The sequence below is a fragment of the Stegodyphus dumicola genome, chromosome 3, assembly GCF_044657685.1.
Source record: "Stegodyphus dumicola isolate Sdum_Otavi_A_Nest chromosome 3, ASM4465768v1".
In the NCBI taxonomy this organism is placed as follows: Eukaryota; Metazoa; Arthropoda; class Arachnida; order Araneae; family Eresidae; genus Stegodyphus; species Stegodyphus dumicola.
Genome location: NC_140770.1, coordinates 208,233,092 through 208,377,270, shown reverse-complemented (window position 1 = coordinate 208,377,270; position 144,179 = coordinate 208,233,092). Strand labels below are relative to the sequence as shown.

Genomic DNA, 144,179 nt, shown 5'->3' with positions numbered 1-144,179 from the left:
TTAGCAATGAACAAAGAAATGTTAAAACTTCTTTGAACTTTACTCATGGACAGTCAATGACTTCCTATACTAGTTCACAATTCAATAAGCTTCCTATCTTGTAATCGCCATTCTCCTTGACAAAAATTCCTTGACAAAATTATATTCTGGTGAAGCGTTTATCGCGTTTTTGAAACCTCACCTAGGTTTCTATATACTTAACCAGTCAGCATATCTGTTTAATGCATCCTTTTCGGTCTTAATGAGTTTCTGGCTCATGCTTTCAATGCTCTACCTGAAGTCTGATGAAAACTCCTATTTTTATTTTTCCTGCTTGTAGCTTAGGATAGGAACATTGTTCTGTCAACCAGAATTTCGCCAAAACGTGTTTTTTTTTTTTTTTTTGTTTTTGTTTTTTTGTTTGTTTGTTTTTGTTTTTCAAATAGTTTAGGATAGATGTGTTCGAATTTATTTTATTTATTTAAATTTTCATTATTGCTTAATGAAACTCATTTTGGTGTGCAGTGATAGTGTTAGCAACTTTGGAGAATCGTACTGGGGTTTAGTTTTTCACTTAGTGTTTCACTTGACACCAAAATTCCGTACAGCGACCGCAATATGTTGGGGCCAGTCTCTTTATATTAATATATCTTAACCCAAAAGAAGTGCTAGCAAGAACCAGCTAGTCAAATAATTAAGGTGCAATCACTTACCGAACAAGTATTAATTTAGAAGTCAAACAACAAAAATTAGCGTTATATTTTCAAATTTTCACAGGACTAGTTTGAATGGTTTTACCGAACCATCATCCTCAGCTGCAAAAGGGCAAATGAACAAGATAGTAAGATATAGTGATTAGATAAGATAAGAAAGTCTGAACAGGAGTTAAGCTTCTGGCGCCATCTATTGATGAAACGAGAACTAAAACATAATTTCCTTAAAGGCTGAACGCAAAGATGAATTGGAATTAGGGCCGTTAACTAGAACAGAAAGACTTTTGAATGTGAAATGGTTCTAGAAAATCCAATTCACCAATGGAAGATGTTTTTTGAATAATTTTGGCTGCAGAAAAATTGAAAGTGTGAATTTCGGACCAACAATGCTGGGCAACAGAAGAATTCTGTGTTTCCTTTTTTCTAACATATGCCTAATGTTCCTTAACTCAAAATTTTAAGGCTCTCTTACCTTTTGGTGTTTTGAGATGAGAATTTTTTAACTGCTTGATTAATAATGTTGGGTGGAAAGCCCCTGTTAATAGCTACTGCTTTTAAACTACTGCTTATTTCGTTCATTTGCGCACTTGCAGCTGAGGGTGATGTTTCGGTAAAACCATCGAAACTAGTTCTGTGAAAATTTGAAAATATAACGCTGTGTTTTGCTGATAGACTTCTAAATTAATACAGTTAATCTTATGTTTTAAAAATGAAGTGATTTGTGTATTTGTCTTTATCTGGTAATAACATTGGGCTTTATACGCATCATGGCTTTGCCAAGTATAGTGTTTTCCTTCTTATTTTGATACATTTGGTATAAGTTATTTTAAATGTATCTGTCGTAAACTTACAGCCTTGAGATTACATCTTTTCGCAAAACTTCGTTTTATTTTTCTTGTAAGCTCATCGTAATAAACAAGGCTAGTAAGACAGTCACATAATTACACCTTTCCTTCAATTGACAATCACCGTATATCTCTGTCGATACAGTAACTAGGTATTACAAAGAAGGGATTCAGAAAAATCGCCTTAATGGTGGCGAAATATGAAAGAGGAGCTGAAATTCCCCCCCCTTTTCTATAGATTATTTGTTGCTAAATAATCCTTAAAATCTGAAAGCAAAAATCTTGCTAAGTATTGAAATTGTTACGGCAAAAATTTGTAAATAAAAAAATAAAAAAGAAATATCTTTGAGCTTTTAGCAATGACCACACTGCATTAGATTTGAAAGGTAAATTATGTGAGCCTCATACTTCACGAATGAAAGTTATGCGGAGCTAAGTACTCCGATTGCTCAACTTCAAGTACACCTATATATAGAAAAGAAGTATTAGATCTATACCCAGATCTTTACAACGATTTTGAATGGACTTAGTAAATGATATCACAGCACAAAATATTTCAACAGATTTTAAGTTCTAACTTAGTTGAACTGACCAACGAATCTGAATAAGGTCTCTTGATAATAAGTTAATAAAATTTAAAAAAATTAAAAAAATTAAGTATTCTTTTAGCTACTGTCAACTATCATACCAAAATGAGAATCATGAGATTACAATAGTAAACAAGTAAAATATATTCTTTGATATAAGAACTAGAATTAATAAAGAATTTAGGTATATTATAAGGTATTTCTTCCACCTTCTTGGCATGCCTTCGTGGTGTGGTGATCTGCATGCTGGGCCGGTATTCAGAGGTCCGTGGTTCAATTCCCGAAGAAGGCGGTTGTTCATTTTTTCAATCTCTCTTGCTTCCAAAAAAAATCCTAATGTCTCTACAATACTATTAGAAATAGTAAAATCATTATTGTTTCCTTGATAGTTATCTTAATAATAGAATGATCAGTTTCTATGATGATATGATACAATATAATACAAAGCACTTTTGAGTTAAATTAGGTCGAGTAAGCATCAGCAAAACTACTTGTTTTACGTAAAGAAATTAATTGACCCAATATTTTTCTCAATCTGGATGCTTCCCATATCCGAGATATATCTTGGCGAAGTACTCGAAGTTGAAAATCCTTTTGTGTCCACAACAGAGGAATACGTGGATATGTGAAGGGAAAGGAAATATGAATGATGGACCTTCGCTGTGGGATTCTGGCCTTTAAAATGATAAAGTCGCAACTACTCAAAAGAAAACTTAATTACCCGTCTCCACTTTGTCTTCCGGTTTGTAGAACAGCCAGAGCAAATATTTCTGCTCGTCGTTTCAGACACGGCCGAGCGTGGCCAAGATTCTAAATGAGTGCCATTAATTAGCCTCTGAGTGCTCTTCTAAATTCTTACTTGGGTGCAACTCCCATAAATTTCGAGATAATTACGAAAGTATTACGCTGCACTTTTCCCAATAGTCAAATGAAATGCCATCGTATTTTCTGATTTCGGATAAAAGAATGTTCGAGAAAAGTCTTCGTGATTGCAGACAAGATTCTGGTTGATGAAACAGGTCAACTTGCTGCGCGTAAACATACGAGTGGAAAGAAACACTAAAGAAAACGTTTTACCTATCAGTGTAGAAATTCGAAATAAGAATAAAAGTTAAAATCACCGTGCCCTTTATTGTTTAGAAGGTAATTCAAATAGTATAATATACTGTTTTGAATCCGAAACTGACGGATCTCATAACAGACTCTTATACATATTATTATTGCGCACTGAGTTTTAGTCATTTTATCGTCGACTAATACATTATTTTTAATCGTTATTAATAGACCAAATGAGTATTTGAAGTTCAAAAGTTTTTCAAATTTTATAAAATTTGAAAACATTTTATTCTGGCATACTTCAGATTTTACCTAACTTTTACCCTGAAAAATAGAATTAATAATTAATTGATAATTTCATGAAAATGTGAAGTATCTTAAAAAGTTGTAAATAATAATATTCATTAGTTTAATTTTTAATGTTTGCGATGGTATAATTTTTAAATAACGATGCTTATTTTTTTAACAAAGCGTAATTTCCAATTTTTTGTTTATATGCATTTGAAAACTGGTATTAATATTTTTGACTGTTATATATTAATGTTGAAATTATTATCATTTGGAACGTCTTTCTTAGTTTTAAACTACTACTATTTTTAATAATACTGAATTTTATGTTTACAATTTTTAATAATAGCATATTTTTCATAAACGGACACCTTTCATCCTGGCGTAAAGAGTAAAAATGTTAAAAAAAAAAGCTTTGAATAATTAAAATTAATATATCTAACTATAAAATATTCGCTTAAATAAAAAATATAGAAGTACTAAAAGAGGAAAAACGAAAATAATTCACACACACATATAAGTAAAGTTGTTCTCACCGTTCTTTAAAAAGCATTTGTTCGGGATCCATCTGATTTCCAGAAATAGTTTAGATGTAAAATTATTTGAAGAACTACATACAAATATATGAGATTTACGGAAATTATTACGTTGGCAAAAAAGTAAGTTTGATTTGAAGAAACAGATAGCGTAGTGTTCGTTTTTTAAAATTATTCTGTCAATCTTATTTTTTTTTCTTTCGATATTTGGTAGCTGATAGCTTTAAAGTTGCAACAGAAACAAATTCCTTGTATTTTTGTTTACAACTGTTAGTTTACTGTCAATTTTAACATGGGGTGCAAAAAAATACATTTTCGACATATTTAAATTCTTTATTTTCATACAAGCAACGAAGATGCTGAGGCTCACAAAGAGATACGTGGATTTTGTGGTGTTGTTTGCTTAACAGAATTCATGTGTCATAATTGGTTTACAATTCGTTCTGGAGACTTTTCACATGAAGATGTCCAACTTCTGGCTGACCAGTTGATGGTAAGAAAATTAACGCCATAATATAATCGAAGTGCCATATAACTGGGCAGGAAATCGCAAAAAAAAATTAAATAAATAAAATGTATCATACACAACATTTGAAAATCATGTAAGATGTCTTGTCCTCGTTAGGAAGTTCGATGAGTTCCGCATGAGTTGAAAGAAATTCATTTAACACAACGAATCAATACTTGCGATATGCATTTCAAGCGTAATGCAATTGACTCTTTTTTGAAAAGAATTATCACTTGTGATGAGAAATGGATCTTCTACAATAACATTAATCGAAAAATATAACGGTTCAAGCATGATGAATCAATACATATCATATCGAAAGCTAAATTGCGTCGAAAAAAGTGTATGCCGTCAATTTGGCGGGATTGCAAATGTCTTGTGTATTTTGTGCTGCTTCCAAGCAAACAAACGATCAACTCAGATGTTTACTGCCAACAACTTATGAAACTGGAGGAAGCAATCAAAGAGAAAACTCCAAAATTGTCAAATCGCAAAGGAATCGTGTTCATCCACAACTGTGCGAGGCCTTACACATATTTAGCAACACATACGAAATTACTACAGATTAGTTAGGAAGGGGCGTCAAAGTGTTAATTTTTTCCCTACAGCATGTTCGTTTAGCATGTTTTGATTCGGCCCTAAACAAAATAAAAATTTATTCTATAAAAGTAATAAAAGTTATAAAAAATAAGAAACTTTCAAGTACAATAGATGTTATCCCAAATAAAATACTGATTATAATACATTAAAATAATCTAATAATTAATTAATTAATAGTTGGAAGTAAATGGGAGATAATGAACGACAATAAATTCTATAAATGACATGAAAAGCAGTCATGTCGAAATTCTGTGAATGATATAAAAGCTAATCATATCCGCGCAATCCGTCTGCGTTAACCATAACAATATCTAAGGCAGCACATACACATATCTTTTGAATTCTTAGATTAGTCGTATTTTATAGTTTAAAATAATTAATATATCATGTCGCGTGTTAAGAATAGTTCGTTAAGGTAGTTGAATAAATTAATAACATTTGTAGAATTATAAATTCGCATATATTTCTTTTGCTTAATAGGTTTCTATATGTCATGGGCAATGTATGAAACGCCGGCATTGTATAGAATACCTATGCATTTTAAAGACTGCCTGGTAATTTTAGGCATGAGTATGAAATATGAGAATTATTATATACTTTCATTAGGCACTGTATTAGGCACTGTAAATACCCAAGAATTCTATAAAATGACAGGACGTTATTTAGGTATAGTATGAAGAATGTTCATGATAAGGCTTTTATTTAAAAGACGCGCATGCCTGAAAAATGCAAATGTTATTTTGAAAAACTAATGAAAGAGTGCCATTAAAAACTTTTATTCAAAATACACAAAGAAAAATGAGAGCTGTGCAAAACAAAATTGATGTCTTTCTTATTAATTAAAGAAAACAAAATTTTCATATACAAAATAAGAAATTAAAATTAACATGCGTGTCGCAATATGGCACGCTTGAATGACTTTTCGAATTACACTTATTTGCTTTCTTCACGCAAATACATTACACATTTTCCCCTTTTTTTTAAAATTTATACTTGACAAGTGTTTGGCCGCTTCCATTGAACTGAGAAATATCAACTGACTGGAGAGGAATTTTGTGGTCAGGAATATCTTCAGTTCTAAGCAAGTTTTTAGGACATAAAATGAATTGTGATTTTGCATACAGCTGTTTTAAAATTCGTTCAGAAGTTCCCAATCCGTAGAAACCGTCCTCTGTCACATTCATCACAACTGCCAACATATTGCGGGAATCACATCGTCCCTTATCGACTTCAGGAATAGGAAGTGACACAGTAGTTCGTAAAGAAGCAGTGGAAAATTTTCTTTTCCGAAGTCATTTTTATTTTTTGCCTTCTATTTGCAGACTGATTTTAGAATTAGTCTTACTTTCGATAGCAATAACAGTTTGCAAGTGAAAAGAGGCCCGAGATATTCTTTACATCATCTTTATTAGTATGGTCATCAAAAGTATGAAATTATCAAAAGGTTTTTAGAACACTTTATGCCTGCATGTGTGCATCACTGGTTTTCTTTAACAGGAGCAACAGGTAGAAGAAATGAAAATATGTTTGGTAAGCATGTCGTCATTATGTCAGCATGTCTTTTCGAATCATGAGTCGATGGTGGATTAATACCATCAACTTTTGATTCGAAACGAATCTGATATGTATTTCATACTTACTGGTTTGTCATTTGGCATACTATAGAATCCCTAAGAAAGGGGTGAAATGTTAATCGCTTCATATATTGCCGGCCAGTTTCCTGCGTTCTATCAAATGCCTAGGTATTCAATAGAATGTTAGCTTTCATACATTATCCATAACATATATATATATATAATATGAGTTTAATTAATATTGGGAAGACTAGCATTATTAGTTATTTAGCTATAACTTTAAAAATTGGTTCTGTTTTAAAACACGATCAAATTAAAATTGAGTTATATTTCCAGAACTCTAAGTAATTAAGCTTCAAACATAGGTTGTCTGATGTCAATCAACTCTCAATTGCACACGAAGAAATTTGACACACGCGAATGAAAGATGACTTGAACGAGCTCAATTCAAAGGAGGTGAGAGAATCAAATGACATGCAGGAAATAAATGCTGTTCGGTGACGATGAAATGAGTTACATCGCAAATGGGAATTAGGAGAGGCTGGAAATGGCTTTGTGCCTATTTTAAACTAACAGATTTTAACTAATGTCATTCGAAACCTAGGCATTCCAAAAGAAGTGTATCACATTCTTATGAATTACTTAATGAGGCTTGACTAGACTTAACTGAAAACCTAACTACTGTCCAGCTGCATCGAATTCTCTTGAGTTATCTTAATTAACCTATGGGATGAACTCTTGAGGGGCTGACTCTAGTCGGCAGCGGTATCCGCACAAAACAAAGCAACGTGAAAACGTCGTGGTACAAAACATCGTGAGAGAAACGAAAGCAAAGAGAAAAACATCGCATTTCTAAAACATCGTGATCAAAAATAAAGCGGTTCAAAAACTTCGCAGTTTAAAAACATTGCCACGTTGTTTTAGAACTGCGATGCTTTGCTTTCTTTTCTTCCATGATGTTTTGTACCACAACGTTTTCGCCTTACCTTGTCTTCTCCGCGACGTTTTCGTCCTCGATGTTTTAGGCTGTAACTGTCGGCAGCTTGCCTCACCGTTAAAGATTTCGATGGAGCTATGTTCTTACTGCGGCTGTTGTCAGCCCTCACCTCCTTTGAATTGAGCTCGTGGAATTTCTTTTTCTTTCTTTCTTTTTTCCCTTGTTTTTTCTCTTTGCATGTCATCAGCAACACGTTCATTTTTAGAAATATTTCTAGAGTATTTATCAAGTGGTTTGTAAAAACCTTCAAGCCTGCAACTCTGGCAATTGTCTCAAAGCCATTTTTCAAAAATATTTACTATATTCCAAGAACTATGTATCGCCTTCTAGCTTTGGCTCTTGCATATTACCTCAAAAATAATTTTAGATTTATCTAATATATTGGATTTAATGCAAAGGTTTCTGCTTGTTTAATTCAGGATTATTTGAAGAAGAGTAGTAGCTGTTCAGATGAACAATTGTGTATCAGAGTGTAACTAATATTACTATGCGTTCAAATTGCTTTCATTAATTTTGCGTTAATTTATTATTATACTGAGTAATTTTCGCCAAAGTCCTTTTATTTTCAGATCAAAGTTTTGAATTTAGAGTAAACAAGAAACTCCATTTCGTACTTTATCTGCTCAAGAATTGTCAACACCAGAGTTATCCGGTAAATTTCCGCGGCGTATAAGAAGGATGCTATTAGTCTGAGGACAGCCCGAAAGTGCTTGACGAAATCTGAAATGGAAACATCGATGACTTTTCATTCTCCACTCCTCTATTATATTTTGATAATAATCACTTGAACCGTCCGATCGAGACAAATTCTCTTCAGATCACTTGTAAATTCCCCAAAGATGGACAATGATTAGATTACAGCAATGAAAGTCTCACAACGTAAAATCCAGAAAAGTCCCAGAAGCAGAAGTTTTAGCAGCTGCCACACCATTTGCGTTTAGGTTTAGGTCAACAAGAAATGTCCGCTTACGTGGTTCTTTGCTGGCTTGTTATCACGAATGCTATCAGTAATACAAACCGCTTCTGAAACTATCACAGAAGAAGAAAGGTTTTCTTAATACAATAATCTCCATGTCATAAAAGTGTACAGTACACTTGCGGTTTGAGTTTCGCCGTACAGAAGCGGCTACCGAAATAAAGTTTGACGATCGAAAATAAAGCTTGAGAAATAATTGATTATAATCACACAGTTCAGTTAGGTTTGGACGCATGATATTTCGAGGTATTTTTGATGTCTAAATTTTTATTTGTATTATCATTACCATTTTGCAAAAATGTTAAATAAAACAGTAGGAATTTATACTGTTGCAAAATTCCCAGCTACGGTGAAATAGCTTGACCATAAAGTGGGGTTAGGGTTGCCAGAAAATGGCAGGAAAATGCAGGGTTGCCCCATTTGCCGCGAAATCGCAAACTGGCGATATTTGGAAACAAAATTTGCAGTATGCCATAGACTGAGCGAGAACATTCTAGAACGCATTCTTAGCGGTTTTCTCAGAAATATTCTCGAACGTAGGTATACCCTGAATAGAAGCGGACTATAGGAATTAGAGAAAGTGTGTAGTAGTGTGGTAGTAGTATCTTGAGTTCAAAGACTAGCTTGAGAGCGATCGAGCGAGTCGAGAGTTGTACTTTAGTGCTTTGCCGTGAAGCTGTTTCACCGTTATAGCCTGAAGGCTGTTTTGCTGATTGTTTCAGCTTGTTTACCGTAGTTTTTCGACGATTGTAAACTTTGGAACTGTCCTGTGTAATACTGGCGAATAAATTGTGTTTTAATTCTTCATCAAGTGTTGTCATCAATTACTTCCAATCTACGAACCGTAAAACTCAACAATATATTAATCCAATGTTTTATGAGAAATTTCATCATATAAGTAAGTTTCTAAGTTTCTCAAGTAAAAATCTTCTTAGACGCCTTTCATAGAGAATTACTTCGAAGAGACGTATCTTAAATCTTCTTCACGGTTTTTATTTCAGAAAGAAAATAGAAATTCAGAACAATTTACCTGTCTTAATTAAAAAATAATATTAAATACTCCTGCTACTTGGCGCAATGCAGACAAAGTAAAATTCCATTTGTTTATACGAACAGTGATTCAACAGATAGAAGTTTGAAGCTGATATTAAATTCAGACAACTTGAAAGAGAAAGCATTTGAAAATAAGAAATACAAAAGCAGTTCAAGCGTTTCAATGAGAGTGAGAGAAAAAGAAAGAGAATACTCAGTACTTTAAAATCAATGTTGACACGGCCTTCGATTTATTTCCTTCACAGATAAGGAAGCCATCTTATTTCTTCACCCTATAAAACCTAAATTTCATCCTTGAGCAATGAGCTTAGAAATACAAGATTCTAAAAAGGAATGACTCATCGCTGAAAAAAAATTATTCATTTTATGATTTGCACAGTTAAACTTTCGATTCATGATTTGCTTGATTTATATTCATATTTTTACAATAATAGGTTTTTCAAAATACTCTTAAAAAAAGCGGAAAATTTTTTGTAAATGCCTACAAAAGAGAATAACAATTTTGCAATTATTTTAAGCAAAAGTTTGTAAGAAATACTACTATTATTCTTCGAATTATTTTAAATTTAAAAAGGAAGAATCAAATATATTATTGACTATTAGTAAAGGGTTTAGATTTTTGCACACTTTGAATTTAGAGAATAGAAAAAAATAACAGCTTAATTTTGTTCTATCTACAAAAATGTATCAGATCTCGGTATACTCTTGTGGCATTAAAGAGCAGTCTTTATAAGAGTTGTGTTTATTGACTTTAATTCTTTGACATAATTTACTATGTTAAAATAGTCATAGAATTTACGATGTAACACTTACCTTGGTGGGTATCTTGCTTAAATGATAAATAAACTGTGAAGATACTCGTATTCCACAGAATGTGTATTCTATGTTCTTAGTTTGCCTTAAGTATAAATATATTAGACTTTTGATAAACCTGGCGACCCACAGTTTAAGGAATCCTGCCCTATGGAAATCTTTTAGGATTGTGTTAGGTGTCTCGTCACTACTTCCTCAGTTTTCAAAATGAGCTTAAAACAATTTATAAAAGACTTCAGCTTACAGAATGAAAGTAGTTGGTTTTGGTTTGGTGATTCAGATTATTATCCAAAACAACGTCACTCGAGTCGGTGCAAAAACTGTTTGACAATAACCTTGTGGCTTAGCGCTTGTCTTTCTGAAGAAACCAATCACCAGATTCAACCGGATTTTTAAGTACTGTATCTTTGCATACAAAGATTCATAGTAATGATCATCAGTGATTGTTCACGGTTTTCATTGGTGTCCGCCGATAACATCGCGGCAAAAACATCGCAGACGAAAACGTCACGGAGAAAACAACGGAAGGCGAAAACGTCGTGCTACAAAACATCGTGGGAGAAAACATCGCAAAGAGAAAACATCGCAGTTCTAAAACATCGTGGTACAAAATATCGTCATCGAAAATAAAGCGGTTCAAAAACTTCGCAGTTTAAAACCATCGTCGTCGAAAATATCTTGGTAAAAAATAAAGTATCTGCAAATCATCGCATGACGATAACATCGCAGATATGCTTTATTTTTTTCAGGCTTTAATAGTAATTGTAAATGGATATTCCTATAATGATTGTGCGCAAGATGGAAAGAAGGATAATTTTTACTTTCATATTTTTTATTAACTAATACATTTTTGCTGATAAAGTAAGAAGGAAACTTAAGCATAAAAAAGTAATGCAACTTATAGCACTTAACAGAATTTTAAAAAGACATAGTTAACTAACAAAGGTCATTAGTAAATTACTTAAGCTTTTACTAGTAATTTTTCATGAAAAGTATAATCTAAACAAAGCCTGAAAAAAATAAAGCATGTCTGCGATGTTATCGTCATGCGATGATTTGTAGATACTTTATTTTTTACCACAATATTTTCGAAATCGATGTTTTCAAACTGTGAAGTTTTTGAACGGCTTTATTTTCGACGACGATATTTTGTACCACGATGTTTTAGACCTGCGATGTTTTCTCTTTGCGATGTTTTCTTCCACGATGTTTTGTAGCACGACGTTTTCGCCTTGCGTTGTTTTCTCCGCGACGTTTTCGTCCGCGATGTTTTTACCGCGATGTTTTCAGCTGTAACCTTTTCATTCATTTTTTGCACAACATTTCACCATCATTGTCAGTTCGAGTGCTTAGCAGACATTACATGGAATAATCCAATATAATCCGACCATAACGGAATCAACGACTGTAAGTATAAATATTAGTATGATAAAGTATTTCGTCGGTATAGGCAACATTTCAATAGTTTTTTTTTAAGACGAGGTTGAACTGTGGGTGCTTAAATGAGTCTTACATAACACTTAAAAGCCGCTCTTCATTTTGCTTGCAGATCCAAGACAAAAGTACGAAACCTTGCATTAATTTAAAAGCTGCAACTCTATAATATACCGACTCGAACACCGATTTTACTAAACTTTGTCCCGATACATATACTAAAAGCCAGATTTACCTTGTTAGTTTAGTATTTATCTTGTTACGGTCAGTACATATATAATATAGCATTTACCTTGTTATATGGTTGAAATGTTGGCGAAAACCCTCAGTAAACATAAAATGTGCAGAAAACTTTAACATTCACGTCAAATGCTTACTTTCAGTGAATGAGTAACTAAATGATTTAGTTAACATTAATATGAAAAATAAACTGTGGAAAAACTAACGTAGTATCTGCGAATTTCCTTTTCTTTTCATTTAAAGATCAGTTTGTGAAGCTTGAATTACAAAAATAAAGAATATAAATTACGCGACGAAAGCTTCATTTCTCATTATAAAAGAATATTTGCATGCTCGATGCTATACTAAAAATTGAAGAAGAATTAGAGATAAAAATTGGTGTTTTATGAAACTTTCTCAAGTCATTCAACTACGGTTCCAAATGATTTCGTCTTTGATGAAGGTGCTGGCTTTCAAGAAACGATGTTCAATATCAGTATTCATTTACGTTCTCAGAGAAAGTGGCTATTTTCATAAATGGTCATATGTGTTTCTGTATTTGGAAACTTATTTTCTATTTCTTCTTATCACTATTACGTAAACTGATACATTTGACTGTTGTTTATTGATAGTAAACTCAAAAATATTTTTGGGTTTGAATTGATTCACCCCTCGCAGTTCTAACCATCCGTTAAAGAATTGTTGTCTGAAATGTGAAATGGGATGCAAATAAATCATTTAGTTGTAACTAAATGATTTAGTTAACATTAATATGAAAAATCATAAATAACATTTAATTCAGAGAGAACTTTCTAAGCAGCTTTTTCTTTTATCAAAGGTTTTATTTTTTATTTTTAACCTGTTGTAAAAGAATAAAAATTTATAAATAATAATAAGTATAATATTTATAATATTTATAATAAAATTTATAAATTATATATAAGTTTACCTGCATAAACTTTTACAACCACGGATAATCGAGTATTAATTTTTCAGCGATAACTAGTTACATTTCATCAAGTATTCGGATCCTTTTTCAAGAAAAATTCATTCAAGTCAGAAAAGACCTGAAACTCCTATTTTCAACAAAAATTGTGTTCATATAATGGCTTTCTTTATCTATTTTATTGGCGAATTTAAAAACATTATTAGCGCAGCTTGGTTGATGACAAAATATATTCATGTCGGTAACTATGTTGTGCTTGACATTTTAATGCTATTAATTCTTCTTGAGCTATTTCAAAAGAACATTCGCACCTCAGACTTCGACTCAGATTCATCAAATATGCCAACAGGTGAGCAGAATATGACTAAAATATTTATTCGCAATAAATATTTTGCTATATGTTCGAACTGAAAATAATTACAACTTAAAATGTTTGTTCCTTGTATAGAATCAATTTCATATCAGCAATTGATGAAAAATTTAGTGAGTATCCACTATCCCTACACTGAAGTAATAATATTTAACTCTCTTAACTTTTACCAAAAGTTAGACAATGAAAGATAAACGTAAAACCTACGGCTGGGCAATAAGAAATAATTCGACAGTAGATTCAACAATGAGCTCAGTTACCCTCTATGCTTAGTTTCCTTCTTTTGTGTTACTTCAGTTTGTGTACTCCTAATATGAGTGGTGAGACTTAGAAAGTTTATAGAATGGAAAACAGCTATAGAATGAAGGTGTAGAATAACTTGAAATTTTAATTCCTTAATCTTAAAACCTTACAGTCACCTCTCCCAGAAAGCAAAATTCCTAATGTAGTTCTTGAACCGACTTTTACTGCAGATGTTCGGATGGCTGTAGCTTTCAGAATAGGTACTTAAAACTATATATTATAAATAATAGATTGAAAGTATATCTTTGTTAATATATAGTTTTCAAGTTTTAAAAAGTAAATGTATGTGCACATTAAGAATAGATATTATATTTATAAAGATATATATATATATATATATATTTATATATGTACGTACATTGATAACATGTGCTTATGTATGTGATTGAATTATACTGATGTGGTGAAGAATGATCTAGTCGTCATCTTGAATGATGTAGACATAGTTTCAACGTAATGATGTTCAAACTTTAATCACTGGTTTAGAGGCCACTAGGTTGAAAAAGCATAACGGCTTCCAAACCCATGAACTAGACGAGATTACGATACTATATAAATATCGTAATTTTCAATTTTAAAATCTCATATAACATCTATCATCTGACTAAATATGTGGCCCTGAAAGAAAATTTTTTTAAATTTTTTTTTCAAAGAATTCTGTGTATTTAATATAAGATAGCCAACATTTAGTACAGTCTGTCACATTTGAAAGTGTTCTGCAGGACAGAAAAGAACCTGTTTAAAAAATTTGATTTATTTGACTATTGAAAAGCTTTTCCTAAGAGGAGGGATACCTCCATGGAGAATATTCTAAGAGAAACTGGCTTATATCCACGTCATACATGGAGAAAACCACGGAAACGCCCATGCAGTCGCATGGAATTGAACCTAGGTCTAACTACCAGTATTCAGCAATTTTATGGCTGAATCGTTGGTCAGCATACCTGCTTTAAAGGATGAATTTCTAGCAACATTATTTGAGTGACCTAAGTGCCATGCTTTAAGATAAAACTGAATAACTTCTTACTTTGATCTTAAATTTCAAAGCAAAAAATTACGAATTATTTTAATAGAAAGCTTTTATTATTAGGCTGTAGTGAAAGACGGGCGTGATAACATAAGGACGCTTTATGAAAACATTGTCCTATGTTCGTGCCAATAAGGTATACACGTTTAACGGTAAGAAAACTGTAATTCTTCAGTACATACTTCAATCGATCCTCTTTGATGCATAATACAAATATTTTTTTCCATGCGTAGAATTCATCCGGTGTCACTTAAAGGATCCGATTTACCATCGTGTTTGTTCAGTTAAATTAGAATGATTAATTGAATTGCCTTTACATCGACAAACCTCTCAGAATATGTCACTCAACTTCACGTTCATTCTCAAAATCCCCGATACTTCGAGCCTCGAATAACTCCGATAATTCTCTTCACCTCGACCTTCACTGGGGGGGTGTATGTGCTGAGATTAGAACAGGAAATTGGGGCGCACGGGGTAGAAATTTTCCGTCACCTACAGCCCCATAACAACCTTTCCACCATCGATCTGTCCTACTATCGATCCGAGGAAAACGCAAAGCTCAAATTTGAATTTCAATCTCACTCCGGCATTGTTAATTCCGACCGACAAGGAATCGACATGGTTATCATTGTCGGAAATGAAGCGCCGGGGTCGTTGTCAGGATTGGGGCGGGATGTCTGGCAATTTTATCTCCTTGTTCAACTTGTTGACTGTCTATCAAAGTAAAAGAGAAAAGAAAAACCTAAGACAAAGTTTTGAAAACTTTCGTTCTTTAATCATGTTTGTGTTTGATATTAGATAGGATGGGATCAATCCCTTCGCACCTGAAGTTGGTACATTAATAAAGACTGCAAAGGCGTAAAGATTAAATTAATTTTTGTTTTATTAGTTACTTATTGTAAAGATTCCATGGTCAACAGATTTAGAAATTTTCTGTACTATTCGCCAAGCGCAATACTTAAACTGGCTACTTAATTGGGCTACTTGAACTGATCGACGAGCCAGACATATATTTTTCATTAAAAACTATTTTTTTAGAATTCAATAAGAAATAATTATAGAAATACTCGTGTCACCAATGAATTGTACTTTTATTTGTAACATATATAACAGTAAAATTCTTTTTAAAAAAATGATTTGGCCATATTGTTGAATGTGAATACTCAAAGTGAATAGTTATGACAGTCACGGAAACTCCAACAGATCCATGGAAAAGTAGCGAAATACTCTGTATAGAAATTTTACTGTGATGAGTGAATCCCTTCTCTATGGAACTTTCACCTAAGTGTGGACTGGGGCCTATCAGCGGCCGAGCGGTAAAATCGATGAAAAGGTGATAGTTCGTTTCGAGATTCGAATCTCACGAATGGGCTGGCTGCATGGATGCTTTCGTGGTTTTCTTCCATGTGTAAAGCGTATACGAGCCACTTTCCCTTAGAAAGTCTCCACGAAGGCATCCCTACCCGAGGCAGATAGCTCTCGAATGATTTGTCGTAATCAAATAAACCAAACCATACTAACCAATCATCTGGTTTGGAGACCTCTAAAGTTCGAACCAGTGTAATAGTCGTTTGTAAACACATTAGAGTATGAGAACTAGAGTTATTTCTCTAGCAATTTGAACGATGAATAAGTTTTAGTTAATTGATAAAATAAGAATAGACCGATATAGTCAGTAAGCTGGCATTTGTCCATTACTGACCTAGGGCATCGCAACGTTTTCAGGTGGTTAGGTGCACACATAAGTCTTAAAAATTTTAACTGTAAGGGATGCATAAGTCAAGTAATCTATGCAACAAATTATAACTTGTCCATTAAGAAATTAATCTGCCTATTTTAGAGAAAGCCCAGCAGAAATGGTTAGAAAATATCGGAATATATCGGAGGAAATATATCAAAATGGTTTTAATACCATTCGACGAAATAATATTTCAGAGAGTGCCCAACTTGCGAAACCAGTTAGCATAAGAAACGCGACAAACGTTCGGGCAGCTCAATTGATATTCACCTTCTAAGTTCAACCTGAGTTCTAATCAGGAAACATTTTAAACGTTTTTGGTAAGCGTCTTCAGATGGGTTAACTTAACCGGAATAATCCAAGAATATTTGTGTGTAAAAGATTGGGAATTTCCAGTTAATTGTTACAGCATGTATCGCTATTTCAATTCCGTAATTCAACTTGCTTGTAATGACATCGAATATGATTTATCTGTCTTCCCTGCGATAAATGAAACTAATATCGAAATCTACTCTGACAAAACATAACTTTGAATCCCAAGATTCGTTTTTAATAGCTTTGTATTTCTCGGTTCACTCGCTTGAATTTTCCGAGTGCGAATATAATTTCTAAGCATAAAATTACTAAAATATGTCATCCTATATTCTTAGGTATTAATTTTGATACTGTAGTATTTAGAAACTTACAAAGGGCCGTTGAAACTTTCATTAAATGTGGTGCCTTGAAAGTTACGATCCTTGGCATTTCTAATGTAAATTTTATAGTTCAAAGAAAGTTGAGGGAAATTTGATTGCCTTAAAACATGGCATTTATGATGGAAGAGTGAAACAAACAAATCTTTTCTGAAATATAAATAAAATATAAATACTTAATCATTTAAAATTATTATTAGCCATATTCTTAAAAGCTATTAGTTAATGCTGCTATGACGTGTCTAATCGCCGAAATTTCTCTATGCTTATTTAGTTCTTGAAAAAGCGAATTCTGTTAAAAGAAGGATTTATGTCTTGTCTGTTATCTTTATATATCTTACTGAATTAACCTGCTTTTATCTATATAAATACCTAGTTGAACATTGAGATAAACTTGTAAATAAAAGTCAATGCAGCTATATTAACTCTGAAACTATAGTTAGTTACTTTGCAAATGAAAAGTTCTTTTCCTGAAATAAAGCATATTAAAAGAATTTCAATAAAATAAAAATAAAATCTTTCATGACATTTCACCAAATTGAAACTTTTTCCCTGATAGTCTGATTTTTTTATATTTTAATTTTTAGAAATCATAAAACTAAAAAATTTTAAACTTTCGTATGTTATCCTTCAGGTATATGCGTACACAAGTAAATAAATTTATAATTTAAATTTATTAACGCTATTGGTATTGTTGATTATGTTGTTCTAGTAAAATATACCTTTATTGTTTATTTTTATTATTCAGTGTTTCAATATTCTAGAAACATAAAACTTTCGTGTCATATAATAATTTCGAATTTCAATTTAAGTCGACGATAAATACTACAATTATTGTTAAAATATTATTTAATTTTTAACAACTAATTTTTAAATTAATTAGTTTTAAATTTGAATTCATGATAGCTCGAAAATAACATAGGATTAAATTCACAATATTGTTAGGTTTAAGCTTCCATTTCAATCGACTACTTTAAGAATTCGTAAGGGACTACTTCATTTGTAGAAAGTAGGTAAGCATTATACTATAATAAACCCATTTTTTTTATTTTATTCTACATTCATGAATAGCCATAATTTATCAATTAACTACAAAGTGTAAGATAGTGGATGAGAATAAAAGTTCTTTAAACATAACTTAGAAAATTAAAATTCTTTATGCATGTGCCGCTCAGTGGATGAACAATAAAACCACAAACATTGGCCATTCGACATGGATTTACGTCTTGACTACATAGGAGTTTTCTAGGGCTTTCACATATGTTTCCTGATTATGAGACAGTTTCCCGTAAGAACTCCTTCACAAAAGCCTGAATTGCCTTAGGCACTCGCTTGACTTGCTATAATCTAGTGAATAATCTAGCTTAGTACTTGCTTGTTTTGCCATAATCTAAAGATCTAATAAAAAATAAAATCTGCTGTTTAAGGAGAATTATATTCTTTCTCACCGAGTGCCTTCGAGGTATAACTGGAAGCTCGTCCAGTTGCAATCGGAAGGTTTGGAGTTCGAATCTCAGCAATGGCATAGATAAAATTATTGCATTCTATTGCCCCGAACAATTTTAATCGCTCTACATATTTACAGTATGCATTAGGAAAATCACGAAATATAGTTTCAATCAGTTCGTTTGGCTCCGTAAATAACTATATACCGCGAAGATGACATCCGTCCTAGTTCTTGCCGTACGGAATTGAACGTCATTTCTGCGGAAATCAGTTACATTGGCATACAAGGCCTGTTGTTTAGTACATATTATTTTCTTTTGTTACAGGATATTTTGAATAGCACAGTATTACATATGAACACTCTTATAACATAAATCAATACTATATATAAGTGAAATTATATTGTATGTATACACATATATGCATTTGGCAGTGCATTAAATGAATACTACATTTGGTGTATAAATAAGTCAAATGTGATACATTTAAGTGACGACAATCAATGTGAAAAAATAATTTTACACTACAGAAATATATAGACATTATGCAACATATATTACAGGAGCTGAAACAGTAATTTAGCTATTTGGAGAATGACTGTGATGAGAGCTGTTTCAGGTTACTTCGTTTTTGCAGCGCAGTAGGTAGTGATAGCATGTAGTTTCGATAGAGCAACATTTTTATTTTGAATATTATTCCACCACGCTGCGCGAAACATGGATGCTGGTTTTTTTTTAGATGGAACTTCGCTGTCAAGCGGCATTCAAAGTAATAGTGGTCTGGACTGCCAACTTTCCCACAGTCGCAGATGTCTGTGTTGGATAGACCAAACCTATGCAGATAGGCTTTGTACGGTCCATGTCCTGTTAGGAAATAGGACACGGTGCCAGTTTTGCTCTGCAAATCCATGCTTACACTTGGGAGCATTGTTTGTGTACGTCGACCGTTTGTAGCGTCATTCCAGCGGGTTTGCCACTGTCTTATAAGAAGTTTGTATGTGGAATGCTTTAACAGCGAGGTTGGAAGTGTTGTTGGGTACTCAAGTAAGGATGCACTATTGGCAGCTTCTTTAGCCACAACGTCTGCACTTTCATTTCCTAGTATTCCTACGTGCGCTGGCACCCAACAGAGTTACAGGACAAAAAGGTATAGGGATACTAAGGAGAGTTCTCTGTATTTTGTTAACCACGGGGCTTTTGTTGTGCATGCTTGAAAGTGCTTGGAGGCTTGAGGCGGAGTCCGTATAAATATGAACTTGATTAAGACCATTCCTACGACTGTGAATGATTGCTGCGTGTAAGGCTATGAGTTCTGCCTGAAACACTGAATTACTTTCGTACAATCTTCGTTTCCAGGAGAAGATAATGCTGCCTTTATCCAATTCGCAGAATCCACATCCTGTGCCAGCCTTTGTCTTAGATCCATCAGTGTTTAATGCATGATCATTTTGCGCCGGAGAATCTGAGTTTATATGGATGGTGTCCATTAGGTCAAATTGTGTTGGGTGACAAAGGTAACGAAATTTGTAACGAGACAAAGATAACGAGATTCCGTAAATAATTATGGACAAATATAAAATTACGCAAAAAATCGATCTTCTGCGATTATTTACGTTATAGAATGTTCAGTTGATTTTCAGAGAATTGAAGAACAAAAGTTTTTTTTTTCTTCAAAAAATAAAATTAATCTGCAAGCAAACTGTACTTCTGCAATTTAAAAGAGAGTGACTTTCGTTGCTTGACTCCTTCGAAAATGGCAGTCTTCTACAAAACCATTGTCAGTCTATAGTTGGACTTTTAATTAATTTTAAATTCGGCGTGTATATTATGGGCCTTTTTCATGTATAGTTTGGGATAAACTACTAGCGTTATCAGTCTTATCCATTCGACACGTGGGAGCCTGAAACTGAAGGGAATATTCCTTTTACTTAACTTTTCATCTTGGATAACAATCAAGATAATTGTTTCCATAGCATCACTGGAAGATTAATCCACTAGGTACAACATACGAAATTATTTTTTTGAGTGTGTACGTGTGATTAAATTATTTTTTCAAGAATTATGTAAAAAAATGTCCTGGTGATTTCTGTAATCAGTTTACGTCAATCAGTAAGTAACTAACATCAATTTTTGCTCCTAAAAGATTTAGAAAACTTTTTTTAACTCAAGTTCAGCAAAACTAAACGAATTCGATATTGGAGATATTCAGTTAGCGCGTTTGATGAAAAGGGTAATATTTTCCCTTTTCGTGAATAAGTCTTCTCAATGGACGACTTTTTTTTTTTTTCATATGCATTCGCCGGCAGATGTTCCGAACTCATCAGGTATTTTACCATGTGAACGCAGCTATTGCATTCACAACAGTGGGAGTGAAGAGATGACACAAATAGCCGACTTGATTTGGATATGGAGACCGCACTTCGGTAAAAAATTGGATAGTTAGCCTTTGCCAACCATTATTCTGTCTCAGGTGGCATTGATATCGTTTAGTGCGATTTGTTTTGCATTGCATGAAACATTTTATCTCCAATCAAACAAAATTAGTTTCTTAGGCTTTGGTTCTTAAATCGGCAGTCTGAATTAAGTTAAAGGAACAGCAATTACATTAAAGAAACACTGTCCAATTGCTTATATTTGCGATGAACAAATGGAGCTTTTTAAGTAAAATGATAAATATTGATACCCCACACTTTATTTCTCAGATGAACGTCAAGGAACCTAGTGAACTGTTAACGACTTATCACTGAGTTCTAATAACTAAAAATGTAGATTCAAGGGTTAAACCACCCTTTATTTCACTCAAATAAAAATAACAGTTGGCCCCTTTCTCGGGCTTACAACAAAGCCTCTACTCTGGCTTAAACTCAGAATAAGAAATAAGAACTAAACTATAAATAACTAAGAGAGACTTAGCCGAAGTTAAACACAAGTATCTGACGTATCTCTTAATTTAAATTATCAAACGAATATTAAAAGGCACGTAATAATACGGCCGAGCGCAACAGCTTCGAGAGATATTTAGACCGAAGGCAAACACGCGCTAATCAGGATTTCTAGCTGTCTTTCCCGAAGTAAGTTGAACCTTCCTTAAATACTGCTTCTGACTCATTTGCATTAAACTCGATTCTAAAACCTCATTCTGGTAAAGAGTTATAACTGGAAACAAGAATTGATAGTAAACGTTTTCTAAATTAAAATAACTGTTATGAAATTAAAATATACATTACATGCTCATTTTGAAGAAAAGTATAATTTTGGGGATTCATAAATATTATTACTAGAAATCATTAAAAGTAGCATTAAATTTTGATGAATGGTGAACTTTTTCTTTTTGAAGAATTCTGTGTAAATAAAAATCAGTGCTCCGAGAATTATTTATCGGTATCTTAATTAGATTTACAGATCTACATTTGCACTTGAATAAGAACCAAAGCCTAAGAAACTAATTTTAGTAGAAGTTAATTTTCAGACACACAGCGTACGGTAAGGAAATTTTGTTTAAAGTCAATCTTGATACCTGCTTAAACCTCTCGAATGTAATAAAATGCTCTCGAATGTAATAAAATAACAGCTAAAAGTTCAAATATCAACTATGATTAATGATGATGGTTTTAATCATTAATTTTATCATCTTACACAAGCAGAAAATATTTCATTTGAAATTTTCGCGGACGAGAGGATGAATTATTTATTCGTATTACTCTTTGTGTTCATTATTCACGCGATATCTCATCGGGTTAATAAACTTTGGGTCACTAGTAATTGATAAATTACTTAACCGCAGTGAGCGAATTTTTCCTGTAAATACTTCTACTGTTCTTCAAGGTTTAATCCTATGAATACTTCAAAAAATTTTCTACCGTTAGATGCCATGTTCTAGGATTTGGCTTTCAGCCCATTTTCCTTTCTTGTTGGAGAAAAGATACCCTATTAACCAAGAAGGATCGAACTATTAATCTTATCATTATTCTGTATTCATTATTTTTCCGGATATAACAAACTTTTCAGTTGCCAGATACTATAGAAGGAGTTTGTTATGTGAATTATTCCCCTCCTCTGCCTTAGAAAAGAGGACATCCGGACCAGAACTCTTTCACGTCGAAAGCCTCCGAGTCTTCCGGATCCATTCTTTCGCTCCCACCCGCATTTACAGTTCCGATTTTTTTTAGTTCCCGGATGTCGAAATATAACCTTTAATCGAAAACGTTTTTTTCTGCACTGTATGGAAAGAAATTTCGCAAAAATGCTTTGCATACGGCGAATAACTAACTTCCTATAAATTTTTGAACTCCCTTTAATCTATCAAAGGTTGTGTGAAAAGCCTCTCGGCGAAGCTAGGATTTCTCCTGTTTCCTGTTTTGAAAATTCTGTTGAGCGAGAATCATAACTAATGCTCTGTTTTAACTGCTTCTGAAATACAACAAACAAAGTTAAAAATTCGAAATCTCTATTTAATCATAATAAATGCACAATTTTCTGCGTTATGCCAATCTAACATGAATTTACCATTTTAGTCTAATTATCGCATTTTCGTTTTAAATGTCTTCATAATACTCCCGTCATTGTATAAAATATTTATTTTATACTTCTTTCCAGCATGCCTACGTGGTGTAACGGTATCACTCTCGGAGCGTATTCGAGAGGTCCAATTTCGAGTTCCGGCAAGGGTATTGCTCATATTTTACGTACGTTTCAAAATTATGAATTCTTTTAAAATATGAAAAAAAATTTAGCTGTAGAGTAGTGGCGTTAATTTTGATTAAGGGGACTAATACACCTTAAAACCCATAAGATGTTCGAATAGGTGACTGTTGCAAGAATTGGAATAACTTATTTATTTTAAAAGCAATTACTACTAACTTTTTACAGCTGACTACATAATATAGCTGCTTTCTGAAATAGTAATCAGAAAGTTTGTGTTGCCACAAATATTTTTATAATTTAATCCGCTTTTTGACAACATTTTTCGTCATGTTTCCACCTTGCACACAAAGTTTGAAACATTCTGTTTCATAATTTAATTCCATATTTAATATATAGCTTTTATAACATTTGGAAACTACTGTAAACCTAAAATTCTAAAAATTTCATGTTAAATTTTTATTTTATTTTGAGTTAACTTTACAAAATGTATTTTGTTAACAAAATTTTTAATGTTTTCGTCCATAAAATTTTTCAATATTAAAATATTCATCAGATTGTTGGTTCAGTTAGAAAGTAGTGCCATATAAAGAATTCCATCAAATTTCAAGTATTTACCATTAGCCATTTTTAAAATATCGTGCGCGCAAGGTGTAAACATGGTGAAATATTTTGTCACAAAGAGGAGTAAATTACAAAAATATTTGTGGCAACACAAACTTTCTGGTTACTATTTTCCAAAGCAGCTATATTATGTAGTCAGCTGTAAAAAGTTGGAAGTAATTGCTTTTAAAATAAATAAAATATCCCAATTCTTGCAACAGTCACATATTCGAAGATCATAAGGTGTTTAAGGTGTATGAGTCCCTTTAAAAGAGTTTTTACTTGAAAAGTACATTTAAAGATGTCAAATACGTTTTGAAGCATACAGCCGTTTTATCTAAAATCAATTGCAGCGCAAGGTAGATAGGATTATAAGGATGATACATGGAAGCGAAGAACGCTAATTTGAGTTTTAAAATCTAACTAAATTCAAATCTGATTGACGCTGGTTATTAATGAGACTCATATGTCTAACAATTCTTACCAGAATAATTTTACCTTACGTCAAAACTAAAAAATACAAATCAAATTTCGTATTAAAGAACAAAAATTATATTTTTAAAAAAAAAGTAAATTCATAAATCTTGTATCCTTACTAATTGAAATCCTAACCATTCTTTAATTCTCCTGAAATTAATCTTCCTCTTACTACCGAAACGATAATAGATTTGATAATTTATATCTCCTTGAAATATTTCGTAATTGTTAAAATTTCTTAATTTTAGATTATAATTTTTAATTCCAATCTCTTCTTTCTAATATACAATAATAAGACAATTTTCTCATTTTTTCCCATGCTTTTCTACTTGTTTTGTTTAAAAGATGATCCCCTGCAAATTGTTTCAACCTCTACTATTTATTTATTTTTATTTTATTTACTAAAATGGTGCAATTTTGTCAAAAAAGCACAGAATAATTTTGTTTTCTGAAGTTTAAAGTCTTGTATAGGCTTATTTCAAATTATTACATATAGCTAATGACATATACATAAATTATTACATATAACTTATAAGGTATTTCTGCCGCCTTTTTAGTATGCCTTCGTGGTGTAGTGGTCAGGACGCTCGGCGCGTATTCGAGAGGTCCGTGGTTCGATTCCCGGCGAGAACGTTGCTCATTTTTCATGTCTCCTGCTTCGAAATAACCTAATGTCTCTACAAACTAATATAAAACTATTTTACATTAGGTAAGGTAATAGAACTAGGAAGAGTTTAAAAAAGATAAATCTCGAATGTTTAGCTATGGTTTTGGTCTGCATTCGAACACAAATTCTCTAGGCACAGTCGAACTTCCGTTACCAAATATTACACTTTAACAGACACTGTACATCATCGGTCATTTCTTGAATCCTCGAACCATTGAAGCAAGAGACCAATGCAATTCCATTTATTAGAACTCTCTGATAACCCATATGTGGCTTAGTTCTGTGAGAGGGAGGTCCCATTAATGGGAGGTTTAAGCTGTAATTTTCTCGGCACGAAAACAATTTATATTAGATTGTTTTCTGTATTTATCTTAGATTTAAAGAGCATGTGAAGATGCATATTTTTTCATGATATCATAAATAGTTCCTTATTTTTAATTTTTTTAAATTAAAGACTGCAATCATTAAAAGCATAGCATGAATTTTAAGTAAGAGCCGTAAGTAAGCATTCACGTTAGTATAAGTATTCGCGTTAGCATAACTATTTGCGTTAGCATTTAATTATTACCTTTACACATGTATTTTATAAACAATTCAATAGGAGGTAATGTAGATAAAAATTTTAAAGCCTTCAAACTAGTAGTACAATACAGGCAATTTCACAGTAGAACAATTGTATTCTTTGGAAGTCTAAAGCTGTTGATAAAATTATAAAATACTTTACAGTAAATGAGTTGCCGCCCAGACGGTTTAGTGGTTAGGGAAGCCTAACTGTGATACGAAGTGCAGTGTTCGAATCCCGGAGAAGGCAGGGATGTAAACTGTCTGCCCCTTCATAGGAGACAAAGGTGGCTCACCTATTAGGTGTCTCCATAGTAAAGAGACTAACTACCACGTCTGGCCTTAGGAGTGGCCGATGCTGCGCCATTGGGGAAAAAAAGGAATGAGTTTCAGTGGGAATGAACATTCATCTCATAAATTGTATCCCAGTCTTTTTAAAATATGTTAGTGCAATGTTTAATTTAGAAGCCCAATTTCGCTTTCTTGGCCTTCTTGTGCTGCAGGAGACTGGTTTGCTTAAATTAAGCATAGTTTTGCGGGAGACTGTTCAGTTTAAATTATTGTAAAGCTTTCTTTTTTGGACTAGTTTAGCTTTTCAATTGCAGCACTGTTTCTAGAATTTAAAGCTAAGAGTAAGAAATTTTGTTTGTAAGCTTATTAAGAATTTTCTCTGTAATTTTCCAGCACTCACACTGGGCATTTGCAGCAGTATCTTCATATCGATCCATCTTTTCTGAGCAGCAGCAGAGTCTTCTTCCTTATTCGCAAACACTCAAACAAGAAGAAAACTTTTCACGTCGACAATCCTTGCGTTAGTTTATCTACCCACTTCAAAATCCATACATTATGCCGGAAGTAGGAAGTGCGTCTATTATCAAAGTTTGGAATGAATTAGTGAATAGAAGTAATTTCTCTGGATTTCCAACAACTGCTTGGAGAAGTGGTTTTGAAGCCTCAGACAAATTCTTTGTTAAAGTTAAATCGATTATGGATTCCATTGGAATCCTATAGTCAGTACTCCATTGTTGTTGAAAAGGTTACGTAAGATACAATGATGAAAGGATATACATTTTGAACTCTGTACTGATTTATGACCTAGCAGTTTATTGGGAATCGTATTTCCCAAAGAATAACTCACATAACAGATTACAGTAACGAATTTGTATAGAAATTTTGCAAATCTTTGGAAATAAAACAAACTAATTTTAGTTAGATCATCCAATGGATTCTGGCTGCTCCTTTATTTTCAAGTTTTAGTTTGGTTTTGGTTTGATTTTGTTTCATTACGGCAAAGCACACTAGGGCTATTTGCCAAAGGAGAGGGATGCCTTCATGGAGGACTTTCTAAGAGAAACTGTCTCGTATGCACGTTGCACATGAGGAAAACCACGAAAATGCCCATGAAGCTAGCCCGTTCTTCCTAGATTTGAACTCAGGTCGGAACTACCAGTGTTCAGCGATTTTACGGCTTGGCATCTGTGGGCCTACTTTCAAGTTTATTTGCGCTTAGTGTTTAATTTACTTGCAATAATTTCTGTTACATATGTGTTGCATGTTTTAGTTTTGTATAAGAATCTTTACTGTATAAATATGTTTCGTATAATTTGAATCAGAACTGTAGAATTACATCAATTACTACTTTTTAAAGACACCTAGCATCAGTTTCATTAGGTGGAAGTCATTCCAACTAATTACTTTTCCTGAAACCCGAAACGTCTTATCTGTTTGGATGTTATTTAGTCTGTGTCCTCTTGAAAGGAAGAGAGTTGAATATTAGTTATGGTCTTTTGCTAATACTCAAAGAAGTTAAAACTGAAAATGAGAAATAGTTGGATGATATTTCATGTATGTGATAGCTTATTTTAATGAGATAAATATGTATCTTTAAGGTCCAAAAAATTATTTTTAAGAATTCATAACATCTGAAATTACTGAAGTATTGCCAACAAACTACAATTCACCACTCTTCAAACTCTGTCTGGGTAAGCACGTAGGGAAAAAAGCCCTACATCGCATTGATTACCATTTTATCAAGATTTGATAATCAGAAGTCACACCAGCGCGCGAACGGATAAAATTGCTTAACACTAGTAGTTCCACTATGGGTTCGATTCCAAGAAAACGAGCTGACTGCATGGTTTTCCTTATGTGTAACGTGTATACGAGGCAATTTCCCTTAGGACGTCTTCCACGAAGACATCACTTCTCTTAGGCAGATAGCTCAAGTGTGCTTTGCCATAATCAACTAAACCAAACCAATCTTGATAACCTGAAAATACTAGTTGAACTTTAGAGTACAAACTATCAGAAAATACCAGTTGAATTTTAATATATTTACCTCTCAATTTTCTTTTGATTTCGTATTTTCCTACGGACTTTCAAAGTGTGTGTATAGAATTACAATCCAGCACGCTCTTTCAGGAAAACTTATTTAGTAGACTTTTATAAGTTTCACTCACCTCAAGAGAAATTTCAATCGGTTTCAGAACATCCCGTGTTCATGATGTATCTTTTTAAAAGTACATGTATTTGTGAGCAAACATTTTCACCCACTAAGCATACCAAAAGTAAAATATGAACTATTAGAGACAAGCAATCTTGAACAGACTCGTGGCAATCGTTATGATGCCTACTAGAGTAGATAGGAATGCTGTGTTACTAAACAGCATATTCCATGTTTATTTACAATACAACTTTCATGTTTTGTTTTCCATTGTTATCTCCTGAATTAAAAAGTAAATGTAATGTTATCAGTAGTTATAACTAGTAGAATAGATTAATTCGTAAATTTTCATTAATGAACATAATATAATCTATATATTATCTTCGTTAATGAATATTTAATTTTCATTCGTTCCTTAATATATCGCTATATGACCAGGCGGCTTGAACGTTTTGAAAAGCTGGACATCTATATCTTTTCAATGACGGAAAGCTAAATTTATTCCAAGGCCGTTCTGTCATACGTATTAACATAAAAAAAATCAGTTTTTCAAAAACTTTTAGCTTAAAGGGGAATTTGACCAGAAGGGCTATTAATTTCGTTTTGGCATTTTGTGTTGGTACACTATAAACGGCGTTTCACTTTCCAGACTGTTACCTCCAAACATTAGAGCCCTGCATTAGATTTAAAGAAATTAAATATTGAAGAATTTTCATGAATGTGTGTATGTTTCTCGCACTATGAAAAAACAACGATACCTAGAGACATCAAATTTTGAATAATGTAGTCCTCCTCCCGAATATGGGAATCTGGAAGCTCTAATTTGGAATTTTTAATTTATTTTATTATAGTTTTCGTATTTCGTAAAATTTTAACCAATTATTGGTTTACAAACTCAACGACGGCAAAGGGAGCAATGGCAACATTGTGCGGGAAAAGAAAATATATATCTAGCGCGCGAGACTGTAATCGGAAATTATAGATATACTTTTTTTTAATTAGTTTGTAATATTGTTGTTGAATTGAATTTTGTGCTTTAAGTGCGAAGAATATGATATTTAATAAATAAAGGTAACACACAAAAGAAAAAAAAAAAAAAAAAAAAAAAAAAAAAAACCCGCCCTTTTGGGCGTTCTGAAAGTTTTCAGATTTTTTTATATTATATTATTATTACGAGTATATTATATATATTAGATTACTGTATGTTTGTTTCTTAAAATTATATAATAAAAATACAAATGTTTTATTGTACGCCTAAATTATTAATTAAGATCCAATACGGGTGAAGCTCATTAAAAAATAATTATAAAAACATTTTACTCGCAGTTTAAGCTTTAGTTTTCCTAAATATTAAATTTAGACTGTCAATATTTTAAAAAATTCATTATATTTTTACACAAATGTTAATAAAATACAGAAAATTAGGGAAATTTTTCAAAACTTTCAAAAAGGCTACATATTACAATATCGAGATATGTCTGATATCTATAAATATAAAATAAACTATATTATTCTTTCTAGTGCTTGTACTATTATTAAAAGGGTATTATGATGATACAAAATTTTAGGAATGATTGAAGAAAAGTTCCAAGATGTTAGGTATATTTACTACGCTATTACCTAGAAACGAAACCATTTTTAGAACTTGTGTCAGATGATGAAACCTTTTAGAAAATAATATAAAGACAAAGTAAGCATAGTTAAAAAAAATGTGGATAATAATATTTTGAGCTATACTTTATTAAATCAGGAAATAATGCGTAAGAATTAATTTTGAGAGAATTGCATTTTAAGCACAAATTATTATTTTTCTACTAAAAAAAAGGTAGACTAAAAGTCTTTCCTAAAATTCACCACATTTATAAGACCACATGTGGCCATTTTCTCTCTTTAAGCTAATTTGAGTTTTCCATGGCAAATTTTACTTTATGCATTGAAAGACGGGAAGGTTTTCTTCAGTCAGCTCTAAAAAACATTTTAATGAATATCAGTAATTTCAAGAATGTCTATAAATCCTTATTGAATTATAAAACAGGTATTATGCTCCAAAATATTGGTTTTGTTAGCCAACAAAATGGTCTTTTGGTATAACATAAAATAAATATACACTGAAGTGACAAAAGTCATGGGATAGCAATATGCAAATATACAGATGGCAGTAGTATCGCGTAGAAAATGTATAAATGCGAAGTGCTTTGGCAGGGCTTTCATTTGTGTTCAAGTTATTCATGTGAAGAGGCTTTGACGTGATTATGGCCGAACGACGAGAATTAACATATTTTGTACGCGGAATGGTAGTTGGAGCTAGACGCATGGGTCAATCCATTTCGGATATCGTTAGGGAATTCAACATTTCGAGATCCACGGTGTCAAGAGTGTGCCGAGAGTATCTAATTGCAGGCATAACATCCCACTATGGACAGCACAGTGGCACCCACCTGCGACTGAGACCAGCGACGTCTGCGTAGAGTTGTCAATGTTCACAGACAAGCAACACTGCGTCAAATAACCGCAGAAATCAATGTAGGACGTACGAGGGACGTGTCCGATAGGACAGTACGGCGAAATTTGTCTTCCTTGGGCTATGCCAGCAGAAGACCGACTCGAGTGCCTTTACTGACAGCACGACATCGCCTGCAGCGACTCTCGTGGGCTCGTGAGCATATCGGTTGGTCCCTAAACGAATGGAAAACCGTGGCTTGGTCAGATGAGTCCCGATTTCAGTTGGAAAAGCTGATGGTAGGGTTCGAGTGCGGCACAGACCCCACGAAGCCATGGACCCAAGTTGTCAACAAGGCACTGTTCAAGCTGGTGGTGGTTCCATAATGGTCTGGGCTGTTTTTACATGGCATGGACTCGGTCCTCTGGCAACTGAACCGATCATTGACTGGAAACCTTCAGCTACTTAGAGATCACTTACAACCATTCATGGACTTCACGTACTCAAACAACGATGGGATTTTTATGGATGATAATGCGCCATGTCACCGGGCCACAATCGTTCGCGATTGGTTAGAACATTCTGGACAATTCCAGCGAATGATCTGGCCACCTAGATCGCCCGACATGAATCCCATCGAACATTTATGGGACATCATCGAAAGGTCAGTTAGTGCCCAAAACCCTGCAACATTTTCACAATTATGGACGTCTATAGAGGCAGCATGGCTAAATATTCCTGCAGGGGACTTCCAACGACTTGTTGAGTCCATGCCACGTCGCGTTGCTGCACTTCGCCGAGCAAAAGGAGGACCGACAAAATATTAGGAGGTATCCCATGACTTTTGTCACTTCAGTGTATAACCTTTGAAGCTCTTGTTTGCATTCCATGCCCTTTTATGCAAGCATTTCAGAAATAAATTTTGATATAGTTTCATAATTAATTAATTAATTGTTTCATTAACAATTCTTTATTTATTTATTAATAGTTTCATAAACAATTAAATTTAATGTTGTTCCTAATGTTTTTTGCACCTATTCTTGCTTTTTATTACAACTGCTGCAGTTTTCTCAAATTTTTTGTAGACATCGGGGCTGACGAATAGTACTAAATAGGCACTTGCTTTCCATTTGAACAACAGTGGAACTTTGCTGCAATTCTTGAACTTTGTATGGCTTGTAAATTATTGACATTATCTGCGAACTGCAATCTCATAGTACTTTTAAACTTATCTGTCAAACTTTTAGTAAATTTTCTGGGGCTCCTTTCGAAACCTAGTACCAGCACGCTTCTGAATATGCCCCTTATTCATATCTGATTATATTTATTTTCAAAATTATTATTATTATCTAAAATCCTTACTGAAAAAAAAAAGAATTCTTAAATTAATTTTTGACAGATTTCTAGCACCTCAAGAGAGAAATTCCTGACTTAATGCTAACTTCGATTGTTCCATCGCCATAAATTCTTTAGTATATTCTTTTCAAGTTAACGCAGACATAAAAACAAACTTGTTTTGTAAAAATAGTTTGCTAGATGCTCGAAAGTTGCCATTTCAGCAACGCAAATGATATAATTATTTGAATAAAATAAGAGAAATATATGGGTCGTAATAAATAGATAGGCGAGACAGACGTGGCCCGCGGTCCGTCATTTTGCCATTGTAATAACGCTAATGCAAAGTTCGCCCTGTTTCTTAGGTTAAAAAGAAAATTAAAGAAAAGAAAAACAAATAAAGGAAAACTTACTTATCTATTACCACTACTTAGTGCGACCTCTTGCCATTTGACATCATATTAATCATATTAACAATCTCTCCAAAGAAATTGTTAAATCATATTAACAATCTCTTTGGACTTTCTTTCTTTCCCTCTACGCCTAAGAACTTTGCGGTCTAGTTGTCACCGTCTGCATTCTCGAATACAAGTTCCTATGTAAATCTTGTCAGTCATGGTGTGAGAGCCTAGTATGTTAAGTTTGGAAACGATCTTTTGAGACACCTATATATCATAGTTTCCTGTAAGCTCTAGATTAATTTCTTATTAACTGCATACGAAAGGAAGTGTGTAGCTAAATTCATTGTATTTTTAATATCCCTTTTTTAAGTTACTGTAATTTTACGGTACTAATGAAAACATTCGGGTGGCTATAACAGTAGTTTAAACCAGCATTTTTATTTAACGTTTACCGTAGTATTAAAGTGCATTTATGTAATGTTACTCTTTTGTTTCAAATGCATTTTTTTAGCGCTCAGATATACCAGCGCTGTCTTGCATAATATACCTAAATCACCTAATGTTAAGAGGTTTGTTCTGTCTCATTAATAAACCAATGGCGTCATGCGTGTTAAAAGCAGTATTTTAACCCAGGGCATATATTCTTTTGAAAAAATGTCAGCTAATGCAAATATCCTTAATCCAGCATAAATTTTCAAGCAAAAGAAGGAATAAAAGAGCAGTGAAGAGCATAAATAAAATAGCGCGAGAGAACGAGAAACATTGAAAATTTAATTTATATGTACGACATAATGTGTTTCTTTTGATGCGGAAGGTAAAATTACATCAATAAGCTTTCGAAATCCTGTTATATTTCAGCTGGGAAGAAATTGAAATATAGCAGTACGGAAAAGTTTGATTTGCTAGAAAAAGACCCCTTACGAAAGGATATAAAATAAATAGTATAAATATGTAATTATCTCAGAGTTCCTAGATTAGTGCGTGAGAAAAGTAACAGAAATATTTATTACTAGTTACCCTTGTTAGCTAATGAGATTATCTCGTCTGAAGAAATGCTATTAGATTTATTCTGTTTCATTTCAGCAGGCAAGTACTTCAGTTTATCGTAATCTCAGTGAGCAAATATCTATACTGCAGAATACTCAATTTGATATGATAAGTAACATAATCAATTTGATACAACCAAATGTTATTGCCATCATAAGTTTCTAAGTAATTTACTGCTTTTATATCATTGTGTGATTTTTAAAAACTTCTCTCTGCTTTTCTGTTTGGTTTGGTTTATATGGTTACGGCGAAGCCTTGAGGTCTATCTGCCTAAGGAAAGGGACAACTTCAAAGAGGACTTTCTAAAGTAAACTGGCTTGTATATACGTTATACATGAAGAAAACACCCATGCAGCCAACCCTTCGGGGATTCAAACCTCCGACCGAACTACCAGTGTTCAGCTACTTTACCACTCTTCCGCTAGTGGCCCCTCTGTTTTTCTAACTGTAAGAGAATGACAGCGACAAACTGAGGCTGAAATTCTCAAATTAATAAAACAAAATAAATAAATGTAATTGCTGCACTACCTTACTTTAATTATGTCTTATTTCCAATTTTGTAATTTAAATACACGAGCATACACATGTTACCAGATTTATTTATTTTTATGAACTTTAATTATGAAAAAGCATGCTAGAGTTTTCTGCCAAAGAAGAGGGAGGTCTTTTTAAATGAAGCTATCTAGTTTCATTTTACTCGGGGGTTCATTACATTAGTTTCATTACATCCTCTGCTTGTAAATACATCTAAATAAAGAGGTTGAGTTATTGCACTTTGTAATTTATTAATTTTAAACTCATTGTTTAACCAAAACTTGGCAATATTATCAAATATTACCAAAGACGTACTTTTCAAAATTATCAAAATGTTTATTTCCTACTTATTGCGTGCTCCCCTTAGGAAAGAGAGGGATTCCCCGTGGAGGTCTTTTTAAGGTAAACTGGCTCATATCCACGTTACACATGGGGAAAACCACAAAAATGCCCATACAGTCAGTCCATTCGCCGGGATTCAAACCCTGGGCCGAACTACCAGTATTCAGCGGCTTTTATCGCTCAGCCGCTGGTGCGCCTGTCAAAATGTTTAACGCCTGTATGATTCCGTGGAACAGAGATCGGAAATTTTATTTATATTCCTTTCTTCTGTTACCTTAAATAAATAAGCGTAACAGTACTTGCCTCTCGGTCGCCAGTGAATTTGAAATTGATTTTAATGCTATGTTTTAAAGCCTAGATTCAATTATTTTAAGCGGCTGTTTCGAACTAAGACATGTGTGAGTGAATATAATTTGTATTTCGGAAGAGCTGTAAATTGTGATGAAAATTCATTTGTTTCGGTATTTGCGAGAAATCTGTAAAAGAATTAGAACAATTCATTCAAGATAATAATGCCATCCTTATTAAGATTTTAAAATGTAACTTGTTCATAAATGCCGATGTCAAAATTGTATCATAATCTTGAATCAAAAGCCTGAAAGTTTCTAACTGCTTGAATTAAAGCTTAACAAATCATTATTATCTCAGAAATAATGTTTATCAAATAACATTTACGGATAAAAATGAATATAATTACTGACAAAATGCCCTGTACTTCTTTATCGAACTTCTTTGCTATAACTAAAAAAACGAAACCTTTTCTTACAGCAATCTATAGAATACCTTTTGCTCTTTGAAGAAGAGTAACACTCATAAAAAAATAGAAATTTGCATTTTTTTAAAATCGTTTCCAAAGTAAGGTTGAATTTTGCCTGAGTACGATATGATACCACACTTCTCTTAGTCCAAATATTCATACATATTATATGCCTTAAGCAAGAGTGCTATTAAATTCCTTGTACGATTTGTGGCATTTTCATCGCAACGACTCAGGAATTTCATAATTATTCTACGAGAATGAGTCCTGTGAAATCTAGTATAACTAGCAATGTATTTCAATTCTTCGCATTTGTACACATAATATTACAGTTGAATAATTTGCATACTTGTAATGAGCCAACTGTAATGTGTAGAAAAAGATAAAAATCTGTTTTCTAATTGCTTAACTAACAGTACAAGTAATTCTTATTTACATCTTCAGATTTCTTGGTGCAAAATATCAAAAAGTGTCAATTGAATTATACTAACTTGTATGCGTGTGCTTCTAGACTGAATAATTTTTAAGAATAAAGCTACAGATTTCAATAAAGAAATGCCTACGTATATTAATATTTCTTGGAAACTTCTCATATATGTAATGTATACTTCTAAAAAGTGCTTAATGAAATAAACTAAGTTTGCACTGTGTGTAATCATTGCATTGTGTTTCGTCAAATATTTGTAAATGTTAAGAGCTTTTTTTATTTAATAAAATAGAAAAACTCGGGAGTTCCTATCATGTATAAATACTTAACAAAACCTTATGTTATAACATGCAACTTTTTATAGTTTGTATTCTGAAGATGGGCGTAATTAATAGTTTAATAGTTTTAGCAATTAATAGTTCGGTTTATTTGATTATCAAAGCACTCGAGGGCTATTACCTAAGAGGAGGGATACCTTCGTCGAGAACTTTCTAAGGGAAACTGATTCATATACACTTTACCACATGGGAAAATCACAAAAGTGCCTATGCAGACAGCCGCTTCGCCGGAATTCGAATCCCGCACCGAACTACCAGCGTTCAGCGACTTTACCGCTCAACCGCTAGTGGCAACTTTGGAATTTAATGTTGAATAAATTTTTCGTACATGAATAGATATTAATTGAACGATTTTCTACATTAAAAAAAATCTGTTCATTATGAAGCGGAGAGATAAAAGTATCTGTATTTTTCTTTGCCAATCGTCGCCACATGATCATATTTCAAGATTATGGTGTTATTATGTCAGTCTCCTTGTTTCAAACAATCACTTGAAAAAATGCGAAGCCTACTACAGAAGTCGTCATCTGCCATTTTAAATACCATTTCTCTCCTCATTTGTTATAGATGAACTTGAATTCACAGTTCATTTCTTTAATATCAAAACACAAAACAGTTTAAAGACTTGATTAGCGTTTAAAGTTATTTTCAATGTAATCTACCGTGTCATTTTTAATTTTTTCTGTTTCATAAGTACATGAAAATCATGTATTTTCATGTTTCATAAGTACATGAAGATTATATCCATTTTCCCTAATGCTGCAAAATTGATTTTTCTTAATTTCATTATCGTAGGTAATATTATGTTCTTTTGTAGGACTTTAAAATTCTAACTTCCGAATATATATATCTGTTAAAAAAGTTTGAAATTTAAAGATTATAAAACAACTGTTTCAATGGAAGAATAATATAAAAATGTGTAAATTAGGCTACTTTCAAAATTTTCTTAAAATTACCCGCTTTTGTATAAGCTTTTATTATTAACTCTTTCGTGATGTTTGTTTGTATGGTTAAAACTTTGCCGTCGAATTTTAAATATTTTCTGATAAGCAACGAAACTCAAACCTTGCATATGTTTACACTGTGGATAATACACTCTAGTGAAGTGAATTTTTCAAAATTTGATTCAGATTTTTATGCCAAAGTGGCGTTAGCCTTGAAGGGCTATTATTCTCGAAATGGCATTTTGCGTTGAATCACTTTTCAAGTTGTTGCTACCAAATATTATACTTAATTAAAGAAATTAAATAATGTAGATTCTGTATAAATGCATTATGTATGTTGCTCGTACTGTGAAAAAAAATCAGATTCCAATAACATAGTTCTTCACCCGAATATGAACACCTGCTAGTCCGAATTTTCAATTTCGAATTTGTTTTATTATCGATTTCATATTTTGTAAATCTTTAACGAATTTTTGATTAACAAACTCAAGGATTTCAAAGCGAGCAGTGGCAACACTGTGCGGAATAAAGCATTTTTAACTCCAGCGCGCGAGACTGTCTATCCGAAATCTTAAAGACATGCTGTTTTTAAACAAGTTTAACCCAAAGGGTCATTAGCCCAAATGCTCTCGAAATGTATATGTGTGTGTAAATGACAAAGACAGCGCTGTGGACCTAATATAAAATGTGAAAACTTCCAGAATTTTTTAGCGCAAAGGGACAATTTGCCCAAAAGGGCTATTAGTACCGTTTCCGCATTTTGAATTGCTTCACTATAAACGGCGTTTCACTTTCCAAATTGTTGCCAACAAATATTACTCTGCATAATATTTAAAGAAATTAAATAATGTAGAATCTGCATGAATGTATGTATGTTTCTCGCACTGTGAAAAAACAACGGTACCTAGAGATATCAAATTTTGAGTAACATAGCCCTCCACTCGAATATTTGCATCTGGAAGCCCAAATTTGGCATCTGTAATTTGTTTTTTATCTATTTCATATTTTGTAAAATTTTAACGAATTTTTAATTAATAAACTCAACAATTTTAATAAATAAAGGTTTTATTTAATAAATAAAGGTAACACAGAAAACTTTTAAAAACGCCTGTTTGGGCTTAATGTAAAATCTGAGAGCTTTCAGATTTTTATTGTTGTGTTTTTTGTAATTTAATATTGAAACGAATTCTCGCACATATCTTGGTTTAATAAACAGATTAAAACTCATGGAGTTTTATCGTTTGCAACATCGGATAAAGCGGAAAAAAAATCTTTTAAATGAAGTTTCCATGAGATTTTAAATAATATAATTTCTGATTTTGTTGGTAAAGTAGGTGCATTTTTTAGGTTATTTGAGTAACAGAATTGTTGGAAGTAAAAGTGTCAATAGTCATTATTGAAAAAAGGTTTTTCAGTGAGATACATTTGCAGGAGAAAAAGAAGAATGACCTTGTTTGTTCATATCAGCTATACATAAGTCACGTGATCTCTGAGGTCATCCGAATGTGTCTTATAGAATAATTTGATTTACAATGTGCCATTGATAAGAAAAAATAAAAAAAAGAAAGATATCAAAAAATATTTTTATAAAATAAGCTTTTATTTGTAACTCATAAAATAATTAATGAGCTAAAAGGATAAAAATAATTTATCATATATAAATTATTAATGGGAATAATATATCATTATTAATGGGAACAATAGATTAAATATTTCTCTTCGCAAATTTTATCTTCCATTTTATATTACGAATTATTAAAAGCGTGGGCGCCTAAATAACAAAATTTATTAATCAATGGCACTGTCAAAGGTTTAAATTATCTTTGTAAATTTATTAAGGGCGCCTCACAATACCTCAGACTTCGTTAGAATGAGCAAAAACTCAACATTTTACTGCTTGCCAATGAGCTGTTTAGCAACACGTAATTAATAAATATGTCCATAAGAAGAATAAATTAAAAAAAATAGTGGCTATTATTGATAGAATCTTATAGCACTCTTGAGAAACGATGTGAAAGAAACGTACCACCCCCACCTCAAAAAAAAGTTAAGTAAGTTTTAAAAAATTTTTCATAAAACAATTTATTATTAGTCAGAGAGATCAAATAGAAGTTTACGTTCATACACGCGCTTTGTCCAAATACTTATAGATTATTGAGGAGAGATTGTTAGCGTTCTTTCTATAACATCTGTTCTCTATAACTCTCTGTTTTCTAGCCAGCTTATTGAGATAAAATTGCCTTTGTAATAACAGAATCACGGATATTTGGAAATGTTTAGAGTACCTTCTAAAACAGAAGTATTTCTATAGTAATTTAATGGAATGTTCTACTGAGAAATGATGCTGGGGTAACTAACAAAGGAAAACAAAATTAGATAATATAAAATTTAATTTTTTATTATTAATTTATAACAATTCTTTTAGAATGCTTATAATTTCTAAACGAAGTTTTCTAAAGATTTTGTAAACATTCACAACCATTTTTTGACTGTTAGAAGTATGAAAGTTACTAAAAAATGTATGTGTTAAAATTTTGAATTTAATTTTATCATGCTGTAAATTATAAAATAATTGAAATAAACATAGGTAATATTCGGATTATTCACTAGTTTTATTATACGGCTGCTCATTTAAAAAATAGTGAATGTACAAAAGGAGATTAAATGATGCAATACATTTCGGATTATTTTGTATTTCGAGGTTAGATTTAATGATTCCTTGTACGCTAATAAAGTGTTTTCGCCAATATTTCAAGCTTTTAATGGTGAGGACTTCTACATTCAGCCACATTTACGCTCGAAAGAAATTTGCTCAGCCACATGTAGGCTTCCGAGAAACTTTGTTAATATTATGAATATATGTATTTAATTATGGCAAAACACACTAGGGCTATCTGCCTAAGGGGAGGGATGCCTTCGTGGAGGACTTTCTAAGGGAAACTGGCTCGTATACACGTTACACATGGGGAAAACCACGAAAACACCCATGCAGCCAGCCCGTTCGCGAGATTCGAACCTCGGACCGAACTACCAGTGTTCAGCGACTTTACCGCTCGGCCGCTGGTGGGCCCTGTTAATATTATGCCTATCTTTCATTCGCGCAAAGGAACGAATCAATAATTAATTTTATCAGCCCTCCTACCAACGTGCTCATCGACAGGAGATAGAAACGTACTAAACGCAACTGTTTACGCAAACTGTTTCGTACGATTTAATCGATATTTCTAATATTCTTAGTCGGGAATATTTGTACAAAATATTTTTAATTATTTTTATCGCATTTTAAATAACAAAGGTTATTTCATATTCTCTTTGAGTAGAACGGATTTTTAAGGTGACTTGTTTAGGTTAAAAAATAGAAAGTTATTTATTCTAAATATATGTTTTGAGTACAATGATTTCTTTTAACTCTCTTGATGTGGAAACCACAGAAATAAGAGTAATTAAATTCAAAATTAAAAGAGTTTCTTAGCAATTACTAAGAGATTAGATTTATAAACGAGACATAAAAGCGAATTCATTAGAGACAGAGTATGTGTGAGGTAGATGTGATGTTCCTAAATGGGAACCTGGCAGGAAATCATGTTTAATTTTTTTTCCCTTGTAGTGATTAACCTTTTTACTCTTTAGATTGTTACGGAATAGATGTCGCATAAAAGAAACAGTGAAATGCTAATTGTAACTGAATTCAGAGAATAAACGATTCATTTCACTTCATTTTTCTTTCAATTAATCTACCGTAATTAGTAAACCTATTACCTTTGAATAATGGCATTTGATTCGTGATTATACCTTACTATGATTGAATTCAAGGCAGTACAGCTACATTACCTAAAAGAAAACGATGGAACCACCTGACAGCTTTGCATTTGGCTTCTAGAAAGCATAGCTTCTTACTACAGAAATAATACTCCGCTAAATTTTGTTTATAAATATAAATCGCAGCTATGAAGTCAAGTCCTCACAGTTTCACTTCGAATGTCTTTTCTACTGTGGCAATGGACGTTGGCTAAAAAGACTACAAATAGACCGGTTTTGAAATTCCCTCTCATTCTTCCCTCTTTAGTGTTACGCTCGCACACATGAATGAAGGCTACAGAACATGTCTGGTAACTTTCTTCCATGCGAATTCAGCATGACAATTTTCATTAGCAAGTACTTGCGCTTCTTCATAAATTTATTATTTTCATATCTGCAAACGTGTTTATTACTCGTCATCAAGATTTTCATCGTCGCTTATACTGCTAGGATGGAGAAGAATTCGTAAATTCAGATTTGAATCCAGTGGCAAGTTCTTTACGCCTTAGTGACGAGCTCGGCCAAACAGCTCATTTTGTTACAAAATAGCTGGAGATTTTTTTTCCTGCCAAGTTTTATAGTATTCTACACATGGACCTAATAAGAAATAGACTAACCCAAACGTGTTTTCTCCCTCGTCTGAGGCGTTGCCGGCTGTCACCTTGATCACATCCGGAGGAGTAGGGACGACTTGCAGAAATTTAACATTGGTTGCCTATTGCAGCGTGTATAATTGTCAAGAAAAAGCTGGTTGTAGCGCTTCATTTCACAAATTAGAATTTCTACATATTTTTATTTTTGAAATTGTGATTGATTTTTTAAAATTTAGCATATTTATCAAGCATAATTAACATTCCAAATAATTATAAAGCTATTGCATGCTTTCAGGGCTGGATATTTTTTAGCTTTTCCTATGTTGTAAGGAAATTTGTGACTACTTCTTTTAGAAAATAATATTTTAAATCTGAACTAACAAAAAATTTCAAACAAACAATTTTGTCTTGCAATTTTTATGCTTTTTATTGGTGTAAATAAGTAAAAAATACTAAAATATTTGAAAACGAATTTTTGAAAGTTTTGTTTAAAATTCTAAATTGTGCTGCTTTTTTTAAATTATAGATGAGTATTATAGCACAATTTCTATAAAGGAATTTTATTTCAATTATATTTCATAATGCATCATAGTGATAATCACGTTTGACATCTTAATTTTTATACATTTAATTCTAACATTAAAATTGTATTTAACCGTAATAATTAATTTTGCTTGTATTTTATAGTGATTATTTTTTTAATTTATTTTTAGTTCTGCATAAGATTTTTTGATTTACTGTTAATTTAATTTATTAACCCAACGCGGCGTTAGCCTAGAAAGGCTCTTAGTTTCGAAGAGGCATTTTGCGCTGTTTTACTATAAGTGTCCGTGTCTCCTTGCAAATTGTTGTTACTAAATATTATCGCCCTGTATTATATGTAAAGAAATGAAATAATGTAGAAATCTGCATGAATACATGTATGTTTCTTGCACTGTGATAAAAACGACGGTATCTAGAGCCATCAAATTTTGAATAATGTAATCCTACACCCGAACATGGGCATCTGGACGGCCGAATTTCGCATTTGTTTCAATCTATTTCATATTTTGTAAAACTTTAACGAATTTTTGATTAACAAACTCAACGAGTTCAGAGCGAGCACTGTACAGAAAATAACAGTTTTATCTCCAGTGCAGAAATTCTAAAGATATGCTGTTTTCAAATGTATGTGGTTTACGGGTGAAGAACATGATATTCAATAAATACAGGTAATATACAAAACTTTAAAAAAAAGGTTCCTTTTGGGCGTAATATAAAATCTGAGTGCTTCTAGATTTTATTTTATCTTTTTTTTTCCCTTTCATTTCACTCAGAAAATTTTATGCTCCGAAATTTTTGAATTATTAAGATAACTAATCCACTTTAATGTTAATAATTTAATGATCATATAATCAAATAAATATGACGTTTGGTAATGTTATTATAGTTTGGTAAATCACTGCCTGAAAATGTTCATTAAATTAAAAAAAAATTATCAGATCTTGTTTAATTTTACCGTATTTATTTCAAAGCATCACGTACTATCAATCCTATTTAATTTTATTTTATTTTTACGTATTAAGTTCATAAATTTTGTGCTTAGAGTTTATACCGTTTTACCAAAGTAAAAATGTTTTTAGAAAAGTTACGCGTGAAAAAAATGAGCGAAGTTCAGTAAAAAGTGCTTTAATGAGATTAAATCTTATTTGAAAAAAAACTGTGACTTTCATAATTTCGTCACTATACAACGTATCACATTTAATAATTAAAAAGAGTTAGTTTATACAAACGCCATAGGTTTCAGTGTTAACGTAAACCAGATCGTCCCTACTCTTTCTTGCCGACATGTCGGTGGCGTGCGCCCCGCCTACTGGGTTAGTCTATCTTTTATAAGGTCCATGATTCTACAGGCATGACGTAGAAATTTAATTAGGGACTTTGGCGATGTTTCAAGATTCCATTTCCTTCGATGTTCTGTTCTTCTACGACGAACTCACGGATGTCATTATATGACTGTTGGTTTCTAAGTTTCTTGTGACCAAATATGTACTTAAATTTCTACTACAACATTAATGTTCCGAATAAATACGTGTTTCATAGTTGAAGATATTGCGTTTCCTTTTTTGGTACTATATGTGGGTAAGTTAACATTTTATCTTTTCCTATCCGATTAAGAAAATCTTAATATTCTCTTTATTCAGAATTACTTCGACAGTAGTGCAGAAAAATAATTAAAATATTTATCTCTAAATACTAACGTTTTGGTACAGTGACTCTTAAAATTATAGCAAAATAGCTATCCCTCGCTTTAGAAAAGTTCGTGTTGTGCCATTTCTCTTTTACGAGAAATCTAAATACCTTTCACAATTTATGTAGAACATCCCAAGGTCCCAACAATTTATATCATAAAGGCCGTTAGATAATAAAAATAAAGTGAAAAAAAGGGATAAAAAGCAAAAATATCGTCCAGTGATTATTTTGTGTTACCATTCAAGGAAAATATATAAAACTTCGTAGAGTTATTGGGTTATTCTGAACAGGAGATATGAAAAAAACCACTGCTAGGGCCCTCGCCGGGACTCGAAACCTGGACCTCTCGAATACGCTACGAGTATGCTTCCAATAACGCCACGAAAACATGTGGAAAGAAGGAAGAAAATACATTATATATTCCTCCTTTTAAAGGGCGATTGGGAATGGACGGACCCAATGGTCAGTTTCTGATGGTAACGAATTATCGTCTACCACCCATTAGTTCGTAGAGACATTAGGTTATTTTGAAGCAGGAGACGTGAAAAATGTGCAATGCCCTCGCCGGGACTCGAACCCTGATCTCTCGAATACGCTTGAGTAATGTTCTAATTACACCACGAAGGCAATCGGAAAGAATGGAGAAAATACCTTGCCAAATGTCGATCTTGGGAAGCAGTTTTTGTTTGTTTACAAACTTAGCAGTCTTTTTGTAGCAGTTCCAGAGTATTGAAATTGCTTCCACTCCGTAGACTGTTCTGTCCTGAAATATCCACACATCTATTTCATTGTTTCCATAATTATCTATTCTTCTAAACGGCCTTTTGTGTGGCTACTTCACGCACTTTTCCAAATAATACTTCGGAGCCATACAAACCATTTTGAGTGTTTACACACTGAAATCAAATGCTGTATTGCAGAAATTTACTCAGATATTCATTTTGCAAAAGTGCTTGATTGGTAGTCAGCTAACGTAACACCTTGATTTGCATACCAGAAGACGTCTGTTCATTTTCTATTAGATAATGGTAATTAAGTTTGTTTTTCTCAGATTTTCAGCAAAAATGAGTAATATTGATTGGATATTTCATGGAATGTCATTAGTTTTCGTTATGTAAAAATAAATTTGGATAGGAGCGTGTATTAACAATTTAACAACTGGTATGACGGTTCCTATCCTTTCAAGTTCCTATCCTTCTATGCTTTCAAGTTTAACTAATTTGAGATAATTAAACTGCTTTGAAAGAAGAAAAATTTATCTTAAAGTACTACTGGAAGCCTAAAGATCCTATTGAAGTGCCTAGATAGCTTAGAATAGAGTCCAAAAGAGATTCAGCTATGCGTTTTACCATCAGTCGAAACAGTACTAAATTGAAACAGTTCAGAACGTCTGTAGAAATGCTCTTGGAAGATGGAAGAAATAAACGGATTCAACACGGCAAGAGAAATTGATTAAAACGTATTACGAAAACTGAAAAAAATTTACGAGGTAAAAAAGCAGATCAAGGGATAGGAACTTCAAACTCATGTGTCCATCAGATTGTGAAACGTTGTCATTGATACAACAAGAATAGTTATGCCTCAGTGAAGATAATCCATGTCGAAGCATGCAGTTTTGCAAAGTGGTATATGACAAGATGTGCCGAAGATAACCGTTTCTACGAAGTAATGTTTGGAGAGATAAGGATACATTTAAAACAAACACTGATAATACTATGAATTTCTATGAAGTTTTGAACTTATGAAAATAAACCATGAGCTAGTAAATATTGATTTTTTTTTCATCATTCAAAAAGTGTATACATTTAGGAGACTGTATCTATACTACCTATTTCGGTTTTTAGAAAGTTTGACAGGAAATCAACATCTAAACAACGTAGTCTTGATTATGACATTTTATTCCATGCGTTTATTTATTTGCTAGAATCCAAATGTTTTGCAATTCTTTGAAATGATGATTTTATAAAATAAAGGTAATACTGGTGTGAAATGATTATCAGATAGCAACAGAGCGGGGAGCTCTTCCTAATTAGAACAAAAATGCTTCTAATTATAAACTATTGTTTTTCACCTTCGGTCGTTTAAGTCCAGAAGAAAAAAATATGTCAAAGATTTTTATTACAGTAAATTTTACCATGAAAAAGACTCAGGAAGAACGACACCTCTCAAATTTACCAGCAGTTCGGCAAATATAAACATCAGTTTTGCTGATTAAAATATACCTTTTCAAGAATACTTTTCTGTATCCCACAAACATCATTAAATACATTCATTCGCGATCACCAAAACATGTTAATTTCATTATTAACGTGAATTCTAAGTGTAGATTAAGAAATTAGCCTCGTAACAAGCCAACAAAGAAAAACTATTTGTGTTTTTGAGGGAACGTTTTTGTGCATTTCTGAAACAAAAAATTTTATCCTTCTTTTCAGCATAAGATTAAGGATTTGTTTATAGCGCATGAACTCTAGATCAGCGGGCTCAAACGCAAGATCTGAAAACAGCTGACGAACCAAATATTTGGAAAGAAAAATTAAAAAGGTTTATTTAAAATTATTTTAACTCAAATTTAAAATTTTATTTTCGAAATATTAAGAAAAAAATTTAATTCAAATCTATTTTCTCTCTAAAAATAGGAATGTGAAGAAACTTCTGTTGGTTACATTTTGTAACTTAAGACAATTAAATATCACATTTACAGACAGCCATAATTAGTTGAATGGACCATTAAATAACTTACCTTTTCAAATAATTGTCTATTACAATAGTTATTTGATTCATTATTTATTATAATAATTATTTATTATATTTTTACTATTTAAAATAATTCTTAAGTTTGTTGAATAAACCACTAAAAAACTTACTTTTAACTTAAATTGAACAAAATACGAAAACTTTCTAATTGTGATACAACTTGAAAATAAATACTGACAACTTAATTTCTTTCTCTCATTTAATTAATTTTTTTGACGCATGCCGAAAAAATCCACATTTTTGTATATAAATAATTATAAACATTTTTATTTCTGACTATAACTTTCATCTGCAACACCTCATGAAGTTTCGATTTTGATTAAGTTTGTAACCTAGTAGAAAATTAATAGTAACTATCTTCATTTTGAATTATAGATGCTCATAGAATTATCTAGTCAACCGCTCTTTATTTACACTTCATTAATTTTCAACTGCGGAAAAATTATTCATATATAAATCAGCTTCCAAACAAAACAGTTATTCTTACTGCAAAATTTCGTAGTTGAGGGTATTTATTTTATCTATTTGGAAAGAAATTTAACCAAGTATGTATCTTTGAATAAGATTTATATCACAAGGAAACCTGATTAGCTATATTTGTAGATCTTCTGTGGCATTATTCATGTTTCTTTTTAATGATAATGAAAATAATGTAAAATCAGACTCCAATCATTAAAATCGGACATCTTTCTTAATTCTTAAATTCTTATCATAATAATGCTATGTAATTTACGGGAAATGTATTCACGTGCCGTAAAAAATTGCTTCGTGGCCCCCAGTTCGGAACTTCCTCCTCTAAACATTCATTATATTTTTAAAGTGTTTCCTAAGATCATTTTAATAAATCGTCTTTGTTAATTTCAGTTGATATATATTTAGGGTAAACTTTATAAATATAAATGATTACATTAATCTACCTCAAAACAAAAATTAGAAGTTATAAATTCGGAAACAAAATTAAAAGTTATTCAAGACATTGGTGGCAAAAGCTATTGGCAGAGAAGTGCAAGCATAGTAAAACGGTACTCAAAGCATTTTAAAAGTAAAGGAAACAGTTATGGAAGTAGATTTTAGTCTATGAAGAGTAAGTAGTTTTCAAATTGCTATGCAAAATATATGATACATAACTTTTGGGCGGTTTTCCCCCTCTTACATATAAGATTTTAATTTTAATATTTTAAAGTGTTGTTCCATAAACGTATTTAAGAAAACTGAGTATAAACTAAGTCATTTCTATAGATTGAGTTTGCTACATCTTTTTTAGGGATTAACTTTTATTTTTATTAACTTAATGTTGTTAATAACACACATGTTAATAACACACTTCTAAGTTTTTTTTTTTTTAAGAATTCCAAAAGGAAGTTCTTTAGCAGATTCCCCAATACGGTGTCTATATTATTAAAATACTTTTACGTCTGTTTGTTTGTTTGTGGTATTATCTTCTCCGGAACAGCGGGAAGTTGAGTTTCGAGAGAGTTACCCCCCCCCCCCAGATTCCAAAAATTTGTGGGAAGCCATTTGGACCATTCTCATCTTCGTATGACTTTAATCAGTTGAAATATTAATTAAAAGCTCTGAAAACGTTAATTTTGGCCCTCATTGTTTCGAGCGGCAACATTCTCCCGCGCTGGAGATAAAATTCTGCTTTATTTTCAAAAGTATTGCCACTGCTCACTTTTAAATCGTAGAGTTTGTTGATAAAAAATTTGTAAATCTTACAAAATATGTAATAAAAATATCACTGCCAAACATTACATATAGTATTACGATATAAGATCATGTTCTGATGTTGAAGAAAGCGCACGACTTCATGCGACGTCGAAAATTTTTCATCATTGTCAGCATTTTAAACAACTAGCTGCTGTTGGCAACCTTTTTGTTTCAGATTGAGATAATTGAAACGGTATGCTATTGCAACGTTAATTCTTTTATTAATATTGACAAAAAGTTGTTAAATCTAAATTATGACGTCTTACATATACGTATTCCGCTATGAAAACCATGCCTGGTCATCAAAGAGAAGCAAGAATGCCAGCTCGAAAAATTAATTTTTTAAAAAACCGCGTTGCGTTTTTCTCTCTCGTAAGCATAGAACTAAAATAACTAGTCTGGATACATTAGAAAATACTAATTAAGTTTTTCTAACTGTGTTAGCGATTCTGAAAGTCGTTTATTGTTATGTTACTGCATGATTTTATAGCGCATATCAAAATAAACAAATAGAAAATTTAAATACAAACAAATTCAACTAATTATACATCATTTGTCTTAGATGCATGATTTGAGTTATTTCGAAATCTAAAATATTTACATTCATGGAATATGACATTCATGGAATATGACATAATTTGGAATATGACATTTTGACGGGTGTAGTGATTAGTGTTGCTGTCTCTCTGATTATTGCGATCCCGGGTTTGAATCCCAGAGAAGGCTTGTTTGCTTTGCGTATCGTGTCTATGCGACATGGGGGCAAACACTGAGGAACCAAAGGTTCTCTTGAGAGGATTGGTAGTAGGGGAAAGGGTGGGAGACCTTCGGAATAGTCCCAGGGGGGTGTTCTCCGTCCAAAACTGAGGCGGAAATTTTCTTACCTCACGGATGTAATTTTGTCCTGTGGTGAACATAGAACAACGTTACTGGTGACAAAATGGCCAAATAATCGACAACCGTTCACGACAGTCGTTAAGTTGCAAGTGCTAGGTTTTTGAAACGACACAACAGTAATTTGGAACATACTAAAAAGGAAAAAAGGGTGATTTTCTTGTTTTGAATATTACTCCTTAACTAAATTACATCTAAGTTCCTTTATTCATTATTCAAAAGTTTATAGAATGTTTATGTAAATATTTCAGAAATACAGTCTTTGCGTGACATAAAAAGAAGACATTTTACTTGTAAGTGCATTTCTAAAATGAGTTAGAATGACTGAAATCTATACAAAGAATAATGAAATAAGGATAGAGAAACAAAGAATTGATTTCGTCTTCTGTGAAATATTTTATATATAAGAAGGATTGGAGACTATAGGGGTTGCCATACTTTTTAGATGATGACGATTTTCTCAACGCATATTCAGAAGACATTTTTGTTTTAAGCTAGAATAAGAATTTCGTGGGCATTAAGAACTAATTAAGAACAAATAAACTATGATTTTGAAGGTAGGAAACATTTCTTTGAATAATAGGAGAGAAAATCATTACAACAATTATTAAAAAATAATACAATAATTATTTTTTAATAATTATAGTTGTTTTCCATTCACCTGTATTGGAAAATAACAGAAAAAAAATCTCCTTATGTCTGGAATCTATTTTAATGGGATATATGTTAACTAAGAATCTAAGAATTTTTTTAAATAAATACAACGCTTATTAATAAATTAATGTGAAATAAAACTTCGCAGTTTATTTAAAGGGAACCCTAAAAATTATCATTTAACCAAAGGCAGTTAAATATGCTTCTATGAGTTTCACCTGTGTATGGAAAGATAACTACCAGTTTTTGTAAATAACTGTGTGTCTAATAATATACATCACCTGACTGAAAACGCTGCAACTAACATTTATATAAGGGTCAGTTCTTTTATTGCGCACGATACACATATCATGTGAGTCATAGTTAATTCTTTTTTTGATGCAGATATTTTAAGCAGATTTTGATAAGTTCGTAAAATGTTTATTAAATTATTCTTTTGAAATTTATTTACATTTCGATAACAGTGTAATTTAATCACTATCATGATTTTCGATACAGATCTAGGCTCTCTGTGTACCGATTGTTTCATAGAATTTTGGTAAAAAACGTAATCAATTAAGTTTAGCTTCTTAAGTTAATTATACTCACCACTTTTTATGATATCATTTTTAAAGCAGAATATCAAGGTCAAAAAGACTGAAGTATCTCCTTCTTCTTCTAAGATCTAAAAGAATCATGATTATAGCGACAATACCATTTCGTTTGACGTTTGAAATAGTGATAATAATGGATGAAGCAATGATGCCACAACATGTTTGTTTAATAATAATGAAGAAGGATGTTTAAAATCAACTTCTCATTAATTCGACTTCAATAATTCTCCAGTTCAAAATTAGAAATATTGTAGAAGGCTCCTCTTTCTCTTTATTCCTGCTTTCCAAATTACAACTTCTTATGAGAAATGAAGATATTATTTGTCTTCTAGTAAGATTTAGAGATAATAAATCTTTAACACTTTGTTATTTTCCCACATGAACATGTCCATTTTCTGTCAGAATTACTTTTTGCCTTTCCATATCATTATTAGAATGGGATGATAAATGCAAATGAAAGGGAAAAGAAGAGAAAAAGTGGTCTAACAGTAAGAAACTGCGGAAGAAGATACAGAAAACGAATAGAAGAAAAAGAAATTAAACCGTAAAGAAAATGAAGTGAAAACGAGTAACGAAGGAAAAAAGTGAAGGAAAAAGAAAATAGATAAAAAAAATAAAAAAGGAAATGAGAAACGATTCTGATTTTCCAAAAGATATTATTTTTTACACCTATCGGATAAAACAAAAAGTTATTAGTCGTAAACCATGCCATATAAGAGATATGATATCTCTTAAAGTTGACCATATCGATTCAATCCTTACTTCTAAAGAGAAACATTTCAGAACACGTTTTTATTGCCTGAAGCTCAGCCGCAGAAAAAAATACGCGTATCATTAATTTTCCTCTGAAACCAACAAGAGATCTGTTATCGCTTTATTTACAAGCTTTTGTCACACATATTAAAAAATATTGATAAAGGATTACAACAACTACAAAAGCTCTAACCAGGGATTAAAACATCATGAATCATCAAGAGATCCTTTTCGTATTAGTTCTTCAAAAATAAATAAAAACAATAATTGAAACAAATAAATAAAAACAATAACTGAAACTCTTCAGATCAATATCTAGCAAAATTTCTGAGAGGAGATTTTGTGAAGAGCTGTAGTTACATTACTTATGAGAGAGTTTAGATAATATTTCCAATACACGCAGAAAGATTAAAATATGGAAGAAAACTATATTTTATGGCTATGAGTACTCAACAGAACGAAAATATCTTAAAATTAATTCAACAAGTATTAGAATTCAAGTAATGATAGTTGTGTTTCTACCTTATTTCTTAATTCAGAAATTGATAATGCCATTTTTCTGTCTCAAATTGCATACGACAAATTTGTAAATTCAGGTTAGAAATTAGGCCGAGCTAAGGAACTTTTCAAGTTAAGTAAGATATATATTACATATTTATTACTGGTAATAAGTTCGCTTTCGTTTTAAGATTGGCAATAAAGGAAGCATGATTAAAGAAAATTTTACCTTTTTGTTCTGTTCAATTTTTGTTCCTCATTATGTTCGAAAATGTGAAACAAATTGCCTTTTTGATAACATACTTTATTTTACAACTGTCCAGAACAAATGATGCGCATACGAGACACTAATATTCAAAATTATTCGTCATAAAACAGTTATTACTTGTATTTTTGGCAGTCGTTTTACAAAGTTTTAAGAGCAATTTTTTGCGCAGTTTCCAGAACTGCTAAGTAACCCTATAAATACGGCTGCGTTGGAGCTGCGGGAATTAGTTATTTCAGCGATTCAAGTAAAAACTGCGTGAGTTTAATTGAGCTATAGACATTGCGAGTTATTTTGTTTATGTGAAATATTTCTTGCGTTTTAAGGAGACTTCGCCTTATCTCTGTTTTCCTTCTTGAGCTAATTATTGATAATGACTTATATAAATTATTTTATTTAATTTAGAAAAGTATAAACTTCTTTCTCATTAGTTCTAGTCGTTAAAGAGATCTCTATGAGGAAGTTGTAGCGAGGAATAATGCTGAATACAAAAGGAGTGTTTTCTTAAAGTGTTCTCAAAGCATACATATAGACAATTATTTGCCGACACTATAATAATGATAAAGAGCGGATTATTTCCTTATAACAACGGCTTCGTTTTTTAAAACAAAGTTGGCGCCACGATTATCATCCAATTCATGTTTACTTCCCACATATACTTTGTGGCTGCTACATTTCCATGGTTGCTCATAGACCTTTAAAAGCCTTTCTCGTCCAAGAACTTTTGCCTCATAAACTCCACAAGATAAGACTCATGATTATGATAAAACCACGCCTCGTTAATTCTTATTTCACCACTTACGGAGCGAAATATTCTTTTAATATTCTGTGTACACGCAGTTGGTGTTAGATCAACAAAATGAAATTTTTGTTTCAGTAAACACTCTAACTTGCTTTCTCCAGTTCCTCTGTCTAAAGCCCAATCTACATGAGGATGCATATATCCGAATAAGTGTCTCAACATTTGCGCGCCTGAGGACCAGTCTGTGTAGACAAGCAAATATATCGCCGGTGTATATGTCTTCGGCGGCTGCACCAGAATTAGTATCATTGACCATGACGAGATACAGTGTTGCTGGAGAATTATTTGGCGACTGCCAATGAAATTGCTTGTGGAAATCATATGTCCGAAAAGCAATGGCGGCTACTAAATCAGCGCTTACCAATGCCGGAATTATTATTATTCGGAGTTCTTGTTAGTATTTTAATAAACTTAATTTGTGATGCGACATTTATTTCGTATCATAATTTCCAATATATAGCTTTATAAATGATCGAGTAGTATTTTTTTCATCTTTACAAAAGTGGTTTGTTATTTGTACTTTGTTTTATTTCATTTGTCAGCATTAACTAAATCTACCACAGTAGTCTTTCCTGTAATATTCATATGCTTTGAGAAGTCTGAGAAACAAGATAGGCCTAATTTAACGTCCGTTTGCATTTGAGCATATTTCCGATTTCCTATTGTTAGTCATTTTCCAGCCATTGTATTAGCTCTTGGTAGTTCGGTCGCTTGGCGTATTTACTAAAGTGCTAAATTTTGCTTGGATTTTCAGGTTATGGTTTCGAATTCAACTGAGTTATTTTCTCATTTTTTCATTGAACAAACATTTTATTGCTCGAATAGGTTTCTGTAATTAAGAGAATTATGTCATTATAATAGTTATTAAAAGTTTTTGCATGTAACGTAATTTTGCTGTTTTATTATTATACCTATTATATAATAATTTTCATTTCAGTTAACTAATTATTTACATTATATTTTTTATTAATTATATAAACATAGGAATTGGACTTTTATCCTATTTATAAAGTGATAAAATTTCTTTTTTCGCTTTCATGTACTTAAAATGTATGCCTTGTTATGTCTAATTATCAGCAATCTTTGATGTATGTTATAGTTTATGCTATACATGAAATAATTGATTTATGTTTTATGTAAATGACATTTATATATATATATATACATTATTTTATAATTAACTGTGTTCCTTTCCCGCTCCATTGATTTAAATTTCTTAATTTATAACTTTTCTTTATTTTTGATATATTGCAATTTTATTGGCATATTTAATCAATGTTACTTTGTGTCTGCTATTAAGTCTCCTGTTTGTTGTTACTATTATTATTATTATTATTATTACAACTTATTTTTAAAATGAATTCCCTAGAAGAGAAATAAAGGTATTGAAAACTCTACAAATTGTTATATTCGTTGTGTGACCTATGGAGGTTTCCTATTGGATACAAATCACGTCATCTGCTTCGACTTTCGTGATTAACTTAGTAGCTCAGAACAACTTAGAAACAAAATGGCCCTGTATAGACGAAATTGATGTCAAGCAACAAGTCTGCGAGGGAAGTTTTATTGTGAAGCTGAGCAACTTTTTCTCATCTTGTAGACATGCCTTTGTATCATTGTCAATAGTCTGAAATCGACGGAATATTTTGGGCATGAGAGCGGTTGTGTCTCTATTCGAAATCTAAGCTAAAAGGAATTCCCCAGTTTCTCGGCATAACTCGCCAAACATCGCATATTATAGAAGAATCCTACCATCCTTTTTTCCTCCACCATACGAACAAATTTTCGATTATATGCATCTTTATTTCAGGGCCAGCTATTCACTTTTGGCTGTCGAATTTGATATAGAGAATAAGTTGTATCATAAAACTGTTCTAGTATTTTTTAAAAGGCTAAGTTGTGAATACTATTGTGAAACCGTAGCCCTTCATTTCACGTTCCGCCTTCATATATTTTCATTAACACGTAATTTTACTTAATATTCCTTTTATGTGTAGGATGTGTAGGGTTTCCTATGTGTAGGATATAGGTGTGCCGCAATCAAATACATGTATTTGACATTTTGCAATAATTTTTTATCATGTATTTAATACACAATGACAATTTTTTTCCTTAATAATGTCTATTTTAAATGTTTTTATATATTTCACTGTTGTGTGGTTGTGTGTGTGATTGTAAGTGTGTCAGCATTTGAATTTTTTCGGCACTTCCTTGATAACTCGGAACTCTTTGGTGTGCCACGAAATTCCAGAAAGATTTTTTTGTGCGCCGCAGGTGAGAAAAGGTTGCGTAGCACTGGTATAGAGGATCGAATGCAGGAAAGGCAAGACCGAATAGCTTGAATAGAGGTAAGATGGGATAGTTATAAGTACTATGCAGATACGAAATTTAAAAAAGGATCCCCTTTTCAAACAAGGCGACAAGGTGAAAGGGTTATAGTTCACTTTCGTAGTAATGCTAATAAGAAATAAATTTCTAAATTCATGTTCAGACGATATGGCCCTTATATCTCTTATCTTAGAGATCTCCAACTTTCTGTATGATCGCTGCTACTGACAACTATATGAAGGCCACTGCACTTCTCCTCTGCTACCAGTCCGAGGAGCAAAGAAAATCCATGACCATTCATGACGACTAGTGTCTCCTAGGAAACAATCAATAAACTCAAAACTTGATGGACATGCTATACCCAGCAGCCACCAAGACAAGCAAGCTGCATGTAATGAAGCCCTATGCAGCTTGAGGGGAAAATTGGAACAGACAGTTTTCAACAGCTCTGAGTCACGCGAATCATAATAAATAATTTTGACATACCAACAGCACTTTAGCTCTTGCTGTGGGTCACGTGATCGGATGTCAAAATTCAGTTGGATAAGTTACTCGAAAGATGTAGCAACAAGCTGATAACTTTTATTGTTGTAAGTGTAGTTTTTGTAAACGAAATGTGTTCGTCCTGCTTTATGTCTTCATTATGGCCGCCTCGAGATGTCTTCCTCTTAATCTTATAACAGTAATAGTATTATAGGAGGGAAAAAAACTACTAAGAATTCCAAGTTCGAAAACTTTCGGGCTAATTTTTCGAAATCAGATTTAAAATGACTACTGTGCTTAACGAATTAAGTGAAAATATACTGCACTTCCAATTAGACATCTTCTGATGGTTAACACTGGATTTTTAATATTCCATTGTTAATCGCGCATCATAATCTAGAATTCCGTAAGAATCCCAAACTAGAACTAGAAACAAAAAATTGATCGCTATTGCAATATTTGGCTTCGATTTAAAATAGATTATTTAAAGTTAAGTAAATCCTGACGTAAGACGAAAAACGTTTTAAGGAACGTAAAATTCTATTATGGAGATTTTTGGAAAGTTGCCATATGTGTGTAACTTAGATAAAAAATACGAAAATTTAAAAAATGAAAGAAAATTACTTTTCGCAGCAGCTGCTAACATGTTTTGCTAGACTCAAAAAAAGACATCAATTTAATGTTCGCACAGGTTGTTTCAATGAGCGCAATATACACTGTTATTATGAGAATAACCATCAAACTCTTCAAATTTCTTTTGCTATTTCAGCCGGTAAAGAAAGACCTAATGTTAAGCTATAAAAATAATCGCCAATAATAATAATAAGCGTTACTAAAATCGTTTTTTATACTACTTTTGAGCCAACACAACAAAATAGCGTATTAAAATGAAGAACAGGTAATGTTAATAGAAAATAATATTCTAAAACAAAAAGAAAATATTCAAAATACTTTCTGGGGATGATGGTAAATTAAAGTAACTGATAAAGAAAGAGATTAAATGTCAGTAGCATGTGCGCTCTTTTATTACACTTTCTAGTAGAAGAATATAACGACGTGCTTAATCTCCCCTTCCTCTACTCTTCAACGACTACTCGTTCTCCTTTCTTTTTGTATCAAGATAATAATTATTACCCGAAAGGATAATAATTAATCATTATTACACGAATAACGTCAATATAAAAATTGCTAGACATGTCAATTAATTACTGCAATACTTAATTTCCGCTAATAAATATGCGCAGCAAATACGATTCAGACAAAATGTTTACAATAATATAAAATAATGTAAATGAAAAAGGATGATAATTAATCATTATTACAGTATTGACGTCAATATAAAAATTACTAGGCATGTCATTTAATTACTGCAATACTTCATTCCCGCTAATACATACACGCAGCAAATACGAGTTCAGACCAAATATTTACAATAATGTAAAATAATGTAAATGAAAAAATGTTTTTAGCTGCGCTAATAAATTATTCATTTCATTACATAGCATCATCACGCAATTTGTTTTCTGAAACTTCTCAAAGCTAACTACATTTAAACTAGATCAACGGCCAACATTCCAGTTAATTAAGTCTTGTTGACTGATAAAATTTTTCATATGCTTCGTTCTCGTTTTTATTATATTTTTCAAATTAAATTTTACCTTAGCTTTATTAAAAGAAAAGAAATATTGTAATGCCATTAAAAATTCAAATTTCACTTTCGAATGATATACGTACTTTTAGAGATCATTGATTATGATTTTATGATATATATACATTAATAATCTAAAAATACTCAAATATGTAATATGTAAGTAAAATGAGTCTACATGACATTTTAATTAAGAACTATTATTGCCGTATCAGGTACTACATAATTTTACTTAGAAACTGACAATATAATGAAATGTAGAATTTGAATAATGATGAATTTTCAACTTTATCTTTGAAGTAAGTATTTCTGAAATTTTTTAAAAATTATTGAAGCAAAATACATCCTTCAAAGAACTTTTATCAATCACTTGAACCTGCCCATATGCATAATTATTAAATTAGGATTTAGGAATTAAATTCGATATTTTTCTCCAGATATGAAAAAATTGCTATCGATTAAATGTCAACTTTTTTGACGGGATGTTCCCGCCCTCTTTTAAGAGAAAGAGTAGGAAATAAAATAGTGTCAAATATTTTAATCATTACAAATATGATTTTCTGGAGCGAAAAGTCAATGATTTAAATTTTATTTTGAATTTTTATACTTGAAATTATTCGATGCGAGCTTTTTATTATTTCACAGTATGTTGAATAAATATGTATATATGGAGATCTTTGATATCCATTGTAAACATGTCTTAAATATTTTAATAACTTCGCATTAGTTAAGTTTTTATAAATTAAAGAGAATTATTTTATTTATCCGAAGTTGCTATCCGTCAAATAAGATCATAAACTTTTGTTTGTCATAAGTCAGATGTTTAGTTTATTTCGACTGAACATCTGTTATCTGATGTTATTTTGTTTTTCGGCTTCACGGTCTAGAATCCCATAATCCTGTCCAAAATATGCTTATTAAACGACAGAACAGAAACCATGAAACACAATTCAAAAGCTAAACTGTTAGCGTAAAGAGGAGTCCGAAATTTGGCTACATGTTTGATCTGCCATGCTGATACTCTCCCAAAAGGATGCTCCATGTTTTTAATGTTTTCCTGCATCGTGTATCCTTTCTTTTATTTTTATATTTATCAGAATGTATTATGTAAAATTCTCATGTCATTAATGTAGATTCAGACTACTGCTAATTTGTCACTTACCATGTTCTCACTCCAAGTCACGGCTCGACTGCTTTTCTGTGCCTTCATCTTCGCCTTGATACCCAGAATTCTTTCTTAATTAATGCTTAAGTTTTTAGACTCCAAAACTATCCTCGTTATCACAAATTCAATATTAAAAAAGTTATGATAGTCTGAGTTAAGTTTATATTCTTTTTTGAATGGTTAGCATTGATACATGTTCTAAGATACCAAGCTATTCTACAAGGGGTAAGTCCTTTGGTCTCAAACACCGCTGCTGTCTCAAACACCGCTCTACTGCGGAGATGCAAGGATGCTCCAGCTTCTGTTACAACAAGCAAATCTGAATGAAAAAAGAAGTAATGCAACTAAAAAAGTATAAGAAAACGTAATAGGAAAATCACTTAGAAAATGAAGGAGTTAGTTGGAGAGTTAGTTCTTCACACTAAAATGCAATATGCAACAATACCAAGACACTCATTGCATTGCATCTAACTGCTCGCCTCATCAAATGCTCTCAGTCCTAACTGATGTTGTTGCATCAATGCCGCTGGAAATCCCTTTTAGGAGATTTTCTTTGCTGTATTTTCCCTTTGTAATCAGTTGCTTTTTCCGCTTTCGCTTATTCAGTAGGGAATATCTTGCATTAAAATCCTGTCATAAAACTCCAGTTTTACGAACGCTTGATCATTTTTTATAATAATCAGTTGCAGTATGAGGATTTGTTGTAAACGCAAATGTCCATGTTGCAACTGTAATTTGGTAATATATGAACTCGGACTCGTGACTGCTATTTGAATTAATGAAAACATGAAATTTCAGATCTAATATAAACATTCACCATTTCGTCTTTCAATAATAACAATACCACACCATATTTAAACAATACCACACTACCTTTATGCAATACCACCTACATTTACTTCAAACGTTATGTTGTATTTCTGACTTTTCCTGTAGGTTGTAGTTGCTTCCTTTGTCGTCATTAAAGATTCTTCGTAACAATGTGTGTGTGAGAAATTGTTAATTTTAGAGTGATCAACCATCACCTCTTAAAGTAAATAATATTTTTTATTTGCAATTAACACTGTTGCGTTTTTCTCTTCCTGGAACCAGTTGTTACGTTATTTTCTTCCATCACGTTCGTACGGGGTTCGTAGATTTGGAGTGAATAACGACGGCACTTGATGAAGTATCGAAACACACTTTATTTACCAGTATTGTCAGGACAGCTCCAAAACACGTTTACAGTCGTTGATGAACCACTATAAACACGCTGACACGATCAGCGACACAGTCTTCAGGTTATCAGGCTATCACGGTGGAGACAGCTTTACGACAAAGCACTAGAATACAGCTCTCCACTCTGCTTGGTCGTTCTCGGAAATTATTGCGACTTCTTATTCATTATTGCGAAAAGCTGCAGCTTAAGTTTTCGTTCAGTATATTAACTCACCTTGCACGGCTCGAAGCGACTTTACGTTTCAACTCGTTGAATAAGTTCAAACAAAACAAAAAGATTAAATAACAAACAATAAAAACAAAAGATTAAATATATATCTGAGTGCTGTATTAAGAGTGTCAGTTAAATTAATTTAAGAGCAAAGTAAATTAAAATAAAACTAATTAAAAAATGGACATAAACACAAAAGTCTCCCAGAAATAGTGTTTAACAAACTGCAGTAAAACTATGAAATTAAAATTCTTAAGTTCACTATACTCTGATTGCCGATTATTATACATAGAATGTGCAAATTAGAGTGCATTAAAGCTTATTTAAAACTTATTCTAACATTTTTCTCACTAAACAGATGTAAGAATCAGGGAAATGTAACGTAATCAGTTTAATTTATGCTTTTATTTTGATTTATATTTATGTAGTGTTTATTTTAAGAGAATAAACTTGATTTTATGTATTATTTCAACTCTGTGAAAAAATTATGTAAGGTTATTCAATTTTTACGCATAAAAGCTGTTGTTAAAAACAGTTCAAGAGCAAATGCATTTTAAACTAATCGTTCATTTAAGAAAAATAAAAGAATTATGTAGAAAAGAGGTCCTTAGTAAATACTCTTTAAATTGTTCTTATGAAGCAAAATGAATATAAATTAACTCTTTAATACTTTTATGTTAAAAATGTACTCAGGATATTAGTTTATTGTTCAAAGATTATTATGTTATACACTGCATAAATGAATGTGAAGATACCATGGAATAAAGTCGATTTGAATAAAAAAAACGTTACAACTTTCAAGAGAGAAAACACTATATTCGATGAATCTGAATTAAAAGAAAGTAAATTTGAATATGCTGTTTTATACGTTGAAATGGGCTCGATATTTATTTTTTTTTTCCTCTATAGTGTTCATAAAGCAAAGGAAGTTTATATTCAGTAATGAAGAAGAAAATCCTGCTTCTTTAGTCATGAAAACTACTTTTTAAATATGCCCTTTTTTCAAGGGTAAATTTGTAATTCGCAAATATGAATTGCATGGATTTTCATTTCCTCAGGTGATTATTCCGTGCCTTAATTTGCATAAATATAATAGAAGAAGTTTTTTGTTGCACTGATGAAAGAAAAGAAAACATAAAACACGGAGAAAATGAGAAATTTTTATCTTTTGCTTTTGTGCATAGTTAGAAAATTAGTTGTCATGTTGCGGATTCTTTAGGTATTAAAATCAAGATGGGAAAAAATTTTAATAATGAATTAATTTATTTTAAAATAATAAAAACTGCCCTATTCATTTTTTTACTTTAGTATTTGAAAGTTCCAAAATAAGTTTCTTTGCTTTTGATCAAGTGGAATAATTAACTAAAGAAAATAGGTGAATTAAAAAAACTTTCCTTCAGCAATCATGATATGGCTCTAGAATTCTTTTAATAAGTTAAATATTGTTGCTTTTGTTGAGTCAGAATATTCTTATGAAAATAACAGAGTTTTGGAAGATAAATTTTAACGCTGACTTTGCTTCTATAAATACGCATCTGCATAACTTCACAAAAGTAAATGTTCTTCTATGAGAAAAAAAAAGGGTGGAAGATTGAACTTTTTTATTAATGTCTTTTATTAAGTATTGCATTTCAGAAAATAAAATTGTGTATGGTAAAAAATTTTAAATCTACAGAATTACAGAATGGTCTTTCATTATTGACCCTCATCCCATGTGAGGATCTTCTGAGAACGGCTTTATCAATAATTATAACTGTACTAAGCTTTAGTCCGCAGACCTTGTGCTTCTCTTTGAGGACAGTAAGACGCTGTCCAACTTTATTTCAATTTTGATAGAAAAAATTGATGGAAATAGATCTCATATCTCACATTCTGTACCCTCGAATAAGCGGAGTTTAAGCTCATGCATTCGTTACGACACTACATTCACTAACATCCGTATCTGCTCAGGATTCGAATTCGAACTCATTAAAATTATACCCAACCTTCGATAATCTCCAGGAGCGACAGTCTTTTAATTTCCGGAAATAGAGTTTGGTTTGGCTTATTTAGTTACGGCAAAGCTGTCGAGGGTTATCTGTATATTAGTAACAACTAAATAATTCGATAAAAGAGCCTGTATGCGCACACATCTTTTGGTCAACTAGCTCTTCACATTGTTAGATATCAATTCGAGTTCGATTATTATCATGTTTCTAACTATTATAACCAATTTAAGGAGAAAAAGTGAAATTTACCTATATTCCTAGACTGCAATTCTCACAGTTTCGCTTCTTGACAAACCTTCGATATCTGAAATCCATTGCTGATTAATCAAGAAAAGGCCTCAGTAATCTTAAATTGATTCCTTCGCGTGAACGAGTGAGGCTGCGATGTTAGCGAGCAAATGATTATGAATCTGGACATTACACAAAATCATACTCGATGTAATAATGAAATTTTCAACCAATTAATACCTTTATCGGGAATAATTTTAGCGATTTATGCTGGAATTCCTAAATTTAGAACCAAAAATGCAACAAAAATGTGTTGAAAATGTATGCAAAACAGGTTTCTAAATAAGTGAATTTTAAGTCAAGTGATTGTGTATCTAAAATACTGTGCAGCCAGTTTGTAACACACAGTAATCATTAGGAAATATTTAACAGTTTAAATTGCAGAAAAAATAAACAAAACAAAAAGGGAGACTGAACTTCAAAAGGCAAAAATTTTCGGACTCTAGTTCATACTGAAACAAGCTTGGATTACCACAAAATACAATATTATTAATTTGTGAACCCAAGAAAAATCGGTTAAATCTCCATTTCATACTCCTGAACATAGTTATGAGTTATTTGCAGAGTTAACATGTGCACCATCTGGTCACTTGACAACAGCGTAAAGCCACACTGAAATGCAACTGTACAAGGTTCAATGTCATGCAGTGATCTAGATCTAAGACATCGTTGGGCACTGATTTATGCAACATATTCCATGAATTTAAATCCATGTGGCCGAGAGTATATGATTTACCACTGCTAGTTCGACGTCTGCTATAAACTTTCTTTCAGGTATAGAAGGAGACATTATGTAAAGATAAACCTGGTTCAAAAGGGTATGATTACACAGGCAGGAACAGGAATTTTATAACGTTTATAAACCAGAATAGAAAGAAAAGTATAAACTAAAATTTGTTTTGCTCGCTACCATTTTTTCCGAAATATGTACATTATAAAAGGTAGGAGGAATGGATTGGTTTATTTTCCTGGTTAAAAACGCGGTTCAGAATAAGTCAAAATCTCTCAGGTTTGTGTTTTAAAACTTTCAAGAGCTTCGTTTAATAAGAAACAATTTTCTCTAAGCATTATGTATGTCTATTTCAATTGTATCATTGCCACAAATAAAAATAAATCTTTAAAAGTCATCTTTAATCTATTTCGGATGATAATTTAAAACTTAAAAAGGATACATCATACTAAGAATAATATCTTTATTTCAATCCTTTTGATATTACTTCATAATTGTGTTGTTTATTGAGTGTTTCATTTTCTTAGATAGCATCCACTAAGTTAAGAGTCTTGTACAGACTAAAGCGACTTATCATTAAGTCTGGTTAATCACAGCCGAGACGTAAGAAGGGTATAAAAGATCCTTTTATTAAGAACTTAATGTATTTGAACAAGAGATAATTCTTGTGCTTACAAAACCAGCCAGCACTTGCGGCATAATTCAAAGATAAGAAATTTCAAATTAAAACTAAATCTAAGTCGTAATTAGGCCAAAGGTTACAAAGAAATAATTGCCACGCAAGTTGCCTCAAGTTTACGCCAGCGTGACAAGCGCTGTTGGCCATAATAAAGCAAGGCCGAAGACAGAATGCTGTCGTAGAAATTCAACTAGGAACGTGACCTTCAGTAGGCGGAACACGGTCTATCTAAACAATCCAAAACCTACCCTTAAATATAATCTCTTTCTACCTCACTTAAATACACGCAAACTACAATTAGCATTCTTTCAGAAAAGCGGAAAGGGAGAAATGATAGTAAAGCTACGTAGCCATAAAATAAATAAATAATCCAAAATATATTTTTCTATTTAAACCACATTGTACAAGTTAATGCACAAAACAGAAAGTATTAAAATGAATCGTCTATCTGTACGCTAATCACAAATCTATTACAAAATATCTTTGGAATGTTAACTAATAATTAGCTCAAAAAGATACCAGTACCAAGCTCCGGAGAAACGTTCGTTTAGATAATACTCGCCTGGAAACAATTCAGTTCCAAGAAGTTGTATTTTTAGCTATTTATTCAAACTTTAAAATGTATTCTTCAGATTCGACGGCAAAAGTCAATCTCTTTTTCAAATGCGATCAGAAGATGACAGAAGACCCACCTCTCTTGATCCTTTGATCTTGATAGATCGTCTGCGTTTTGTTACCAGTTGATAGCATTCGAAAAGTTCTCCTCCTTCTACACACGCCATGCCAATTCATCAAGATGTCAACTTCGATTCTAGTACAATTCGAACCCTTTCTTCTGCTTTGAATACCAAAATTCTGAAAACGCAGTTAGAAAACTTAGAATGAGTTTTAAATGTGTAATATATCTAGATTTTTATATATTCAGAAGCTTTGTTTACCAAAAACTCTTCGCTAGAATTGCTTGATTTAATTTCATTCGCGGTTCGAATATATTAGGAATTTTTCGTTTATTAGGGCGATTTTGAGTAAGTATAACTTTTATTTGGATAGCCGGCGCGAATAAATTCAGTTTCACAGCAAATTAACAAGAAATGTAGAAATGTGTTTCAAACAACGAGAAAAGTTCAGACACTTCTGCTAAAACAAATAAAAATTCCTTGGGAATAGTTAAATAAAAAATGATTTATGCGAAATATTGTGATAGCTGTCAGTGACATGAACAGTTAAAAAAGTTATATTATCGAAAACTTTAATCTAAAACAACGTAAAATGACCTGTTATATGAATTCGCTCATAATTCGAAAATGAATAGTTTTATAAATATATTGAGCAAAGTATCAGGATAGACATAACAAATGCTTGTAAGAAAATCAACCCGAAAACAGTTATTTCCTTTGAGTGTTATGAAATAAAGTACACTGAACCTTCTTTGTACGAAATTAAAAAGTCTGTAAAGTTTCAAAATCCGAGGAATTTTACGTTTCAGTGCAACAAGATATAAATTCGACACATTTTCCAACCGCATCTACTGTGAGTATTTACAAGTATAATCTAAATCAGCGACTATTATTCAATAGTACGTAAGTTCTGACCCAGGAAAGATTGTGATGCCAGCTAGCAATACACTGTTTACATAACTAGTTGAGAAAGTGAGCAAAACTCTATATCTGCACAGCTATTAGGTTGTGCTATTAGCTATTAGGTAGGACTCGAAACAGGACCTCTCGAATATTCGCCGAATGTCCCACCGTTACACCACGAAGGCATGCTGGAAGGTGGGAGAACACTCTTTTCAAGTACTACTTGGGGATTACAGGACCCAGTCGCCAAATCCTGGTGTTGAAGAATTATCGTCCACCACCTTTTAGTTCGGGCGCCATTTGTGGAGTCGTTAGGTTGTTTTGAAGCAGGAACATGAAAAATGCACAATGCTCTCGCCGGAACGCGAACCTGGATCTCTCGGATACGCGCTGAGTGTGCCACTACGAAGGCATGCCGCAAAGAGGAAGAAAATACCTTATAAAATATAAATTATATATAAAATTATGCTTTCACGCTATGTTTATTAGGATTGTAAGATGCCATTCAAAATTTCTTACTAATAAGATTTAAGTAATACCGTCAAAATATTACTATGTGAACAAAAATATTCCAACATTTCTTAAATATTAGTAAGCCTCGATTCTCTAGCGAATCGAATATGTGAATGCTTGAACCTCACTGGGGTGTGAATTATATGGAAATGAGAATGGAGAAATTGAAATGTGGGGAATAAATCGAAATAGCGTGTTACACGTTTTCCAAAATAAAAGTCTTAAAACCCTGGAATCCATTTTAAATTACTTTGCTAGTCGTAGCCATCAACAGTTTCGAAACAAAGCACAAATAAATTAAACGTTTTATATCTTTCAGTGTTTTCTGATACTAAGTTAGTATTTTTGTGTATTAGCAATTTATATAAACTTTGTACAGATTCATACCAGATAAGCAAAAAGATTAACCGGAAGTTTTCAACTTTTCCCACCACTCCAAGCAATAACAATTTTACATATGTTGGGTATTTTTATCAATTTACATCCTAAATATAAATAACAGAGAATATAAAAAATAAATAATAGTGAATATAAAAAATGCATGGCCACACTTAACACCCTGTTAAACGTAAAAATTGATCAGCTGAATATGTCTGCGCCACACTCATTTTTTCTCTTCGCCATTTCTAATATAAGATTCCTAATTGACATATTCGCTGCCGCTTGGTTTATTTGATTACGGCATAACAGCTAATAACCTAAGGAGAAGGATGCCTTCATATAGGACTTTCTAAGGCAAACTGGTTCATATGCACACTACACAGGGAAAATCCTGAAAACGCAGTGCAGTCAGTCCGTTCGCCGGGATTCGAACCCCGGACTGAACAACCCGTGTTCAGCGATTTTACCGCTCAGTCGCTGGGCAGCATACTCACCGCAGTGTAACTCTGGTTAACATATTGGCTTTTTCACGTGGAATCTGTGCGGGAATCAGTAATAATAAAAATGTACTACTCATCCAATCTTATATCATTATTACATCACGAATAATCGATAATAATGCACAAAATCATGGAAATTTGTAGTTTAGTTTCTGGTTTTGTAGCAAAAACTCTTTCTTCTATATGTTCATTTCTTCCTTCAACCTGTGATTATGCAAGTCCGTAATTTGAAAATGAACATTTAGGCCGTTTGAGCGAATTCAATGCGTCTGCCATCTGTGTTTTCGTCTAATTTCATAATGTTACAACGAAAAACGGACTGAGATGTTTGCGACTCACTTTTCATCGTACTTCTACAGAAATACACTCATTTTGATCTGTAAGATAAAAGGTATGCAACTATAAATTGTAACTTAAGTTAGCAATAGACGCTTTCTCGGGTCCTCATTTTAATTTGGGATGATAAGGATTACAGCGGTATCGTTCTGTCTGTTGTTAGATACATTACTCTCAATCTAACTGAACTGGCATCGGATACTTTCGCTAGTATCACATAAAAAGAGAGAAAGTTATTTATGCGAGACCATTTTTGTCTTTCTTAATAGCACTTTTAAAAATGTTAACTATATATACATAATAGCACTTTTGTTAAAAATGTTAATATATAATATATAATAAATATTATATATTAACATAATATAATATATAATGCATAAAGCCTGTACCAAAATGCTTATCGTAGTAATAGAAATAAAAGAATGCGAAAAGGTGTGCTGAATTATTTACAGAAATACAAAGTAATTCAAACAGCAAATACTGTTCGTTAAATTCAATGTTCTGAATATTATTTGAACATTTTTCTTTTAAGCCATTCCTCACCGAGAATCATCAAATAATTTCGCTTCGCCGGACAACGACTTGCACAACGATTCTTTAATCTGCTTTCTGGTCGGTTTCTTTCCTGCCATTTTCTGGCACCCTCTCATCTTTCTGCGCCGAAAAACCATCCCTTTCCCTGCTATCCACACGTCCAATCACTGCTCTCTTATCGAATTACGCAAACCCTTAGCGGAACTGGGGCCAAACTGTTGCTTTTCTTCATGTGCAATCGATGCTTTTAACAGCCAGTTGGAAAGGAAACTATTTTTCAGAGGCAGCCTTGTCAGATATGGTAGTTTGGCTTATCTTCGTCTTCTTCGAAGCAAAGGCACTATTGGGAATCTATATAATCGGTTTCCTATACAAAATTGAGATGTCTGTTCTATGCGCGCTTGTTACAATTCTCCAAACTTCGTGAATCTTTATGTAAGCCGTCTGTCTGTAAATATATGCAGTAAATGAAGCGGCTGTGAATAATTTGAAACATATTGCAGTAAAATCGTTAAGATCAGAAATAATATCAAGAAATATTATTTTCCTGACGTATGAAAATAATTCAAGCATGTTTACTACTATCGAACTACCATTTCTATGATAACGCATCGTACTAACAATAAATAACAATCATAAATAAATGATTACATGAATCGGAATGCATGCCCATCAAGGAATCAAGACTTCTATTGATTTATAATTCTTTCATGTCTTTTGAACAGGTACTCGTCTGTACCTATTCAGGTGATATGAATGAATTCTCTATTATTTCGCACTGAAGTATTTTAACTAATTGCAAATGAGATAGAAGTACATATAATGAGTCATTATGAATTGAATAACTTAATGCTTTGCAGATTTATGAGGAAATGGTAGCAGATTAAATAAGAAGTAAGAGAAAATACCTTAATTTATTCGAAAGAATCTTATGATTATTTCATAACTAAAAAGCAACTATTCAGAGATAATAAGGAAAGCAGAGATGTCTCTTACGTTTGGCAGTTTAGAGTAGGTAAGGCTAAATACAGAGGTTAGATTAATTTGTGAGAAAGATACACTTGTAAAGGAATTTTAGGTTTACTAACTCAACTATTAATTAGATACCACAGATTAAGAATTCAGGATTGAGTTGATGACTTGAAATCATCGAAATGTACACTTAAACCATATTTTTTCTCCAAAAATCTAACTGACGCAAAAATATCATTCACAAATGCTTGATAAAAATAAGTAATTTACATAGGAAAGTTCTCCAGTAATTAATTATTTATCGAAGCAGGCAAAATTAGTGGTGCCCTTGCCAGGTTTCGAACTCCGGACTTTCAGTTTGCTAGCCGGGCGTGTTTTACAATTACACTAGGAAGGCAGGCAAGGTAGGAGAAAAATCTTCAAAAAAATCAACAAAATTAAATAATAGAAAATTACTTTTAAATTTAAGAAATATGGTACAGTAAATTGAAAGAGCACATTTGATATACAATATATTGCCTCTTGTTGGGAATGAAAGCAGTGAAAACTGAGAGGTGTCTGTCCATTCAGTGCATCGAAGGCTGATTAAAATTACGCTTGAAATTATTAAATTAATAGGAAAAATATTTATTTCCAAAAATTCAGAATGTTAAAATATTTTAGATATTTAACCCTTAGAAATCCGAAGCCTTCACCAATCTGTACTCTGAAAATACTGAAATGTCCATTCCGTCCATTACCCACCCATCCTTTTACTCCCCTACCCGTCCAATCAACGCACAAAGAGTTATGAAGATTTCAAATGACATCCTTTCTACTTCCTAAGAAAGAAGCTTCCATTAGCCTTTTAGGACAAGCTGTCTGCAATAAACTGATATAACGCATTTGGGGGAACTGCATCTGCTACTGCATACCTTAGGGGGAGAGAAGAAAACAACATCGCAGTCTCGACCATTTCGGGCAGTCGTGATCGTTAGAATGAAGGGTTGTCTTGGGCGTTTTCGCCTTCAAAGGTTTAAAGCTGCTTCACATATGACTAAAATGTAGAAAAGAAATAGTGATAATATAGCCTAAATTGAAAGTAATAAAGCAGCGTCAAAAACTGGTGACATCATGCGACTTGCAAATACATCACAATTACGTATTTGTCGCAAGTAAGATGCCGCAAAAGATTTCAAGGCTTTTAGCTATTTGAAGTCCGAGTTTATATTATTTCCATTTCCATTCAAAAGAGCAAAAATGTCCAAAAGACACCAAACTTGGCAACTATTTGCTGATATTTTGTTCGGTCCCTGTATCACCGCAATATGTATTGAAATTGAATAAATGTAGTTGACCACTATGTTAGCTGCAGCCGTACTTCTACCCTCATATTGCTTTCCAGTTATTTCGAGAAGCAGAAGGTATTAGAAGTATCTCGGCGGTTGCTTGAAAACTATATAAGGCCGGAGAGAGAGCATCTAATCTTAGTTGTTATTGTTGAGAGTTGTTTATTTCGCGTGAGATCGAATTAGCTTTCTCATTAGATGCCCTTTGCATTGCATTGTGTTTAACGTTTTTAGTAGCTTGAAGTGTAACTACTAATTGTACTCTGCGATACTATAAACACCTGTATGAGTATTTCTGTGGAAAATTCCAGAACTTTGAAGTGTTTCTGTTAATAAAATAAATTTTATTAACCTATCATCGAACCGTTTGCATTCAATCTTTTACGAACCCGTACGCACCCAACAATACAATTTCATAAACTTTTCTGAATCAAAAATTTACAGAATTAGTGTGTGAAAAGAATACGTTTCATTAAATTTAAACTTTATCTAAATATGAAATTCATAAACTTGAGAAGAAGTTTATAGTTTATTAGTTCAGAAAACTAATAAACTGTAAACTTAAGACATAATACGCATATCATAAACTGTACCCCATATAAATGTTTCGAAAGTGTCAAAAAATAACTGTAAAATTACCCTACACTTTAGTTACGATCATGTCAAATAAATCTCTTAAGATACAGCAGTAAAATCGCTTATAGCAGTTATTTTCATATTTAAAACTGGTATAGTGAACTATGGTACAACATATATTAGAAGAATTCAAGAAAGAGCCCACTTTTTGAAAGCTGCATTACATAATCCAGTCACGAAGCAACGTTATAATCTGAATAATAAAATCGAATGAGGAGTATTTTTCATTTCTTACAGGAAAGTGTCTCCATTTTTATTTCATTCGTGGCAATTACGTGAAAAGAATTTTAAAGTACAATACTTCAGTTTTATACCGTATGCTGCTGGGAGATAACTTAGCTCAAAATAAGATTCTTAGAGTCATTACATATTCAAAAGTACAATATTATTACATATTCAAGTCATTACATTTCCAAAAATAATTTAAGCCTGGTATGTGCTTGATCGTTTTAGTGGGAAATTTAAATTATTACGTGCAGGGGATAACTGACGCTAAACTAAATTTTCAACGAAATAAGATTTGCTATTTTTATTCTTTGAGAGTACACTAAATCCTTCGAAACAGCCAAAGTTGATTAATTGATTAATTAATCACTATCTAATTTAAAACATCTAATCATTAAAAGCATTAGATATTTGTATGTTACATATTAATACTTGAAGTAGATTTTCATTGGGGGATAAAATGATCATAATATGATCTTTATATTTCATAATTATTTATACTAGCATTATTTCCCTGTTATGATGCATGTTAATTGAAGTAACATATCATGTGAAACGTCCAATCAGCAGTGGGAGGAAAAAATCTACCTTATTACTGTGGACTCAGACTCAAATTGCGTGCAGGTTAAATGCATGATCTGAAAACAGCCAACAAGTCAGAATTTTTTTTTTAAATATATAAAATATTTTTAATAAATTTAAAATTTCGTTTGAAAATATTTACCAGCACGTGCATAGACAATAATAATAATATAACAAAGGAAAGAAAATTCAAATTTATACTTATTTTACATCTGAAAGCTAAAGTTTGAAACATTGTTTTGGTTTCACTTTGTAATTCAAATGTGTGATAAATCGATAATAAATTCTTAGACTGTTTCTTTCAAATAATTATAACAAGTTTAATTAATCATTAAATAACTTATTTTAATTTGAATTATAGTTAAACAAATTATGAAAAGCTTTTAAGTTTTCAGAGAAAATTAATGAAGTAGGACAAAACTTGAGAATAAATAATAACAACCTAGTCTGTTTTTTTCTTATTTATTTAATTTGTCTTCGACTTATAAATGAATAAAACTTATAAATGAAAATGTACATATTTATATGTAAATAATTATAAACTTCTTTGTTTCTTACTATAACTAGACGGCGTTTCGATTCTGGCAAATTTTGTAGACTGGAAGAGAAATTACTTGAAATTTCTTTACATAAAGATCTAATGACTGTAGTTTCTTATAGGTGAATCGGTTTCTTTTCTTATTATTCAGCTGTGAAAAAAGCTATTCACAGCTTATATCCGATTGTAAATTAATTACCGTGTTTGCCGGCGTATTAGGCGCACCGGCACATAAAAAAGAGTGCGTCTTAACACACTCCTTTTTTATGTACATTTTTGAAGGATAAAACTTACTTCTACTGACCATTATAATGAATTTATAGCAATTTAAATATAAAGTAATATAAATGCAAAGTAATACTCTCTGCAAATACTCATTCTATCCGGGAAAAAGCGCCTTTTAAACTTCTTCGTCAAAACCCAGAAACTCATCTCCAGAGCTAAATTAAGAGTCACTTGAAACCTCTTCTAAATCAAACATCTGAGCCTTCATACAGCAATTCGTCCTCCGTACCATCCAGTGCATTACCAATGCCATACTTCTTAAATGATTTAACCCCTGTCTCTGTTTTCATAGCATTCCATCAAGTTTTGACCCATTCACAAACTTTCAAAATGCTAGGCCTCTTACTTCTTCCTTATGCTGTAACCTCAAAATTAGAAGACTGCATCCAGCTGTTCCAGCTGTTCTTCATAAGTACCTTAAATGGTTTATTAAAGCTGACATCTAAAGGTTGAAGCTGACTAATTAGAATAGAGAACATTTCCATAAACAAGTGTAATCGAGCACTGAGTATCGACGTATAAGACGCACCCCGTTTTTCACACCTTTTTTCAAAGAAAAAACGTTCGCCTTATACGCCGGCAAATAAGGTAATTCCCTTTATAGATTTTTCTGTTGCGTTTTCTGGCGACAACGTAAGTCGTTAAACCGTTGTCAGCTTGGCAATATCTCGCCAAGATACGCATTTACTCAATGTTAAATGCACTTCCCACTGCATTCTTAGTTTTCTGGCATAGCTTCTCTTTGGAGTTTTCTCGTTACATTACCAGAAAAATACAACAATTTCACATATAATTGCATTAACATCATCTGTATGAGTACAAAATTCCTGAGAGTATTTTTACAGTATTTACTAAATTTGCAAAACTCTAGTAAAACAGTGTCAGAACGATAATAAAAATTGGCAGGGTTTAAATAAATAAACGTTTCATTTAAGAAATGACATCTATCTCAACAACCAAATTTTTCAATGTTTAATTCAATATCAATGAAACAAGATTTGTCTACTTATTATTTCCTCTGCGACATATATCAAAATGCTAAATCATTTAATCATTTGATTTAGAGGCTACTTGTAACAAATGCATAAACAGCTTCTTCCAACGCATAAAAAAGTGGAAGAGATCGGAAAAAAAAAGGTTTTGTAATTCCTCAGACTCCAAAACATAAATTCTTCGTGAAATTCCACATATTTTTCTCTAAACTGAGATTAAGATATACATAATTTATGAAATTACAATAAATTTTATATTATCTGCCTCGTGCTATTTATAACAATCCGTGGAAAGCGAAGATAATTTTTTAGTTAATTTATGGTTGCAAATGCGTTCTTTGTTAAACTACATCAGTGCATCTTTAGCTGTTCATGACACTTAAGTAAAAATGAGGTGAATGTATTAGTAAAGATTATTCACCCGAAAACTGCTACTGAAAATTAGTTATATAGTTTTCAAAATGAACAATAACTACCTGCTTGGAAGGGATACTTTTGTGTCGGACTTTTCTAGGGAAGTGGCTCGTATTGTGTACACAGATCACAAAAACCAGCCATGCAGTCAGCTTCTTCGCCACGACTTGCACTCAAGTCGAATTACGAGAATTCATATGTTTTACCCACTTGAATATTAATGAGACTTCATGGGAAAAAGGTAAATTAAAATGTGCATATTGTACAAAAATATTTAATCAAATATCTAGATGAAATTTTAACATTTAATGTCGTGTTTCGTTGTATTACAACAAGGAATTTGATTTATTAAAAGAAACTGGATTTTAGAATGCATATCTCAACACTTATGAAAAGCAGTATAGCACAGAAATGCTAAAAAACTACGTACCTTATTTTCAATTAAAGACTTACATATTTTTCTAACAAATAATTTAGCAGTACCATTGCGTAGCCAATAAAATTTTATCTTATATCTTAAAATTATTAAACTGTATACATATTTTCTACTAAATATCTGCATTCTATACATAAACCCTTAATTTTACAAGTCCTAAATTTTATATGTACTTTAAAGTTATTTTCTAACCATTTTTAATCAAACGATAGCAACATCTAGTAGTAGTTTCATTCTCGTTGAACTTACTTCATTGTGCACGTCGTTTCTGGATGTTTAGCGCTAAATTTTACTGTAAATTTTACGCATGCAGCTTTCAAATCATTTTTTGATTAACTGCATATTAAATAAAATGTAGTACATTAACATAAATAGTTCCTCTTGATCTCACAAAATTCCTCTTCACTTTAAAAGTCATTGGTGTTCAGAAATACATTATGCCGAAAGGCAATATTTTCAGTAAACTAAGAATTAAACTAAACATCTTAAGAACTAAGTGCTTCTACAGTATGTAAAAATATATAGTTAAAATAAATAAAAAAAATCTGAAAGCTTTCAGATTTTATATTACTCCCAATGAGGCGTTTCTTAACGTTTCGTGTGTTACCTTTATTTATTAAATTTCATGCTCTTCATAGTTAAACCATAAATTTTCGTTCAACAGCAATATCGCGAAATATTTCAAAGAGCTTTTCTTTGGAATTTCCGATTCACAATCTCGCGCGCTGGAGATAAAATTGTTTTCTCTGTACAGTGTTGCCATTGCTCGCTTTGAAATCGTTGAGTTTCTTAATCAAAAACTCATAAGTGCTTTACAAAATATGAAATAGATAATAAAACAAATTTCAGATTCCAAATTTGGGCTTCCAGTTGCCCATATATGGGTGGAGACGTACGTTATTCAAAATTTGATGGCTCTAAGTAGTATTGTTTTATCCCAGTGCGAGAAACATACCTACATTTATGCATATTTTTCATTATTAATTTCTTTAAATATAATACAGGGCTCTAATATTTGGTAGCAATAATTAAAAAAGTGATGCCCCTTTTATAGTGAATCAACGCAAAATGACAAAACTAAATTAATAGCCCTTCTGTGCAAGATTTTACAACATAATTATAATTTTTACAACATTCGCTTCTGTGTTTGAAAATAACAAAACTCATTTAAATTCATATCATGGTGCATGCATAATTGTAATCGATTAATTTTATGTGTGCATCAATAATTTTAAATTGTTCTAAATAAAAATTTTCTCAAAACAATCAAATCTCAAAACAAGCAAAATATATTCGTATGCAAGTAAATAGATACTAATAGACGATATTTTGCAGATAAATTCTTTTTCTGCATCATGTATTTTCTCGAAGCAATGTTTAAAACGCTAATTCCCTTCAACTGCACCCAAACAAAAATAACTAGGCAAGTATTCGGATTGATGATAAATGTTGGCGGATACTAATTTCCTAGCCTTCGAAAAGTATTAATTTCATCGCAGAGAACCAAACAAAAAGGATTAGGCGGACATCAGATATCCGGCAAATATTCATTGCTTGCCTCTTAATTTAACTCGAATCTAAGGCTTTGTATCGGCCTATTTATCACTATCTGATTCCAGGTTTTGCAATTTCGAATGCAATTTATTACAATGTCTGTTCCACCTCAAATATTAATCATTCTACTAAGAATTACAAAGTGTCCTTTTTTTCCCTAAACAGCAATTCGAAGATAAGTGCCGACACGAGAAAAAATATTCTTAGGCAAATAATAGAATATTTATGAATCACTGTTTCATTAATTAGATTTTTAGAATTAATGAAAGAGTTCTGGTGATAAGAAGATTAATTCAAATTCGATTGCTCATCTTTAATGAATACTTTAGTTATCCTTTTTTGCTCTGAATAATTCTAAAAGAATTTAGTAAACATGTAAAAATGCAAATCGGAAAGGAACTATAGTTTCCTTTTTTGTGTAAAATTACTAATACTACAAATTTCATTTCGCAAGATGAAGATTATTCGGCTTAGTGGTATGTAACTACGTTTCATTACTAAAGTGATCTGTTTTTAATATATCTTTGGCACTACTGACAAACCATAAGTCTCCAATGTTTTAATTTCGAAATAACATGAGAAGGAAAGATTTTTACTTCCTTGTACGAAGTAAAAAGGAAGCATTGAATAGCGAAAAGTTTCAGGCATCACATTTCAACGCAAGTATCCATTTTCACCGCTATCGAATGCAATTTAACGATGTTTTTGCGTAACATCTGTCCGTAAGGACAGGATAAAGGACACTTTTTCCCCAAAATAACTGTAAAACTAATTTAAAATAAATTATAAAGAGAATTTTTCGTGGCGTCTGTGCGTACGTACGTATGTATTTCGCATAACTCAAAAACGAGTAGTCTCAGAACGTTGAAATTTTGTATATAGGACTGTTATAACATGTGGGTGTGCACCTCGTATTTTGGTTGCAATCGGTCGAACCAAAAGCATATATATATATAGATATATATCCACTCTGTTACTCGGCTCAGTCATCTCAGTTTCTTTATTCTTATATGTTTGTAAATTGTGCATTTTTTGCTTTAAAAATGATTGAATTATGTTGTTCTTATCTTCCGGTTAAGGTTTTTATGCCTTTAGTGAATCTGAATGCAATATTTTTAGAATTATCAACAATTTAAAAGTTGTTTAAGTGCAGCTAAGCCTAATAATTTTTTCCATGGCGGCCATTGCTTGTTTACATTTGAAACAGCAGAATAGTAGATTTGTTGTCAATTTAGAGAAAGCTTCGCAATAACAAAGCTAACGCCTGTTTTATTATTGCCAATTAAATCATGCTTCATCCATTCTGGAATTTATTCGAGGATATAAGTGTTTAGGATTTACTTCATAATTTTCAATACAGACATCTTGAGTTTCAATGTCTTTTTGCCTTGTCGCGAAATGAGAACAGAACTAATGAGATACATTCCGCTGACCTCATAGATCACGTGACTTATGTATACCTTTTGTAAACAAGCAATGCAGATGACCTCAGAGATCACGTGAATCTGTGTACAGCTAATGCAAACAAGCAAGGTCATTCTGCTTCTTCTTCTCTTGCGGAATGTATCTCATTGAATGAGAAATACTGAATCGTCTGTGAAAAACTGTTTCTTTTTTTTTTTATTATTTTTGCTCTTTGCTTGATTTCTTTTATACATCGTTTTAGATTTATTATAGTATTTGAATGGAACGTGTGGCAACGATTAGATAATTCTTAATATGATATAAATTTTGTGCATTCTGAGTTAAAAAATGAGAGCTTTTCAAACCATCGAGATTATTTTGAACTTTGCAGATCAAGATTAATTCGCAACTTCTCTCAAGACGAGCATAGCCGAGCGGCAGAAATCCTCAAGATGCAGATCTTCACATCGTGGGTTCAGTCCTCAGCCTCGCTCACGCTCACTACAATTTTTGCCAAAAGATGGCGCCACGTTTACTTCTCTTCTAGAGACTGCACTAGGTGCAAAAAGTACGTTCCATCTTACTGGATTCAACTCATCATTAAAGATACCCTATTTATAATATATTGATAAAGGCCGCACTAGACCATTGACTCTTAATTGCGTTACGACATAGACATAGACATAGATATAGTTAAAAATGAATGAAACGTAGCTCTGTTAAGTGAACCTAGGGCCAGAGTGTCGCTATGGTAAACAAATATAGTAAATTTTAAAAAGTGCATTTATTCTATTGTGGTTTATGCGCTATCGACGAAGTAGATTTAATGGTGAACAAATATGGTGAATTTTAAAGAGTGCATTTATTCTATTGTGCTTTATGCGCTATTTATGAAGTAGATTTAATTCAATACAATAAGTTTAAATGAAATGAAAAAAAAAAAAAAAAAAAAAAAAAAAAAAATGCGTATAATTTAATATTCCGTACAAGGAAATCATGTGGTGAACTAATCAGATTTTTTTATTTACTATTGGTCTTCATTTATAATCTTGTTACCTTTGTTATGCCGAAAGAATTTTTACACACGTAAGTTTTAAGTCTTAAAACTCCAAAAATTCGTTATTAATATTCTCATGAAATTTTACTATTTTAGAATCATAATCTGAAAATCTTAAAAATTCACTAAGGTACAAATATTTTTCTAATTTTCATTAATGCAAATAATATTACGAACTCGTTAAATTTTCTAATCTCTTTGAATTTTCTGATCTCAGTTTTTAAAACAATTATATTGATCAATATTTTTCGTAATAATTTGCTTAGAATTTCCCATCATTTAATCTTATAATATCAGAAACCTTTTCCGAAACTTTATTTTTTATTACGTAGTAATGCAAAGATTTCGCTTTTCACTTTATATAAGACTCTTGAATATGGTTTCCAATTATAACACCAAATATCTCGGTCACTTTTTTTCGTACGGGTGTTAAACCTTTTGTGTTTTATTTTTTAGAACGAGCAAAAATCTTTCTTGAGTAAGTATAGGAACCAGAGGAGCGTGTACAAAGTTAGATTTCATATTTTATACAAAATTATTTTTATTTAAAAAATGCGAAAATATGAATCTTGGCATCATTTAAAACATTTTTTATATTCGGAAGTTGACCAATGGCCTAAGACCAACGGTTGTAAAACTAAGGGCCGAGTAAGTTTTACCGACACAGTACAAACATAAACTACTCATGCAGTATGAACTTAACTTTCTATACATTAAAATTTTGCATTATATACTCAAAAAATTTGTAACTGAAAGTTTCTTCAAATAGCTAAATTCGAAAGCTTTTTTTACTGTAACTGTAACTGTAACACGTGCTAGGATATGATTTATTGCTATCTCCACATATTGCGAAAACTCTTACTCTGTAGAAGTTTAATTTTCTGAGCATAGTGAGATAAAATGCATTTATTTTTAAGTGCATTTGGCCGTTGGTAGGAAATTAGGCGGGCAGTAAGCCAAACATCGCACTTTACCAAAATAAATCGTTATCCTTACCTGCATTCGCTGTAAAAGAACGCTCGACTTGAAGCAGTTTTCTCTGTATAGAGGCTATATCTGCAGAGAAGTTATTGCAGTTTCTTCCAGATAAAAGCCGAGAAAATCGTCTGATTAGACCTTTTTCGTCGTAAAAAGCAATGACATATAGTGTCTCCTAAAAATGTTCGCACACTTTAAGAATTTTCTGAAAAAGCGCCGTAACCCGGAACTGAAATCGAATATAATACCCAATATTTTTTTATATCATTTCGATGTGATTTTCAATACAACTAAATTTTTAATTTTTACTATTGACTTATTTTCTTTTTCTAAAATTAAAAATGTAAACAGACATATATAAAACGCGTCACAAAAGTTATGGTACACCGACACATTTTCCTAAAGTTTAATAAATAAAATTATTGTTTAACCCTTTTTTTTAGTTTTGCATTTTGGTGACGTTTAAAAAAATTGTTTGGCTTTATTTTTTTGCTTGTTTACTTCGTTATATTTTATTTAATGTTTAAAAATGGCTCGTAATCGTAAGAAAACAACGAACAACTTTAGAAAATTGATCATTTTTTACCATAAGGGGGAAAATTCGATTCGAGATATCGCTAAATTTGTAAATTTATCCCATTCTAATGTGCAGTATGCAATAAAATGCTTTAAAGAAGAAAATCGGATCCAAAGTAAAGTAAGAAGAGGTTGTCCGGTAACGAGGACTCGACGGGACTGAACGTGATCAGAGATTTATAGTTAGAATATCTGTTAAAAATTCACGTTTGAGTGTTGTAAAGATTTCTACAGAATTTACTGAAAACTTTTCTACTTCAATTTCACTTAAAACTGTTCGACGAGTACTCAGATCAGCTAGATTACATCGACTCGCTGCTCGAACAAAAGTTTTTGGAAGTGGAAAAAATAGAAAGCCTAGGCTATTCTTCCCAAAAGCAATGGTAAGTAGGCCCGAAACGTATTGGAACCATGTCTTGTTTGCAGAAGAAAGAAAATTTAACATTTTAGATTCCAATGGGCGTATAATTGTATGGAGAAAAAAGGATTAATCCCAAGACCTTGGTTGGAATAGTAAAGCAAGGTGATGAAAGTGTTCCTGTGTGAGGGGAGCATGTCAGCATCAGGATTGAACAAATTTAATATTTATTGATCGCACAATGATCCATGCTCTTTTCTTAAATATTTTAAAAGATAATTTAAAATTATTCGCCCAAAATTTGGGTACTAGAAACAACTTTATTTTTCTATCAGGATAACGATCCTGCACAAATTCTGAAAACAGCACCTCAGGAACCAGATTTAAAACCAACAGAACATATTTGGAGAGAATTTAGAGGTTAGAAAACGAAGACACAACATAAAATAAAAACCGAAAGAAAAACAATAATGGATCACGAATCATGGATCATCACTTTGCTGCTGGAATAAATAATCTTGAGTTTTTGCTAGTAAATCAAAATACGCCCTGAAGGCTTCCAAGGCAGTTATAAAACTTAAGGTGCTACGCACCACAATCGAAGGCGAACCAATTTGTAGTGACAAAGTCAAGCAAGCGGTTGTGTATGTGAGTTTAAATTAGGTTAATATTTATAAAAATGCATATATATTTGCAGCTACCACCAGTGTGCATTGTGATGAAATGATCTTGAGCGTTTTACAACATATTCTATTGAAGGATCACATTCGGTGAGTTCTCTAATTACAGGATACGGATTTTCCCTTTTGAAAAATTCTAAGCAATAATTAAAATTTGGTCATGGATAGGATTTATTTTTAATTCCTCGTGAATGATGGATTTACGCAGAAACCACAGCGCGGCGCGTTCACTATTGATCTTAGGACTTTGTTGTGCAAGACATTTATTTTTACTCTTTCCGTTTTATTTGCAGTGGCCCAAGCCCAAACTGCGTATAATGAAATAGGGCAAATGAGGAATAAGTAGAGTGCCCTTTTTACACGAATATTCAGTTCTGCTGTATTCCAATATAAGAAGAATTGGAATGGCTAACAGAATGAATATGATCTTTGAAGGTGAGTTTTGGGTCAATGGTAACTTCTAGATATTTCTACAAACTTACAACAGGGATAATTTCACCATTTATTGTGATGTCGGTGTTCACTCTCGCTGTAGTCCTGTAACGTCTGTAGAGCACCACACAACATTTAGGGGTGTTTAGATTACTTTTCCACAGGTTACACCATTTTGCAACTATACTGACATGAAGATGAAGATTATTTACTGCAAGTTGAGGATTTACGGCCTTGGATAAAATGACGTATCATCTTTAGAATTTTAGTTGATGACTTTAGAATTTTTTAGTTGAATGGGAAATGAAAATCGTTTATATAAATATTAAAAAGTTTCCGTGATAAAATTGAATCCTGTGAGACTCCCCGGTGAATTATTTTCTTGTCTGAAAGTGCCCCATCGGATATGGAAAGTTCTTCCTTTGTGCTAAGATATCGTTAGTAACGTGAAACTATTTGGGAGAAGAAAGCTGGAGAGCTTGTGTATAAGGTCTTTGTGGTAAACAGTAATGATGGAAGAATGGCGGAACATTGATGCAGGTATTACAAAAAAAACTAGTGAACTTTATGCCCAGACGTTTGAAAGCTGTCATAAATATTGCAGGATATACTACAAAATACCAACTGACAGAAATACTACAGTATTTACTAATGTGTGAAGGTTTCTTTAAAGCGTACAAAAACTGTTGCGAGGTAACTTTTCTGTTACTTTTTAATTATTAATTTTCCAAGAAAGGTTTTAATATGTCCATAAAATAACTAATGTAGTTTTTCTAAGAGAAATTTATAGATATTATTAAAAAAGTTTTGATTCTAAAATATTAATTTTATTAATGAATAAAGCAATATTTCATTGAAACTCGTAAATGTGCGAACACGTTTGGGAAGGCATTGTATTATGTAATAAGTTAGTGTAAATGCATTGCAAAAGATATTGTATTTCTTTGATCATCTGAAAGTGTAGACTGAGACTGATGATGTCACTCAGTAAATACTTTCTGAAACGTGAATTTCCTATCATTAACTTCTTCATATTCATAATTCTTCCATTCTTATTATGCAGTTTAAGTTAAAATTCTAACTTTTATTATCAAATTCCATTTGAACTGAATTTTACATCAGTCATTAAGTAATGTGCATCATGTGTTACTGTATACAAACTTTATGTGAGTATGTTTTACGTACTTAGTGATTATTCATGCAGCATTTATTGAAAGTAATATTTAACAATAATAATGGTCGCTGCTTATTTTTGTTAGGTTTATCCGAAGTTTTTTAACAGTTATCATTTTAGTTAAAGCTACTTTCCTATCACTTCTAATTTCAGACTACAAATTTCCTGCCAGAGTATGTTTTTAGAATCGCGGTTAAATGCAAATGAAGGAAGAGCAGTACTTAAGTCGAAGTTTCACTGACTTCATTTGAGAGCCAGATATACTGACTAGCGCGCGTTCGCTTTTTGGTTGCACTCTCTCTACGCTATTACTATGCTCGGCCCTATTTCAGGCCCTTGATAGCTTTGCCGTTTAGTTAGCATTTAAGGGACAACTCCTGTATAATTTTGATAGCTTCGGCTGTATCTTTTTAAAGTTTTATTTCTTAGTATTCTTGAGTTCAAGCTCAAGTGGAGGCTGTTCTGTATGTACTGAGAAAGGGCCATCTGTAAAACTTTATTTTGAGCAATAAAGGGTAATTAACCCTTCTCAAGTTTACGTGACTGTCTCCTAAACTAAAGCGATTATTCGCTTACCCGTTCTCAAGGTTTCGCACACATAGCTGTAAATTCTGTATTGGAACCTTATAACTGTATTCTTAAATTTCATTTTTAGTGATATATGATGTATATATATATATATATATATATATATATATATATATATATGTATATTATTGTGCCATTTATTTCACATACTGTTACGCGATAATGGGCACATCGACATTAAGATTTTGTTTGTAACCCATCCGAAACTGATTCAAATTCCTCAAGGATATGTTAAAACTGATATACATGATCATGACGAAAGAAGTATATGGTTCAATAATTTATAAAAAGAGCAGTGAAAAATACTGCGATGGCACTAAACATTTGATGCGATGCCACTAAGTATAGATATGGCAACTGTCGACGGTAAAATGAACTGTGGTCGGTATTCGTACCACAGGTCCTTTTCTTCTCTAATTGGTATCCTAATTTACAGAAACACATGGATGGGTAATGTTCAAGAGTGTTATAATAATTTAAGTTATAAATAATTTTTACAACAGTAAAGAAGTTACAAATAATTGCTTACAAAAGTGAAGAAGTTACAAATAATTTCTTACAACAGTGAAGAAGTTACATATAATTCTTTTGACAGTAAATATTTATTATTTGCGATAAAAAGTTTGTTTTGTCAAGCTCATTTAGGGGCTGCAACAACTGTAATTTACATGGAATAAATTTTAGCCCTTTTCGGAATATTTCCCAAATTAAGGGATCTTCAATTTAAGATTCGCCTTTGTTCACAAAATATCCTTTCCACTACAGATACAGATGACTAGCACAAGCCTCTTATCTACCAATTAAATTTCATTGTGATACCTTTAACGGTGAATTTTTAATGAATTATTTAAACTCTATATTTCTTGTGTAATAATATTTTATTATACTAATATATTAAATGTTAGTGGTGACCTTATATTATGCATAAAGTTTACGCTCTGATCTGCAGTTCGATGCTATTATTTTACGTGGGAAATTTTCCGTTTTGCTAAATGATGGTTTCCAGTTTCTAGAGCTAATTAAGTTATTATTTCTAGCCACTTTCATTTTTATATCCTAGATATGAATAGTTTAACTCAATGAACTTAAATAAATTAATTTTAGTGCAAAAAGGGCTCCAGATTTTGTTTCTGTTTAGTCATGAATTTAATTATTTAAATTACTAAATGTAGCTAGCAAAACAGAAATAAAAACAGAAGGCCGGTTATCATTACAAAAAGGCAAAACATTATAACCGCTTTATTGTTCTCCAAATAAAAGCATTTGAAAGTAAATGAAAATATGTACCAAATTCATAAAATAATGTAATGAAACCTGTCTTTTGAATTCGTTGAGCGCCAGTATTATTCTTGTTTCTTAAATGGGAAAAGCAGTGAACGCAAGCGAGTTTGGCAAAGACCAAAATTTTAATGGCCTGATAAATGAATCAAAACATTCTGAGAAAACGAGACTTTCAGTTTTTTAAAGGACAACCGAATACAGTACTTTAAAAATGAGTTCTAAATGCGAAAAACCTCGAAACGCCAGCACGTTGGGAGACGGAGGTCATTTATCGATGAAGCTGTAGCAGGTAGCTCAAAGCAACAGAAAAGCTATTCTCCGAAAGTTTCAATCCCGAACACGAGCCTAATGTATTAAACAAACAACACATCTTCTAAAAATGAGACAACACAAAAATCTCAGTTTTCCATCGAAAGCATTTACTGTAGCCATTCGAACTTAAAAAGTGAATTTTCAATTATCATTACCGTTACCTCTTAACCGCACGCATGTGTTTGAAAAATAGTATAAAATGCAAGGGGTAAATATTTAAGTTAATTATCGAAAATTATTTGGTTACAAGCGAAAACCAAATTTTATACATTCATTAAAATCTACCTAAGTGTTTAAAAATAATTATCTTGTAATTTTTAATCAATTGGTATATTTATATCAACTTTATCGCTTTTTTGTTATTTTGTTATTTTTGCTTTTGGACTCTTTCAAAATATATTTTTGGCTAGAAGCATGTGAGCATAAATACTTACTTTATTCTCTAGAAAATGTTTTGAAAGATAATGTGGTACCTAATTTTAATATATTTGATAATGAAAAATATCGAGCAAGGAGTAAAAATGCAAATAACTCACTCGCAAGAAAAGCGTATACGAAACTGAACGTCAAATATTTTTCCTTTATACCTGGGTGGTCAACTTTTTATAACATTTCTTTATACTACCATTTATAATATTAAACTTTTAATACACAGAAAATTCATTAAAAAAGCCGTGTAAATATATGGAAACAGAAGAGCACTGCGCGAAAGAAAATGTTCAAGTAGAGAACTAAACTTTAAAGAGTCAACACATCCACGCATGTTTCTCTGTTCCTTGATCATTATCGGACATAAACCTCTACCACGCTCCACGAAAGCTTAAATCGCCCACTAGTGGGCGGTATCTCTTGTTCCAGGTTGACTATCTCTGATTTAAACTATTCGATAAATTACCTTGTATACTACACTAAATAATGAATAGTATACTAGATAATGTGTTCAGGTGCGTATTCGGAATTCTTTCCAGCTGAAGAAGTTTCTGTCTCGCTGCGTCTGCTTGCAGGTTGAAGAGTTCAAAATAATTTGGTTTTTTTACCGCTAATGAAACTGGAAAAATGCATATGCAACTGGGGAAATACTGAAACCAGATATATAAAAGGAAAAACATTGTTCTGTTTCAGAAAAATCTTATTTCAGCAGATTCATGTGTCAAACATTTTCACTACAGATTGTGAATAACGAATATGCTTTCATTCCAAAGCTGTTCTGGTACCCACATAGCCTTGTTCATAGATCAGTGTTCCTCATTGAGCAAAATAATGCATTATGCAACATGTTTCGAACTGCTCGAAGAGAAGAATCGTTTATTAATCAATTTGTTTGTAAAGAAATTAGGTATTTTTTGGAAGCAGGAGAACGGAAAAATTAGCAACCGCCTTCGCCGGGAATCGAACCACGGACCTTTGGAATACCGACCCAGCGTGCAGAACCACTACACCACGAAGGCACGCCAAGAAGGAGAGAGAAATACCTTATATACTCCCCCTTTTAAAGGGAGAGCGACTAGGGTTTTTAGGGGACACAATCGCCAAATCCTGGGTGTGGTGAGTCATCATTCACAACCCTTTTCGTTTGGGCGCCACTGTAGAGACATTAGGTTATTTTTAGGAAGCAGGCAAGATGAAAAATTAGCATCGCCGCCGGGAATTGAACCACGGACCTCTGAAATACCGGCTCGGTGTGCTGACCACTACACCACGAAGGCATGCCAAGAAGGTGGGAGAAATACCTTATATATTAATAAAAATTGTGCTTCAAACTTCCCAGTAATGTATTTAATGTAACCGCAACGAAGCATACTCGAGCAGTAAATTCAAGCTGTTGCCATTCTATCGAGTGAAGTAAAGAGTTAAAAACTGTACAGGAAATCAGTTAGTAGCGAGTATTAAAAGATATCTTTATAAATCTTGGAGCAAGAAAGAAGTCTTTCAGTAGCATATAGATAATCAACTTCATGTTCGACAGATGGTCATAACATGATGGTTTCTAATGGAATTATAATCAGTTGTGGCTTAAAGTTTATAGCATCGGTAACTCAGAAAATATATTTTTTCCTTAAATGGATGCACATTTATATGCAATTTCATATCCTGCTGTAAAAGGTGTAAATAATAAGCTTAAACTATTATATAACACAAAATAAATAAAGTTCTTATTTTATTAATAAGAAACTGAAACAGACATAAAGATGTGTGCCTTTTTTTATGAAGTTTTTGAAGTTTATTTAGCAATGTATTCATTCAAAAGTTCGCTTTGGATATTGATTTAATTCAAATTAGAATGCTATCCAAAGTTTCCTATTCACCATTCTAACAAACTACAAATCTTTTCCCGTTTAATTTACCTTTTAAATGCCTTATCACTTATTACCATAATTTAAGCAAACCGATGATGATATAGCAACCCGGCGTTACTTAAACTCCAGCCACCGTGAAATAAAATAAAAAGTCGAATAGGAAATTTCAAAAGTTTGGTCTTCCTTCCGTCGGAGAACCTTGCACTTTGTTTACAACCTGCCGTTAAGAGATGATGATATTCGATTGAATTAAATTAGAATTCATTATTCTAATGAAGGAGGATTGGACTACAAAAGGAAGAAGATTCTTTCATCTGGGATAATTTCTAAGGAACAGCAACAGCTGTTCGACGTACATAGCCCAGCCTCATCGATCATGTTGGTATTGATTCTTAGCCGAACAGATTAGAAATAAAACTTCAGAATTAATTTTTACACGAAATACATTTATTCATCTGCAAACATGTATGCAGTATCTGCAAACATGTATACAGTACGTGCCTTAAATGTTCAAGTACCTTTAACATCTTTAAAATTATACTGTTTTTATTTTCAAATGATATATACGAGTTTTTTTTTTTTTTTTTTTTTTTTTTTTTTTTTTAAGGGACGGGCACTTTATTTAGCCTTGCGCCAGCACAAGTGCCGAAAGTGAGGGTCATTTCATTATGGAAGCGCCTAATTGATGATACCCGTTGCCCCCTATGAAGGGCCGGACAGTTACAACCAATGCTTTCTCTGGGATTCGAACTCGGGCCCATCGCTTCTATAGTCAGAGTTACTAAGCACTGTACTGGCTGGGTAGTATATATACAACACATTGTTAGAGAAAAAAATACATATGTACATGTGGTCTTCTATGATATTGTGTCGTATATAGCAAACAATAAGAACACAGTTATGAGTACTTGAAAGAATACATCATGTTCTAAAACAAAAGCGTATAAACAGAAACAAAATTTCAGTTTTATTCAATGATAAAGATTATATAGCGTGTTCCTTTCAAAACTGCCAAAGCTTTCAAACAAACGTTTTAAAACATTTTGATTAAAAGGAGAAAACAATACCTACAGAGACTATTTTGTTTCTTCTGGGAAGGTAGCGTGTTTGCGTTTATGTAGTAATTTCTTCTCTATCTCTTTTTTTTTCTCTCCCTTTTTTTTTTCTATTGCGTTTCCCAACCGCATATTCAGGAGATTCATTTGAAGATTTTTGCTTGAGATGTCGAATGAAGGTAAATATAATTTATCATCGAATGCTATGCTATTTGTTGTAATGAGTTGAAATCATTTTTAAAATTAAAAATAAAAAAAATCTGATAGGTTTCAGATTTTAAATTACGTTCAAAGGGGCTTTTTTTAACATTTTGTGTGTTATTTTTATTTATTAAATATCATGTTTTTTGCACATAAACCATAAAATTTAGTTTAATAGCAATGTCGCAAAATAATTTTAAAATGAATCTATCTTTATAATTTCCGATACACAGTTCCGCGAGCTGGAGATAAAAAGGTTTTTTCCTCCGCCGTAGAGTGTTGCCATTGCTCTTTTTTAAATTGTTGAGTTTGTTACTCAAAAATTCGTTAAAAGTTTACAAAATATTAAATCGATAATAAAACAAATTCCAAATTTCAAATTTGGTCTTCCATATGTCCATATTCGTAGAAGGATTACGCCATTCAAAATTCGATGATTCTATGTACCGTTGTATTATCGCAATTCGAGAAATATACCTACATTTAATGCAGATTTTTCATTATTTAATTTCTTCAAATATAATGCAGAACATTTGGTGGCAACAGCTTGAAAAATGAAACGGGCATTTCTAGTGAACCAACGCAAAATCGCAAAACGAAAACAATAGTCCTTCAGGGACAAAGCCCCTTTGGACTAATAAGACATTTCTGTCTCTTTTCCACATGCCTTCGGGTGTAACTGAAAGCATACTCAAAGTGTATTCGGGAGATCCGGAGTTCGGATCTTGGCGAGGGCACGTCTCCTGCAAAAATAAATAAATAAAATAATAACTCTACAAAATTAACTGAAGCAAATCACAATTTATGCTGTAAACAATAATTAACTTTAAAACATTACTTTTCTATACTGTACTGCCCTTCACACATATTTCTCTTTGAGCATGAGTCAAGTTCAATGATTATGTTGAAACACCATGCTTCTAAAGGGCCATTCACGCTGAGGTTTATTTGAGCTTACGGAGTCGGTTCCATGCCTCAGGTAAATCCATTGTACATGAAATTCGTATTTTCCAACTGAAGAAAACCTAGTTTTTCAACCTTGTGGAGCATTGTTTGCTGTAGCAGATGTCTGCGTTTGCTTACATCCAGATCAGTGTGAACCTCTGTTAAAACTCCAAGAGAAGAATGTGGAAAGTGAATAAATACCAGTGCGCTATGCTATACATGTAATGCCAAATTATACCTGTCTAAGACCTAATTATAATAAATAACAGATAAACAAGGTCCAAAGAGAAGTCCTCTCAACTTTAATTTCGGAATGAAAGATAGATAACTTTACTAGAGGTAGACGAAATCCATACACAATTTGGGTATGAATGGTCCCTAATTCTATACATACACTGGTGTGCACAAATTAAGGACGAGACGGTTTTTTCAATATAACTTTGTACAAAAGCTTTCCAAATCAACACATTTAATACCGTAAGATCCCCAATACGTAAGGACATGAGTAATGTAAGCAACACTTACTAAAAGAGAAATCAGAGGGATAAAAAGAAGCTTTATTGAAAAAGAAGCATGGAGCGCAATGCGACTGAAGGCCGAAACATCCCTGTGACGGATGTCCAGCAAGAAACATCCGGTCTTTAATAGGGGATATGATCTCCCCTGACTGCTAGGCAGGTTTCACAGCGTCTGCCCATGCTGAGAATGAGGGTGTCAATGAGTTGTTGAGGCATTGCTGCCCATTCGTCTTGCAGCGCCAATCGAAGCTCCGGAACCGTTACTGCTGGTAAGGTACGAGCTGCCAAGCGTCTGCCTAGAAAATCCCATACATGCCCGATGGGATTGAGATCCGGAGATCGTGCCGGCCAATCCATACGTTCAATATCCTCACTCTCTAAGAGCTGTTCGGCAGCTACTGTGCGATGACATGGTGCATTGTCGTCCATGAAAAGGAGCTGCGGACCCATAGCGCCTCTAAACCGACGCACATATGGAAGAAGAATCTCGTTACAATAACGGGTCCCGTTGACTGAACCTGCGTCGAAGATGTGAATGTCTGTACGACTACCAAGCGTGATGCCTCCCCAAACGAGAACACTGCTACCTCCATACCTGTCCCTTTCAATGATGTTCGAGGGATGATTGCAGCTTCCCCGCTCTCTCCAGATGAGTATGCGATGAGAATCGCTACTCAGACTGAATCTGCTCGCATCGTAAAGAGTACTCGTCCCCATTCATTGTCTCTCCAATTCCGGTGTTCCCGGTACCACAAAGAACGCCTTCTCCGATGGGCAGGCGTTAGACGTACACACTGTACAGGGCGTCGTGCAAACAGACCACCACCGTGCAGTCTTCTGGCCACGGTAAAACGCGATATCGGTCGTCCAGTCGCCTGTGTCGTGTGTCTAGCGATTTCTCCCGCTGTCTGCCGCCTGTTTCTTCTGACCTGTAAGGCAAAATACCGGTCATCTGCGGGTGTAGTTCCTCGTGGACGACCACTACTAAACCCCCGGATAGCTGTTCCTGTAGTTTGAAATTGTCTCCAAAGTCGTGAAACGATGCTGTGAGCAATTCCGAACTCTGCAGCCACACTTGTCACACTGCGGCCTTCCTCCAACTTCCCAATGATTCGACCTCGGGTAAAAGCATCCAGATGTCGTCTAACAGATTGATTATTCGCCATTTCTCGCTGAGGCAGCAACTCGGTGTGATTTTAACTGCTATACGGCGTGCAATCTCTTTGCCAGAAATACTGATCTTACACCGACAACATGCTTTATACTACTCAGACACTCCCCCATTACGTCTACCTGCATATCTGCGCATGTGCTACCGTACATCACCTTACTTAATCTCCTGATTGGTTTATCTGTCCGCTCTGCCTCTTCGTTCAGCTGATATGCTAATTTTTCGACTTCGTCCTTAATTTTTGCACACCAGTGTATTTTATCTACCTCTAGTAAAAGTTATTTCTGATTCCCTCTTACCAAATTTTATTAAAACTGATTAGAAGTTTAATAAAATTTGATAAGAGTTCGTAAACAAAATTTGGCAAACATTGCTGATTCTGCAACAATGAAGTTGACATTTGAGTAAAAGGGATTCACAATTATACTGTTGCTTGGAAGGATCTAATTGTTATTAATAGATATGCATTCATGTGTTAACGTTCAGTAATTACCACTTATACATCACTGAAAGGAAACAGATTGCGGAATGCCTTGCTTCCAAATAAACGTAATTGTAGATTTTCTACCATGTTTTCAACCTCTCTGTTGCATATGATAAATAACAAGCTTTTCAAAATTTGTCTCTTGCGCTGAAACATTAATCGTCTCCCTATTCAGACTTCTTCCGTGCTTCGCTCATCGCTTTTGCGTGATGTCAGGAATGGCAAAAGTATATCCTAAAGAAAGAAGCCTGATATTTTTCGAATACTTGAGGAGATACGCCTGTCAATCAAAGCATAGTACCACGCTACTTATGTACGTTAAAACGATGAACGGTAGTAGAAATATTTTTGTCTGTTGATTGTGGAATGGAAAGAAAACGCTGGACACTTCATCTATGAAATTTTCTGGCATATTATTATATTCTCCATGTAGTATTAATATCTCGCTATACTAATCGGCTATACATCCGATGCTGGCCATTTGAGCTTTGAGGCAATTTGTATATTCTATATTGTATTTGCGTATCTAGAGTATTTGCTTCGTTTCATTGCTGACTGTAATACCATCGGCTTGAGATACCTAGACATTAAAGTATTAGAGGGATTAGTGAATTTGTATCTTATAATGCAATGACATTACAAGACAGGTCAGAGATGATGAGCAAGGCACACGAATCAATACTTCAGCAAGTATGAAAAATTCTTGAACTGCACGAAAGTCATCCCATTTGACAGAAATTTATCCATAATCATACTTATGACAAAGTAACATGTTCAGCAACCGATTTATATCCAGTGACGTCTCGTTATGAATTATTTTTTCCTGTGTCTTCGCAGTAGAATTACGTTTGATCAAGTTCCTAACTTCCTTTTAGGGAGTACTTTTAAGGCTATATTTTACAAAAGATAAGTCTAACATTCATGTCAAATTGTATAAGCAACCTTCTATTTTTTTAAAGCAAAAGTCAAATAAAATTAATAAATTCTTATGAATTTAACTATTTATTGTTGCATTTGAATTTTTTAATGCTGAGACGAGGAAAGAACTAATAAAACTTTTAATGATAATGACTTGAAATGAAATAAATCAAAATCATAAAGAGTAGTAGCATTTACATTGCGACAGTCATAAATGTTGCGATCTTATTAAATGCTAAAGCAAAACTATTGTTCGTTATCCTTAATATTTTTCATATTATTTCATTTTAAAATGCTCGTTTTAGGAAATATTTTACTCATTCGGTTGTGAATTTGTACATTGCTAAAGTTTAAATATTACGCAACGATTTTAATACATTGCTTAACGTTTTGCTATGTGTAATAATATAGAAAACCTGTAAATGTCCAATGCTGTAAATGTCCAAGAAAATGCTTGTGAAATAGATAGAATAGCGAAATAATAAATTAAAATAAGATCTATAGATAATGGCTATGGTATTATTTTTACGTTAACATTTTATATAAACCAAATGTTGAAACGCAGTGTTCATTAAAATCACCGATGATTTATGTATAAATAAGTTGGAAGTTCGCCTTATTGTTCAGTTACTAAGTTTTGTAATCTTAATCTATGTCAGAATATTGAAGAGTTAAGCTTAATTTCTTATTTTGAAATATTAATTGTTAAATACAGTAACAGCATAATCTTCATTTAGCCAAATGCTTCTATGGTCAATTAAAAGTGCTAACCGCATAATGAAACGAATAAGACTGTGTTCTGAAAATAAGTGATTTCGAAAGGGAACACACGCATCAGCTTAAAGCAGTTAGTCTTTCCGTAAATTCAATGCGTTCGAAAATGCAATTTAAGTTCATATACTATAAACTCGCAAAAGCATTAAGATACATTATAGAGTTATTAGGTTATTTTGATTCTAGAGACGTGAATAATGAGCAGTGCAGTGCAAATCCTTAGTGTCCTCACCGGGACTCGAACTTGGACCTCTCGAATACGCGCCGAGTGTTTTACCACTACACAGCGAAGGCATGCAAAAAATAGAGAGAAAATACAAAGTATATTAGCTAGAAAGTATAAAATTAATTTTCAGACATTAAAAACATACATACTGTTTGTAAAAAGAAATTGTTTTGCAAGTAATGAACCATTCCCTCCGTTAACCAAGATGCCGTTATTTGTATTCAGTGCTGCTAGAAAGCAGAAAATTTTGATATTTTTACACAAGAAAAGAATGAAGCTGCAGGGTCAGCAACGTGCAGCACTTCATAAAGTTACATAACAGATTTAAAGGTGATGAAGTCCACGTATGTAAGCAAGATAATTTTCTCTCTAATGCAGCAGGACTTACAGCCAAAAACATCTGTATTGCATAAACTACTGTTTTACAGGAAAGAATAACAAATATGCATTTCCTTTTAATTTGAGTTCCGCTATAACTATTGAACTTGTCTTTGCTTAGTAATTAAAAATTTATTGTAAGATTTGGCGAACGGCACTATAGCTGGTAATATTTCTCTCGCTTTTCTAAATATTCGCTAACAAAATGTTGTGTATGACTAGATTCTCGGTGATTGGCTGAAAAAACATTTCTGTACGAATAACCCAAAAATTCCTTTTTTTTTTTTTTTTTTTTTTTTTTTTTTTTCAATCGAGGAATTTGGAAAATGCGTTTCAATAGCAAAACGAAAACAGAAACATTTTTGATGGAATGCAATTTTCAAAAATTTTAAATTAGGCAAAAAAAAACAACTTTAATTTGGCAGAGATTTTTCAATAAAGCAGAACAGATTTCAAGAGCGATTAGATACAGATACCTATTTCCCAGGAAAGAAACATTTTATTCAATATGCAAAAATACTTTTTGCTCCTGAAGAAAATGAACCTGTGTTTGATCGATCTCGAAGTCGATCGATGTTTATTCAAAATCTTCGCAAAGCAAAGGTTGTTGTATTTCTTCCATATTTTTTTAATTTTACATTATCGTGTTTCTATTAGATTTAAAATTTTTATAAAATTGCACAAAACTGTTTTATGGGGGAAAATTCATATCCTATTCCCTTGCAAACTTTCAATTACCTGAAGTTCGTTGGGAATATGCTTTCCTTAACGTTGTGGTGGAATGGTCAGAGACAAATCCAAACTTTTTTCCTTTCAGATATGAACTACAACAAATGTTTCCTTGACTATCTTCATTTTGCAATAAAATGTGAATCGGTCCTGTTCACTGTCTATGGAGGAACACTGTACCTCTCCTAGGACACATTTCTTGGGTAAAGAAGTGAGATACTTGATAGCTGGGATTTTATCAACTCCTGCGCTACTCGTTCATTTACTGAGCTTGTAGAGTCATTAGGTTAATTGGAAGCAGAAAAGATGAAAAATATGCAACCGCCTTCGCCGGGAATCGAACTACACATCTCTGGAATACCGGCCCAGCGTGCTACCGTTACACCACGAAGGCACGCTAGAGAAGTGAGAGAAATACCTTATAAGCTAATGAAGGTAGCAATGAGCTTCGAATAATTTCTACGATAAAGAGCTGAATTTTAATTATTTCTCTCTAGACTTCAAGTTATATCAGCTTGACAGTAACCAGAAGAAGATTATGCTTTCGTTGAAACCAATCAAGAAATTTCAGGGACTCTTAATTTGCAAAATATACGTCAATCTTATAGGTAAATTACAAATAAATGACTGATAATGATGTTATTGTAGCACGCAAATAGAAGAATCGTACGTTTGTTTCTATGAATAAACAGTGATGTCGGGATTTCTGTGCCTAATATCTTATTTACTGAATTCTGGAGACATGTAACTTCCTTTTCAATTAAAATCATTACATTTTATTCCCTTTTTATTCGTCAGAAGGGTAATTTCCTGGCAAAGGCGTTTGCTAATTTTTCATCTTGCCTGCTTTAAAAAAAATACCTAATGTCTCTACCGTGGCGCGCGAACTAAAAGGGTGATTGATGATGGTTCTCCGCACTCAAGATTTGGCGGTTGGATCCCCTAAAACCCCTATAAAAGGTGGAGTATATAAGGTGTTTCTCCCGCTTTCTTAGCATGTTTTCGTGGTGGGGTGGTCTGCACGCTGATCGCGTATTCCACAGGCCCGTGGTTCGATTCCCGGCGAAGGCGTTTGCTTATTTTCTATCTCTCCGGCTTTTACAAATTACCTAATGTCTCTACAAATCTATGATTTTAATTTAAGTAACAATAAATTGTTTTAAAAGGCATATTTCTGATGTTTACCGATAAGACAATTTTTAATTAAATAATTCGAAACACGCAAATCAATAACCGAATTTTATCAGTACTAGAAGCTAAACTACTGTTAGTTACACTATGAAATTAAGCAATAATTTGTCGTTATAAAAAAAAAAGAATTTATGAATGTTGAAAAAAAACCGTTTCAGATTTTTAACCCCAAGGGACGTTAGCCAGAAGGGCTGTAAGTCTCGAAGCTGCATTTTGCGTCAAATCACTAAAAGCATTGAACCACTTTTCAAATTGTTACCGGTAAATATTATCGCGCTGTATTATTTTTCAAGAAAATAAATAATGAAGAATCTACATAAATGTGTGTATGTTTCTCGCACTATGAAAAAGTTACGGTACCTAGAGCCATCAAATTTTGAATACACACAAATATGGGTTCCTGGCCCATATTTTGAATTTTGAATTAATTTTATTATCTATTTTTAATTTCTCAAATATTTAACGAATATTTTATTAAAACTCTCAACGATTTCAAAGTGAGGGGTGGCAACAGTGTACGGAATAAAACATTTCTATCTCCAGCGCGCGAGACTATCTATCGCAGATTCTAAAGATGTGCTGTTTTTAAATATTTTAGCTCAAAAAGGCGTTCGTCTAAATGTTCTCGAAAGGTGTGTGTGTGTGTAAATGAAAAAAGTCCTTTTGGGCATTAATATAAAATCTGAAAGCTTTCAGGTTTTTTTTAATTTTTTTTTTTTTTTTTTTTAATTTTATTCATCCAAGTAACATCGAATGTAGTATAAGACAACAATTTTGAGATGCGAACTCGCAAAATATTTCGCTTAAAAACACTAACAGAAGCTTTTGCAAACACAGCGTATTATTTTACAGATTTTTTTATTTAGTAATAATTTAAACTTTCTACTGTAACAAACCTCTAGAAAATGAAAACAAGATTTACACGATATTTCAGTATAAATTCAATAAAACTGTTTTTTTCATATTTTTATTATAGAATGCATTAAGATTTTGTTTAGAAAAGAGGGGTTCTTGAAGATCGTTTCTGAATTTTAAAAGAGTTCTTTAATGTACAAAATAACAGCCTCTTTAATAATGAATCATAAATACGTATTTCGTTAAAGCTTATATGAGGTTAGTAATCACACGTAATTTTAATTAGTGGATTTGTCTACTTGAATCATTAAAATTGTATTACTTTAAACCCATTTTTGAAACTCTAAATGGAAATGAATGAATTTTTTAGCAAATTCTAATAAAAATGCGCTCTACTGACACATTACTCAGCAAAAAATCTAAATATTTTAAATGAAATGCGGGCAATTAGCAAATAGCTGGCAGCTCTGATTAAAGAGAAAAAAAATTCAGCGAGTTTTTACTGAAAACTAATCTAACAAATTGTCACCACCGAGAGGTTTTGGGAAGATGGATAATCTTTTATAATTAGTTAATGAATTTCTTTAGATTAAATGCGTTTTATGGAGTGTTTTTCAAATTAAATGTAATATTTAGCTATATTTTTTGCAAAAACGTAATATCATTTAAAGAAAATCATTTGGGGAATAAATTATAATGAATGAAAAAGTAACAAATACTTAGCACTACATTTATTCTCTAAGAAAGGTTAATATTTAACCCTCTGAGTGGCCAGGGGTTTCGCTCAAAGAGCAAAAATTTTCCAAAACTACTACGAGAACAAATTGTGTTTTTGATTTTAATGTAGAACTCTCCTGGTATTTCATACCTAGATTTTTTTATTCCGATATATTTCCTTAATTTCTTCGACATTTTAATATGCACGTATATATACGTTCTTAGATATCACAAAAAATATTATAGGCCTTATATATACGTCTTTGCCGCTGAGAGGGCTTTACATATCAAAAATACTTTTATTAGAAAAACGCAGTTTTTTTCGAACGATGCAACACATTTGTTTTTTCTGCCCCACAATGCTTTTCTTTCTTACTGCTGATTCCCTTTTCACTCACTACTATATCATTTAACTTGTAGTAGAATCCTACAAGTTAAATCAGGTAAACTTACTGGGATTAATCAGGAATTGAGAATATATCTTACGCATGCCCCTCCACAAATGATTCTTAATTATACTTTCTTACAAAGGAGAGAATTACGTATTTGATTACCATTAGTTTAATTAATAAAAGTATTTCCAACTATATGTATTGTGTATCTTATGTATTGTGTGCGTAAGTTGCAGGATATCTAATGCTCTTTGCATATCCTCACCATATATTTTTGATGATATTTCATTGGAAGCCGATTTTACATTTAGAGTAATTCATTCAAACATCATACAGGATAAATTATTATAAAATGCATTACTTAAATGGTGGCCAACTAGGTCACTGTCGGGACCGACGTTTGCATTTAACTTCTGTCTCTAGGTATCCATTATATCAGCGAAATGTTAACACCTTGGTTAATCAATGACATGGCTTAAATGAAGCATAAAACCATATTAAATAGTATTAATAATAAAACTTTATTTACTGGTAACCGTTGCAAAATAAAGATTTTTATAAATATAGATAAAGATATTATTTAAATCGCAAAAATATAAATTCTATATTTGCAGCCCAATTACTTCAGCCGCGAAGGTGACACTACATACGTTTTTATAAATATACATATATTTCAAATAGACATGTTAAAAATTAATAACGATTATTAATGAATCTTAAAGTAATATATGTGGTTAAAATATTATTATGTAATGTGATACATGTATGTAAACAAACATATTAGTGAATCTTAAAGTAATATACGTAGCTAAAATATTATTATGTAATGTAATACATGTATGTAAACAAACATATTAGTGAATCTAAAACTAATATACGTAGCTAAAATATTATTATGTAATGTAATACATGTATGTAAACAAACATATTAGTAAATCTTAAAGTAAGATATGTAGCTAAAATATTATTATGTAATGTAATTTATGTACGTAAACAAACATATTTACATTTGGAACAGGCAAATCCGTATGTTATATTAAAGGAATAACGAGTGACTAAAAATTCATTAATGAATGTGAATATGCGAGGAATTATTCTTTCTTTATTTCCTGTCTTCTTAGTGTAACTGGAAAGCACATCCGGTTAGCAATCGAAAGGTCCATATTTTGAGTCTCGGGAGGAAAATGCTAATTCTATGTGTTTCCCGGCCTTGATAAAATAAAAAAAAAGCTTTAAATAGTTCATTTTTTGGCGACCGAATCAAAATGCGGTATACGATAATCCATCTGAATTTCAGAAAGGAGTTCTTTCATATTCGTATGTCCTTTAAGTGGCAGAGAATGTAAGAAATTTTCTGCTTTCTTATTACTTTGAGATGTAACTGAAAAGCATCTCTGGTTGCCAATCCGAAGTTTTAATCTCGGCAAAAGCATTGCTGATTTTTCATATTTTCTTCTGCGAATTACATCTGATATAATTATAGAGATAATTTATTTGTCTAAAATATTATTAAAAAATAAAATTTTTCACTCAAGTATTATTAAAAGCTGCTAATGAGCCGCTGTAATCTAAGAATTTGCTTAACGATAGTCCTTTTGGTAATATCTGCATTATTTTATTGATTTAAAATATGATGTTATTTTTCCATGTCCTTGCGTATAGCCTTTGAAGGGCTCCGTGAACAATCAAATATGGGGTCAAGGGGTGAGCTTATTGCTGGAAAAATTCTTAGTCACTTAAGTGATAAATGACTTCACCTGGTTCCATTTGAAACTTGACTAAGATCATTTACTTTATACTACAAATATAAAATAGTTAAAATTTCAGGTAAATTGAAAGAGCGGAATTTTTATGATCTAAACCAAATCTGGTCACCATTAGTAAAACTAATAATTGCTATATGGCGGGAAAAACAGTTGTAGAAACTTTGCATAGCATTTTGGAATAATGGAATCCAAAATTACCGTACTACAAAGTTTGTTCTTGCTGAGCACAACACAAATCCTTGAGCGTATGACGTCACTGTCTCATTGTCTACTCCAAAGCTGTATCTTCGTTTCTTCACTTCATTTACATGAAGTGACATCATTGATTTCAAGCATTGGAAAGAGCCTAACCTTGTCTGTCTACCGGCCTTGTTGCAGTCCAGGCGTCTGTAACTCATTATCTGAATTCATCTTTTGTAGTCATTGTTAAACTTTGTCGTGCCGATGTACACTGGTTTGCAAAACTTAAGCAACAGGTGTTCTTTTTTGCATAACTCCACGAGAAATCATCTGAAAGACATGAAATTCAGAATTAAGAGACAGCATTTTGTATTTAAACGATGACGAAAGCATAATTGCGCTAAAAATGAATGCAATGCATACAGTATGAAATCAAACAAAAATAGGCTTCATTGAACTCATAGTATCGTTATACATGATTGTCTGTACAAGAGGAAGAACAACAAGCAGATGTTCCTTACTATGGTATATGCCCTCCCCGTACTGCAATGGTTGCTTCGAACGGTCTGTCCACACTCAGCACCAGATTTTCCAACAGATCTTGAGGTAAGAGTGCCCATTCCTCAATCAGCATCTGTTTCAGTTGCTGGGTGTTCCCCGGAGGATGTAATCGTGCCACAAGGCATCTCCCCAAAGTATCCAACACATGTTCTACGGGATTTAAATCAGGGCAACACGCTGGCCAATCTATTCGAGTAATATCTTAACCTTTCAGTAGCTTCTGAACAGCAGGAGTCTGGTGTGGTCGTGCATTGTTATCCATAAAAACGAAATATGCTCCAGTGGCACCTCGGAACAGACGCACATGGGGAATGGTCACCTCCTGACAATAGCGATCTCCGGTTACAGAACTTCTGTCGAAAACGTGGAGCTCTGTCTGCCCGTTCAGCATAATGTCTCTCCAGATGAGATCTTCAGGACACCGTAACGGTCTCTTTCCGTGATGTTACTGAGATTAAACCGTATCCCAACCTCTCTCCAAATCAATTTGTGTTGAGAATCGCTTGTGGCACTAAAACGACTCTCATCCATAAGGAATATATGACTCCATTGATGAGATGCCCAGTTTTTGCGCCTCATGTGGCACTGTAAAGGGTGATGCCGATGGCCAACTTTCAAAGATATGCAGCGTTCAGGACGGCAGGCGAATAAGCCACTTTTGTGAAAGTGTCTGGACACAGTAAACCGCGACACTTGTGGCCCCGTTGCTGTACACAGTTGTTGAACTATGGAGTGTGGTGACTGGTTTCGGGCTCTTTTCGCCTGCAGGACAATATATCGGTCATCCACTGCAGTTGTTTTCCTTGGGCGGCCACCACCAACCTTTCTAACAGCCGTACCTATGGTTTGTAAGGCTTTCCAAGCGCGCGAAACGACACTTTTGTTGATTCCGAACTCTTCTGCTATATTGGTAACACTTCGCCCCTACTTCAGATTTTCGATCATTCTTCCACGTGTGAAGTCATCCAGATCATCTCTTCTAGCCATATTTCACGAAAGAACTCCCTGTACTTCCAGCGAATGTCTTTAATTGCGTCTCCATCCTTCCTTTTATGGTAGTCTCGAGTTGAGCGCGCCGACCGTACGCGTTTTGCCGTACGCTCACGTAGCCTGTGACATTTTTTCTTGACATTTGCATGTTCATTGTACTGAATGCAAGAACCCCTTTTCTACAAAGTAAGGGCTATCTGATTAAAATTTACATTGTTGCTTAAGTTTTGCACACCAATGTATAATGTGATATCGCAGATGAAACGTTTTCGATCGAAGAAAGATCTGGTGAACGAGCCGACCAGCCATAATCGTAACCTATTGTGTCTAGGAGGATACGCCTAGCCCGTAGTGTATTATTCCGTATTAGTGATGCTGACTGCTATACCAACGGGTGCGGTTTCGAATCCTGGAAAAGGCATAGATATTTGCAAGCTTATACTAGCCTACCAAGAATCTCTCGAGAAAACTCTTGGTTCGTTGTGAACTTTAAATGTCCCCCTTGACGAACAGACACTATACACTTACAAACATTCAAGTTTTCCCCAAGATTCGAATCCGGGGACTATGTATGGCAGTCAGCATCACTGTACCTTGGGTGGCTGGATTTCACACTAGAAACTTCATGCTCTCTTGAATTGAATTGTGATCAATTCGTACTCAGTAAGGACTCTGGCTCCCTTTTTTTTTCAAGCACCCCATACCAGACAGTTCTTGATTTCTGGTAATGAACTATGTTCTACTGCTACTCAATAAAGACTTTGTGCCTCCACTTTTTTCAAGTAACCCATACCAGAAAGTTCATGCTTTATTGAAAATAAAAGGGAGCACAGTCCTTAGGAGTATAGCAGAGGTGATATGACATAATGGTGAGATGGCGGAGCACACAGATAATTCGATGAGCTCCGAACATGGTTTCGTTCCAAAAGGAGCCTTGCGTCTTTTGCCCTGAAGGGAAATGATTGGATGGTGAACAATACTATTTCTGGAATCGTAGGATGGAGTTATTTGTGAGATGGAGTTATGGATGGAGGGTTCTGCTTAGTCTACGTAATCCTCGATGAATGAAACACGTCGACACGGCGTTGAAAGATTTTGGGATTCTTACCCTACCTTTGATTCCCTCCGTTCCGTGATTTCTTGACAAGTAGTTTATTCACTGCCGAGTTACGTCGTTATGATCAAAAAAGGGTAAAGCCTTAGTTCATGGTCATTTTCTCATCAGAAGGAAATTTTTTTTTCACATAAAAGACAAATCGCTCTCGTTTCTTGAAGTTTCCATATTTGATAGATTGGAACAAGAGATTTGACATCTCCAAAAAAGGAGCAAAAAACTTTAAATTATTCCTTTCACTTCCCATATAGGGTGCGGCAGCGTTCATAGTAACTGTAATTTATTTATTACCTCTTATATCAATTAATAGTTAAAGGTATGCCATTTACTAATGTGTAAGTCATTGTCCATTGCGTGGATTACTTTTTAAATATGATGCCCCCAGTGCACAGCACATTCATCTAGGCGGCGTTGGAAGCTTGCCATTGCTCGGAGTAACGTATTCCCTGGGACATAGCCGACGGCAGTTTGGATGCGATCCTTTAACTCAGGAATGGTGGCACAACGTGTTCGCAAAACTTCTTGCTTCAGGTGGCCCCAAAGTCTGCACATGAAAGATCAGATGAGCGAGGCGGCCAGGAAATGTCACCAAAACGGGAAATAACTCTACCTGGAAATGTCTGTCGCAATGGCCCACCCATCTAGAACTTTACCATAACGTCCCAAGTTGAAATGTTGTCGAAATAGACGCCGGGTAGCAATAACAGAGTAGTTATTCTTGAAAGAACTTTCAACAGCAAAGGCACGATGCTGTGCACTCCAACAATCCATATCACCGTCACACTCGAAATGGTAGCTCATTAGTACACAAATGTGGCACGAGCTGGTTCGCATTCATGCAGTACATCATTGTGCTACGCAAGTCAAATTACGCTATGAACGTTGCCGCACCCTGTACATTCTCAGCTTCCGTTCTTATTCTAATATTCTCCATAAAATTATACTTTAAATTTACAGTTTGATTATTTAAATTTCAAGCGAGGAACATTATTATTATTTACTTTATAAGGTATTTCTCCCACTTCTTTAGCGTGCCTTCGTGGTGTAACGGTAGCACGCTGGGCCGGTATTCCATAGGTCCGTGGTTTGATTCCCGGCTCAGGCGGTTTGCTATTTTTCATCTTTTCTGCCTCTAAAAAAATCCTAATGACTCTATAACTTAATAGATTTGAACAAATAGTTAAAACAAGTTCTAAAGATTGAAAATTGAACAAACAAGGAGTTCTAAATTACCACTCGAATCAAGCATCCCTAAAGTGACCTAACAATTCGTGAAATACAGAACAGATCCTTGACTGTATGCTCTAGAATAGCGATAGTAAACTTTTGTTATTAAGAACGTAATAAAAAGTTTTAAAAACCATAGAAGGTGCATAGTTTAATTTTTGAAAAAAAATTAAATTAAAAATTCAGTTTTTTTTTATTTTCAGGGTTGTAATAATAAATAAGCAAAGTAATTACCTTTTCAAAATTGTATATTTGTACAAAATAAAGATTATAATTGCATGGAATAACTAAACAAGTCAAAAGTAAAAGTACTCACTTAATTACAAGTAATTGTTATTACACGCATAAATTTAACTTAAAATTTTGCCCTGTTATCTACTGCTCATTTATTGTAATTGAGGACATAAATGCCATTCATTATCTGCTCTTAAACAGTCATCTAAATGTATATGTGTAAGTTCGTTTCCGTATTTCGATACAAAATATATCAGATTTGGAAACGAGCATTCACAGTTACTATAATTAGTTGAACCATATAAATGCATACCTTTTAGCGCACATTTTCTTAAAACAGAGTATTTTTCTATCAACTAAGTTTCAAAATGTGTTGTCATTATTATGTGTTTTCAAAGTAAGATCACTTTACATGTTTATTGTTTCTATTTCTAGGCTTTCTGTATTGTTGAAAAAATATTTATGTACTCACATTATCTTCAGTACAGGCTGTCCGTGCCCAACGTTTTAAACAGGATAGTACCGTTTTTTCGACATTTCCCTGCTGTCTCATCGATATGATTTAAATGACAAATTTTCCCTTTTTTAGTGAAGCTATAGATATACTTTTACTAGGTAAGCATAAATTACTGTTCATAACCTATTATCATGAGTATTTAAATCTAAATTAGCTATTAAACTACACCTATTTAACCTTTCTATACTTCACAGGAATTACTGTGTTCGCATTTACGAGAAACCCAAACTCAAGGTACTCAAACAAAAAGTAAATCCTAAATCAAAAGTTTATTAAAAATCTACATTTTGTAGTAAAGTTTAACAAAACGTAAACTTTGCTAATAGGGAGGCTTTAGAATTTTAAATACGTAAATACATGACAAATCCGGCTCTAACTCTGGTGACGTTTAGCCCTGCATTTTTAAAGTATTTTTATATCTATTTTTCTTCTAGTTTCATTTTCTATTATAAAAGTTTCTTGATAAGTCTATTATAAGTCTTATTTTCTATTATAAGTTTCATTTTCTATTATAAGTTTCTTTATGTCTAGATTTTTTCTAGTTTCTTTTTCTATTATAAGTTTTTTATAAGTAATTGTATCCCTATTTTTATTCTAATTTCTTTTTCTATAAGTTCCTTTATAAGTATTTTTATTTCTAGTTTTCTTCTAGTTTTGTTTTCTATTAAAAGTACTACATGTTTCTCTTTGGTGTTCGCCTTTCATCCTTGTCTCGAGTAGTGAGGGTGCATCTGAAATACGTCACTGGACGCCGCGTTGTGATGCTCTAGAGGGTGGCATCTTGAAACATAGTGTTAGACAATTTAAAACAGAAACGATTAAAATTAAGATACATATAGTAGCAAATTATACCACAATATCCAGAGCTTGATTGTTCTAAAACGAATTAAAAATATTTCCTTGGTAAAGCCTCGTTATTCGTCTTTCAATTTCTTCGAATGTCACGCAAATACACATTTAATGAAAATATTATTCACAGAGAAGCCTTAAAAAGTAAAAAAGGTAAAATTTCCTAATCATTATAGGCATCAAAAAAGGCTTTTTGGAAAAAAATATCACTTTTACGTTTACTTATACGTATGCGTTAAAATTATCTCAAGATAAATAAAAGATGCGATTTTCATATTGTAATAATTTAGGCGTATTTTTGTTCACCTTCGTATTCAAATGCAGTATATATTGTACAGCCGTAATTCTAGTTATTTAAAGGAAATATAATTTTAGGATTGTAATAATGTATTAGACAATTTTCTGCTTTTACCAGTTCTAACAACTGTAGTATCATTCTAATTTTATTAACATGTTTTGTTTTCATCGAGTGTGCCTTGGATTCACATATTTCGTATCAAGAATATTGTTTCTAGACAAGTCCGCATATTCTTTGTCAAGATATATTCATGTTTAGTTGCTGTACCTCATAAATCTTTAATAAAGCTCGTTGTCAACTCCATCCACTGTTTGTTTTAGAGGTTTTTCATATTTGTCACAAAATAACAATTTATTACGAATGCAGTGACCTTAAAGAAAAGCATAAGACTATTTTCTAAAGCAATGCGAAGCTTCTGAATTCTGTTCCTCTTAAAATATCTCTACTACAAATAGAATGGGAAGACATCTCAAGATAGAAAGGTTGGTGTCAAGAGTAAATAAAAACCACAGCGGATAAAATGTCCCTTTGTTGGACGTAAGGAACAAATAATAACTCCCCATGGCCACAGTGATTGAATGCCAATTGTTCTGCTGACCATGATGTTTCCTTTTAGTCTGAAGCCAGATGGAAGTCGTAAAAATTTGCTTTCATCACCTTGGGGATTCGCTTTTGCTATTATATTTTGAATTATGGGTCAGATAGTAGAGAATGTGTCTATTTGTTCAATTAGATAGAGTGAAGTTTCGGAAAGTATTCTTGGGGAAAAAGAATAACTCGAGAAGCTGTTACCATTTAAGATCATGAAGGTCTCCATGTTTAAGATATCAATAAAACAACTAATCTACAAATAGAATTCATAAAATATTCCCTTGTTCTTATTTAGAAATGTAACATCAAAACATCTGTAGTTCGAAATGTCCATTTTTTGGTGTAAAGTAAAATAAGAAAAAATTAAATCAAATATGTTGAGTTTACACTCATTCGGGATTTCACTACATAATCAATAATCATAAAATAAATTACATGCTAAATAAAGTAAGCATTTACAAATAAAATGCACTATTACATTTTTATAGAATTTAACTATTATGCTTTAATGGGTTACGAATTTTGTGTATGATTTACGTAGACACATGTGTAAATAGTTTTAAAAGCGCACTATTCTGTCTCGCATTCTTTCAGAAGAGAATAAATACGTCATTCACGTCAAAAGATTCCAAACGGTATAAAAAAAATCTTAGATTAAAATAGTGTAAAATCAAACAGTTAGTCAAACAGTAGAATTAAATCATATAAAATTTGAAAAGCTTAAGGAAAATATTTCCCAAATATTTTCAGGTGATGATCAAAATTATTTTTGTGGATATTAAACTCATCATTGTACTAAACTAAATTTAAAAAGTAAAAATTTACATTTTGATTTTTAATCCTGAATCAATTGTCCCTGAAGGACTACTGTTTTCGTTTTGCGATTTTGCGTTGGTTCACTATAAATATCCGTTTCACTTTTCAAACTGTTGCCACCAAATGTTAGAGTCCTGCATTATATTTAAAGAAATTAATGGAAAATCTGCATAAATGTATGGATATTTCTCGCATTGTGATACAACAACGGTACCTAGAGCCATCGAATTTTGAATGACGTAATCCTACTTCGAATATGGGCATGTGGAAGCCCAAATTTGAAATTTGGAATTTATTTTATTATCGATTTCAAATTTTGTAAACCTTTAACGAACTTTTGATTAACAAACTTAAGGATTTCAAAGCGAGCGATGGCAACGTTGTACAAAAAAAAAAAAAACAGTTTTATCTCCAGCGTGCGAGATTCTGTATCGGAAATTCTAAAGATAGGCTCAATTTAAAACTACAGGGTGTTTATAAAGTCCCGGACCCATTTTGATGTTTAATAACACATAAAAAAAAGAAGATATAAATAAGCGTATGGTATTTATTGATGGAATAACTTATATATTTTCCTTTTCTGGATTGAATGTCTTTATTTTTGTAAATATCAAAACGTAAATATAAATCGCGTAAATTTTGTAAATATAAATCGCGTGTGGTTAATTTCAGATGATTTCATTTTCCAGTCTAAGTATCTGTACTTTTCTGAATATCGTCTGCTTATTAATTGCATTTTTCTCTCTTTTGTTTTTGTCAACTATTGCAATGTTATGTTTACTTATGATGTGTTTGTTCTAGTATTTTTGTATGTGATGTTTTATTCGACCGGATATTAAGGAGAATGCATACACCACAAGAGAAAGCACAGATTTTATGGTGGTTCATAGAAATGAAATTCATAATGCAAACACAGAGAAATTGCAAAAGAATTTACCAAAAAGATCCTCCATCCAAAAGCAGTATCTTGCGGTGGAAAAAGAATTATCCAGAAACTGAAAGTATCGCAGATAAGAAACGTTCCGGACGTCCCTGCACAAGTGGTTTTGATGTTGAGTGTGTCGGAGAGACATTTTTACACAGTCCTAGAAGATCTGTGAGATCAGCGGCAAGAGAATTGGATATGCCAATTTCGACGGTGTACGAGGTTATTAAGAAAACATTAAGACTGCATGCATACAAAGTTCAAATTGTTCAAGTTTTGGAACAGGACGATAGGCCTAGGAGGATGTCCTTTGCAACAGATATGCTAAGGAGGATAGAAGATGCTGCTAAATTTCTGAAGCGCATAATGTTCTCCGACAAAGCATACTTTCATCTTTCTGGCTTTGTTAATCGCCATAATGTGCGCATATGAGGATCTGAAAACCCCTATGAATAACGTGAGGCACAAAGGGATTCCCTAAAGGTTAATTTGTGGTGTGGACTAATGCACGACCGAGTTATTGGGCCTTTCTTTTTTACAGAAAAGACGGTCTTGTCAGTCGTATACTTAGACATGTTGGAAAACTTCGTATTTCCACAGCTAGAAGAGCTTCAGCCACATGTCTTTTTGCAACAAGATGGTGCTCCACCTCATTGAGGTACATTGTTCGTAGTTCTTTGAATGACCATTTTACAGGAAGATGGATTGGGCGAGGAGGTTCAATTCCTTGGCCACCCAGATCACCTGATATAACGCCGCTGGACTTTTTCCTTTGGAGATTTGTAAAGGACAACGTCTACAGGAGGAGAGTGTCGAACATTGATGATCTAAAAGCAAGAATTGCAACCGCAATAGCCTCCGTGGATGCCGACATGCTTGCCGGTACCTGGTGTGAAACTGAATATCGACTTGATATTCTCCGTGCGACGAAGAGGGCACACGTGGAAGTTCATTGACAAGGGTCATGAAACGTTTTGAGTCTGTCTAACCATTTATGTTATTAATTTTAATGTATCTTTATTATTTTATGAGTTATTAAACATCAAAATGGGTTCGGGACTTTATAAACACACTGTATTTTGCGATTTTGCTCTAGAACTGAATTTTATGGTTTAATCTCGAAGAAAGTGATATTTAATAATTAATGGTGACAGACAAAATGTTAAAAAAGTGCCCCATTTAGACGTAATTTAAGATCTGAAAACTTTAAAGTTTTTAACTTTTTTTTATTTATTTATTTATGCAATATAGCTGCCTTCCTCTACACGAATTCCTAAGTTAGATTGTTTCTATATCTCTTCACTTTCTGTAATTAATTAGAAGCAGATTTCTATAAATTTTATCTCTTATCTTAAAACACAGCTGTTGTTTTAAATACTGTTGTGTGCGTACGTTTGCATAATAGTTTGAATGCACACAGGATCGATGATAGCTTCATAAAAGTTATTTTACCAAAAAAATACTTCAGAGTTCTGAAATTTTCCACAAATATATTCGCACAGCTCTTTCCAATATCACAGAAAATAATCAGTAGTTACACTTCAAACTGTAAAGGACGTTAAACACACCTCAATGAAAAGCGCATCTGAAGAGCGAAGCTAACACGGAGATATCTCAATACTCCGAACCGTACTGATCTAACAACTCACAAGTGAGAAACTGATGCTCTCTCCGCTGTTATATAGTTTTCCGCAGGCAATTGACAACTTTCTATTGCTTGTCGAAATTTTTGGAAGGCATATGAATGCCGGATACGGTTACAGTTGCATAGAAGATCATTCACAGTTATTCACTTCGGTAATCCAGAGTTCCGTGGTTTGAGTCCCGGCCAGGGCATTGCACATTTTCCATCTCTCCTGCTTTGAAATAGCCTAATGTCTCTACAAACTAAATGTAAATTTCGTTACGAATATTAAGGAATAAACACATTTCAGAAATATAGTTTTTAAAAGGAGATAAAAACATATTTTGTACTCTGAAAATATTTCACATACATACGAAATCTCTCCACGTTTCGGTTAATAGAGCTGTTTCTTCAGAATTATTTTAAAGCCAAAATAAATATTCTAAGATAAAAATTCGCAGTTTCTACTTTCTCTAAATGATGAAGAAAATAGATAAGTATGCGCATTTTTAATAATGCTATCTTCTTCAAAACATTATAATCTTCCGATATACGTTTTGTACCTTTCATTCATTGTGCAATTTTTCAATTTACTTTTCTTACATTTATAAGGATTATATTATTACTTTGTAAGGATTATATTTGTAAGGATATAACATAATCCTTACACATTTACTGACAAGAAGTTGAGTTGGCAAATTTGAGGATTCGAATAAAAACAGAATCCTTTTGTTTAGTCTCATTGCACTTCAATGCATTTCATCTTCGCGGAATTGTGTATAACATGTTCCAAACACAATTCAAATAAACACATGAAAATATGATATGTAAAGGAAGGAAATTCTTTTATTTACACAGCGTGTTAATGCATGCTTAATAGATACAAAATAGTGACACTCATCCATTGCATTGTATAGATCCTTTCCATCATATCGTAATGTCTTTCTCCTTTGACAAAAAAGAAGAAGTTGGTTCCTTATCAGGAGAAGAAAAGAAAAAAAATCCTTTATTGAATCATGTGTTCATGAATTTTGTATGAGGTTTTTCTTCAGTCCTTTTATATATTGCAGAAGAATCCGTAATATTTCAGCTTCATAGCTATGGCCTGCAATTTTCTGTAACTAATGGAAATAATCATGAGCGTTTTCTGATATTCTTCCTTCGCTACTTTTCCATAAGCGTTGATTTCAATGCCAAATGGCATTTTAATAACATCGTTTCAATTTCCTTTTCAAAAATTGAAAGTTTTCAGTGTTTTGCCAGGAGAATGATTGATAGTTTTGAGTTTTATTTTCTCAAGTAATTGTATGACAATCCATTAATAAAATGAAAACATTTGGTCAATAATACTTGTAATAGTAAAACTTCAAATTCTCTGGTCAAAGTTTTGTATGTTTTTCATTTGTACGCAATCGTTTTGTATGTTTATTTTTAAATAATTTTAAAAAATTGTAAAATAAGTGCAGTTGAATTTCAATCATCCTGACTCTTGACCATCTGGAACTCCATTTATTACTTACATGCTTAAATTTTTGTTTTTCAAAATAGCATAAAAATCTTTTTCAGTATATTTTATGCTGTTATTAAAAGCCAGTAAAGTCAATTTAGATGGATTTGTCCAGTACGTTTACAGTTTTCTAAAGTTATCGGTAAATATAAAAATTCTGAAGAATAATGAACAAGCAAATATGGATTTTCATTTATCTTACCCTACGACTTAGACGATAGCAAAATAGCTATTCTACCACTACGACAGCTGTTCTACTACTATAACAAAATCTGAAATATTTGAGATTTTAAATTACGTCTAAAGGGGTGTTTTTTTAACGTTTGTGTGTTACCTTTATTTATTAAATATCATGTTCTAAGTACTAAAACTATAAAATTCAGTTCAAAAGCAGTATCACAAGTTAATTTTAAAATGAGCATATCTTTAGAATTTCCGATACACAGTCTCGTGCGCTAAAGATAAAAATGTTCTTTCTTTTCCTTACAGTGTTTCCATTGCTCGCTTTGAAATCGTTTAGTTTTTTTAATCAAAAATTCCTTGAAGTGTTACAAAATATGAAATCGATAATAAAACAAATTTCAAATTCAAACTAGGGCTTCACATACCCATATTCTATGGAAGATAACGCTATTCAAATTTTGATACCTCTATGTACCTTTGTTTTATCACAATGCGAGAAAGATACATACATTTATGTAGATTGTTCATTATTTAATTTCTTTAAATATAAGACAGGGCGATAATATATGGTGGCAACGATTTGAAAAGAGATACAGCCTTTTAAAGTTTTCAAAGCAAAATGCCAAAACAAATTAATAGTCCTTCAGGGCAAATTGGCCCTTTGGACTAAAAATTCGAAATTAAAAATTCGGGCTTCCAGGTGCTCATAGTCGGATGGAGGACTACGGTATTCAGAATTTGAGGTCTCTAGGTACCTTTTTTTTTACAATGCGGAAACATACATACATTCCTGTATATTATTCAATATTTAATTTCTTTAAGTATAATACAAGAAGATAATCCTTACTGGCACCAATTTGAAAAGTGATTCAACGCTTTTAGTGATTCGACACATCCTTCCGTTTCGACACTAATAACCCTTTCTGGGCACAGGAATTACCAAGCTTGACGATATAACTACATCAGATCAGGGTGTGGTCCTGACGGAGTGGGAAAACAGCAGAAATGATGACACAGAAGGATTTCACTGTTTAATACTCCATATCTTTATTTCAATTCTCACTGCAGACTATTTTTACTTTAGATTAAATTCTTCAAATTACATATTCAATAGTGATTTAGTACGATTAAGTACTGAAGTACGATTAAATTTAGACTTTCTACGTCATAACTATTCTAACGAAGGAAAGATGGGTTAAGCAGCAGCGAAGTGTTGTAGCGCAAGAGGAGAGAAGCATTTTGACGTAAAATGGGGCAAATTCTTCATATATAGGAGCGGTTACGTAACATGCTCGAATGTTCCCGAAAATACTGGTCTGGGGGGGGGAGAGATCCTGAAATTGTGGAAAATTAATTAGAAGTTGCCTGTTCGCGAAGAGCAAAGCCTTCGTATTTTTTATATTTTACATATATATATCAGTTCTGTTACCCGGCTCGGTGAGTTCAGATTTTTTATTCTTATATGTTGGTAAATTGCGCATTTTTTTGCTTCAAAAGTGATCGAATTATATTGTTCTTATGTTCCCCTTAAGGTTTTTATGCCTTTAGTTAATGTGCATGCAGTAGTTGTAGAATTATCAGCAATTTAAAAGTTGTTTAAGTGCTGCTAAGACTAACAAAGCAGCCATTTGTTTACTTTGGAAACTTATCAGAATGGTGAATTAAATCAGTTTCTGCATCTTCAGTGCCTTTTTGCCGAATGGGACCAAACGCACACTTTCTGTTTTGTGCACCGAAAAATGTGCCTTCTTGTCCTCTAGTCGAATTGTTTGTTTTTGAGTAGAAACTCTAATTTTAATTGTAAATTTGTCTCTTAATTATTTTAACTTTATTTGGTGTTTTACGTTTCTCTTTCAATTTTTAATAAACATGTATAGGCCGTACAAAGTAGTCATGTGATGTCCACGTGAAATTTTGTTTTAAATAATATATAATTATATTCTTAATATATATTATTTGTTTAAATAATATATATTAAGAAGTATTTGATGTCGGTAAAAGTAACTATTTCTACAATTAGTTACGAAAAATAAAACTCTCATTTGTATATAAAAAAAATTTTAAATCTTCTCACTTTCTTTTCACAATTCAGGAAAAAAAAAAGTTTCTATTAATATTACAACTGTTGTGAAAGACAAATAAGAATTTTCTCATAAACGCACAAAACGTCAATGAATGAAGTAAAATATCAGAATTTTTGTACTTAGAAGTTTAAAATTTTAAACTGCAGAGTAACACATGTAAAAAAATCTGAACAACAATAACAAAAAAAAAAAAAAAAAAAAAAAAAAAAAAAAAAAAAAAAACAGGTTTCCCTTTTTTTCATGTTTTGCGTAATAAAACTCTGCTGCGTGTCTCCACGCGTATCTAAGAGCTTACGCGTCAGCTGGTCTTTATCGTTACTTTTGTTCCCAAGAGCGGTGTGTAATGCAGAATCCTCATGCTTATAGCCTAAAAAGGTTCTTCTCCTGCATTCCTCGATAAAAAATGTAATCCAGTCCTGTCCAAGTATTTTGGCATTTACTGTTTTCCCAGCTGCTTAGAACAACTTTTTTAATCAAGTTAGACAAGACTGGATCTTTGTTTAGAATATAAATCAATGAATGTAAAGTTAAAATTTTACTTCGTGTTCAAAATAAATACTTGTAATTCTATGTTAAATAAAAATTTATTATTTTACAGATTTCTCAATATTGTTAAATGATACAGAAGAAAGAAATTTCATACATATGCTTATTTTATTGGGATTCTATATTGTTTATAGTGAAAGACTAGAAGTCTAATAAATAGCACACATTTAAATGTAAGTATATATAAATTGTTGTAAACAATATGATCGATTCTGAACAAAGAAATATTTTCTGTTCATTATAATATTTAGGTGTCATGAAGGAAATTGTAATAAATGCTGCTACATGAAATGTAGAAGTGCTTTCTTATTTATTTCATGGGTGAATTTCGTTTTCTTATCTTATGTTTCAGTTAGCAGAAAGATCCTCCCTAAAGAACCCATTGCCGTCATTTTTCGTTTTTCAGATGTTTTAATTTTCGTGCTTCTTTATTGAAATTTCGTAAATACCTTTTCAAATATTCTCTAACTGTTTTTTCTTATACCTGGAAGAAACGTTACTTTATTCTGCTGGTTATACACTTATAAGGTATTTCGCCCACTTCCCTAGCGAGCCTTCGTGGTGTAGTGGTTCAGCACGCTGGGCCGGTATTCCAGAGGTCCGTGGTTCGATTCCCGGCGAAGGCGATTGTTAATTCTTTCATCTTTTCTGCTTCCAATTAACTTAATGTCTCTACAAACTCATGCCCGTTACAAATAAAGATTAGAAGCATAACAACACGTTGTTGTCATTCGAAAATGCATAAAATCTTTTATTGTATTTATTTTCGATAATATAATAATAGCTCGCTGTTACTCAGTATAATGAAGTTCGTAGTTTCGAGTGGCATCCTCGGCATTCACATAGAATTATAAAACATAGCATATACACATACAACATAAACTATACATAACTTACACATACAACATGGACTGACAATATATACATACACGTAACACAGAACATAAAAGTAAACATGCAGAGGGAAAAAAACGATTAAACAAAAGGTTGTCCTTATTACTTCTTTTTCATAATAGCAGTGTTATTGTACTATACTGTACTGCTGCTATTTCATGATTTAAAGTATTTTTAACAGTTTAAATAAACAGTTCATAAGAATGTTTGTTAGTCATGTTCAGTTCATGTAAGCATTGTCACTGCTGAGAACATTCAGTACATTTGAAATGATGACTTTAATTTCGATTGGCTTCAGTAGATTTAAAATGATGAGTCAATACTTTAATTTAGCTTAACTAACAAATATCTTGTCCCATCGCTGTTATTGTATTAATATTTCTACAGATTCATTAGTTGCCACACGATTTTGTATTATAAATTTTCTGTATGCTGTGTCAGTATAAAAAAAATAGCTATGCAAGATATTATACTTGAAATGTATAAACACACGGGGCAGTTCTCTTGTTGTCCCCGGGAGTTGTTGCTCTGGATTGGAGAGGGCGTGGAACATACACCTGTTTACCTACCGTTAGATTAATGTACCTATGTTAGACATCAGGTGTCTCCGCTCTGCGTCACCAGTCACCACCACCACCAAGCATAATGAAGTGAATAAGTGAATCACTTAAATAAAATCGAATGGTGATAATGATTTTATGTCGTCATGATGACACATCGTATCTAAATATTTCTTTCTTTAATTTTTTTCAAAAGAGAATATACGTTCTTAAAATCTTAATATTTTTTTATTTGTTCCTTTTTACTTTAAAAAAAATTGCATTTATAAAGCTTTTTAAAATTGAAATTATTTTTTAGTTAAGTTTAATTCTATTCAACAGCAAGGATTTAGTTTTATTATACCAGATAACATTAGATATTACTTTTACTTAAAGAGAGAATCCAAATATTTACTTTTTTTGCCTTCTTTAATTTTTAAAATGTTTTAAAGATTTTTAACCCTTTTTTGAAGACCCCCCCAGTTCGCAACTTATTATTTTTATTTTATATATATTATTTCATTCATATTTACTTCTTTATTTTTAGTCTAAAGGAGCTTTGTCCCTGAAGGACTATTGTTTTCGTTTTGCGATTTTGCGTCGATTCACTACAAACGGTGAATCACTTTTCAAACTGTTGCCACAAAATATTATCGTCCTCTGTTATATTTAAAGGAATTAAATAATGAAAAATCTGCATAAATGTATGTATATTTCTCGCATTGTGATAAAACAACGGTACATAGAGCCATCGAATTTTAAATGATGTAATCCTCCTACGAATATGGGCACGTAGAATACCAAATTTGAAATTTGGAATTTATTTTATTATCATCTTCCTATTTTGTAAAACTTTAACGAATTTTTGATTAACAAACTCAAAGATTTCAAAGCGAGCAATGGCAACGTTGTACAGAAAAAACATTTTATCTCCAGCACGTGAGTCTCTATATCGGAAATTCTAAAGATGTGCTCAATTTAAAACTATTTTGCGATATTGCTTTTGAACTGAACTGTATGGTTTAAGTGCGAAGAACGTGATATTTAATAAATAAATGCGCCACACAAAATGTTAAAAAAACGCCCCTTTGGACGTAATTTAAAATCTGAAACATTTCAGATTTTATTTTCTTTATTTTTTTTTTATTATTATTTATTTACTTTCAACATTCTCTGCGATGTTTGTTGAATATCTTTCCTAATGAAGCATTTAGCTCTGTGTACGTTTCTATATGTGAGCAAATAAAAATTTAAAGGTATAGAAAAACATAAAACACCAAATACAGTTAAAACAATTAAAGAACAATTTTTACAATTAAAATTACAGTTTCTACGCAAAAAAAGAAACTATTTTGCCAGCAGGCAAGAATGCAGATTTTTTTTCGGTGCACAATACTAAAAGTTTCCTTTTGGTCCCACTCGGCAAAAAGGCACTGAAGAGGCAGAAAGAATTAATTCACTATTTTGCTAAGTTTCAAACGCAAAAAAGAGTATGGCTGCCTGCTATGGTAAAAAAATTAGGCTTAGCCACACTTAAACAACTTTTAAATTGTTTATAATTCTACAAATATTGCACGCAGATTAACTAAAGGCATGAAAACCTCAACCGGAAGATAAGAACAACATAATTCAATCATTTTGAAAGAAAAAAATGAACAATTTACAAATATATAAGAATAAAGTAACTGAGATCACTGGGCCTAGTAACAGAGTGGATATAAATATGCATATATTTATGTACTTTTGGTGCGACGGATTGCAACCAAAAGGGAGGTGCACAACCGCTTGTTATAGCGGACCTATATACAAAATTTCAACGTTCTGAGGCTACTTGTTATTGAGTTATACCAGATATATACGTACACACGCAGACGCCGCTAAAAAAGTCTCTTCTGAATCCATTTTAAATCAGTTTTATAACTCGTTTGGGGAAAACGATTCCTTTATTCTGTCCTTACGTACAGATGTCACGCAAAAACATCGTTAAATTGCATTCGATAGCAGTCAAAATGGATTTTTTTTTTTTTTTTTTTTTTTTAAATATGATACCCGGAATTTTTCGTGTATACAATACTACCTTTACTTCGTACAAGGAAATAAAAAAGCATTAAAGCACGTTTTTATAAATCCTGGTAAAAGACGTTTTTCTAAGTGAAGAATATTAAAATATGCATTTATTATATTAGCGCTTAATCGTATAATTAGTTAATTCATGCTATGAATTTTGGGTTTCCTCTTTTGATAATACAAAAGTATTCTGATAAAACGGAGGGAGCTCTGTTTCTTACCCTTTCTTTTTAATTTTAAAATTATATAATGGAATTTTATGTTTATGAAAAACAGTAGGCCATAAAACAATTAAAATATTTAGAGCAATTCTAACCCCTTTGTTTTTTTATTATCCCACAGGGACGCTAGAAGGGCTATTAGTCTCAAAACAGCATTTTGTGGCATTTCACTATAAACGGCTGTATCACTTTTCAAATTGTTGCCACCAAATATTATCGCCCTGTATTATATTTAATGAAATTAAATAATCGAGAATCCGCATGAATGTGCGTATGTTTTTTCGCATTGTGAAAAACAACAGTACCTAGAGTCATCAGATTTTGAATAACGTAGTCCTCCACCTAAATGTGGGCTCCTGAAAGCCCGAATGTTGGATTTCGAATTTGTTTATTATCTATTTCATATTTTTTAAACTTTAACGAATTTTTGTTTAAGAAAGTCAACAGTATTTCTATTCAACAGTATTAGTCAACATATTTTTATTTCTAGCGCACTAGACTGTCTATCGAAAGTTCTAAAGGTATGTTTTTTTTAAATATTTTTAAGTAAAATGCTCTCGTGTATGTATGCGTTAATGAAATGAACCTCACTTTTGGGAGTAATGTAAAATCTGAAAGCTTTCAGATTTTGTTGTTGTTGTTTTTTAGATAATTTATTATTCTTTCCTTTCAAAGGTTTAAATGTTAGATGACTTTAGTCACTGCTCTTCTTTAAAGTGTTTATTATTCTGTCCAGTTTTCCAATTTAGATCCATTCAATAAATGTTATACTGTATGGAAAAGCAGATAATTACTTAAAAACGCAAAGAATTTATACCTTTAATTAGTTTTTTGAATTAATAAAATATCCCTGTCTTTAGTTAAATTCAGCTGCTTAATACTTTTATTCTTCAGAAGAAACATTAATTACCTGCCAGCTCCAACTCCAAAGTAAGATGTCCTAACTAATCGATACATATTATACAAACATCTAAGCACCCAAATTCATTAAAAATTAGTATCATTCTTTATTGATTAATTTAATTTAAGTAACTGCCCTTCCCTCAGATAAAATAACAAAATGAGAAATGTGTTAAAAATTTAGACCCCTTATCCATCTTTGAAGCTGAAAAAGTCTTCTCAGTACCCAATAGCCGCAAAGGTTTCAATGCCTAACTATAAAGTCACATACAGCATTGAATACACATCTGTACATAACAAATGCGCGTAGATGTAATACATTCTTAGAAAGTACAGTAAGCTCCGTCTGGCCTTTGATCTGAAGAAGCGCAGACAAACTGCTATTCTTCTCTTGTCCTATCCGCGGAGCCACTCCTGCCAGCCGTTACTTCTGTTTAAGGATGAAATCTATAAGTGCACCCTTCCCGAGTACGTGGTTTGCCTTTGTCTAAAAGGGAAAAGTAAGGATAACGTTTGTTTTGATAATGTAAGAATAAACCGTACATTTCTTGATACTAGTTAGGTAAAAAACAGGCCAGGTTAAGGGATTCAGTTAAATTAAAAACATCATGCACGTTTTATTTTTAAAAACAATTACAGGCTTTTTGAAATCTACAGCCTTTCACATCATAAACGCCGAGTTCGCATGGGAGTGCTTCCAAAACATTCGAGATGAAATTTTGAGAAGCTATTAATTTGATTTCGCGTAGCTAGGTGTAATGAAGTTTCTAAGAATTTTACAATTTTAGTCTAGCATCAAAACTTATTTTTTTAAACTAAACATCACTCACAAAACTAAAACATTTTCAGTCGCGAGTATCTTCAAGAACCTCTTCAGGTAAGACTCTTCCTAGTACTAGGGCTTCTAAATTTTTCGTTCGATATTTATTTGATAGCGTAGTAACGCAGACTTTACACTCGGCGAACGAGAATACGTGGATGAATGAGCTCTGTTCTCCAGTGTCTGTCACAGCGAGACTTGAAGAACATCCTAATTTTTATTAAATTTAACAACGCCCATTTTACATTTTCCCAAACCGACGGCATAAATATAAGGTACTATAAACATTCAAAATTTTATTTTATTGACAGATAAAGTCGTTGAATACCGATAATTCGGCCCGAGTCTCGAATCCTGCGAACGGACTGCTTGCATGTGCGTTTCCGTGGTTTTCCCCATGTGTAAAGTGTATACAAGCTAGTTTCTCTTATAAAGTCCTCTACGAAGGAAGGCAGATAGCCCTCGAGGCTTTGAAGTAATCGCATAAACCAGGGTTTCTTAAACATTTTCCAGTCGCGACCCCTTTTTATCACTGAGATTATTTCGCAATCCCCAGGACCCCATAATATTTAAAAAATTTTATGGGACCCCATAAGTATTCCGCTAATCCGACACACTCGTGAGTGAAACTGTCAATTTTTTCACTTCTACTATAATGCACTATTGAAGTTTTAGATCATTAACTCTAATTTCTAATTTTAAGACATAGAAATGTGAAAATTTTAAAAACGTAGCAGACGATATGACAGAGCCGCATGCAAAGCAAGGAAAATGAACGTTTATATTTGTAGAGTTGCGCGCCTCCAACTTGCACGCAACCAAGAGGTGACTGTTGAAACTGGAAAATAGACAAAGTCTTGCTAAGGGTTTAAGTCCCTTTTTATTCAACGTAATAAATTACAAGTGCGTGCTCTTGACGCTCACAAACTACACCGACCCGGCGGTAAAATAAAAATAAGAACCTGAAAAGAAAATAATAACAAGACTCTAACTACGAGGCTCTCTAAAAGTAACTACCCTCACCGCGTTTTACAATATCGCTGCTAATTCAGCAAACTTTGAATATCACGTTGAACAATTAACAATTCTCCTAGGCAAGCACACAGGCCGAAACGCGGGGTTCTTCAATTTCTGGCCAACTACCTCCGCGCTCGTGAAGTAAGAACAGCACACCTCGAACTCGTTTCCTTTCTATTTAACTCAGAATACTTCCGCTGATAATTTGAATCCTTGCGCGTTCTACTAAAATTTACATACTCTGGCATTGGCAGTTCCAGGGGAAAGTAAGGCTTGACAGGAAAGATAGTTTAAACTTAAAATAAATGTTAGTTAAAATAAATATAAACCCTACATATTATAAAAAGAATGCATCGAAACGTTTTCGTTTTTTTCTTTGTCTGTATTGTCTTATCTATTTTCAGATAGATCGTGTAAAAATATTTGGTAATTGTAAAATTATTATAATAAGTTAAAGAAATATCAAAACTGCTAAAATTTTTGGCCCCCCCTTGGCGGTCGCTACCCACAGTTTAAGAAACACTGGCATAAACCATTCTATTAACAAAGCTGTATTGTTTAAGAAAAATGTAATTCTATTCCACACTGCAGGCTTTATGAAAGCAGAAGACTCGCATGAAATATTTCTTAAAACATAACACATAAAGTAAAGTTGCGACAACCATTAACTTTCACGGAATTTTATTTTAGCATTTTCATGCATAAACAAATGTCAGATCATATCAAAACATATCTAATTTAACAACTCTTCTAAAATTTTAAAACTTAGCAGAGGGAAAGGATCAGAGGCGTTGACAATGACCATGATAAGTTAAGCTGAGTAATAAAATAGTGGTAGTGAGAGACACAAAAGACTAGGGCAAAAGACTTAGCCTTCGCTTGTTTTTATTAGATCTCTATATCTGCAATTACTCTATTTGATTAGTCTAATTTCGCTAAAGCAGGTGCTGGACGAATTATATTCAGTTGCTTATATTAACAATTTAAAAAAAAAAATAAAAGAATTTGAACGCAACAGTATATATTTATTGCTTAAATTTACGTATATATTTTCCACAATTAAAACTAACCTATTTGTTTAATCACTGCATTTTCAAAATGAAATTTTTTGAATATTTTCGGTTTTAGCCTTTTCTCTCAAAATGAAATATGCTTCGAATTTCATTTGGTTTGAGTTGGTTGATATAATTATTGCAAAGCATTCCAGTGCTATCTGCCCTATGGGGAGTAATGCCTTTATGGAGGACATTCTAAGGGAAACTAGCTCGTATTCATGTTACACATGGGGAAAAACACGAAAACGCCCATGCGTTGGAATTCGAGCCCGGACCCAACTAACAATGTTCAGCGAATTACAGCTCGGAAGCTGGTGGGCTACTTCGAATTTACTCGAAAACATGTTAAAATCTTTTGTATAATGCTTCCCGGCATAGTGTTTAGTGACCCTGACTAACGATGGGCCTGGTTTCGAATCCCGGGGAAGGCATGGTTGTAACTGTCCGTCCCTTCAGGCCTGTCCTTCCCAATAGAAGGCTACATACAATACAACAATGCACAACAGGGAAATGTTCTGCACATATTAGTAGGTGTTTTCATAATGAAATAGCCACCATTTCCGCTCCTTGTAGCGGCGCAAGGCTGATGGCTATTAAATAAAGCGCCTTGCCATTTAAAAAAAAAAAAAAAAAAGTCTTTCGTATAAATGAAGTGACGTACAGAGAACTTTCGTAATCCGCGATATACTTGTATGTTTAGTAAAACTATAAGTAAAATTAATTCAGTGTTCGAAACTGCTTAAAATCCTGAATTTAATTCCATAAATGTTTCAAGCTATTTCCAAACTATATTTTCGAAATTTTTTCCTGGACTTATTTCGTTTTTTGATTAAGTTTCACCTTTGCTTTGGTATACCAGATTTAAAAGAAATCATCAAAGAAAATTCATTTTGTACATACTAAGAAATACATGTCTTAGCTGCTAATAATACTTTTATCTCCAATTTTCTCGACAATCCTAAAAAATTAGCATTCCACATTTTACCATTCTGCAAAAAGTAGCTTGAACTGAGATATATCAATTTAAAATATCTGCTTCTCTGTCTTTTTATATGTTTATTCATTCACTTTAGTTTTAAGTTTTTAAAAAAAACATCAGAATTAAATTTTATTTTCAAATTTAACTAAATAGTGAATGAAAGCTTAGAATTACTTTTATTTTCATTTTATATTAGTAAAAAATTACTATTTGGACAATACACGTCAGGGATCTGTTTCTCTTAAAGTATCATCTTTTCTACAGAGCGTAAAACCATTTTGAAATGCAGATTGAAAGGTTAAAACATTTTATCACTTTCTGAAGCCGTTCTGCTTGAATACGTGTTTGTTTTTCCACATAAGAGTAAGAAGAGAAATTATTGTTTTCTAATTCACGCTTTGTATGAATGAATGTATGTTTCACATCAAAATTTCAGAATGTCTCGGGCATCTGGCATACAAATTACTCCTTTCATTTTATTATTTTGCAAAGGGTTTCTTTTCCCAATATTTTGGGGAAGTTGTCATGTTTTTATCGTCTATGAAGCATCTTAAAGGACATGTACTCAGCACATTAAAAACGTTGTATCTAAAATTTTAATCACGAGTTGATAGGCACTGCAAAAATCGTATTAAGGCAGAAGTTGAAAATCCGATATTTCCACTATTTTTCATTTAACTTTCGTATATATATTTTTTTAATCTATTAAACAAAATTCAAAATTCAAAAGATTTTGTTTGCGTCTCGAAAATACTTCATGAGAAAAGCTAGTAAGGGCTTTGATGGCATTTGTGATGGAAAAATATTTTAGTTTGTTTTAGCTATGATATTTTATCAAAGTACAAAAAAGTACTGCATTTAATATAGCTATGCTATTTATAGCTTTCGCCAAATGAAAATTTAATGGCTATGAATTTTATTTAGTAAATTTCAAAAACTGCAATCTCGCTATACCGAGACCAGCTTATTAATGAACTCCCGGGTATAACAAACGAACCTTTTGGTCCTGTCCAATTTCTCATAAATTTAATGCTCTTTTGGACTGTTACAACGAACCTCCGAGGATATGAGAATCGGATATAATGAACTGTATGGATATCTTCGATTGAAACCTTTGCATATTTAAACGAAATACTGGCCCTTAAAAATCATCCACGTTTAGGAAGTTAGGATTAACATTCCATCCGTGAAAGAAAACATCTTTACGTTACTCTTTTTTTAATATTCACCATACTTTTTTCTATGTTCTAAACAAATTATCTGCAAGGTAGATGTGAAACACGTTTTAGAAGAACGAGAAATGTAATAAGGACACTTTAGGACACCATATGGATGTTCGTGACCAATGACCAAAGAACATAAATGGGCTCTCTGATTCTATTCAAATTCCTTAAATTTTCAAGTTTTAGAAGAACGAGGACGTAATAAGCATACCTCAGGATACCATATGGTGTTCGTGACCTTTGAATCAAAGAACATAAATGGGCTGTCTGATTTCATTCAAATCCTTTGAATCAGACACAATTCATTTCAAGGTTGATTCTATGATGGAATTTTTTTTAATTTTAGCTATACATGGAAAGAGAAAGTAGTAAGTCATATGGGTTATATTCTTGATTCATGTTCTAAGAGTAAGAATGTTGATTCTTGTGGGTTTGGTTTGTTTGAATTTAAATACTCCAAATTATATCCTTCGAATAAAAGTTATAAGAGTTTTGCATTCTTTATATCTTTTGTAACACGTAGGATATTCTTTACAAAGATTACTGAATCTTTGAATTTCAACCGTGGATAAAATTTCTGCATTGCTTCATGCCAGCAGAAACGTACAGATTATTTTAGTACTTAGAAGTTAAATAAAATTCGTATGTAAATTCGTCAAAATCTTTTATTGTTAATTTTTAGTATTTCCATATTGTTGATGTTTGAGTAATTATTCATAATTACAAATGGATAATTCGAGAGGCGGATCAGAAAAATAACATTTATGCCAGCTAATTTATTGTGCAAAATTATTAACGTATTATGGAACTGTAAAAGAGCAACCAGCAAATTTAGTAACTGAATGTAGTAATAAATGTAATTAAATCTTCAGAAAGTTGGCAAGAGAGTAATTTCGTTTTTTAGTGTGAAATAAAACTCATTTTTTTCTGTTGTAAGGATTATGCTAATTTTATTAACAGTTAAATTCTGAGTTAAACTTCCTTTCCTCTCGCTTCTTAATTTCAATTTACAACTTCCGGCCAGAACGTAGTTTTAGAATCACGTCTGAATGCAAATGAGGAAGAGTGGTATTTAACCGCGAAGTTCTACTGTCTTAGTCAGAGGGAACCAGAGATTCTGGTTAGCACGCGGCCGCCTTTTTAGGCTACTCTCTCTTAAGCTATTATTACGCTCGGCCGTACTTAATAGTTTCGGAGTCAATTAGCGTTAAATAGCCATCTCCGTTATAATCTTGATAGCTTCGGCTATATCTTTTTAGTTAAGATTATTTAAGTTTTAATTCTTAATTTCTTAAGTTGAAGTCTGAGTGTCGGCTTTACTGTACAACTCCAAGGCAGAGAGTTCTGTTAAACTTTAGTTGGAATCATAAAGGGTTATTATATCCTTCTCATTTGTTGTTTTCTACCTCACGAACTGAAGCGATTATTCGCTTACTAGTTTCTAAAATTCTTTACATTCAACTGCAACTTAGAAGTACACAGTACAGAATCATTACACTGTAAAAAATTTAATTTTAATCAGTCAGTTAGCTTTCATTCTGTTCAATGATATTTTACCATCTTCATGATTTTGCGCTCATAGAACTGTTTTTAAGCAAATCCATTCTGACACCCATTCCTGTTTTTAAACAAAAATTCGACTAAATGTGATTTGAGATCATCGTTATTAGTGAAATTTTTACCATCTCAGAAGTTTCGTAAACTTCTAAATAGATGTTAATCCGATTGTGAAAGATCGGCGCTATATGGAAGATGGGACATCATTTCCTAGCCAAGCTCCAGTAATTCGTACGTGTTGATAAAATTGTGTGAGGCCTCGCATTGTTGCGGTGGAAAACGATTCTTTTGCCATTTGCCAATTCTGGCCTTATCTCTGATTTATATCTTCATATCCATAAGTTGTTACTAGTAATTATATGAGTTGATGGTTTGGTTCCTTGGAAGCAGCTGAAAATACACCTTTGTAATCCCTCTAAACTGACAGCATGATTTTTATCTAAATGCAATTTAGCTTTCGATATGACTTGGGCTGATTCATTATTGAAATAATCATATACAGATATTTGTTATCTGGAAACTATCTCATAAAGTTGATCATGATTCCAGAACCTGAGCATGACGTTATGGTATCATTTACTGAGGTCCTGCCCGTGTGATCTTGTCTTCCAGCATTCCTACAGCCCTCAAATACATTTCATCTTCTCTAACGGGTTCCTTCTACCTTTGATTTCAAATACAGTAACTTAGATATTATGTAAGTACTTCGGTATTTCAACCACATTCAAGAATGCACTTTCTCTTAAAGTTTCATAACTGCGATTTTTGGATCTCTTCCCCACACACCTCTTATTTTACACATGTAGAATTATTTTTTTGATTCCGTATATTATTGCAAATACAATAGCGCGAATTTTTTATTTTGTTGTTTATTTGCAAGTAGTAGTACATTATCTTTTTATATATATAAGCCGCTAAAGTGTGTGTCGCCGATAGTTTATTGTTGCCATTCGGAATAATGAGCTCGGAAATTAACGTTTCCGCGGTTTTTAATTAATGTCTCGGCCGATTAAAGTGGTACGAAGATGAGAACGGTATCGATGGATTCGGAGAATTTTTTGGAATCCGAGGATACGCGTCTCGAATTTCAACTCGGCGCCGTTCCATAGATATTCGAGAAAAAAGAATTTGGCACGTAGCCAAATCCCTGTAATAGGGAAAACCCAAGAAAGAAAGTGGAAAATGTAAGGAAAACGTAGGGGTAAAATTAGTTTTTAATTAATATCTCGGCTAATTAAAGTCCCAAGAAGACGCGAATGGTCAAAATGGCGTGCCAAGGACCTGTGGAATCCAACGGTGTACTTCGCTAAGCCCGGGAGCCAGCCGTTTCGGAGGAGATGATGTTACTTCACCCCATATATATATATATTATATATGCGGCTTAAGTGTCTGTTTGTCGCCGATAGTTTATTGGTTGCTTGCGTAACTGTGTTAGCCAATGGGGTGAAGTTGCCACGGCACAGGTTTGCCATTTCAATTGAGACGTAGACAATTTACTGTAAAACTTGCCTTTGCTATGACCATCCATAAGTCTCAGGGCCAAAGGCTTAAGCGTGTTGGCATTTTTTTACCTGAGCCTGCATTTGAACACGGTCAACTTTATGTTACCTGTTCAAGAGTTTATGAAAGAACGGAAGTAAAATTAAAAATAACGGATGGTCTTCTGCAAGGCGAGTTTAAAAATGATGAAAAGATCTACTCAAGAAATGTTGTGTACAAAGTGATCTTTGACATGTGAATTAAAATTTCATTATTTAAATCACCTTTATTGAGTGAGCTAGGGGTGGCTCTTAGGAAATATACCGCCAGTGGTTTCCTTCATTGCACTCTACTTTAAGCAAGTAGAAGGGGGAAACCCCATGGGGCAGTAAGCAAAGGGGCGTCCTCGCCGCCTGCCCTGGGTAATTCAGTTTGAATTAGCAGACACCTTTGCACAAATCATTTTAATTACAATTTATAATATCTAGAACAGCGGTCATTTCGTGTGACTGCCGGGCGTTCTAGTTAATTAATAACACAAGAAACTCGATTAAATTCGAAATAAAATTCACGCACAATGAAGCTGAAATTTTAAATGTAAATGTGAATAAAATCTATGCAAACCATGATCAGCAGAAAACTCATGGTAATTAAGCATTCTTTTTAACTGCTTATGCATGTGCCTTGTGGTATGGAAATTAGGATTTAATTTTAAAGTCTTAACCTATGAGCAAAATAATTTTTAACAACAGGTAAATTAAAAAGCAATGGAAGTGTTATGGTATCACGAAGCTGCATTTAAAAACTTTTAAAATAAACCGCTTTCGTTCTTACTTCATTGACGTCTTACTGAGATCAAAGTAATTCATAAAATTTCAGAAACAAAATGGGGAGGTGAGTACTTCCATTCTTTCCCTCACCTTCATTGTCCATAAAGCTTCAGTGATTCGGAAATCTCATGTTGGATTACTGAGGCTGTCACATTTGCTGCCAGTTATTTATTGCAACGAATAGACGAGCTGGCGTCAGAACGGAGCATTACTCTTTACTGAGGTCGTCGGGTCAAAGGGTAGCTTTTAATTGAAATGAAAAGGACTTCTCGAAATATAAGTTTACACTAATAGTGGATTTGAATTTGATTTTGTCAAACATATGTCCATTATTTACAGTTTTTACTTCAGAGAAACACCCTTTTCCCTTGAAATCTGAAACCTCCTTTTAAAAATAAAATTCTTCTTTTCCAGTTGTTTGAAAGTTATATATAATTGTGGTATAATATGCTATAGAAAATTGTAGATTCTCACCTTTCTTGGGAAGCCTGAAGTTAAAAGACTTATCGCTGTGTGCAGTAAGAAGACAGAGGGAACGTAAGAAGGGTGTTAAATACTACGTTTCTAAAACTCAGTAACTCATCTAAACTTCTTGTACTTATAAAACCAGCTAGCATTTAAAGCGTAAACGCGTGGACTAAAATTAACATTTTGGTAAGAAAACAGAAAAGGAGAATGATTTTAAAGATATTTAACATAAAATAATCGGTCAGATTAAAAATAAATAAATCCTTACAAAATATAAAACAGTTCTGAAAAGACACGCCATTTAAATCAGGCAACCATAAAGATTTGTAACTCTGATTCGGTGGATGATGGAGTAGAAATTAATGAAACTATTGACGATTACTAATAATGTAAATGTTTAAATCACACATACATAAACTTTAAGTAAAACTCTTCGATAACCTTTTTAGAGATCATGAAATGTTAGACTCCTCTGAACATGAGGCACTGTTTTGTTGGAAAGCTATTGTTGTTGGTAACTTTAGGATGGACATAGGTAAGTAGGCAATATATTGTTACGAAATGCCCAGTCGCGGTAAGATAGCTTCACTGCAAGATGGGTTTAGGGTTGCCGGAAAATGGCAAGAAAAAGCAGGTTGCCATATTTGGCGCGAAATCACCTATTTGGCGATAAGCCACGGACAGAGAGAGAACATTCTATGATGAATTCTTATCGATTTACCCCAGAATGTGCTCGAAGGCAGGTCAAAAGCTATATAAACCCTGTTTTGAATTATTCTCTGCCATTATTTTACGAATTGCCATTATTTTACATGGAAAAATTTACTTACAGCTATTTACAATTTGTTTGCTAACAGAACATTCATCATTTTTCTATCGTTGCTACTATATCTCAATCAAATAATCCGCAAAGAGGTAAGAAAATTAAACATAAAATAAAAAAGATGCGCCCTCTCTTAGCCAGCAACATAACACTGTAACACCTTGCCTGTACGCGGAGTAGTAGCGTATCGTCGAGTTTTATCTTGAGAGTGTTGGACTCCGAGAGCGATCGACCGAGTTGAGAGCTGTACTTTAGTGTTTCGCCGTGAAGCTGTCTTTACCATTATAGACCGAAGGCCGTGCTGCTGATTGTTTTAGCGTGTTTGTCGTAGTTTTCCGACGACAGTGATTTTGAAACTGTCCTGTGTAATAATGGCTACAAAAACTGTGTTTTGACTCTTCATCAAGTGCTGCCACCAGTCACCCTAAATCCACGAACCCGTAGAATGCAACACTATTAAGTGGCAAATCTTTCTTCAAATTCTTAAATAATCATTTCTCTTACTGAAAAACATACAAGCATATTGAAGTGGTCCTTTAAGGAGAGAAAGAAATTAAGCTGAAAGAAATTAAGCTTTTCAAAGAGATTTATGATTGTTGCAGGTTTTCACAGAACGACATATTAAAAATAAAGAGAGTGGTAAAAATGTTAAGATGAATTCGAAACATTATCAGGAATATATTTTATACCGAATTTTAAAATATGAAACATTTTCTATTTACCAAACTGCCATCAATCAGTAGATAAAGCAACAAGCCACACATGAAAATCCACTGTTAATTTCCTGGGGAAAAAAGTGGAACAAGAAACATGTATCAAGGTCATAGCCTTAATTTATATCCCTGCTAAATCTCCTGATGTATCACCATGGATGTTTGGACTTTTAAAAAGCGGAGTGTCCAAATGTTGGTTTACAACCCTCTTTGAACTTTCGAAAGCTTGAAGAGATTTATATTTATTTTAACTAACTACTTAAAGTTCCAGTTTAGACCTTTCCTGTAAGCCTTCATTCCCCTAATTGTCAGTGTCAGAATGGTTAAATGTTGTAGCGCGCGTGAACGAATGCAAATTTTCTATTTTGAAGGAAGTAGTTAAAAGCCGAGTTTCGGTAGGAGAAAGAGAGAGTTAGGCTTTAATCGCCATCGCTGCCGTAGGTACGCTGTAAGGATTATGTTAATTTTATTAACAGTTAAAGTTTAAGTTCCTTTCCTGTCAAATTCTTTACTTCAACTGACTACTTCCGGCAGAACGTAGTTTTGGAATCCTGCTGAATATTTAATGAGGAGGAGCGGTATTTAAATCACGAAGTTACTTACAGAGTGAGAGAGAATCAGAGTTTCTGATTTACGCGCGTCTGCCTCTTTTGGTCACTCTCACTCTCAAAGCTGTTATTACACTCAGCCGTACTCAGGCCCTTGCTAAGCTTCGCAGTCAAATAAGTTAAGGGGCCAACTCGATTTGAATCTTGATAGCTTCAGCTGCATTTCTTTAGTTAATCCTAGTTTTAGTTTAATTCTTAGTCTCTTAAGTTCAAGCCCAAGTAAGGGCTTTGTTTGTGCACTCCCAGGCGGAGTTTTGGTAAATCTTATTGGAATAATAAAGGGTTAGTTACCCTTCTATCTTGTTGTTTCTTGTCACCGAACTTATGCGATTATTCACTTATCAGTTCTTAAGATTCTTCACTTCCAGCATTAACTTAGAATTACAAAGTGAGGAACTCTACAACGTTTACTTATTGCTGGTTCAAGTGGCTTAATTGCATTGCTTTGCTTCCACTAACGTAGAAGGGGGTTTAAGTTACGGGTACTCGCTGAGCCCTGTAGGCTAGTTTTATCACTTGTGTTGACACTCGTGTTATCACTCGTGTTTATCACTCGTGTTGACGCATTGTAAATTTTAAAGAGTTAATAAAGGGTACTTTAACCCTGCTCCTGTGTAGTTTCCTGCTACTCCAATATACAGACAGAAGTTCATCCACTGGACTCTACAAGCTGTTCAAGAGGAATGAGATAAAATACATCTTTCGATTTTACAAAAAAAAAAAAAAAAAAAAAAAAAAAAACCTTCATTGTTTTGGAAATTACGGTGTAGAAAGATAATAAAAAATAAGGGTTATCAATTAGAATATTTAAAACACAAAAATTTTTAAGTAAAGTATTTCTGTAAATATAATGAAAATTGTCTAAAAAGTGTGCTAAAAGCCTCTCTATATTTACAAATTACTTACTGTTTTTTTTTTGTTTTGTTTTTGTTTTACGAACAATAATTTTATCTCATTTGCAAGCAGTGAAAAGCATTAATTAACAGAACACTGTTAATGTAACATATTGAGTTTAACTAGCCAACCAGCCATAATTTTCCATTAATTAACAAAGTACTATCAACAGAGTTATAGAAACTTCAATTAAATCAATTAATATGTAATTAAGTTGCTGATACATGACTTTAATTATCAGTTAAATTTATTAATTATTTAAGAAATATTAGCTTACGTGAAATGTTAAATAAAATGTTTTTAAGCGCATATATTATCTTCCATTTAAATACGAAATGCTGATCAGTATTTTTATGTATATTTAAACGCAACGATTGAAGAGAAAAATATCTCATAGTTAAAAACATTTCTCCCGCTGCTTTCCGATAAAATCTTTCTTCTTGACAAGGGACATTTCTCACAGTTAAAGCGTTATTTATACCCAGGGGTTTCTTTTCAAATATAAATAAAATGAAATATATTTCATTTATCACAATTCATGGTTCTTTATAAATTATTGTCGGAGAGCGAATTCTATTCAAAGATTTTGCTTTAGAGATGCGAACTTTTTGTGTCGGATGTCGTTACGCGGTGCCACAGCATTCCATTAATGGATATGTTTAGCATATTTATGATATCAGGAACCTTTTTTACTCTTTGCTGGTGAAATGGCCGAGTCATAAATTTTACGACAATCGGAAATTTTTGCAAAAATGTAGTTTCAATAACCTTAAGTTACAGTGATATCTGAGAAATAAAAAAAGTTTAAACGAACTTCTGCACTTATTGTACCTAAACTTCTCTATTTAAAAACTAGTCAGTATGGATGCAGCTATATATTTACATTTAGATAAGATAAAAGCAAATAAGTGACTTATTTGCTTTTGGGTCCTAACGGCTAATAAATTCTATTTGACAAACATTACTGTGGTGAGTGATCATAAATTTTGCCTTAAATTCAAACACTCAGATCGTAAAGTAGTCTTGCAAAGTATAATGCTCTACTTATATAGTCCAAACGAATAAAAAAGAATACTATATTAAGTTTCAGGTTTTTGAATAACTTACAACAATATCTAAGAAATAATCTCTCAGATCTCTTTAAATCACGATGTTTCGAATATACCATTGATCGTGCAGGATACATTACAATTTGCAATGAATGGCTTATAGAAGTGGTTTCAAACTGGGGCCCCACAGATCGCATGCAGCCCTCGAAGCTTTTAGCTCGAAGCTCGAATTTATGGGGCTCGCGTTTATATTTCCCGTAAATGAATTAACATTATTATCCCATTTACATTATTTTCATTACCACTAAAACGAATGTGAGTACGCTCCAGAAAATCTACAAATTAAGCTAATTTGTTTATATTGTAGAGACATTACGTATTTTTGGAAGCAGGGAAGATGAAAAATGAGCAACGCCTTTCCCGGGAATGGAACCACGGACCTCTAGAATACGCGCCCAGAATGCAGACCACCACTACAACAAAGGCATTCTAGGAAGGCGGGAGAAATACCTTATAACATTATCATATAAATCAGAGATCTTCAGATATAAATTGAGCAAACTTTTTTTGTAATTTTCAAAAGATAAATGCTTTCTCTCAGTTACGAAATTTTGCACTAAGCGCGATCTCTTTATTTGGAAGTTTATTTATATGTGAATGGTTTTTATTTTCGCAACTGAAATTTAATAGGTCTAAAATACTAGCTAGATTAAAGTCAATGAGCATCTACAATTTGTGATGAAGATAGTTTCTAATAATTTTCTCCAAACTGTATCAAAATCGAAACGCCAACCGTTGTTGTAGCTGAAAATTGCAGTGAAAAATACAGAAGTTCATAACTATTTACAAACAAATATATGTGTCTTTTTTGTATACGTCCAAGACGAATTTTGTAAATAAAAGAAAAAATAGATTGCCATTATTAATTATCAAGTTTGCTATCACTTGGAAAAGTTTCGTAATTTTTATCTTTAGTTTAAATTAAAAGTAAATTATTTATTGGTCTATTAAACTCTCAGCTGCTTTTAGATAGAGCAATCGACCCTTAGTATTTAAAGTACAAATGCAATTTTATAGATTCACATGCCTAATGTATTTTTGTTTTTATATCTGCTTTTATGTAATATGTATTATTGCATTGTAACACTTTTTTTTTTGTAAACTGTATTAGTTCAACAGAGCATCAGAAACTATTTTGTCTGTCATCCTGAACCTAGGCATATATGGTTCTCTTCGCTAGAATGAGGTTCAGTTCCATGCGGCTTTCACGCTAGGGCCGGAAGTCATCCTGGCGGTGTAAAGGCCCACGTGTAATTTGGGTTTGAGATCTATCTTTTAAGGAACACCTTATAACAAATTCACTTGAATGAGCAACTGCTGAAGTTATTGAAACTACTTTCATATAGTGAGTGCACCTTGTATCTTATTTCTTCATTGCAGATATTTTTATCTGAATTTTACTGTTAGAAGTGGAAGTAGTAGGTAGTAGAAATCTATTAACTGTAATTTATTCTAAGGTCTCTATTAGTTTATAGATTTTCATTAAATAGCATACTAACTAAGATTGAAGTTAACGCCCTGTTAAAACTGCCCCATAGAAACCAGTAAAACTTTTTATGGGTACCAATAAAATTTTATGGGTTTCTATTGACTTTTACTGGTTTCTGTTTGTCTCTGTGGGTTTTTCTTATTAGTTTCAAAATGACCCATAGAAATCAGTAAAACATTCTACTTGTACCTATAGAATTTTTGTGGGTCTCTACTGACTTTTACTGGTTTCTATTGATCTCTGTGGGTTTTTCTTACTGGTATCAGTTGACACTCATACAACCAACATCAATGTCAGAACTTTCTACTGGTTTGTACTGGTTTATATTGACGTTTACTGGTTTTCTTACTGGTATCAGTATAATAATAAATCTTCTGTTGGTTTATATGGGTTTATGCTAGTTTTCTACCTGACGTTAATAGAATTCCTGTAAACAATAAAATTAATAGAATGAAAATATGATGTCTTTAAGACCATCAGAGTAACCTGGAAACGCAGGCGGTCGTTTAGAGAGAATTTTTACTAAATATGCTTATTTATTTTATTTTTAAAACCCTTTTGTCGGAAACAATAACAGTAATCATATACACCACACAAAACGAGGTCTCTGTAAGGCGACCAGCAGCAAATAAAAGTGCATCTTTGCAAGTGATCGCCTTAGAGAGGTGTTGCTCAATACCAATATATACTAATATTCTCATAAATAGGTCTATCTTTTAGAGGTGGTCGTCTTAGGGAAGTTGTCTCTACGAAATGAATCTCTCTAAGGCGACCAGCCACACTTGCAAAATCTTCTTTGTGAATGGTCGTCTTACAGAGGGAATGTTCAATACCAAAATATACTTATGTTTTCAGAAATACTGGTTTCTTTCAAAGGCGGTCATCTTAGGGAGGTGGTTTTTGCCACGAGTTGTTTCTCTGAATAGATACGCACTTACATTTCTGATATTACAAATAAAGTAATCAACCAACATCTGTTTAATCAACCAACATCCAGTATCAACCAACATCTGTTTAACGCGGCCACGTTCATTCACAATCGCAAAACTATTTTCTCCGTGTTACGTGAAGAAAACAAAATCCCCTCCCTCCCCCGCTACCTCCATGAGAAGAATTTTCCCAAACCAAACAAGCAATATGGCGCCGTTCTGTTAGTGTTGTTATGCGATGTTTGTGTTATGATCGTGGCAGATAGTAAGCTGTAGTAATGCAATAAATAATTTACTCTGATTTACTATATTACAAATTTTACTGTTTAGATATTAAAAGTAAATAATAAAATACCAGTATTGAGTGTGAATATGAAAGCAAATGCCACTAAAGCCATGCGCGTGTAATCGTGTCTAGTGTTTGAGAGAACTTTGCTGATATCTGATTAGTTCTGAAATGGATTTTCCATCTTTACTTTTATCCTAAAAAGCAATGTGCTTAAAAACTGAAAAAGTGATAATTTCAGACTTGATAATTTGGCTCAATGTGTTTACATGAGCTGCACAGATATAGTTTTTGCACTGTATCTAAAACTGTATTTTTGAAAATTTGTTTTTTCGATTACAGTTTAGAAATAATTTTTAAAGCTTGTTCATGTAGATGCTTTTGAATATTATGTACTAATAAATTTGAGCATACCTGACTTAAAAATGATCTTGCATGATTCAATTTTCAATTTTTCGACTAATGTGATATGGCCGAGCAAAAAGGAATGTTTTTTTATGTCTTAAAAAATGCACTAATTATATTTCGCGTGCAAAAAAAGGTAAGTTTTATTAATGAAGTAAACATTGAAATATTTAATGTGTTTATTACTTATTGAATGGGGTAGACAAGACATACAAGCTTAAGGAATCTTTTTCCCACTACTAAAATTATGTGAAAATTTATCATTGTTTCTTCTTCTTGGTCTATTTTTCTTTACAAGTATGAGACTAGAACCACATTGTTACATTAAAAATTTTGTGCTATTTTGTTAAAAAGCATATAATCAATTTTATGCATATTTTAATTTTCATGATTATTAGCTTGAAGAAAATTTGAAATGGTTTTTTTCATAAATTGCTTTTGAAATAGAAATGGATTTGTGAATAATTGTTAGAGTTTATGTAATATTAAATGTGCTAGTCTTGGGAGTATAAAAAAATGAATTATTTGAAAACAATTACGTTAAGTGAAACCTCATATAGTGGTTATTTTCTTAAATGACCACCTCTGACAGTGACACATATGTCAGGAACATAATTAAATAACAGTACTTAAATCACTGATAGTTTTTTGTAAGGTAAATGATTTAGGTGTAGTAATTTTTATGTGGGTATGAATTTTGCAAAAGTAATTGAAAGTTTTTACAAGACAATTAAACAGACAAAGAAAAAAACGAAAACGTTTCGGCACATTCTTTTTATAATAGAAACGTTCATTTTACTTGCTTTGCAGGTAATGCTGTCATTTCGTCCGAAACTTATTTAAAATTTTCACATTGTTCTATGTCTTAAAATTAGAAATTAAAGTTGATGACCTAAAACTGCAATATTAAATATTACAGTACAAGGGGGGAAATTGACAGTTTCACACACGCGTGTGTCAGATTTCCGCAATGCTTATGGGGTCCCACAAAGTTTTCGTAAATATTATGGGGTCCTGCGGGTCGCGAAAGAATCTCAGTGATAAAAAGGGATCACGACTGAAAAAAGTTTAAAAACCCTAATTCTACCTCTACTCTAAACACTATGTCGACCACTTCTTTACAATTATTATTGTAAAGAAGTGGTCGACATAGTGTTTGCATATTACTATTTCTTCACTGTATTATCTTCTAGAATTCATCCTTTCTTCCACGCAAAGCATCTATGTACGTGCGTGTCGTAATAAGCTACAGGGTGATGCTATCAGTCGTAATGGGATAGCAAGTATGCTGAATTTGAACTCTTTGTTAAGTTTCTAATTTGCAAGTCCCTTATTCTTTTCGCTTGCTTAATATTTTAACTTGTAATAGTGTTTGTCTTCCTGGAAATTAGGGTTTTGTCTAGCTTTGTTTAAATTTGGTTTAGTGCATTGTAGGTACTTAAAATTTAAGCAAAGGCTAGAAAGTACCATTTCTGGGCAATACATTTTTCATTAGGTATCAAATTGTTAAACAAGCCGATGTGATTAAATGCCATTGTTTAATTTCTCAATTCAACTGAAATACAAATATATGCAATGAGAATACATTACTATATGTATATATTTATAATCAAATCAATAATATATATATAAGCAAAGTCATGATTCGTAACCATCAAATGATATGTATACATATATATGTGCGTGTGTGTAACAGATTCTATAGTCAAATGCAGGCTGTTGAATCCGTAATAAACAGCAAGAATTTTGATGGCTTAGAGATGTTGAAGCTCCAATCCACAATAAATAAGAAATTTGGCAGTAGAGGTAGATTTAATTCAACTTTTATTTCAGCAAATATGTTGCAGCTACAAACAAGTTGGCACATTATTTATGCCTATTCCAAAAGTTTACATTTTTGATAAATTTTTAGTAAGAAAGAAGGAGCAGATAGTCTGCAGTCCAGCTAGGCCAAAGCGTAGAAAGCAAGTGCGTTATGTTGAGGGTGAAATCTTAATTCAGACTGAGTTAGACTGAGTTATCAATGCATTTTTATTTGATAATTAATACCACTGTAAAATTACTATCGGCTGTTTGAGTTTTACTTCCATTTATAACATCAGAATTATATAAGAGGCATATGATACGTATTAATCTCGAAATCACGCAGTGCAGAGAGATTACTATTTTCAGAGTAGAGAAGGAAAATTAATTTTACGCTGTTAATTTAATCTTTTACATATACTTTGTTTTTCTTACATATATATATATGTACATATATCATTCGATGGCCGTGAATTATGACTTTGATTATTATCTTTCTATTATTTTCAAAATTATATAAAGGAAGTTTAAAATTTTGTAAATAGAATTTATACAAATATTTTGTAATATACTTATAAGTACTGACATGCATTGAGAAGGACATTAGTATATATATACTTCTAGATATTTTAAAAATTTTATGAAGTTATGAAGTTACACAATATCTAAATTTTTTTCTGTATCCAAAGGTTTTCTCGTTCCGGGAAGCATCGTGATGTAATGCTTCAGTCTCTTATTCCCCTTGCTCCACTTACGTTTCCTAGAAAGTTTTACTAACAGAAATCCTGTATAACCACCGCAGTATCGTAGGCGAAAGTCGGCACTCGCAGCAGTGAGCTGTAGTTCGTAAGAATGTGTGATTATATTGAAACACAGTGAACTTCCTCCTATAGGCGATAACCTTCTGAAATGACTAATATTAAAAAATAAACATCGATATTGAACATTATGAGTTTAATACAACTACTTTTACAGAAGCTAAAAATCATCTGGAGTCATGGGTAGTCGTCTTAGAAAGGGTTCACTGTATGTGTTGCGATATACTGAGTTTTAAATTGCACATCCTTTTCTCATCAGAAACTTTTAGTAAAAGCTCGCATCATATTCATCATTCACCAATTTGAGATTGGCAGAGAAAAATTTAAATTCGAAGGCCAAAAAAAATTGAAGTTTTAAAAACTGCATACCTGGTGGTTTTGAGTAATTTTTTCCTCTTTTTTTTTATTTAGGGGTTCCAGTATATCACACGTCTTTCAAAGGACACTGTTGCTACACTGCTGTGCACCCCTTCTATAATACAAAATTATGGACTAAAAGAATTAGTCACTCATCACGCAGTCTGGATTCTCAGTAACAGATCTACAGTCCGATTTTGCCTGGCTCTCAAGACAGAAACTCTTTAGCAAAATGCGGCGCAAAATCCTATATTTCCCTCTTTATAATTTTCTGTCTGGTTGCTTACATAGATCTATGCCTATGCATTTAAAAATTAATTGTGTGTTCCTAATTAAAATTATTCTTTTCATGAAAAAAAAATGGATTACGGATTTGAATTGAGCAACAAAAATAATTTTTGATTCCGGTGACAAAAAAGAAAAATTCATGAATTTGAATAACACAAAATGATTAATGTAAGCTTTTAAAATAATTTACAAGTGCCATCAATCAATTAAGAAGACAATTTTATTCTAATTTAATTTTATATATATGCATTTTATATATATACTTACATACATTTTAATATATGTAAGTTTTTTTTCATTAAGCGTGATTTCAATCCTTTCACGTAAGGTATTAATTATGAATATTTTTACTTCCTTGTACGAAGTAAAAAGGAAGTATTGTAATCGCGAAAAGTTTCAGGGAGAATATTTCAACGAAAATATCCATTTTGACCGCTATCGAATGCAATTTAACGATGTTTTTGCGTGATATCGGTACGTAAGGACAGAATAAAAGACTCGTTTCCTGCAAAAAAAAATATAAAACTGCTTTAAAATTAATTCTGAAGAGAATTTTTTGTGGCATCTGTACGAACGTATGTACACTGCTCAAAAAAAATGGGACAGTCCTATATCTCCCGATCTACTGGGCCGATTGACAAAATTCAAATTGCGTTCTTCATGTCTCGAAAGCGCGACTTAGGATATATATTAGATTTATATATATCACTATTCTAACATACGTATTTTGACACAAAATCGGACTTTTTCTGAAATAACATACCAATTTTTTTACATATTTCGATTCTACGACTCAAATTATGCCAGAATACCAAGTTTTGTAAAAATCGTACGAGTAGTTTTTGAAATATTAGCTCTCAAAATTTTAGCTCCTCAATGTTAATTGAATTTGGCAAATATTTATTTATATCTCTTTTTTTATTAAACTTTTTTGATTTTTTCTCTGACATTTCGAAATTTAGGTTCATTCCAAATAAAATTTACCCATTTTTTGTGTTTTATTTTTTAAATTTCTATTTTTAAATAATTTTTATAAATTTTTCGAAAAAAATTTTGAATTATAACCTATAAAATTTTTACCATCATCTTAAAGTAGGTATATTTTTAAGCATATCTGCAAAAAATTAGACTTTTTTATTCAAAATTTTCTAAGATATACACAAATTTACATATTTTCGGGTTTTAAAATTTGGCATCTTTTTTTTTTTTTTTTTTTTTTTTTTTTGAGCGATAATAACGCCAAATGTGGTCTATGGATTTTTGTTGCACTGTATTGCCACAGCTATTTTTAACCTTAAATTTCAAGTAAAATTTTACGGAGAATTAATTATATGACATTTTTTCCCTCAATGATGCGTAATAAATATTTATTAATACTATATGAAAAGCTATTTTTTAAATAAATTTTTTAATATTTTTTAAATTTTCTCTCTATCTTTTTTTTTTTTTTTTTTTTTTTTAAATAAAAGTAAATTTTTACCTTCGGCGTTTTATCGTCTGCTACTTTACTTCGTTTAAATCGAATTGTCTAAAACTGAGAATTTTCGTTTGATGTTTACTTGAATTTTATGACATTAACTGCACAATTTATTTCTAAACAAACTGATGCTTTTGAAGTGGCTGAAAGAGCGGCTGGTACTATCATCCATATTTTTAAAGCACAGTATATTTTTATAGAAACATAAGATTTAGAATAATCATTTTTATAAAAGTCAAATTATGATATAAATATACAACCCTCTAGAGACTGAATTAATGGAAGTTCAATGGTTATGTAGAAATGATCTGCAGCTACTTAATCGCTGGATAAGTCAGCAGATTCCGTGGACAAGTAAGAATATATAAACGACACCCAACATTCTGAATTCAATTAACAACGAGGATACGATGTTTATTAAATGAATTCAAGAAGTTTTAAAACATAAAAAATCAACTCATTTTTTATCCTAAAATGTATTTTTGTGCGTAGCGTATTTTCATTATTCTAATTTAAAATTCTAATAATTCTTATAATTCTAATTTAGAATGTAATTGTCAAGAACTGATTGCTAATCATCAGTAATATAATAAGTAATTATTACGGTTATTAATAAATCCTTCTTATAAAGTAATTGCAAATATTTCGAAAAACTTTCTGTCTAAATGCAAATATATTTCTGTGCAGATATTTTAAATTTTATATTAATCAAGATTGCACATGATATTATTTATTTGCACTTCAATTCTTAACGTCAGTTCTAGTAGAAGTTACAAATCAATTATATTTAATTAAGGATTAGATTGGATTGGATTGGATTCTTTAAATATGGCAAAGCACACGAGGGCTATCTGCCTAAAGGGAGGGATGCCTTCGTGGAGGACTTTCTAAGGGAAACTGGCTCGTATACACGTTACACATCGGGAAAACCACGATAACACCCATGCAACCAGCCTGTTCGCGGGATTCGAACCTCGGACCGAACTACCAGTGAACAGCGTCTTTACCGCTCGGCCGTTTGTGGGCCTTTATGAAATGGAAGGCGATAACTTTATTTAAAACGATTGTCAGAAATACCAAAATGTTTCGAAAAGTTGGATACTTTTTAATATACTTTCAGAATGCTTAAAGAAAAAGAGAAGAAAAATAAACTTTTTCGTAAAATTTAGTATTTGTATTTTTTTAATTTAAAACTTTTCAATGTTATGATATTTGATTCTTGCGATTTCAAAAATAAAATATTTGACTAAAATATGAATAACATTTTAAGAAACCAAATGTAGGATAAAATTGTGTAAAGCAATGGGCACAATGATAAAACTGTTTAAAGCAGTGTATGCAAGTCATCCTAAGTTAAAATGTCGGTTATACATCTCTCTTATTTATATATAGCTTTTCTGAACGGAACATTGAAAGGCGTGTAAAACTGTGCTTTACTGTATTTTCTCTTTTAATATAGCATGCAGTTTTCAAACTCATCGTAGTCTGGGTTACAAAGTATTCTTCCGAAAGAAACGCAGTTCAAATAAATAAAATCAAATTCTGGAAAATTGATATTAATAAATATATTTAAAATGCTCAGGTCGAAGGAATAAATAGAAAATTTTAAAACAATTATCTGAAGAGACAACGCAACACAAACAATTAAAATAAAAGTATAAAAATTTAAAAATTACCTAAAATAATAACTATGACGAAAAATATATATAAAGAAAACTATTTGAAAAAAAAAAAAAAATAAACGCTGCACTTTATTTACGCAGTTCGAATAGGTAAATAGAAATTTTTAAAACAGTTATTCGAAAAAAAAAAAAAAAAACGTGCAACTTAAACAATTAAAATGAAATTCGAAAAAGAAAAAAAATACTTAAAATAATAAGTTATAATTAAAAATATAATATAAAGAATATTATTTGGAAAAAAGGAACGATGGTGACTTTTTTTCCTCTCACGGGAAAGGAAACTAGGTTGCCATATATTAAGAAGTTCGCCAAGTGAAGTATTCTTGGCGCAAACTGACAAAAAAGTGCCAACATAAATTTGTGAATTTCTCCGTAAATTTCGCTCTAAATTTTACAAAATTTCATATTTAGGCGTAATTTGAGTCGTAGAATCGAAATATGTAAAAAAATTGGTATGTTATTTCAGAAAAAGTCCGATTTTGTGTCAAAATACCTATGTTAGAATAGTGCTATATATAAATCTAATATATATCCTAAGTCGCGCTTTTGAGACATGAAGAACGCAATTTTAATTTTGTCAATCGGCCCAGTAGATCGGGAGATATAGGACTGTCCCCCCCCCTTTTTTTTTTTTTTTTTTTTTTTTTTTTTTTTTTTTTTTTTGAGCAGTGTACATACGTACGTACGTATCTCGCATAACTCAAAAACCAGTAGCCTCAGAACGTTCAAATTTTGTATATAGGACTGCTATAACATGTAGATGTGCACCTCGTATTTTGGTTGCAATCGGCCGCACCAAATGTATATAAATATATTTATATATATATATCCACTCTGTTACCCGGCTCAGTGATCTCAGTTTCTTTACTCGTATATGTTTGTAAATTGTACATTTTTTGCTTTAAAAAGGATTGAATTATGTTGTTTTCATCTTCTGGTTAAGGTTTTTATGCCTTTAGTAAATCTGTATCCAATATTTTTAGAATTATCAACAATTTTAAAGTTGTTTAAGTGCCGCTAAGACTTTTTTTTTTTTAAGGCGGTCATTGATTGTTTACATTTGAAACAGCAGACTAGTGGATTTGTTGCCAATCTAGAGAAACTTAGCTTCTCAACAACAAAGATAACGCCTTCGTTTATTATTGCCAATTAAATCATGCTTAATCCTTACTGGAATTTTTTCGAAGAAATATGTGTTTAAGATTTACTTTGTAAAATTTAATATAGATATTTTGAGTTTTTATGTATTTTTGCCTTCTCGCGAAGTGAGAACTGAATTATATGAATGAGAAATACTCAATCGTCTGTGAAAAACTGTTCTTTTTTGTTTTGTTTGCTTAATTTCCTTTATAAATCATTCTAGCTTTATTATAGTATTTGAATATAACATGTGGCAACGATTAGATAATTCTGTTCTTTAAATGATATAAATTTTGTGCATAATGAGTTATAATATGAACGAAATATAATACTTTTAAGTGAATCTAGCGCCAGAGTGTCGCTATGGTAAACAAATACTAGAGTGAATTTTAAAGAATGCATTTATTCTATTGTGGTTTATGCGCTGTCGGCGAAGTAGATTTAATTCAATCCAATAAGTTTAAATGAAATGCAAGAAAAAATGCGTATAATTTAATATTCCGTACAAAGAAATCATGTGGTGTACACATGAGATTTTTTATAATTGCACCTAAATTCCAGTTTAAGATTTAGTAAACAATATGTTACAAATAAAGACAATGACTCTTATTTAAAATAACATACATTAAAAACTATATTGAAAAGGGAAATATATTCGCAAATTATGTTTAAAGAATTTAAAAGGAGTGGAATATATAATTTTATGTTAGAAGGAATCTTAGTGATATATATAAAATTGCTGTTATCAGATTATACTGCATTATTTTAAATTTTCAGTACTGACATGTATTATGGATTTAGACGTAAGGAAGAAAGTGTTATTTTGATCCTTTTTATTTAAACGGAATCCTAATTCAGTGTATAAAAGATATTAGTTTTCTAAAGAATAATATTCCATTACTATAATTTTCTGCGATACATTTCAATACGTATCACTTGTTAAAACATATCGTCCATCAGATAAAAAAGATATGCTCATTTCAATCTATTCCACTGTGGCAATAAACATAGCTTAAATAACAATATTTGATGCTAAATTAATTAATTTATTGCTTTAAAGTTTTTGTTTTTCTCCTAAATTTATTACATTTTATCACAAAATGATTTTCTTTTTAACACTTTGCTAATTTTTCCTAAACGTTAAAAGATTTATTTGTGTATTTTTAAGTTTTTCTTTAGCTTTTTATGTGATATTTTATTTTTAGAAGTATTGCGTAGCATCTAATATTAAACGAAATCTTTCGTACTTCTGAATTTGTCACTCATCACGCAGTTTAGACATCTGTATTACAATAAGAAAGAAACTGGTTGGAAATCTCTATAACTTCATTTTTATTATAATTGTATTGCTAATATAGTTAATAATAATTTTAATAGTAATAATTGTCTCATATTATTATCCAGCATATGACATACTTTTGAATTTTTATTCCTTGTATGGTTTCATTTGTTTATTGCATGTTTATCGCTGTTGTAATGACACTAAATGTATATTATTCATATGATATAGATTAAATTCCAAATTGTACTTAATATACAGGATTGCAAGTTTTCCCATCATATCAGAGAGCTAACATTTTTCATGATTACAGTGTTTCTTTAAAACATAAAAAAGAAACAAATAACACACTAGGGATTCGTCATATAGTCATTTTCTCTCAGATTTTTTTCACAGCAAGTAGATAAAAGAAGCTCATATAGCAATACACTATTTTAAAATGTTATTCTCTAACACATTCTTTCTTGTTATCAGTGAGAAGCGAGCTATCTTTTTTCTCCAGTGGCGGCGATATCTAACAGCTGCAATTATCTTGTCAACAAGAACCTTTCTTTTTGTTTTCATTCGTTCATCTTCTTTCCTCGTCATCTGCAGTAAAAGAAAGAAGAAAGTAAAAGAACAATGACGCACATTTGTTCCGTCCTTGCTTTTTGTGGATGTTAACCTCATAATGGCGACTAAACGCCAAAAAAGAAAACCAGCAATAAAAAGACCGTTTCTTCGTAGGTCCTCTTCAGCACCTACCACCGATCAATTAAGTCCGAATCTTTTCCTCCTTCTAACAAGGAGTTACGCAGCCGAACAGCATTGTTTTGTGTCTTTCAAAGGAATATTTAACTTAATTTGCTACTTAAGCATTTTTATGGGCTGGTTCAAGTGCCAGATTGAAGATAACGAAAAACAATGCTTCTCCGATTTTTGTGTGTCATAAAACTGTCAGCGACAGATGTGGACAGTCGGATTTGTAATAGATGAGTTTTTAAAGGAAGGTTAGCATGCTTTTCTATGAATAAAAGTTCTTATTTAATCTGTTCTCTAATAAGGAACTGATTATAGCATTTGAATGAAATACTTGGTCACATGGCCATATATACAACTGAAGTAATTGTTAACACAGATAAGTTAAACTACTCAATTAAAACAGTATTTCAGGTGTAATGGATTATTTAGCTGAATCGATGATTTTAAGCCAGTATGTAAAGTGCAATTCGGATTAATTGCAAAAGCATTTTGCACGTTCCGTTGTTTAAAAATAGTGGACTGTAAATTGACTTGATATTACTTCAGTATAGAACCCAAGAAACCTCAGAGTCATAATGTCGACCGAAACATCTTATTGACTTTCAAACAGTAAGTTAGCTGAGGAACGGCGAAGACCACACTGCAAACTCCGACTTCGGTAGCGGCTTACCAACACAAACACAGAATAACCTCTGCTTAGTTGAAACTCCAGTAATTCACAGCAGCCTCAAAGCTCTAAACGCGAGCTTTAAAAACCTAACAAATTTGCGTCTGCGCCGCTCCTCGGTACAAGAAGGAAATACAATTTACATAACATCGAACACATTTAATTTAAACTAA

General features: G+C 32.5%; 1 long non-coding RNA gene across 1 annotated transcript; it reads left to right on the top strand.

The window, feature by feature from the left end:
* Positions 1-43,021: 43,021 nt before the first annotated feature.
* Positions 43,022-137,060, top strand: LOC118191300 (uncharacterized). The gene is made up of 3 exons (XR_015040050.1): positions 43,022-43,168; positions 131,757-131,990; positions 136,787-137,060. It is a non-coding gene; the product is annotated as an uncharacterized LOC118191300 (long non-coding RNA).
* Positions 137,061-144,179: the final 7,119 nt, after the last annotated feature.